Source organism: Python bivittatus, unplaced genomic scaffold (genome assembly GCF_059951505.1).
Source record: "Python bivittatus isolate LINGU-HERP-01145 unplaced genomic scaffold, Pbiv_v1 ctg000590_np1212, whole genome shotgun sequence".
In the NCBI taxonomy this organism is placed as follows: Eukaryota; Metazoa; Chordata; class Lepidosauria; order Squamata; family Pythonidae; genus Python; species Python bivittatus.
The window spans coordinates 12,252,448-12,369,915 of NW_028277086.1; the positions used below are offsets into that span (position 1 = coordinate 12,252,448).

Sequence of the window (117,468 nt, forward strand, 5' to 3'; positions counted from 1 at the left end):
TTCCAGGGAAAAGGTGGCTTTGGGAAAGGTGGCCTAGGGAGGTGCGCATCAAGGCCACTCCCTTTCCCACCTACTGTGGGCCTCTGCCTTATTTCCTTCTCTGCATTATTGAATGGTGGCTATTAGCCACGCCCCTTTTTCTGAGCCCCCATCTTGGTTTTGTGAACCTCCTTGTAGATGTCCCTCCATCTTTCTCCACAAAAAACATATATGTATTAATATAAAGTTGTATTCATTTTATATCAGAGACATTCAGGTTAAAAAAAAATCCATACATAACAAAAAATGACACAAGGGAAATTTGCATTAAAAAGGAATTTATAAAAGCTTTATAAGTTAGGGAAATTTGTGAACAAAAACAATTGCACAATTTTTAATGGATTGTTTTTTTAAAAAATGGTAACCCACCAATTCCAATGAATGATAATAATATCCAACGTTGTGATCTTAATAAATCTAATCTATTTGTTAATCTGAGACAGAAATGTTCAGAGAGAGAACACTGTAGGAAGATAAGCTACAAGGAAGTAGAAAGTTTAACATCCTAAGCCAGCTGTTGACATGTTTTCTACACAACTGGAATGTATTTCAATTTAAACATATAGTTCTGCTCTTTATGTTTATTTTGACCCTAACAAAATCAATGCCTCTACATCATGAGGTATGTATCTGAAATCTCCTGAAATAAAGAGGATGTTGTGAGCATGAATAAAAGCCCAGTTTTTATTTACGTTGGTTTTACAATGTTGAATGGTTGAGGGATCCTTTCTAAGCACCCCCTACAACAATCCTACGACTGATGGCTCCAGGTAGCGTGTAGATGAAGAGTACTAAGAAGATAACTAAGATAATTAAGATTAGCCCAATAATGATGTATTTCTTGTAATTTCTCCAGATCAGATGATACAAACACTTGAAAGGATTCACAAACCAGGAGAAGGATGTGTCGGGCCGGCTAGAAAAGAGAGAGAAATGAAGAGAAAACTTAGTAGCATTACTAGAAAGATGAATATGTAAAAAGCGAGTATATCATCATCTGAATATTTAGCTGAAAATTGTGTGTGTGTGTGTGTGTGTGTACACACACACACACACACACACACACAGGGTATATGAAAAGTCAGGCTCCATGGACAATTTATTATATAACTCATATTAAATGTTCAAATTGGTTGCCATTTTCTTCTAAAAACTACCTTACTTGTTTGATGCATGACTTTTGTACGATGAAATATTACTAAATACAGTCATATTTTCTCTGATATATTAATTCATAAAATATATTGTGATTGGTCCATGGGCTTGACTACATATTATCTCACAATATAATGCTGCAGTATTATATGCATTAAATCTCCTAGCTACGAAATTATACCAAGCAATTAGTTGATAGAAAAATTACACAATGAAATAATTATTTGGTGCAGCAGAAAATGGAAGCTATGGGATGAAACTTAGGATCAGTTCACTCATTATTACTACAGGTAGTCCTTGCTTAATGACCATTTAACGAAGGTCTGGAGTTAAAATGGCCTTGGGAAAAGTTCTTTATGACTCCCATGGTCATGTGATCGCAATTTGTGACCTTTTTTACACTGGTTGTTAAGCGAATCACTTGGTCGTTAAGCAAATTCTGGCAAAAAAGTCCATTGGGGAAGCTGGATTCAGTTAACGACAATGTGATTTGCTTAACAGCCATCATAAAAAAGGTAGCTTAATGACCGCAGTGATTTGCTTAACAACCATTGTAAAAAAGGTCATGAAATCAGCTCTGATTCATCTAACAACCAAATCGCTTAGTGACCTAAATTCTGGTCCCTATCATGGTCAGATAGTAAGGACTACTTGTATGGTGGTGTACCTCTTTAGTATAAATTTGTCTGCCCAATCCAAATAGCTGGGGAATGCCTGCTTGAAGGTCCTGCCTACCAAGAAATATGGTAGGAGAAGCCCCAAAATGGACATTCTTTTTGGGAGCTCCTGTTCTCTGGAATAGCTCAGCTCCCACTCTTAGAGCCTTCCAGAAATTTGCAAAAACACAGCTGTTCTGGAAGGCCTTTGGGTCCTGATTGGTGAGAATCATTGCAGTCAGGTATGTCAATGTGAAATGGTTATTGTCATATTTACTTCTGATATTATTCTATTTCTGTATTTATTCTTGCCTTGGCTTCTTCTTGTTGCTCTTAGAAGACTGAGGCAGCTTAAGATGTTATCAGTAAATAGAAACAGTGACATAAGTTGAAGCATAACCATGGCACATTCTCATTCCATGTCATTCCTATAAACCGAATTACTAATGTAATGTGGGGCTTGATCATGTAATAACAGTTCTTGTATTAACAGTAGTTAACCCTACAAGACCTATTGTTAATTTGCATGTGATTCCGAAGTGGATAAATTCCATCTGAGAATATAGATTCTGTTTAGGTAAACTCATTGCCAAACATGCCTAATACATCTAGTTGAACGTATTTTTTGGATCCTACAGCCAGGCTTCAGGATGTCTGAAGAGCTTCAGAATGACTGAGCAGGGATATTAATAAATTAATAAATGTGGGTAACCACCCTTTCTCTACTTGCCGAGCTGTTCCTACAAATCTGCTCACCCTATTAACATTATGGAGCTAGGGTCTTTCCAACTGATAGTTCACAAATGAAGCTAAATGTAAGGCAGATGGTCAGCATTCTTGGAAAATAACCATCGTTCTAATGTCCTGATGAGGAGATTAAATAATAGATTACAGTAAGTAATGGCTTTGTTTCTCATTTTTGCTGATTTAGTATTTTGTGTCTGATAAATACATTATAAAAACTGCCACTCTGTCAAGGACAAACCTGGAGGATGGGAGACTTGAGGATGGATATAAAACTGGCTGCAAGAGCATTTTCTCACCTGTCCAGGTATAATAAAACTGGGATAAAGTGTTGTCACTTACTTGGGTTTCTCCAAAGGTTCTGGCTCCTTCCGAGCTTTGCCGACTGGATTTTTTTCAGCTTCCTCGGATGTGACTAAATGAAATTCAGCTTCCACTTTGCCCTAGATTGAAAAGAAGATGAATTTTTGGTTCAAAGTATTTAAGCAACCCATAATGAATGCTTTAGTCATTGGTGCCTTTGACCAATTCATTCAGATGTCCTGCTAGAACGTCTATAGAATGACCAAAAAATTAAAGTATATGAAATAATAATAATTAGATTTTTCCTTTTTATGTATAACTCCATGCCTAATATTCCAGACTCCTATTTTCCCCGCAGACATGGGGAGAACTTACTTCTGGTAGCTAGATGTATGAAAGGGAGGGGTCTTTTCACTACAGTCCCAGTGATGTACCTTCTTCCCATCCCTGAGACAGGAGAAAAGTGGGAAAATGCTACCCCCACAGCAGTCCTTTTGCCATGCAAAAAAAAAAATAAAATGAAAAGTTTGTGTGTGTGCGTGCATGTGCTTTATGACTATGGGCACAGAGAGCCCAGTGGTTGGATGGGCGGTCCTGCAACAGGCCAGTTAGAGCTCTTGATTACCCTAAGGCTCCTCCTCCACATGCATTGGAATGTTCCATCTGGAGGGGATTTACTGTTTTCCTCTGGAAAATATTAATTTTCTACTGGATCACCCCAATCTGTCTTCACCCTATCTTAGTGAGCACATGTCCTCAGAGATCAGTTAGCAGGCCATCGAGCCATCAGATCCAAGGTAAAGGGCTCTGTGGATGACTCCAGAAAAAGAGAGGGAGCCCTCTACAGATAACAACACCCATCCAACCTTGCCTGACCTCAGAAGCTAAGCTGGGCTGGCCCTGGTTACTACTTGGATGGGGGACTTCTTGGGAATTCCAGAGCTAGAAGTTGGAGTGAGAAATGAGATCAAAGTCCCAGAAGAAAGGAATACCAAACCACTTCTCTAATGCTGCCAAGGAAACTGAATGGAGATGAAGTTGCAGAGAGCCAGGGAGATGGCCTTGAAGCAAATATTCAGAACCTGTTATGTAAACAAAAAGGTCAGAAGCATTTCTGAGTCCTGGGAACAGAGATAGCATTAAGAAGAGACTCAGGCCAGCTCCTCCCTGACTTATTGAGGTATGAGAGGGAGGGAAGGAAAAGCATAATCAGACTTGCAAGATTCTATCTCAATAGCCTATCTCAGTGTTTCTCAACCTCAGCAACTTTAAGATGGGTGGACCTCAACTCTCAGAATTCCCCAGCCAGCATGGCTGGCTGGGGAATTCTGGGAGTTGAAGTCCACCCATCTTAAAGTTGTTGAGGTTGAGAAACACTGGCCTATCTCAATAAAGCAGAGTTTGAGTCTTCCTGCGGAGTTGGTTTCCTGGTTTGCTTTACCTCACAGGACTGGCATCCCAGTGGGTCAGGGAGGAACCAATCTCAGTCTCTTCTTAACACTATCTCTGTTGTATTGTCGAAAACTTTCACGGCCAAAATACGATGGCTGGTGTGGGTCTTCCAGGCTGTGTGGCCGTGTTTTGGAAGTTTTGTTTCCTAACATTTCGCCAGCATCCGTGACCGGCATGGCATCTTCAGAGGGCAGAGATGCCGGTCACGGATGCTGGCAAAACGTTAGGAAACAAAACTTCCAAAACACGGCCACACAGCCCGGAAGACCCACACCAGCCAACTATCTCTGTTCTCAAGACCTTTTTCTTTACATAATGTTTGAATATTTGCTTGAAGGCCTTGGCTCTCTACAGAAGTCAAGCTTGTTCCAAGGCTGTCTTTATTTTGCAGATACACACATATCTACTGTCCCCAACCTCCATGTGTTGCCAGCAGGTCTGAAGGAGAGCCATACCGATGTTCTAGTGAACATTAGGAATCTTTTGTTTAGTAGGCTCCCAGATCCCACAGACAGATTCCTAATGTTCACCAGAACACCAGCATGGCTCTGCTTCAGACCTGCCAGCAACATGTTGAGGCCTGTAGGAATGGATGTGTTTTCAACCCCCTTCCCTATCCAGTTTGAGCCCTCCATGATTTACTGCATGCCTGAAGATAGCTTCTTAGCCTCCCAAATTCTTATATTTGTTGCACCAACAATGCAAATTTCAGATGTATCTTCTATGCAGTGCATTCAGTGCTCAAACTCCTTGAAATACATTATCTGGCTGCAGTGGTATTAAAAGGATGTGGTGAATAGCTGTGGCTTTGGGTTTATATCTCAGATGATGAGATTTCAGAAGCTAAAAAGGAAATTGAATAGGACTATCAATTCTTGGAAAAAGGTGCTGATCTGCTATCTGAAATTTTATCTCTTTAGGCAAAGTACTAGAATTCCCACTTTCTAGCAAACTGAGGTTTTATCACCTGGCTAATTCCGGGTTTCTGCTGTTCTACCAACCCAGGTGTTCAATGTAAAGAGATAATGTTCTCTTTTTAATATTCAGACTCTTCCAAACCTTGACAGGTTGGCCAATGCACAGAATTACACATTCCTGACAGTAATATCCTATTATATCTGCTTGCAGTGAGACTGGTGGGGAATTATACTCACATAAGAAAGATGCCTCAAATAATGACATTTTCTTTCAAGCTCTTACTGTGCCTCAGTAGCACGATGCTTCCAGATGAATTATGGCTGTCTCATCTGCTATAATCCTATTCTTGTAATTGAAATGTAGTCAGGGCTGAGTAGATGCACTAATGATCTCAACCAAATCACAGAAACCAGGGTTATATAAAATGTCAGTGGCTGAGTTAATGCAGGTTAACCTCCTTTCTGAATTAATTCTTTTCAAAGTTTGCACAATACACTGAATTGTTACCCAATGGGCTGAGTTCACCACAAACTAACCCCAAACTGTCCAAGTTTAGGATGTTGTGAGAATACGGTGAATGAGATTTTAAAACAGAGTGAATTGTAATCTAAATCCAACCTTGGGTTGTCCTTTTAGCCAAGGCGGTTTTAGCATGCTAAGTCAAAATCGGTGCAATGACTCTAGGCGATTGCATTTTTTAAAGTTTACAAAACCTTTTCATGCGGCTAAGGTCAAATGTCCTTTTTTCCTAGCCTGGCTCAGCACTCAATAACTGTTTACCTGTAAAGAAATTGAGTTGACCTTGAGGGTAGGGAAGGTATGAGTGAAACATTAAGTGGGGGACTTGCAAAAAAGATAATGTAAGTCCTGGGAAAGAGGGCAGTGTGATCAAGACACTCAAAATAATCCTGTCATGATTTTGTTTCGTATAAGATGAGACAGAGAAACATTTGGACAGGCTTTCAAGATTTGGCTGTTCTACCTTAGTACAATAAAGGCTCTACCTGCCCTGTTTATTTTTTGACCTTGCCTACCTTGAAGGTCTGACAGCACCCCACCATATGAGCATTGGCATCTAGAATAAGCTCTGGGAAATGTTTCTTTATGACTCTTGGGGAGGGATTATCTCTAGCTACCATACCAAGATGTACAACTCCCTTGTAGTTTCCCAACAAGCAAAAGGAGACTGGAGCAGACACTGGGATATGTGTACGTAGTGGTGATGGTGGTGGTAGTTGGAGAAACTGCTACCAGTACACCTCTAGTGCTCCAGAGAAGGTGGCCTCTTCTCTGCTGTCCATGTCATTGTAACTTATACAATACAATTATACAGGACATTGCTATATCCAGTCCACGTGGAACTGAAGCCACAGCAAATGCAACTGTTGTAATACTGAACCTGGGATGATGCAGAAAGAAGTACATTAAGAAAAGGCTGAAGTCTGAACAAGGCCAAGAACACTTGGATTGATGATGTGTGAAATGCTTTTCACCAGTAAGACGTTTGAATCTTTTTTTGTTGGTTAGTTTTACCGTGAGCTCTCCAGCTTTGATAAAAGGCCACCAGCCTCTGACCCGTTTCTGCTGAAATATGGAAATCTTGTTCTCCTCACTGGTTTCTCTGACCATGCTTATGTCACAACGCTTGGCAGATTTCGCTGCTCGAGGAAAGCCATTCAAGTTCATTTCAAGAGAGCCTGGGGGGGTGTAGAACAGAATTCTATATTAATCAAAGACTTAATGGGCCATGTAACTTTCCAAAATCAGCTTCCAGCTCTTGGCTAAGCTCCAAGTACTTCAGAAAAGTATAACCTATTTAAAATTTCTATCCTTGTTGTTACAGTGATTAGAGAAGGAAATGCTTGGATGATGTGTTTACTGAAGTCATCTGTAACATACAGTAAGTGAGCATGATCTTCTCCATTCTTCATCCATTGAGAAGATCCCAAGTTCAGATGGGACTCAGATTTCTATCTGAAATCCGGGAAAGCCACCACCACTTCATATGGGCAACAACTAGGCAAATAGATAAGCCAGTGTTTCTCAACTTTGGCAACTTTAAGACCTGTGGACTTCAGCTCCCAGAATTCCCAGCCAACATGTGGGCTGGGGAATTCTGGGAGCTGAGGTCCACATACCTTAAAGTTGCCAAGGTTGAGAAACACTGGGATAAGCATTCTACCTCAGTATAAGGCGGCATCCCATTTTGCATCACATTTCAGTCAAGCTGCATGTTTTGCTATCCATTCACTGGGTAGCAATCTGGATTCCATGCACTGAAGAACTTCTCTAGATGATTAAAAAAAAACAACAACTGAACTTCCTGACTGTTTACATGAATTAGCCATTACCTGGCATCAAGGCTATTCCATCCTGTCTCACCCAACCAATGCTGCCTGTGTATGCATGTACGGGATTGTCTTGTCACAAAAATACAGATGGCTTTTATTTCTTTAAAAGAAACTGGAAAAGCAACTTTCCTGCCCACCCCTCCAAAAAACAAAACAAAAACAAAAAACCAGTAAGCCTGAACTGGAATGGGTTACTGAGGTTAAATAAGAGGTTCCCCATTTTGATATTTCACTGCCATCTTCCATGTTTCCCCCATGTTGTAGCTGCTATCTTCTGACAGGTGCAACACTACACAGAATTAAGAAGGCAACCTAGCTAGCTTTTAATTTATTATTAGATCTATATCCCAGCTTTTTTTCCCAACTCCAGATGGTGTGCATAATGTTCCTGCCTCCTATGTTCCCTATAATCTGGGAGTTGGGTTGGGCTAAGGGAGAGTGACTGGACCAAAGTCACCTTGCCATCCTCCATGCCTAAGGAGGACTAGAACTCACAGTCTCATGGTTTCCAGTCCAGCACCTTAACCACTGTACCAAACTGGCTCTCAGTTTAGTGACAGGGATCCCCAAGCCTTGGAGGGGAGCAGCTTTTTCTAAATCAAGGACTGCAACAGGACTGTGATACATCTGAGGTCAAACTCCAAAAAGTAATGGGTAAGGCTGATACTAAAAGGTAATTTTAGTATAAACTTTCTAAAGTGATTTAAAGGGGGCTGGCGCCTTGAAGATGTTCCTTGAGTCTTATAACTCCTAGTTAACATCAGTTTCTTGGAAGATATTTATTATTTATATAGGAATCTTGTTTTATTTTAATTAATATTTATTCTATTTTAATTAATATTTATTCTTCTTACTGTAAACTGCACAGAGTCGCTCTGCAGTGAGATGGGCGGTGACAAATTTGAAATATAAATAAATAAATAAAATTCATTTGGATTTAAATTTGATTATAGTTACCACGATATTCTCTGGCCCTGTGTTCAGTAATTTTTTTTCTTCTGTCACTTTGGTAATAAGAATTTGGTAAACATTTCTGCAGTCTTTAGGAACCGTGTGCAAAGCTTTCATGATGTCAGGTTGAGTCACTCTGCTCTGACCCAGAACTGAATAGATCAAGGCTACATCAAGGAGGTAGAACCTTGGGTTGAAACCTCTCTACTCCCCCCAGTTCCAGCCTGGAACATCCCACCCCTCTTGATTCTGCTCTTCCACTCAAAAAGAGGAAAGGGTTGATGGCTATCTTCTTTCTTCTGCAAGGAGAGTTTTCCTTCACTCAGGAAGCTATCTGCTCAGAGACAGGAACACTTTCTTTTACTCAGAAAGGAAACAGGAGCAATGGGTTCCTTCCTGTTTCTGAGCAAAGAAAAAATTGCTGGCAGGTGGAAGGAGTGGAGTTTTGAAGAAGATATGGGGTTTCATGAGAAAATTCCACTCCTGGATACCATCCAGGTCCTGGAGGATATTGGAGACTAGGAGACCTGTAATGTTTGTGCTCAGCTCAGTGTCCCAGCCCTCCTTACCCAGAAAGTCATCAGAAGACAGTCTTTCAAAGTCCCACACTTGGAGAACCAATACTGGAGGCATTTTGCGTTCTGTTTTTTCCAAGGAAAATATATTTTCTCTCTTGCAGACAACCATTTGTTTTTCAGGCGGGAGATAGTGGAACGGATACACAAAGCGCCAGTTGAAATTCCCTTCTCCTGTCAAGGAGTTGTAATGGACATCTGTCTCCTGTCTATCATCTTCAAGGCCTTTCAACCACCTGTGATGTGTGCAAGGAGGATGAAAAAATGAAATGGGAATGTGTGATCCACAAAGTAATGCAATAATTGGCATCTAAACAAAATATCTTAGGATGGTTGTTGAGGGGTAGAGCTGACATGAGCACATGACTTCTGTTTTCCAGATTCTGGACTGGCTTCCTATCAGCTTCCAAGCAGAATTCAGAATGCTGTTTTTGATCTTTAAAGCCCTACATGGCTTGGCACCTTCAACAGATTCTGATCACGTTGGATCTCCTTTGAAGGCATAAATCTGCACCTTTGGGAAGCTCCTAGGAATCAGTCGATGTCCATTGGAGTTGAACAGCTAATAAATTCAAATAAATAAATAAATAAATAAATAAACAACCAAATACCTTACTAACGTTTTGTGCCAATACACAGAAGAGCTCTTACAAGTGCCAGACTCAGTGTCACCTTCAGCTCTTCTGGAAGGGAAATTGTCTATACCCATGGCTATATTACCTAACATTGTCTATACCTATGGCCATGTTACTTACTATTTTAAAAACATAAATTTAAGCTCTGGGCTTGAGAAAGGAGGAGAAGAGAAACGGTTATTCAGCCCTGGGACATGAGGAAATGTGAGAAGGAGACTCAGAACAGCCCCACCTTGACAGTGTTGTCCTTACAAAGGGGTAGTGAAAGCTTTGGACAGACTTTCAAGATTCTGTTCATAGATCCTATAACAATAAAATAGCATTCCTGGAATCCCTGTCTGTTTCTTGACCTGGATGACCTCAAAGACAAGTGTTTTTTTCCCCTTGGTTCTTAAACATCACAATCATTTAAAGTGACTTAACTACACTTTTTAATGTGTATGTGTTTATGTGTGTTTACTTTGTTGATTTATCTTTGTAACTTCAGGGCTATAGGCATAGAAACATGTTAAAATCCTGAAATAAAGCAATGAAAAAACCACTTCCACAGATTTGCAAAAGAAGCTAAACAAATGTGTCTGGATAGAAGTAAGCAAAGGAAACTACCTTTTAACCTGTTTATAAATGTTTGGGTGATAGAAGTATACAAATGTGCAAATTAATGAATTATCTGCAACTGCCTGTACTTCTTAACTTCTGAGACTACATATGAATTCTCTGTCACTTCTGAATTTTGAATTTTAGTCCTAGAAAAGTTTGTTTTTGATGCATATCAGTTCTACACCTTCTGAATTCTAGATGGAGGCTGAATTTCCAATGAGCTATGGCTGTAAAACACCCGGTTGTCATGCTGCGAAATGCCATGTTCCCAATAAACCTGGCAGGGACTCCATTTTGATGAATGGCTTTGACCAGAAATTAATTTCCCTGATGTTAAATAATTGAAGTGAACCGCAGGCCATGCCAAAGTAGACATACCCTTTTACATAGATATCACTTGATTTTTGTCCTGTGAAGATATTCTCATCCTCCAGAATGACATCTTCAGTATTCCAGATTATTACTCTTAGTTCGTAACTGAGGAGGAGGGAGAGAAAACAAATTGCAAAAAATCAAATGTGAATGGAATATAAAGTCACTCAGGAAGAATGCTGTTTGGCAATCTATAATCCATCACTCTGGTCACATGTTTGAAGAAAGCTCCTAATATTCCATTATTTTAACAGACTAAAGAGTATTTTTTGAGAAACGGAGTTCATTGCCCCTTTGCTATCAATATTTCTATAAATCACTTTCATGGTTAACTGCTGGAATGAGATGACTTAAATCTTGTAAGCACATATACAGACAAAATAAATGTGGTCCTCTTGTAGGATCACATTTCAGCTCCTATCCCATCTTGCCTTTTCATTGGCTATGTTGGAATGGGACTACAGGTCTCAGAGCTCCTGCCCATTACAGCTACACAGTACTGGTTTTACACCATTGCCATTGTTACGGTCTTCTCTCCAGAGAATCCTGGGAACTGTAGTTTGTAGAGTACTGTTCAGAAATGTACAAAATGGATGAGTTGTAGCATTTCAGGTGCTGTTAGACTACAACTCCCATCTTCCTTAATACCTGGCTAGGTTGGTGGGGGCTAATGGAAGTTGGAATCCAACACCATCTGAAAGGTTCCCAATTCCTCTGCTGGAAAAGATTCCTATTAAAATTACAGCTCCTAGCAGGGATCAGTTTATGCCTGTAGAATTAGTGGACAGACAGATGTATTTCGAAATAGATGTTTTTGAACAAGACTCCCCACCCCACCCCTTGTTATGATCATTTGGAGTGTATGGTGGAGATGGAAGAAATGCCATGAACATTTTAATGAGCATTCTTCAACACTCTGCCTTTTTTGTGATTTTTCAAAATACTCCTTTAAAAAGTCTTGGCCTGTTCAGAAAGCTTTGACCGAACAGGTCATGTTCACTTTCCCGAACATGCCTTTATGGTTTTTAATTAACTATGGTGATCATTCTTGTCATCACTTCAGTCAGCATTGTTCATGCACTAAACTGTGATGTCGCCAAATCTAAGCAGCCTCACAGTATCCTGCTGACATCACATTCAGTACGTGCTTCCTGTCCTGATGAGCTGGGATCACCAGGAAGAAGACAGTAACCTTGACTAAACAACAACAACAACAACAACAACAACAAAATGTTTCGCAAAGCAAGAGCAAATAGGGAAAAAATTGGAAATGAATAAATAGCACTAGCCGGAGTTAGTATCTTTTAGGGTTTTCTTGACATTTCCGTGAAAATATCACTTTTGTTGGATAACCAGTGATGCTTAATTTCACCTAACTTACAGAATATGCTATATCTGAGCACTTAAATTCACTCCAACATAGCTTCTAACTTTATGAATTAAAGATTTGGACTGGGGTATACAATATTTTTGCATTATTAAATATAGATCTTGCTTGCTTAAAAATGGCTGAATTTAGATTAAAACCTTTGGTGCAAATTGTATGCTATGAAATTTTTTTTAAAAGCCCTTCATTAACTCTTCATGGACAAAGAGCTGTGCCTGTTTAAAAAATAAGTCAGTTAAAACTGAGCAAACTTGATATATACTTTTATAAAATTATCTCAGACCAACTCCCCCCACCCTCATTAATAGATTATTTTCCCAAGTTCTTGTTAAAATTCTTTTTAAATGAGGTCTGAATTTTCCTTGAATGTTATGTCTGATTAATATTCATCACATTCTCTTTCTGAAGAGCCAGTTTGATGATGGTATGTGCTTTTGTTATCTGAAATTATGTTAAATAAACATTGCCAAATTTCTTCAAATTAGAGGGCCTGGGCAGATACGTTTGCATGTTTAATGGCAAAAAAAAGAGCCAATATACAAATAAGCAAAGTTCTTTTCACAAAGCCATAACTCTAAATTTGGGTACCACTGCATGAGTTATAATAATTCTGGAGACAATGCTATGGAAAATAATACAGCTGAAAACAGAAGATAGTTTCCTCTATCCAGAAGTGTGAAAAGAAACTTGAAAAAGGGATCACGGCTCACGATGCAGAAAAAATACCTATTGATCTGGGAAGCAATTCTTACAGGCATTTCTATCAAGTGAAAAACCTGCAGTGTTTGTTTTACTAGAGAAAACACCAGGAAAAAACAAGATCTCTTAACTGTGCAGGAGTTCTTCCAGCAATGCTGTTGGCGAGAACTTCAAACAATTGTCAGTTAAGGAAAAGCAAGTGCAAATGAGGGATAGAAAGTAGAAAGGAGACGTTTTTAAACAAAAAGGACATTCAGGTCCCTGTCAAAAAACTGGAATTTCCTCCTGGCTAAGGGGCTTCTTAACTAATCTTGTCTGCTCTTCAAAAATGCAAAGGTTGATTTGTATTTGAACATGAGAGCAAATCTCAGGGTTCGGAAGTAAAAATGAAAATCCCCCAAAGCAGTAATGGCAAATCCTTTTCATATTGTTGTCACAAAAACGACATGGATGCGCCACCCCAATCACAAAGGGACCAGCTCAGCTTGAGGGAGTTTTTACCTTTTCATAATAGGAAATGCTATCTTATGAAAGATGCAAGACATTAGCAAACGTATACTTGCAGATGAAGAAGAAATGTGCATGTCATAAATTACCCTTTGGGCTTTCTAGGTGAAATATCAACAGGAGGGCCTGGAAGAGGCATATCTTTAGGAAATATATCCACCCACATCTGCACACGACCCTTTAGAAAAGAAAACACACAACACAGAGAATAAGATTCTAAACTAGCCATGAAATAATATCATTCAATTCAACCTTCCCCCCTCCCCACAAGGACCTGGGAAGCATCATCTCTGCAGGAGATTCACGTTTGATGGTCCCAAACCTATGGCACTTCCCTTATTTCATGAGTCTCTTGACTTTATTTCAAAAGCACCCTTGCAAGTGATTGAGTCCAACCTGTGGGAAGAGCTTTTTATCTCCTTACTCCTTGTGGTCTGTTGCTTCAGACAGTGAGAAGAAGGAGTCAGAAAGAGAACAAAAGAAAGAAAAAGAGATTTGAGAAAGGGAGGAAAAAAGGATGTCCAAAAGAGGACTAATGGCCTTCACCCTGGCTCTATCTCTTCCTCTTTCTGCTTCAGCCCATAATCATTAACATATGATTCCAACAGGCTACCCCTGAAGGAATGTAGCCCTTGATAGAGAAAAGTTTGCTCACTCCCCCTCCAGATTCTGTTCAGGTCATGGAAGCACAATTCAAACTCCAGCTCTGTAACACTGTTAACTGCTGTGAAAAGAAGTTGAGATGTTGGATTCTTATGTACTCTGAGCTTGGGTGTTTTCCTGCAAATGTTGCATTACCAACCTAGGTAACATCATCAGTGCACGGGAGAGTGAAGTTATATATACTAACTTGACCTGCCAATCATGGTTGGGGTGTAATTTTCTCCTTGATGGTTCTTTGCTTCTATTGTTTCTTCCCTGATTATTTATCTGGTGCCGTTTCCTGCTTATCTGGGTGTTTGTTGTGAAGGAGAATGTGCTCCAAGCTGTTTGTTTCCTTTCTTGACTTTGGATTATATTTTTTAAATAGTATGCATATGGAGTTTATCTCTATGTATCTGTTGATGGCTGATTTGTGAGAATGCCAAGAATCCAGGAATACCCTAGCATTTTGGATTTGGCTTGATCTTAAATGTTAACAGATTCCCAGTTGAAATTGTGGTTTAATTTTTCTATGTGTTGAGAGAGTAAGGATTTTTCATGATTTCTTCTGACTGCCAGTTGATGTTCATGGATGCATTCTGCCAATCTTCTATTTGCCTGGTAAGGAAACATCTGCAGGAAGACAACCAAGCTCAGAGAACACCAAGAACCCAACAGTTCAACTCTGAGCTACAGATATTCTCTACTATTGAAAGTTGGGATAGAAGTAATATAACATGATTGAGATCTGCAAAGCTTCTTTTTGCCATCTATCTAAGATGCAGCAGCATTTACCTGTTCCATGCCAGGTTTATCCTTGTGATAGAGAGGCCTTGTCTCGATGTGTTCGGGCACCAACTTACATCCAACCTCTGGAATGTCATTCCAGGAACGTAAAACTTTCAGAGCAAGGTGTTCATATGATTCTACCGGCTCCTCTGAACAAGGAAGGGCAGCACAAAAATGAACAGGTAGAGCTGAGTTAATAGGTTAATGTACTGATTAATGCAATTGCATCAATTAACAAAGCAGATAATTAAGATCTGCTTACAATGAAGAGGGTCTCAGCAGGTGGCAACCTGGAACCTAAGCAGAGTAAGGTCTTCTAAGTACTTAGATGTGGAAGTCCAGGGCTGTAGGAAGTAGAAAACATCTCAGAAGGCAGCAGTGGTAAACCCTGTCCATACTGTTGCCAAAAAAACTTGACAGACATGTCCATGAAATTACCAGAAGCTGAATTAGTTTCTAGGAAGACTTTATTTTTCAAATGCAGAGGCAGGTGACCAGCTACTGGGAATAAGAATACCTTATGGAACAATACAAACAATACATCTAGATAATTATTTATCTCTGTAAACTATCAAAAGATCAGGTTATGGAGATCAGTTCCTAGAAACAGGATTATTACTTGCATAAAATTGCATATGTATCCAGTAGCCGCATGCTTTGAAAGCAATTAATGTTTTTATACAGTATGTGTATTTCTAGTCATGTTTTTCCATCACTTTGTTTTTATCTTTTTAATTTATTTTGGTTGTATTTTTAATTGCTTTTTATCTATTTGGATTCTTTCATTGTGTACAGTGCCCAGTGTCACTATGGGAGATGGGCGGCTATATAAATGTGATAAATAAATAATGTTCCTATACCATGTGGCCTATGTCAACCCTAGTAGCAATCTGAGTTAAATTGAGGATATTGCCTAGAAAGGATTTTAAAGGATTTGCCTTTTTATTTTTAACAAATAAAACAGATATTTTTATTAGTTTCTGTTAACCTAAGACAAGTAAAAGAGCAAAAACTGGGATACCAACATAAATGAGTGGCTTGGTCCTTCCCTTTAAAATAACCATGTAGATCAGATTTATTTTAACCCATGTTAAATTCCTCCTTTACTCTAGATGACTGGAAAATGCATGATTTTCCTTATGATAAAATAGTACATATGTATGCATGCATTCAAAGTTTAGCTTAACTCCTAGTTACTTCACTGACATGTCCATGTTCCCTTCCATGTCAGCAGGATGACACTGGTTTACCACTGACTTCCTCTGAGATATGTTTTCAATTTCCCAATCCTGGGATTTCTGATGGTCTCTGACAAAAGTACTAGCCCAGTCTGACCCTGCTTAGCTTTTCAGATCAGCCACCGTTGGTTAAGTCTACCAGCCAACTGTTAATACATATTATTAATAAACAGTAATATAAAAATAATGCAGCACCACCCAATATTTTATAGAGTGACAAAAATGTTGGTCTAGTGGGGATACACAATGGGCACTGTTGATAGTGGCAATAATTAATACTGTAGTTACCACATTCATCTTCCTGGAAGACTGTCTGCCCTGTAAAGATCTTGTTCTCTATTTGTATCTTTCCAGGTTGCATGATCGGCCCATTCAGTCTGTTATCTTTGCATAACTTGCCCAAGATTTCAGTTGGTTTGATTGCATCTCTCCAGGCATTGTATCCTTCACTACAAATTCGAGAAGAGGAGAGGATTTTGGAAGGTTGCTCATTTCAGATGGTAGTCCACTACAGTGTCAAAATTAGCTTTGCTCTACAACACTTTAATAAATATCTACCACTCAGCAACCTTTAGTTTCCTCTAGAAGTTTCTGAATCTGCACAGTTTCCTTGTCCATCAGTTACTTATAGACTGCATATCCTGAGAGGCCCTTACATTTCATACTGGCCTTGCAATCCACAAGTCGCTCTGTGCCTGCTGTAGAAACGGTTTTCCAGATCGATTTTAGTTTCTCCAATGAGGTCATCTGAACCGATCAAATCATGGTCATAGATCAGGACCGAAAGCAAGGATTCTTTGGGGAAAGTTGCCTGAATTTCAAACGACCTAATGCAAAAAGATTTTTTTAAAAAGTCAAATTCATTAGTTATTGAACTGCAATCCTAAGCATACTTGATTAAGAACAAGATTCACTAAAGTCAAGACAGGTTGTGAGTGGGGTAGATTTTGTTTTAATCATGTTATAGTATTAGCTAACAGCGTAAGGTCATGTGAAGAATTTCATTAGGTGTAGTTTTCCAAAGTGATCCTACAGAAAGGAAAAGAAGTAAGTGTGTTTAGTGGGGGACGATGGGGAGAAGATCCTGGAAACCAGCTTCTAGGCAAGGTGGAGAAGAATTGAAGTGCTTTCAAACTTTGTCTCTCATTTTATGGTGGACTTCATTTGTTTAATTATTTTCTTGGAAACACATGGCTGGTATCACCACAAATTGATGATTAATCAGCAACAAAAAGAGGCAACATAGCTGCATTCAAGGAAAGTATAAGAAAGAAGTAGAAGGGTTAATTCACAAAGGTCTCTTTAGTGTAGTTTATGTCATTTTTAAATCATTCCAAGATTTAATGGGACTGCAGAAAATTTAGCAACCAATTAAGCAAAGTAATAAGATGGAAATTAACAGGCAGAAATCTTCAGGATTAGTCATACCAGTTGGCAAAGTAATTGTAAACATCTTTGTTTTCAACACAAAGAGAGATAAAATCTCTGAGTTATCTTCATGGACACATTCATGCAGTTTTCTTGACAAGAGTATCTTCTGGGATTTTTTTTTTTTTAATTTCCCAGTCTAGGCTATGGCCCTGGGATCCCTCAGTGTTTTTCCATCGTAGATCTGGCCTGACCCCTCTACCAAATCCAGACCACCTTAGCCAAGTGCTTCTACCTGCTGAAGTTCAGAATGCATGAAATAACATAATGCAGTCCAGAAATTTGCACCTTAAAATAATGGAACTCTGCAGATAAAAGGAAGTATGTCTGCTGGAATGCCCTGATCCTGCCCCATAGTTTAACCTTCTTGGGAAGGGCACGTGACTTGGGAATCCAAGGAACTACAATCCTGTTCACTTTGGTGGCTACCAGGTTGGAGAAGACTGCTCTAAAGTCCAAAGAACATTGTTTGGAAGCTTAATGACAGTATTTACAATGTGGCTTTTGAATAATGGTCTCTTAACATCCATTTCCCCTCCTTTGGACATCTTTCCCGAAGTTCATTAATGTAAATATTTCTTGTCAGGACTGGCTCTTATTAATCAAGGTTGTTTGGAATTGATTCAGGTGGGGTCATGTCCTTCCTGGAGAATTATTACCTTTCAGCCTCTAACTTAAACTTTTCAAGTTTGAAAGGGACTTATTAGCTTGACAGGCATTCAACATTTTAATTTTGGGAGATTTAACATGGAAACACTCCAGCCCTTGTTTCCTTACTGAACATTACTGAAAACATGATTGAATTATATATCCCACCTCTCAGAATTCCAGATCTCAAACCTCTTAACTTTTTGTCACCCAAGTATTATTTTACAGCATTTCTGTGCATGGAAAATCTACTGTTCTGTGTATCAATAAAGTCACATAACCATTATTATTGGAACATATTAAAATCATATAAGAGATGGAAAATCTCTTGGATCAGAATGCATTCATTTAAATACAAGCTGGCTGGGGAATTCTGGGAGTTGAAGTCCACACATCTTAAAGCTTCTGAGATTGAGAAACACTGTTGTAGACCAAACTAAGAATTCTGCAGATATATTGTAACTGTGGCATATATCTAATATAGAAAATTGCATAGGCAAAACTCCAGTGCAAATATTTTAATTACAAAAGAATCACTATAGACTTAAGAGATAGTCAAATGATTTGCGATTGTGTCCATGGAGGGTGTGTGGTCAACATCATTAACAAGTCAGGCACAGCACCATTATGCAAGTCCTACCCCTTTTTAACATGCATGCTCACATTCAAAAGGGTGGGACTTGCCTCATGACACCCCATCTGATATCTTCCCAATTATGACCTTCTCCCCACAGATAACTATGAATTAGACAGTACAAATATTTTTGAGAACTGAGGCTTACAAACTATGACATGTCAATATTTAAGAAATGCAATTTGCCCCAAAATAAGGGAAGAAAAATGTCAGGAGTAACTCATTGAACATGAAACATCATGCATATCTAATGAACTCACCGCCCAAAAATTGGGTTTAGTTGCTTTGGGATGTAATTGTCTCGATCCTTAATTTCTGTTTGCCCCAGTCTCACCACAATATAAGGATCAGATTTACCATCAGGATCAGCTGGACTAAGATTAAAGGCCTGAAAAATTGGAAAAAAATGTTACTTAATAAGTGCTATTCTGTGCATCAACGATGGTTTTCAAAGACAAACCAAGGTGGGCTTTGAGGGCACTGATCATACAAGGGCTACACATGCTGTCTGCCTTTCCTTTTACTCTTCCTCATCTGCAAACAATGTGAGTCTGTACTGATTTGGCAGCATACAAGTAGAATAAATAAACTCGTTAAACGGCATTCATCATTTTCCAGGATCATGCTGCATCTGCAAAGGGTAGATGTGGAATCTCAGAGAAAATTGCAGTTGCTTTAAGGAGTTACTGATTGATGCTATTTGAGTGCCTCTGAAGCTCTTCTTCAGATATGAACTCTTCCCAACTGTACAATTTTTTTATTTTTTTTAATCCCACCTTTATTATTTTTATAAATAACTCAAGGTGGCAAACATATCTAATACTTCTTCCTCCTCCTATTTTCCCCACAATAATCACCCTGTGAGGTGATTTGGGCTGAGAGAGAGGGACTGGCCCAAGGTCACCCAGCTGGCTTTCATGCCTCAGCAGGACTAGAAGTCACTGTCTTCTGGTTTCTAGCCTTCACCACTAGACCAAGCTGGCTCCATAATAATTTTTATATAATTATATAATTTTATATAACCTTTACAATTTTATATAATTTATATAATACACTGAGTAAGATGCAAATGTTCTAAGTCAGAATAAAAAGGAGATTAAATCTGCCTTTCTCAAATATTTTTCCATTAGAAGAGAAGCTTCTGTTTTCCTACTGGCTCTCAAGGTGCTCAAGAATTACTTTTAGTTTCCTCTTGTTTCTGTTTTGAGCAATACATTCATTAATAGAGTTGGCAGAAGGGGTGCACATAGTGTTCTTGAACCATCTCTCCATCAGTCTAAAGCTTTCCTCTCCCGCACATGCTTCCTGATCTAAAAAAAGGGTCCCATGAAAGGAGTTCTCCCATGATCTCTCTTCATTGGGATTAATGGAGATGTGGAAGCCGGGGAGGCTGCAGATTACTGGAGAGAGAATTGTATCATGAAAGGTGGGACTTTCACACACATCACTCAGCCATCTCTTCACTGAAGATGTGTGAGGACACCACAATCTACCTATGAGACTGTCTCTTCTTCTTAAAAAAAAAAAATCAAAAGCAAATTCTTGCACATCAGACTGAATGAACAGTGTTAGAAAAAATGTAGAAGAAAACAATATTTCAGGATATACATTGCTGGGAAAAGATGCACAAATCATGTAGACTTCCTCGTCTTCTTTATATCTGAAGCTGATGATGGAAGAGGAATGGGCAAAGGAAAACAGCAGTGGACTTCCTTTTTCATGGTGATTAAACCAGAGGCTCAGGAAAGGAGCATTAATTTACAGGGAAAATATCTAAATGCAATCCTGAAGACGTTTTACTGATCACTCTAAAAAAAGTCCTGCATTAGATGGAAAAATAATCTGACTGGGTTCTTTCTATGTTCCTAATTTCTTTTGAAAGGTCCAATACAGCTTTGGTAAGATTCCTCACAAATCTTAATTAGGACTTAAAGCTTCCACTTTATGGCCTGTAAGTGATTCAGTAATAGGGGTCTTGGCAAGCTAGATGTGACACCCATAAAAATGAGCCGAACTTCCATCACACTGTTGTGACTGTCATCTTGACTTTTTTGAACATATCTTGCAGCCCCCTTGTTCAGTAAACTTTATAAGGGAGAGTAGATGTGCAAGTTATTTGCTTTTTATTTGTCTTTACATCTTCATAATTTTGGAGCTATTTCTTACATTGGAACCACGCACTCTATTCTATCTTGAAAGAAGAATCTGACTTGAGTTTAAGGTTGACATCAGAAGGATACTTACTGCTACGACGTATACTCTGATTAGAACTTTCACAGACTGATTTGGGGGTAGACCTTGCAGAATTTTAGGTGGACCTCCATCTCCTGAGCTGCAGTCTTCAGGAGCTTTGTATATGCAGAAGCAGCCCTTTGATAGATATACACCACATTCATAAATTATTCGCATCAAATGAACTCAGGAAATGCAGACCAAAAATAATCATTTTGCAAATTATTCCCCCCTAATCATACGCTGGTGCTCTTCTTTCATTTCTTGTAAAGGTCAGTCATATTTAATATTTTTAAATCATTTCTGACAATGTTTTGGTGTTGTTATTTTAAGTCTTGTATTAAAAGGAATGAAATAGATATGGATATCAGTTCTGCAATCAGTGTTTAAGATCTTAAGATTTGTTTATCTGCAGTTAGGTTGCCTTCCTTAGCATTACCTCCTTAGGGTATTGCTACGTTTTGGATGATTTGCCAAAGTAAAAACTATTTGACAGATGGATTAAGACCTACAAAACTTAAACTGGATACATTCTAATTAAATTAACAGAAAAGCACAACTTCAACTCTTATTTTTCTCCCTTTGTTATGAATCTGTGAATAACTTGGTGATAGAGCTCTTAAAATTAGACAGTCTGCAATCTGAATATCATTTTTGCAGCATCTAAAATGCTTTCTGACTGCACTGCCAGATTTCAGCGGCATGGCTTGAAATGAAAAAATATGTGCCAGCTATGGTATATTTCAGTGTTTCTCAACCTCAGCAACTTTAAGATGTATGGATTTCGACTCCCCATGCTGGCTGGGGAATCCTGAAAGTTGAAATCCACATATCTTAAAGTTGCTAAGCACTGAGAAACAGTGGTGTATTTCGTAAAATAGTATAGTTTAAGCCCTAATGTGCTAAGCCTAAACTGAATTAGAGTACAAATATGGGAGGGAGGGAGGGAGGGAGGGAGGGAGGAAGGAAGGAAGGAAGGAAGGAAGGAAGGAAGGAAGGAAGGAAGGAAGGAAGGAAGGAAGGAAGGAAGGAAGGAAGGAAACCCAGCCCACTCGAAAAACTGGAAAATTCTTAGCCATATTTCATTTAACATTACTCACTTTGTGAACACTCTTCTATAGCAACTTCAACACTCCCCAAATTATTCAGTACAGCTTTTAACCTATATGCTTACCCACTTTTGTTCTGAAAGTCATCCTCATTTGTCATTCAGTAAAGAGCTACAAAATATTTGAGCTCCTTTTGCTACAACATTATGAGTAGATTGGGTTATCTCCAAATATACCTCACTGTCCATCTCTCGATACTTGCATATACAGTAGACGTACAAAGACCACTGAGGAACAGAGCTGTGCTTGACTTGATTCTGGGGAAAGACATGGCTGCCAAGCTACTGCAGATAAGGGCTACATTTGTGTTTGCACACACTCCAAAGATTGAAGCACTACCCAGCCAAACGAGTAACATGAATTTCTGTACAACACTGATGTCTTGACACATGACATATATATTTTGTCCATCTTTAACAATACCTTAAATTTCCCTATTATCCTCTCTTCAAAATCAGTATGATCTTCATCAGTATTTTTGCCTCGGAAGAGTTCAAATGTTTTTACCCAGTCTTCAAAATTGTTGAATTCGCTCTCTAAGTCACCATCATAGATCTTGAGGAAAAAAATTGACCAAAATTCAGCACTAAGGAAGAAAAGGTCAAGTCTTACATTTAACACTGCTTTTTTGCATGTATTTTTTTTCAGTTGTGTTTTTGCTGTTTTATTACTATTATATTTTAGGAATTAATTGCTTTTATTGTTCTTTTTCTTTTATATTTTTATGTACCTTATCCTGAGAGTCTAAACTATACTGTAATTCATAAGTTTATCAAATAAACAAACCAACACCTAAAGCAAATTTAGTGGTGTTTCCTCTCAAGTTTGTTGGACAAACTTCTATGTTCAGAAATTTGAAAACCAAACATTGACACCAAATAAGATGTCTTATTGCTTTCATAATGGAAATCTTTTCTGATCCAGAAGAACTGTTCTTGTGTGTCTTATTTTGTTCAGAGGAATACAAAATTTGAGCTAGTTTCATTTTATATTAAATACCAATTTTCTTGCATTCCACACGCAATTGTGTTGATGCTCCAAAACTGGAATTTCAGTTTTCCAAATGAAGACAGTAATAATATGAAATAATCTCAAACCTGAATGAATCGTAATAAACTCTACCTCCATCGTTGCTAGATTGGCAGGTATCTCTTTCACTTTGATTTTCAGCAATTTCTCTTTCTTCTTTTTGTCAGGCTCATCTTCAGTGCTAAAGGCTACATGGTCTGTCTTCTGTTTTGCTATAAGAAGGAAAGTACAGTTATTATAGTTCTAATGGTTCTGACAAAAATAGGACTGCTATATGTGGGCTGTAAAAATCCAGACAAAAATCCAGCTAGATGGCAACTATGTTTTTAGTATTTATGTACAGGGTTTGTTTTTTATATTTGATTTTTAATGGATTAATTTACTTTATTTATGGGGTATTTTTAATTGTTGATGGGGTTTTTGATTTTAACTGTGAGCCGCCCAGAGTCACCTGCTGGGGGGAGATGGGCAGCATACAAATGTAATAATAACATAAAATTAAATTAAATTTAAAAAAAAGTTTCTGTTTGCTCCCATCTAGAGGTCATCAAGATTTCTGCACCAAAGGATGAAACTCAAAGCTACTATCACTGAAAGTACAGTTGAAGTTGGCAATCCAACCAGATAAGTAACTGTACATATAATAGTGATAATATGATATCCTCTAATATCCCATCTTGACAGTGGGAGGCTACTGAATCATCATTAAGCTTAGCCTGGGGCATTCCTGGGGGTGGGGTGGGGCTAAAAGCAAGATGGTCACCATGGCTGCATGGTGGGGTTTTGACTGCACAACCACCATCTTGATTTTTTTGAGTCCCCACCCCCATCCCGATGCCCCTGAGTTTCAGAATAATTTACTTGGATTCAGGGCCATCTTTAAATATCCAATCTACACAGAAAGACTTGTTGCAGGACTAAATAAATTGCTGCCCCCCAGAAGGTTTTTCTGAGAGCCACAGGCTCACTATCCCACCCAATTTACTTTGTTTGTTGGTAGTTTTAAAAAAAAAAATAGAAGCCAGCATTCTACTTAGCAAAGGTCAAGCTTCCTGCACCATAACAATCCAGGATCCCAGCTATGTCCCATAAGCAAATTTAGAAAATAAAAATGGGGTGGGGGTTTCAACCTCAGGCTTTCTGAGACACAGCTCAGATAAAAAGATAACAGGAAGTTGGAATGGTGGGGAGCATACTTGACCTTGGAGGGGAGAGCTGAGAACATCTGCACTAGTGTTCCCTCCAGAACATGGACTTCTGTTGATTGGCCGCATCCATCACGGCAGCTATTGTATGAAAGGACAAGTTCCCCTTCTACACAATAGCCATGCTGTGAGACCATTCCATTTTGGTATGTCAAAATGCCAGCACAAAAGTTTACTGAGTGGACTGTCCCATCACATTCCTTCCTCCTTCTGTCTCTTGGCTCCTAAACAAGTCAGCTCTTTGAGGTATGTCTGAAGCTCATGGAGATTTTTTGCCACAGGTCTGGCTGCCCACGATACTGTGACAAAAGCTGGAACTGCTTCATACATGGGATTTATCAGGTACAGTGGAAGTCAACAAAGTCATGGACTGTGCTCCTACCTGGTCACTGTAAGCTATGTTACTGGTGCCAAAAATCTGCTCCAGTTTTGCTTCTGCTTCAGATCAGGTCCCTCACATGCTGCACATTTCCACAGGCATAGCATTCACACTCTTCACTCTTTGCTCCTTTGCGTTTCACACTTCTTTTTAATTTAAATCGCTCTTTACAAATAACCACACTATTTAAATAGTCTTTGATTCTAAAGCTGGCAAAATATTTCAAACTCCTTGACACCAGCATTCAGATATTCCAAGCCAACATTTGATGTATGGGGATATAACTTCTATGAAGGCCTGTTCTGTCTTAACCATGGCAACAGGAGGAATGATGGCACATGGGCTGCTGAACAGCAGAAATTATTTGAAATTAAGGCAAAATTATATTGAACATGAATATAGAATTAGAAAGAATGACTGTGTAGCTTGGCTAACTGATTAAAACATTTCACTCACGCGTAGATGCAAATTGCCTGCATAATTAAATCTCTAAGAAGCTCTGCTGTGTCAGTGATTTAATGATTAAAATTCCACTCACCTTCACTGGCTTCCAAGCTAACAAGTGTAAGATAAGGTCATGAGCCAACGCTATCTCCTTAATAAAACTTCCCTAGATGCAGTAGCTTCATTCAATCCATTCCTTTCCTGCAATATATCTTTCTGCTGATCTACACTAGAAATTTAGATCAAACACTCAGGTTTAGGGCCAAAGTAGATGATGAATGCCAAGTACTTCCACATTTTTGTCTTGCCAGGAGTAACCAGAGAAGCCTATATCAGAAGCACAAGCAGAGGGAGCCAGAAATTAAACATCACCCTTCCTTTAAAAGTTCCAAAGAGGGAGATGGCCTCGCACATTAGGTGAATGCAAAAAGAGATTCTATAACCTTGGTCCTGCTCTCTGCCAGATGCAGCCACAAATCCCATCTATGAAATAATACATGTGTGGCAACTTCTCCACGAAGAATGGTTTTGGAAAAAATCTCCTTTGTCACTCAGGATCTCCTTCTACATGGAGACGCCTTTTGATATGTACACAGGGACCCTTCTGAAAAGTGCTAAACTTGCGGATCTAGCTAGAACTTACAATGTAACATGGCTACTAGGCTTATCCCCTCCTATCTTCAAGCATGAAAATGTTTGACTGAACCCTCCCCTAAGCACATGTTCGGCTATATAAGTAGAATGAATGAATGAATGAATGAATGAATGAATGAATGAATGAATGAATGAATGAATGAATGAATGAATTTCAGGGTACTATAGCTATGAGTCTTCCCATGTGGTCAATGAAAATCTATAACTCTAAGTGTTTTTCTAGCACTCACCACTGAATCTTCTTCTTGATAGTGTCTTAAATAGTACAAGCAACTGGCTGGATCATGGGAATGGCATTAGCAATATATCAGATAGGATGAGAGCAGTGGTGAAACGGTAGCTATCTTGTACACAGAGAAAAGCAACCCTGTAGTAGTTGTCTGAATTGCATTCTCAAATTCCACCTAAGACTGATCCTTTCTGTGAAGGACATACAATGGATCCTAAATTCCTTGCCAGCTCACGAGTGGGGAAATGTAGATCACTAAAAAAAATCCATCTGCTTTACTCTAAGTATTAATAGGACAGTATTAATATATGGAGACCCAGTTTGGTATAGTGATTAAAGGCACCAAGAGACCGTAAGTTGTTGTCTCTTTCGGTGATAGGAAGAAAGCAAGGGCAAACCACTTCTGAAAATGTTGCCAAGAAAATTGCAGGAGTTTGTCCAGGAAATTGCCAGGAATCAATACTGACTTGAAGGCACAAAATTAATTGGGCACTATTTAAAAAAAAATCCATACACTCACAATACAATGTTCATAACTGTTTACATTTGTAACTTCTCATAACAGATGGAGGTTATGCATATCTATCCCTCTAAAACAAGTAGTCCTCACTTAACAATGGTAATTGGGACTGGCAAGTCCATCACTAAGTGATGAGGTCGTAAAGCATGACTTCATGTAACTGCACCAACTTATGATGGCAGTTATGGCAGTTCCAGCTGCCGGCGTTAAGCAAATCTTGCGTGCTTGTTGGGTGCAACATCACATTATCACCATTTACCACCTCCTTCCAGGTGAGCTTTGCTTGTCAGAAGCTGGCAGGGAAGATCACAAATGGTGATCACATGACTGTGGGACGCTACAACCATCATAATTGTGAGCCAATTAGTGCCTGAATCACAATCACGTGACCCCTGGGATGCTGTGATGGCTACAACTACGAAGACCAGTTGTACATTTCCTCATTCAGCGCTGTTATAACTTTGAACAGTCGCTGAACAAGTGATAGTTAAATGAGGACTATCTATGCATAAATCTCTAGATATCTCTCTTGCTACAAACTGGTGTGTTTTTGATGCAAATTATTCTATTTTGGATCTTTAACATACACATTCTCTTGATTCAGGCTTTTAAAACGCAAATGATACCATGTAAGTCTTTTTAAAATGTAAATCCTCTGCATGGAATAGTGAGTGGTGTATTCTTTTTTTTTTTTTTTAACTTTTGCTTTGATTATGGAAAGATGAATGCTAGAAGACTTTAATTATTATAGATTTCCTGAAGCTGCAAAATATGGTGGAAATAGAACATGCACATTTGCTTCCAACAGCAGTGGGGGTGAAATTCTTTTGCATTCCCATATTCCTGCATTCCTTACCTCTGTTTCAGTGGATTTGGGGGATCTCTTAGTACCCCATGGGCCGTTATACAGCAGGCTATAGGAGTGAAGAGGAGTCGACATGAAAATGTACTTCTCTCTCTCTTTCTACAAGTGAGATCTTCCATGGGATCAAAAGCCCCTTTTCCAGGGGAAAGAGCTATTCTACTGGTAAAAAAGACATTTGAGATACAGCTCCCTCCCTAGCAGAATGCTGCAGAATGAGTGTTTCTTGAGAGAATGGACTGCTACCATTAATTATGAAAAACACTGTTAATAAAAATGCAAATATTTACTTACATGTTCCTGGTTTTCCATCACTGAAATCAAGGACTTTTGCCTTTTGAAATAAAAGGAAAAGTTTAGGTAAACGTGAACACACAGAATAAGCTACTTAACTGCAACCCAGCTTTAATAGATTTATTTTTGTTATTTAATTAGGAGTACTTTTCTTTGCTGGAAAACTCTGTGTGTGTGTGTGTATATTTGTGTGTATACACAAACACACACACACACACACACATGTCTGTATGTTTGAAATGTCCGAAAAGAAGCTATTCCTAGTGAGAAAAAAACTATAATCCTACAAAATTATATTATGTATAAAAAATAGATTAAAATGTGAATTATGAAGTTGTTTACCTTTTGCACCTTTTGTATCGAAGCGTAATACTTTGACCACCAATCAATGACATTTTCAGCAGATTCATCAATGAGTGTTCTCTTTTTTCTCTTGGTAGAGCGGTAAATTGATTTTCTGGAGCCCTTAAAAAAATTGCAGGTAAAAATAATTGTTGCCAGGAGTAATTCTTTAAAATTTATTTTTGTATCTACTTTCAGTTACATCAACACAGTAATTCCTAATAAATGATTCCAATTTATACAAATGTCTATGACCAAGAAATACTGAATATTGTCATTTTAAATCTGGATCTCTTCTATGATGATGAATGTGCATTTTTCTTGTGTGGTCTTTCTGTTTTCTATTTTTTGCTTTTTCAAAAAAAGAAGGCGTATCTGAGCTATAGCATGAAACTATACAATGATTTTCAGTATGGTTACTCATCCTAGTTTATACAATTACTTCTTCATCCCCCAAACAAGTATAAGGAATAGGTGCATTGTCCATAGCCTTTAGGGTATAATAATGTGACATAATATGCAGGGATGTGTATGAAATACAGATTTGTTTCATGAGCTCAGAAGAAAACATCCCCACTTGCAATATTTGGCTAGAATATTCTGAGTTGGCTGAGTTCTGAGAAAATAAAATTTGAAATATTTCAAGGATTCTATAATCTGACAGAACAATACTCCAAATATTTTGAGTGTTTTCATTATAGAAAACAAAAAGAATTTGGAATAAGTTCCTGACTTTTCTCCCCAAAATTAGTGATGACAGTGGGAAAAGATGGATTCATGCTTCATCCTGCTGCTACCTGTTACCATACGTACAGAAAGATTGGCCAAGATAATAATAATAATAAGATGATGATGATAATTACCAGCCTGTCTATAGGCACAAGCCCAGCACAAACCATTGTATGTTTTTTTGCTAAACATTGCCTACTTGTATTTTGTTTCTGCAAAGAATTACTGTTGCTTAAGTCTTGTGAGAAAAATAGCATTAACACTATGACAACAAAAATTACACTACAGTATTGCCCCAGGTTCCACAAAGCACCAAAACCAGCATTTAAATGTTCGCTGAAGTTCAACTTCAACAGTGTACAAGAGCATGCACAGAATGCATGCCCACAAACAAAAGCTTAACAATTCAACCCAATCTGCCCCAACATAGTATTGGTAGCGGTCTCTGTATTTAAAAGCTATAATCTCAGCAGCACTAGCCATTGTGTGAGTTGGCTGTAGCAGTTCAGGTCCTCTCTCTCCAGCAGCAGAACAGAATCCACAATGGTTCCCCAGCCCTGCCATGCGCTGCTTTGCCTCCCCATCGCATCTCCCGCCTCCCCATTTTGTCTAACCCAATTGCCGTTAACTAGGTTGAAATTTAAAACAGCAACAATGCTCCAATTGCAACCACAGAACAAAGTTCAATTGTAACACTTGGAACAGCCCAAGATAGTGGAAATGATTCTTTCTGAAAGGCCCATTTTTTTATTTTGAATACAGAATGAAACAACCAAGAAAATTATTGGAGTATGTGTCTTTGAGCATGGCATTTTTTGCACCCTGTTCAATAATATGGAAGAGAATGCATTGCTGGTGGAAAATGCAAAAAAAAAACAAAAACCCTCCAAAATTGGAGGATGCCTACTTTTAGTTTCCCATCTTTTGAAGGTTTAGAGGTAGATGCTGGTGAAGGTTTCAGTGAAGGAGCTGCTGGTAGTAGAGGAGGTAGTGGGGGAGGACCTACTGCTGCTGTCTCAGGTTTTGGGAGGGCTACAGCAGGCTCGCCATGTTCCACATCAACATAAATGTGATCTGCTGGAGGTGGCGGAAGTTGAGTTGTCTGAGGTTGTGCTGGAGCAGGTGAAGCTAGAAAGAAGTGAATATATAAAGCTGAACAAGGAAGACCATATGTTCAATATTCTAAACAATGAAAGTCTTATCAGCTTTATAGGACTAAACTGGTTCAACTTCCTCACTTAATATGCAGGGATGGTAATAGTTCCCAGGTTCATTAAAAATGCTGTAGTTCACAAATGAATAGAAGTACATTATGCAAATCAACCTGAAGGAGATATTATTTCAGAATGCCCATTTTGGCTGTTGATAAAAAGTGGGGTGGGGGTGGGGGGAGATGCAGGACACCCATCAGATGCTTGCTTCCTGTTGCAGCATTTCTTTGCCTGATCTGAAATTAATAGTCCTCAGTGTGCAAACTGCCTCTCTGGGACCTTTAGATGATCTTAGGCAATGGTTTTTCCCAACTCTAATTCCAGGTGGAGATCCTGAGACTCAGCATGTAACAGCTTCTTCTATATAAGTGGCTGTATGACAGTGAGAATATGGCTACATCTCTTAGATCAGAGGTAGATAGACCTTTAAGCTTTCCCACCTGTCCTTCATGCAGGCAGATTGAGCAGTGATGAACCAGGGGCCCTACATGGTTTCCAAAGCCTTGAGAGTGGCCTTCCAAACTCCTGAAAAGCCGTTCCCAAACTCTCATTTTAACATGACAGAAAGGAAAGAGATATTAAATAGCTGGAGGGTGATCCCATGAACTGTATTGTTAGTTAATGTTTATTATGGTCCTAGACCAACGTATTAAAATGATGAGCCATAACCAAATAAAAGTGTATTTAGATCATAAAAGGAATAAAAGATATAAAACTTTAGAAATAAATGCTAACCAAATAAAACTATTCCATGGTGCAATAAATCTAAATCCTATAACCACCTTAATTAGTAATAGAATAATAAAACTGCAGATTGTAATAAATTAAAAATATTTCCATATTGTCTTTTAGTCTAATCTTACAGGCTGCAGCACAGAATCTAGCCAAAAAATAACCAGGTCCCTATTGGCAAGAGACATTACTGCAGATGTACACTGGATAATTAAGGAGGAAAAAAACTCTAAATAGAAGTCAGTATGCGCTTCATTGACCATAGAAAGGCCTTTGATTGTGATGACCATGTGACCATGTTGAAATGTAGAATGTCCTTAGGAAACGGAAATCCCAGAACATCTCATTGATCTCATGTGAAATCTATACACGGGAAATGAAGTCACAGTCTGGCTGGAACACAGCGAAACTGACTGGCTCCAGATTGGCAAGGAGTGAGGCATGCAATGTTTTTTGTTTACAGTTGTGTGTGTGCCTTCGAGTCAGTGTTGACTCCTGGCAACTGCGTGGACTAGTCCCTGCAGTTTTCTTGGCAAGATTTTCAGAAGCAGTTTGCCATTGCCTCCTTCCTAGGGCTGAGAGAGAGGGACTGGCCCAAGGTCAGCCAGCTGGCTTCATGCCTAAGATGGGACTAAAACTCATGGTCTCATGGTTTCTAGCCTGGTGCTTTCGCCACTACACCACACTGACTCTCCATTAAACTGGGTCTCCACTAAACCAAACTGGTTTACAATTAGGATTACAAAATGAAACAAACAAACAAAAATACCCAAACCCATAACACAATAATAGTAATGGTAAACTCTAGTGACTAACAACGCATTGGGAAGAGCAAAGCAAACCCCCAATAACAGTAAAAAAGAAAGCAACTTAAAGTCAAGGAGCAGATACTAAGCCACCTTGTCCCGAGGCCTGTTGGAAGAGCCAAGAGTTTTAAAGATTTGCAAAAGTGCTGAAAGGTTGGGATTACATGGCCTTGAGGGTGGGTGGGAGATGCTGTTCATAGGGCAGATACGTACAGCCACAAAAAAGGCCCATCTTCTATGTCCTGCAAGATGACATTGCTCTACAGATGGGAGCTGGAGTGAGCCAACTCTGCTTGACAGATATTACTGGGCAGGCAGAAACAACAGGAGAAAGGTGATCCCTTAGGTATCCAGTTCCTAAGCTATGAAGAGCTTTATAGGTGACAACCAACATCCTGAATTTCACCCAGAAGCCAACAGTGCCTATAACTACTCCTGCCATTGCATTCAGGACCAGCTGTAGCTTCTGAGTGGTCTTTGAGGGTAGCTCTATGGAGTGCAACAATGTAAAACAAACACATTAAAATTTAACAATAAAATATTAACCAATAAATCCTACTAAAATAGATGTTACAGAAACAACCAGCCCCAGTTAATAGCAGCAACAATTACTGTAGGTCTCAAAGGTCCTCCAAAAAAACCATCTTCACAGCTTTATGAAAGGAGTGGAGGGTGGATTCTGACCGGACTTTTGGCATATCTTACCTTTGTCAATTTCTATGATGTCAGCCTCTTTAGCTGAGGAAACAAGAGGTTCCTTGGGCTTAAACAAAAACTGCTTAAGGCAGTTGACAGTGTGGGTCCCAACCAGAGTACTACGGCCAAAGGCTCTCCAATCAACCACACAAATGCTTAGTGGAGGGTGCAAAAGTTCATTTTCGGGCAATTCCTAACAATGGAGAAACACACAAGAACCAGTCAGATCTTTCTTTATTTTCTCAAATAGCAGTTTTCATCATCTGCTTTCTGCTCATTTAGTTTTAACTGGAGATGGGTTTTCTATCAAATCCTACAAGAAAATCCTCTGGTGATTTGATTTCTGTAATTTATTTGAGATGACTTGCAGTTTGCCTTCTGAATTTTTACAGAGGCTCGCCCTTGCTGAATTTCTTTAAATTTCGTGTCTTTCACTTGGTAGAAAGGTCACTGATGTTTTAGAAACCTTCCCTATTTCCAACATGTCACCAGTCCTGTAAACAGTCCCCATTAAATGGCACTAGGATTAAAATCTACTGGGTTTAAAATAACTGCAGATGTTTCTCTTTAAAAAAAACTTAGTTATATTCCAACTTTACACAAAATTCTCAGTAAAATCCCATTTAGTTTAAGATATTCTGTGATTAAAAAAAACTAACAAGCCTCCTATCTTGCACCTAATAAATTGCAATTATTAAATCCACCTTTATTTTCATTTTAAGTAAAGTCTAGTTTGAATTCTAAATCCATTTATTGACTCACAAGAACTTTGAGACAAGAGACTTGTCATAACTTGCTCCTTCCAAACTTGGATAATATGCTTTGGTTGATAGACTTTTATATTAGACAAAAATTATTTGATAAGTGTAGCTGATGAATTTCTCATGAAACAAATTCTTAGATTATCATTGCAGTGTGAGCCAATTGAACTGATACTTCTAAAACTGCACACAATTTAAGATAATGAAACACCAAAATCCACACACTCCAAATTTCATAATGAAATTCACAACTCATAAAATGCACAGCAAGATATAATTATGCAAAGATGTTACTAAAATTAGTATATTTTCTGATAATATGCAAAACAGCAAGAAATGCATGTGTGTGTGTGTGTGTGTGTGTGTGTTCATATTATGATAAATGTGCATGAAAATATGTATGAATTCTCAGATAATCTTTTAAAAACCATTCTTAAACGTGCAGAAAAGAAATTGAATGAAACAGACTGATAAATAAGCAATTGAACTAAATCAGACTCAGCAGATTCTCTCTTTTTGTTACCCAAGCTAATTTTTTCATTTAAAACATCAGCTTAATTGAACTTCTCTCCCTTTCTTCCTCTGGCTACCTTAAGGTCTAACAAGCCCATGATCTTAATGATGTAATGAAAAAGCCTGTAATATTTTTCTTTATATTGTATGCCAGATGCTGCTAGAAATGTGAAGTGCATGGGGTGCAGTTAAAGTTAGTGAAAAACAATGCAAGAAGAGGGGGAAGTTAAGCTTTCCTTTATCGTATTTCTGGAAATTGTTCTTTTAAAACAATATTGTAAGAATTTTCCCTCTCCTGTGCAGTAAGCTTTAGGGGGGAAACTCCATGAGTGTGAACAGCATGGTAATTCTAACTGCTGGTTATGCAGAACTGGAGGTGGCCTACAAGATCTCAGCTTAAGAAGAAAAGGTCTACTCAATGCTCTTCCAACATTTTAGAAATAAAATGAAACTCACAATCAGATTGTATCCTCTGGTTTCAGCCACATTGTAATGTAGCTATGAGTTAGGAGAAAGTGATTTGTTCAGAGTCACCCACTGACTTTCAGATCTAAGCCAAACCTGGAGCTCAAGTCTCCCATGGGCTGCATTGTGCTGGATGATTGAATAACTCATATGAAATCTATCTATATACTACTAAAACTCTTGTGTCTGTAACCTTCAACTGGGTGAAACAGTGCATCATAGGGCAAGAATTTTTGAACCAAGATACCTCAAATGGACTAACTTACAGAATGCATTCAACATCGGGGACCTATTACTCCTGTGGGATTGAAATGTGGGAAATTTGTGGCTGCTTCAGCACTGCTGTACTGCCACACCACTGTGGTCAGCCCAGGTCACATGATGGTTATGGGCTTATCCCCAATCTCTTTCCTGCCTCCCTCTGTCCCCTGCACCCAATCAGCTTTAGCTTTAGGTAAGGAAATATCTCTGAAACAATGACCCAATGGGTCAGGGTTGCCTAGTTCTATCTAACTCTACTGCATTATTTTTAGCAAAATGCAAAGATCAATCCATTTAGCAGAGATTTGTATGCATGTACCACTTCAAACCAGTCTGTCAGGACATTAAAATTGGGATTATTTTTGTAGCTCTGGATCACACAGGATTTCACTCCTTTGCCAGCACATTCAATGATGACTTGGGGGCGATCAACGGAGAGAAGCTGCACTTTCTTCAATTCCCGAAGACCCCAGAATAGAACCTGTGGCAGGGGAAAGAATAATATGTGACTTCTACAGGACTCATTTCAAGATGAAATGTATTAAACACAACAACCCTTTAGGGTAGGCAATTATTTGGATCCTCACACTGCAAGTGGACAGGGAAGGAGAGAAGATAAAGCTGGTAAAAAGAGGATTGGCTGTGATAGGTGGTGATTGGCTGGGTCTTGTGTCAATCATTAAGCCATGAGACCACCCTTCTGTCTTTCTTTGGAGCAGTTTATAAAGCATAAAGCAACTGCCCCTGGACTGTGTTAGTTAATTAGTTAATGAGAAGAAAACCTCCCAAGGTGCTCACATAGGAAAGAGGAGGAGGAGGAGGAGAAGGAGAAAGGAAATAAACCCTCATAAAAACAATGTGAAAACCTGCCCTCCATGCAGAACATTCAGACTTATTCAGGAGGAGCTACCAGTAAACTGTGTTTGTTATGTTGTTATCTTGTTTACTGTAACTGTACTTTTCTTTTTAATGCTTTGTTGTTGTATACTGTTATTCAAGATTTGGTGATAGACTTATGCGAGAGAGAGAGAGAGAGACTGACAGACAGACAGACAGACAAACAAATGGTCTTCAGGGCTTTCTTAAAAGCTAATAGTGATGTGGCTAGACTGATCCCAAAACCTTCTATAAGAAGAGAAATTGAAACATTACCCTGAAACAACTAAAGGTGACTTATTTCTTACTTTTTGTTTGTTATCTATACAAATGGAAAAGAAGTTTGGGATAGGGTTTGACTGTAGCATTAACAGTCAAACATTTATTTAACTAACCTCTGACTGCAGCCCTTCAACCTCTTCCATACCACTATACCACCCTGCGAACAGATCTAGTCAGTTCCACACCAGAAAGAATTCCATACTTTGTATGGAATTTGTAGACTAAGGTCTCCAAATGAAAATGCACTCACAGAGCAAGCACAGTTGCCAGCTGGGAAAGATTAATATGCCACCTAAAATCCTCCACCCCAGCAGATTTCCTGTGTAAGTAGCTTCATCGGATGTTTTAGGTCACAGGTGAGTTTTGCTCCCAACAAATTGTGGACACATTTATGAAAGGGAAGCAAAAGAATCATTGAGGATGAAGAGGCACATAACTTGGATCTCCTTTTCTTGGCTAAAATATAATGTCAATACACTATGAATTGCAAGGACTTCTGTAAGTGTGGGACCACCATGATCTCTCTCTCTCTCTCTTAAGCACAAAGCATTTGGCAGGGGAAGAATGACATCCATACAGGTGTGTACTAGACGTACAAAAGGAGTGAGCAAGCTCACCTACCGTCACAAAAGTCTGCATGAATTCCTGATTTAAGCACATTTGCATGTAGCAGACAAGGGCTCAGAGGCTCATTAGTGAGTTGTTCTTTCTTAACTTACCTCTACTCTGTATTTACTTAATATAGGTCGGATGTTGGCTGGGACTGGATAGATTAGGCTGGCATCTGGAGGATCAAGAGGTGGAAGGTTTTCTGGGCCAGAATCAGAAACCTATAGATCAAAAACATATTTTATTGTTCAGCTGTGATGCTGTTAAAGATACTCTGAAAAAATATCCTGCCATTCTCCCTAGAACTAACATAATCACATATTGATCAAATCAAGAGTCCTCCCCTCCACCCTCTGCCAAACCCCAGCCCATTTTAGCACTGAAGATGTTACCTAGCCAGGTAATGAAATGTTTGCAAGAAAAGAACCAAGCTCAGAGAACCCCAAGGACTCCACATTAGCCATAATACCTGTTTTATCTATGTTTTTTAAAATCTGTACAACATATCCCATGTAATACATATTTACATATACATTTCTAAACTGTTCTTCTCTCAAAAACCACAGATCTACCCAAACTGGATTTTTTCTGGCTAAATTTGACATAATTTACCTTCTCAGGTTTATGAAAGTCATAGGAAGGACAGTTTGTCCAGAAAAATATGGGTTATTTCTCTGTACATGTACTATATATATACACTCTGTACTATGTACTATGTACATATGCTAGGATATTTTAGTGAGAGCCAGTTTGATGTAGTGGCTAAAATCACTGGACTAGAAACCAGGAGACCATGAGTTCTAGTCCTGTCTTAGGCACAAAGCCAGCTGGGTGACCCTGGGCCAGTCATACCCTCTCAGCCCTAGGAAGGAAGCAAGGGCAAAGCTCTTCTGAAAAATGTTACTAAGAAAACTACATAGACATGTCTATGTAGTTGTACATAGTTGACTTGTCTATTTAGTTGTAGAGAGTCAAAACTGACTTAAAGATACCAAAGAAAAGTATATTTTAATATACAGTTAGTATATTTATATAATAATCTGGGATTACACTGTTTTCTATTTACATGAAAAGTGGAATACAGTGGGGGGACATCTGATCTATTCAACCATTTATCAACCATTTATTTTATCAATCTGTAATTGTACCTTTTCAAAACCTTCCATGTCACTCATTGGGATGTTGTAATTGGCTACAATTGGAAGGAAAGAGAAGAGGAAGCCCAGTAGCGGGGCAGAAGGAATCAGTTACAGCAGCGTTGGGTACACCACTGGAAGACCTGAAGGATCAGCTTGGGGACAGATCCTTCTGGAGAAAATCTATCTATCTGATTGCTAAGAGTTGACACCAGCTTGATGGAACATAATCAATTCTGTAGAATATATTCCAAAAAGTTCTAATGAATTTCCTATCAAACAAAGCATAACTTGCTGGTTTCTTTAAGGACCTACAAAGGGAAATTGCTCAAAACAAAAACAAATCAGCCAGTTGGGAAAGATTTAAATACCAAGCTAAAATCACCCCAAGTTATCTTCATGAGTAGATACCATCATTGGGGGTAGAGAAGTGCTTGCTCAGAACAAATTGTACACACATACCCCAAAGAAACCCAGCAGAATATTTTGGGAAGAGAAGGAGTTTAAAGGGATAGTTTATACTGTATCACTGTTTCTTAGCTGACAAATCCAAATAAACAACAAAAACTAAGTTTTGAATGCATTATGATAAATTTATCATGCTTTAAATGTAATTTAAATTCTATGCAATTCATCTGATCATTTCCTATGTATTCAACAATTGTGCTTCAGCAGATCCCAGCATCTAGCTGATCTTGGTGGCTCTCAGAAAGCTAAGCAGAATCTGACCTGGTTAATATTTGGATGGGTGACTGCCTAGAAATCTTAGGGGTGTAAGTTAGACTGAACAATTTAAAAAATATACTGAAATGGTGAACCATTTCTATATTATTGCCAAGAAAATTACATGGAAATCACTCTCCCAATAAATTAAAACTACAATTCAGGGATGACATTTGCAGGGGCTTGGGGACTATGCTAAAAGGTTTGGGGGCTCATCTGTGGTGGTGTCCCTTCAGCTTGAGCATATCTGTAACAATGATGATTTACAACTCACAATGGTTATTTCACACAATGTGCTAAGCTGAAAGCAAGGCAGCTATCTCTGTGGTCACTAGGAGTCAAAAACAACTTGATGGCACATTATATCAACAACAACATAAAGATGCATCCGACTATTAAAAAAGAAATTATTCCAAACTCACCTGAAGCAGCTCGAATGCAGCAAGAAGATCTCCTCCGGAAAGATTGCCACAGTATAGTGGGTGGTAAGTAAGCTTTGGGGGCTCATATTGGTCCCCCACCAGCTTTGTTCCTGGGGCAGCCACAGTTGCACCAATATATTCTGATTTTCCCTATATGTTTAAAAAGAAAAATACACAATAGCATTGATGTTCACATCCTGGAGATCCTCCAAGCTTAGGCTTGTAGTCATTGCTATAAGCAAAAGTGTTATTAAGCAGCGCAGTCTTATTAACTGTCTGGATTCAACAGAGACAAAGGATCTGGTACTTCCATTTATTTGTAGTGTTTGTCTAGCTTAGTACTTCTATGCTGCTTCAATCAATCACCTTTAAGTGGCTTAGAAGTCCATTGAAGGATGTACAAAAAGGGAATTTCAGCAGTGTTAGAAGATCAGAAGGGCCAAGCTGGAGAAGGATCACCCTATAGAAGGTCTATCTATATGGTTGCTAAGAGTCAACACTGATTTGATGGCACATAATGAATCAGTTAACAGAGGTTAAATGACAAGTGCGCTGTCACGGAAATAAAATGGGAATGTGGCTAAGCCCTTGGTGGTATTTCAGAAACTAGAATGGGCATCATGTCAGAATCTCCTAAGTCAAGGTATTAATGAGCTAATATTTTACTTTTCTTCCCTGTGAAGTTACTGTTACATGTCAGGCACATCCTGGAATCCAGCTTTGGCCAAATGTCACCTGAGGCCCATTAAATTCTGCTACTCAATGTTTGGCAAGATGAGCATCCATTTCCCCCAAAGTGACACCTGTAACCCACCATCCAAATTAAAATAATTGTACACAAAGCTCAGCATTCATAGGATCACCTGATATCGAGCCAGCAATTTCTTGAGATCTCAGACAAGAACTTAGGCATCTTATAGAAACTCCTATGAGACTTCAGGATCTTTCCATGAGATCCCAGAGAAAGATGGCTGAAATCATATCACATTTAGCCATTGTAGATTTGGGGGGATTTTGATGGGGACACCCGAGTCACATGAAATTGGGGCCTGGGGACCTAAAAATATGGATGTTCTGTTTCCAATCCAGGTCTGCACCTACTTCTGAAGGCTCTTATTTGACCTGCTGGATTGATCTTCTGTTGCCTGACTGTGTTTCTCCTTTGCCCTTTGTTTTTTTGTGGAAAAACTAGAATATATTAGATCGAACATTGTTGATTCCTGGTGAAAAGATAGCAAATCAGAGTGTTTTACTCAGCTCTTTCGCTATACTGATAGAATATTTTTTTCCAGAGCACCTTCAGCTTCTAAGCATTGCTTGCACCCTATTCATAACACCAAGATGCTTTCCTCTGCAATTCAGTATCATTACATCGACCCAGCAGGCCTTTTAAAAAATGTATATAAGTATGAGGAAAATTATCTTTACCACCGCATCGTCATCGTAGAGTTCCACAATGATCACAGGAGGGAATTCAACAATTTCTTTGCCATCACCATGGAGCTCAATATTATTAAAAAGCAACATCTGATTCCAAGTAGGAGACAAAGTTTGCTGAATGATCTAACGGAGAGGAGGAAAATAGCATATTAATAATAGCAATGCCTGTAAGAAGATGTTAGTTTATCCTGGCTATAACTTGATGCCTTCCAAATGAATTGGGCAACAGTTTTCAAATGGCCATTTTTAGTCTTTTTGATTGGGAACTGTAGTCCAATACCTTTGGAAGACCATAGGTTGGGGAGTTCCTCAAATCACAGTGAAAGCACTTAAATGTTCCTGGTTTTCAGTGGATATAAAATGGGACTTACTCCCAGATAAGCAGGTCTTAATATGAAGATGGTCAAAGAATCATTCAATAAATCTGAAACCAATAATGTTGGTGTTAGGCATGTCTTTGGCGTGTAAGCTAAATTCCAACAACTAGGGAGGGCACCATGTTGGGAAAGACCAAGGTGTGGTCAAAAAAGTCATGATGGCAGCCACAAGAGATAGCCCATTTGGCCTTGTGGCTAAGGTGCTGGGCTAGTAACCAGGAGACTGTGAGTTCTAGCCCTTCCTTAGGCAGGGAAGCCAGCTGGATGGCTTTGGGCCAGCTGCTCTCTCTCAGCCCAACCCACCTTACAGGGTTGTTTTTGTAGGGAAAAAAGGAGGTGGGAGCATTAGATATGTATGCTGCCTTGAGCTGACATAAAATAAAGGCAGGATAAATCAAACAAAGAAACAAATAAATAAATGCAAGGCTGCAATTGAAGCTCCGCTTGCAACACACTTAAAAAATAAGCATAACTTTAATTGCACCATCATGATTGCCATGTTGACTTTTTTTACCATACCCTGAAGGCACTCGGGGGAAAGACTGGGTCCCGGATTTGTTACCTGTTTCCTGTCACTGCCCCAATCTAATATAATCAAGCCAAAACACTTAAGCGTTGTCAATATTAAATACATTCAACAAATACACCCCCACCTTAGATACATCTGGCCTCCACCCTGATTGTGTTCAAAAGAGGTTTGAAAACTGGGCTATTTCTCCAGGCCTTGGGTTAAAACAGGTGGCAGGTCCTGTGCATTTGACTGTCTTTAATGTTTGTTTGTCTTTCAACATTTGGGTTTCTTTAATTATATTGTGTGATTATCTTGACTGCATGCCACCCAGAATCACTGCAGAGTTGGGTGGCCTAGCACATTTCTAAAATAAATAAAATATATTCACTCTTGGCACTCTTGATCATTCAGCCAACAATTTGCAGAACAGATTTTCTTATACCTGTTCACACATGCAGAAGGATTTCTTTTGGGTTGGATTGTGGAAAGCCATCCAGAGCACCACCACCCTGTACCTCGAAATCAATGTTTCTCAACCTCAGCAATTTTAAGTGGTGTGGACTTCAACTCCCAGAATTCCCTAGCCAGCATGCTGTCTAGGGAATTCTGGGAGTTGAAGTCCACACAATGGCTGAGGTTGAGAAACACTGCTCTAGGTATAATAATTTTTCCCTTTTTCCCTTACCTTTGTGGTCTGGCAGTGAGAAACAAAAGTAACTTTGGCAAAAGGATCTGAAAGACCACTGCTGTCAGCAGCAATAAGTCCTCTTGCTTGATACATGTGAGCTCTCAGCTGAAAGATATTCTTGGCTGTAAGCAGGTAATGGAGAGAGTTATGAACATCACTTGGGGACGATCAGGAGTGGAATAGAAACATAAGTGGAAATAGGGGATATAAAAGAACAGGTTGCTTTGTTTTTCTTCTAGCCAATCCATGGGGAGAGGAATGCTAGTTGGAAAATAGCCTGGCTAGTCATTATCCTTCCCCAGAAAAAAATCCAGCTCACATTTGAAATTGTATGCTTTGGGCTTTTGCTTTCCCTCCTTCCCCACAACACACGAGGCAGCATGAGATTCTCTGCAACTATCGCATCTTCTTTTTCAGCACTTCCTGGACTGACCATGAGATCATTCACATGGTCATTCCAAGATGTGCTTTTAATCAAGGGGAATATTTTTGCTGTGGGTATAAAGAAAAAGTCCAAAGTCCCAACCCTTCATACATGCTGAAAATTAAATATAACCCTTATTTGACCCCAACTGGATGAGCAAATGCCATGTCCAGATATTTTATAACAAAATGGATGAGGCAGTTGGTCAGGGTTATACTAATCCTCACTCTCTAATAATAGAATGGACTTAAACACTCATATAATCCAATTTATGGCTTCTGTTTAATTTTTTTTTATCAAAAATGACTCCATCATCTTCTAAGGCAGTATGTTCTTGTTGAGTAGCACATAAAATCAGTAAAATTCAATCAAAATTCCTCTTTCTACTTGAAACCAATGATCTAGGTTTTATTCTCTGCAACAGCAGAGAATAATTTTTAAATTTTAATTCGGTCGTTCTTTAAAGATCCAAAGAAGTACAAGAAGCGCTAAGCAATAATTGCACAATATAGTTTAGTTAATTTACTAGTCTGCAAAAGTTCCCCCAAATTTAAAATATGTCTCACTTTTATAGATCAGATTGACAGGGGAGGGAGCAGGATGGTGTTCTGTACTTGCTGCTAAAGGTGTTTCTGTTTCATATCCAACTGGTAAGTTGTCCAAAATAGTATAGGCGTAGTTAGCAGGGCCAAGCCAGATATAAGTGTCAACTTTTCCGTGGACATTCCACCCTGGAGGCCTTTTCCCTGGCAGCTAAAGGAAGAAATTAAAATGTCAAATCACCAGTGATATTTCTAAGCATAATTTTTTTATAGCACCCCACTGGTGGCATCATCTAGCTGACTTCTGCTGATGGTGGAAAGCTAAGCAGGATCCAATTAGGGTAGTACTTGGAAGGGAAACTGTCAGGGCATCCTAGGGCTGTAGGCCAGACCAGAAGTTGAAAAAGCAGTATAGAAGACAGCACTGGAGAAATACATCTGTACTGTACATGGATACAAAGATAAGATAAGATAGATCTAGAAATGAGAATATCAATCTGACCAATAACAGAGTTGTTTAGATAGATGAAACAAGGGAGAATTCCTCTCCACAGAAAAAAGTAAAATTGCAAAATTTGTCACTACTATACTTCTGCTAACTTGCCACTATGCCTATCAATAGGTTTATAAGATAGAGAAAGCCAGGTTGTATGTCCCAAGAGCCAAGTTGGTGTAGTGGCACTGGCCTAGAAACCGGGAGACTGTGAGTTCTAGTCCTGCCTGAGCCACAAAGCCAGCTGGGGGACCTTGGGCCAGTCCCTCTCTCTCAGCCCTAGGAAGAAAACAAGGGCAAAACACTTTCAAAACTCTTGCCAAGAAAATTGCAGTGATTTGTCTGTGCTGTTGCCAGGTGTTAAAACTAACTGAAAAGTACACACACAAAATGTGTATCCCATTTCCCTACATCTTTGAGCTCTGGAGAAGCTGAGTATGAGCTGACTCCCACTTGGACTAGATGTGCTTGATACCGGAGGACGCCTTAAGGCAGATGCCCTTAATCTACCCCTGAGGCATTTGTGTTCCCCATTTTATCATCAGTCTTGAATCTAAACCAGTGTTTCTCACCCTTGGTAACTTTAAGATGTGTGGACTTGAACTCCCTGGCCTACCCCTAAGGCTGACAATCCTCTTTCTCTTTCAATCCAACTAGTCTGAGAGATTCAGAAGCTTCCGTCCAAAAGGATGCAGGTCTCCACCACCACTTGTACAAACATCCCTGGCAGCCTGCTAAAAGTCCTGCAAGAATCAGGCAGTATTAAAATCATTAGACTTGTTTTCAGCCTTACTTTCAAGAAGTGGGTTTTAATCTTCCCACAATGCTTGCCCCTTTTCTCATCCACAGGGGAGTACAGCACGTCTTTGGCTCCGATTCTTGCATAGGCAATTCTTTTGTTGTTGCTCAGCATCCAGATAAACACGTCGGGCACCGTGTGTTGAGGCTTGAAGAGAGGAACGTTAGCAGCGTTAAGGAAGGCATCCAACTTGCAAAATCTTTTTTTCCCCAAATAATTCTATTAGAATTACAGATAAAGAGAATAAAAGCCAATACAAGCTACAGAAAATAGAAACAGAAAAATATAAAGAGAAGAAAAAAGGGTGGAAGAATTTTTCTTCTTCTTTTCTTCTGCACTATTTACTTTTCTTTGTATTTTCCTCTTTGTGCTTTTTGCAAACATTTTCTTTGAAGCAGCAGCCATTTGAAATCCATGGGTGATCATGGAGGGTTTTTTAGACCCTGTGCCTGCATAATTTTCTAAAAAAAGGGAGGGTTGTAGAAAAAAGATAAATTAAGATATTTTTCCCAGTTTGTGCTTGTACATGGTGATTGGGCAACCATGTGTTTCTCTTGAAAAAAATAACACCAGGAAATATGGCACCACAATGCACTATTTACACGTTGTCTTGCTTGGCCCTCACGTGTATTCAGTACAGAAAAGAGTGAAACTAAAACTGCATTCAGACATCAGCTGACTCAGTTGGGTAGGGACTGAATATTCTCAGCCCAAATGTATACATCACAACATAAGAAAATGCTTTTGTAGGCAACAGAGAGAGAGAGAGAGGAGCTCTTTTAGAAATGTAAATACTGTATTGGGATATAGGCTCTGAAGACATTATCCTTCCTGTTGTAAAGGGAACCCCGAACATAAGTTCCAGTCCCAACAGAAATGTCAAGAAGCATATTTATTGTTGCTGATTCTTAGTATGGTCTAATTAATCATGCTTTAATTCTTTACATTGGAGGAGCATAAAGCAATTTGCAAGCAATGTCCTGGCCTCAAGAAATATTAGCTATAACAAGTCATTTCTAAGGCATAAAGTAGAGTTTTGCCTTCGAAGGTTCTAATGGGCCGAGAAAGGAAACTTGGGGAGTTACCTCATCAACTAAGAACCGAATCTTCTCTATAAAGTTTTGTGTTTCACGCATCATTTCATCTAGTGAAATCTTCTTTTTTTGCTGTTGGAGAATCCCTTTAGCATCTTTCAACATGGCTTCCTGTAAGAGCACAGAAGCACAGAGAAGCAACTGGTTACTTAAGGGACCCACACAATTCCACAGGATCCAAATGTTCTACTTTGCACTAGGATAGGAGAAGGTAAGCTGCAGCTCTAAGCCCTTTGTGGGGAGCTGCAAAATTAACAGACCTGTTTTCAAACTTCCAACCCCTCAAAGTAAGGCTAATCCTTCCAGTTGCAGAGATTTGAGGGACAAAAGGTGCAGTCATTAAGCACACATTTTCTTCTTAACACATCCTCCTAAATTCCCCCCAGATTTGCCTGTGACGGCACCAGTGACAACATGACATTGGCAGCCCCATGTCTTATGACTCCTGAAGGCCAAATAAAAATTAAAAGGGTGGCTTCCCAACCTCAAGAAAGTTGCCAGACTCTGTACTAGGATGTAGAAGGGACAGATGATCATGGTTCTTTGCCCAGATTAGCAACCTTCTGTAGGCATTTGTTGATATAACTAAATTCCCTCCTGCCCCCAAGTTTCATGCCATCTGTGGTTGTAGTCCTGAATGATAGTGCATCACTAGTGGTGACTGAATTCTTTACAACAAAAATAACGGTCTTTCCATTTGTCACTTTTTTTTTAGCATTTCCCCACATTGCTCCTTCAGATCTATGCAAGCATGCAGAAGTGGACAATGTTGTACATCTGGCTGGGTGGTGGCCGCACTAGACATTTCATGTAATTGAATTCCACAATAGGTAAGGATCATACATCTCATTATAATGTGTTTGCCATAATGTGTTGTGGGAACCCAGCCATTTTGGTTATGGCTTACCACATTCCTAGCCTACCAGGTGATGGAACTCCAGCTTATTCAGTTTATTCAATAGTTAAACCAAACATGGCTTAGCACATGTACCAAGCCGATCAATTGATGAAGCAGGTTTCTAACTCCTTCCAGCAACAACCCAATCAGATAGTTCACATACCAATTCTTGCTTGCACAATGTCAGTCTTTTTTTATCCAAAGCTGTCCGATTCATCAGTTTGGGCTTTTTCTCAGCATTTGTGATAAAGGCCCTGTGGATGCACAAAAGCAGCTTTTTAAGCAATAAAAGATCATTCCTGCAAAATAAGACATTTTACTTCTCCTGGAGTGTATATTTATCTAGCAGAGTGGGACAGGCAGGAGATACTAAGAGCTTCGATTTATAGCACTATATTAAAATGGAGGCATCATTTATATTAGTGAAAAAAACATGAAGACTTAGAAACACAATTTGTATGTTAATATTCCAATGGAAATTAACTTGCTGAGGGAATATGTTGTTATTTTGCATCTCCACTACTGCACCCATCAAAGGTTTAAACAAATATTTATAACTGTTTTGATCTTGCAGATTTTTGCAGTATCTATTTGTAAGACTTGTTAGTGATTATTTCCAATAAATATCGTGTTTTTCTGGCAGATTCAAAAGCTTGCTAGATTATCTAGTAATGAATTACAGGAAAAAAATATTAAAAGTAGCTCTTTGTGTAAAGTTGGAATCAAAGGCAGCAGTATGTTTTATATTCACTGAATACAAACAAGCAAGCAATTAGGATCTAGCTAGGATGCTCAAAGATTTTGATCGGTTTTCATTTTCAAGCTGAGTCACACTTCCCACATTTCTATGCAGGATAAAACCTGGTTACCACTGAAGTCTCATATTTCTCAACTTTTTTGCAATACAGTTCTTGGTAGAAGATATACACATTGATCAAAAGACACATATTTTAAGTTCAGATGAATGCAAACTGCAAAAATAAGTGCGTACAGAAGATTATTTTGTGGAAAATTAATCAAAAGTAAAGCAATTTTTGTATGTCTATGATTTATTTAAACATAAGTCACAAACTGATGTGAGACAGAATCAAACTAAATGTAGACATACATTAGAAATCATCTCTGCCTGATTTGGGTGTGAGAGAGAGAGTCAGTATTGACTCCTGGTGACTGCCTGGACAAGTCCCTGAAGTTTTCTTGGCCACGTTTTTCAGAAGTGGTTTGCCATGGCCTCCTTCCTAGGGCTGAGAGAGAGGGACTGGCCCAAGGTCACCCAGCTGGCTTTGCATGGTCTCCTGGTTTCTAGCCTGGTGCTTTAAGCACTACACCAAATTGGCTCTTCTCGGTATGATTAAGAAAATGTAAGTTTTTCCAAACATCACCAGTTTCTAATCAACCACCTGGACTTCTCTGGAAGATTTCTTCCCTGAATGTTCTTACCTACTTTGGTTGATAAGATCAGTCAGAGTCGACTTCATTTTCTCTTCTGATGCAATCTCAGAAACTTTAATTAGATCTTTCACTTGTTCTAAACCTTCTTCCTGAAAGGCAAAGCAAAGGGCAGTTACACAAAGGGCGTTAAAATTATTCCAGATATCAATCAATGCTTTAGTTACATACTATTAATAGGGAAAGAGTCTCTCTTAACTGATTAGTGTGTGTGATACACCATAATAATGACCACCTAATGCAGTGTTTCTCAACTTTGGGAATTTTAAGATGTGTGGACTTCAACTCCCAGAATTCCCCAGCCAGCATGGCTGGCTGGGGAATTCTGGGAGTTGAAGTCCACACATCTTAAAATTCCCAAAGTTGAGAAACACTGACCTAATAGGTATACAAACATAATGTACTTTTACTAGAGAGGGAATGAATCAGTTCCTTCTCACTGGACTCAGTACAATTTAATTAATAGAAAGATTTCCCATAAGAAATGAGTGTACCGCAGAGAAACTGCAGTATTATAAAAACTTATTTATTTATTTATTTATTTATACATTCATTCATTCATTTATTTATTTAATCAATTCATATGGCTACCCATCTTGCAAATGCAACTGAATGGATAACACCACATTAGGCGGCGTCCAAATTAAATAAATAAATACATACATACATACATACATACATACATACATACAATTCCCCAAAAACCCAATAACAGCAAAAGCATAAGAACAAACCCCTTGAACATTCAACAGTAACAATAACATCTCACAGGCCATTTAACCTCTTGAGCCCTATACTCTGGAGCATCATTTTAACACGATCTGAAGGAAACTGATTTTTGGCAGAAGCCAATAACCTAGATAGGGGTCATCTCTCTGTGTGTGTCTCTCTCTCATGTTGAAACATCTGAGATTTGGGACCCAAAATGTTTCTGGAGACCCTTGGGAACTTTGCAGGCCTTGGGCACTCGGCCCATTGTATGTCAAGGATAATCCATTACTATCTTTCCTTCAACCCAGTTTGCAATCCAAATTCCTTCCCAAGCATCTTTCCTGTACTTTGTCCTTTGCAGGCATTAATGAATTAATGAATTCTGATTAGATTATGTTAATAGACCCTAAGGAGATAGGCTAACCTACGTCAACTTTATGTTATTCCTTTCAGATATATGAATAAACAGACCACTGAATGAAAGAGCTTACATTGCTGTTGTTTTCCTTTCTAGCTATGTTAGAAGAGAACATGTGGAGACCAGGCATCTGGAATACAAGTGAGCATCTAATCTTGGGATCTTCAGATGACAGAGAGGTGAATGGGCCTACAGATGCCTCTCGTGGGACCCATCAGGTTTTCTGATCCAAACAACTTTCAACTTTAAAAATATTTTTTAAAAATCAGCAAAGGGGCATATTGGAAAGCAAAGAGCCAGCCTCCAGCATTGTTTTTATTTCCAAGAATGTCTCAGAGTTTCTTAAAACATAAAAAATTGTGGGTTTTGCAGGCCAGAGTTCTGATTGCAAGTATGCTTATCTGTTCCAAAAATGGTCACTGGTAAATAGCAGGAGGTTGACCAAAAGCACGGGTTAAAATTCTGATACTGCGACTGGCTATGTCCTCCATGCAACCATTTTCTGAATAGGTATCCTACCCCCCACCCCCAATAATCATTTTGTAAACATCACCCCCAATATGTATCCAGCATTTCAAACCAGCCAGAAAAGGCCCCTCACTTTTGCCAGTGTTAAGTGGTCCAATAACTACAAAGCCTTGCGTGGCTTTCCATCAGTAGAAGTTGAAACAATTGATTTGACTGGTCAACTGAAAGTAGTTTCAGAAAGACACTCTCTCTGTGTGGCTCAAACGTCAGCATTTCCCCAGACTTACCAAGAGATCTCCCATTTTTTCCAGGATATTTGAGAAATACAGCCTAAAGATTTGATCCCCCCAAAAGCTCTTGACGTAGACACAAGGCTTCTTCTCACCATAAGGCAAGTAAAGGTAGTTTCTGTTGAAAGAGAAGAAAGCTCATTGGTATTTTGAGATCCACTTCCCAAGGGACATCACACACAAGGTCATGTAAATCTAGCATCTGTAAGTAGTCATAAAAGAATTACCTTTTTTTTAATTAAACTATCTCTCATTCAATTACGATCATTGATACTGCTGGGTTTGAGAAGGCCCTGGTCAAAATGCTCTTTGGGATTCCCAAATAGCCCCTGGGTATCCCACTTCTCAATTTTCTGCCTCCTTCCTTCCCTCCCGATCATACCAGACAGTAACAACTTTTCTTTCCCTCTTTTGATTTATGAAACAGTTTGCAGGTACTGCAGAACACACAAACATGAAAATACAGAGCCAGTTGATTTCCATGCATTGAAAAGGACAAACTCTTTTTTGAGCTGAGCTTCACTCCTGGCAACTTCATGGATGCAATACATTCGTATTAGTTTCCCTGTCAATAATATGGAATTGGCTTTGTTTTTGTTTCCTGGTCTAGCCTACACTTCTGGAGTTTTTTTAGGTAATCTCCCATCCAACCTCTAGCCAGATCTCCCCTTGCTTATCTTTTTCAGATCAGCTGATGTCAGTTAAGGTAATATTATATCATGGTTAGACTGGACCATTATGTTCAGAACACCTTGGTCCAGTGCAAAGTCATTCAATACATTTTCAAAGAAATTGATGATAGCAGCTATTGTTGACAACAAGTTCCTTCAAATGTTATGTTAGCCACCCAGAGTCATTGTTGCCTGATAAGTGCCCCTATAAGTGGACATAAATAAATAAAAGAAATACATCTGAGCTTAGAAATTCCTTGTGCTTAAAAAATACCATTCCCCTCAAACACAGACTCTAGACAGTTCAGTTTTGTGAAATACACCCTCAATCTGGCACACTGACTGATGAGTTCATTGGAAGACTTGTGCTGTCAGCTTGCTCTCTGGGTGGGAACGATATTTTCAAGGCAGCCTCTTTTGCAGCTTTAACATTTTCCATCTGTTCAACAGTTTTCCTTTCAGATACCCAAGTGTTTCCAGGCTGCTACTTCTTAACCTTCCCTGGACTAATTGAAATGCATCAAGTGTATCACATCACGCAGAGATAAACTTCCAAATGATGCTCCAGAAAGAGCAGTTATATAATAAGCAGGGGGAGGGGGCATTTGTTAAAGAAATCCTATTTTTAATTTTTATTTTTTAACTAGAAGGAAGATGAATTGGATTGATCCAGCTGAAGATGCCATTAGGAGAAGATTTTGGTACCCTCTTTCCTGGGGTTCTGGAAAGCTTTCAAAACCTGGTTTTGGTCCCAGGCCTGGGGTTGATGTCTGTTATTTGTTCAATGGCCCCTGTTTTGTTCAGTTGATTTTGCTGTCAAGTAGATTATTTTAATCTGGGCTGTCTCTTTGATTTAATGCTTCTAGCTGCTTTTACTTTTTCTAGTCTGGTATGCCACCCAGAGTCCACTGGAGTCAGGTGGCCAATAAATTTAAATAAATAAATAACTAAACATAACATGCTGTTGGACCAATCCCCATTCTGGTCGAGGCAGCAAAGCCCACTGATGTCAAGAAAGCACAGTTGAAAAAGGACATCAACAAATTGGAGCAAGTTTAGAGGAGGGTACTATAAATGGTGAGGAATTTAAAAACTAAGCCCTATGAGGAACTGTTAAAGCATCTGGGTATGTTCAGCCTACAGAAGAGACAACTGAGGGAAGATTTGATAGCAATCTTCACATATCTGAAGATACAGAGGACAGAGTGAACTTGTTCTCTGTCACCTCAGGAACACAACCAATGGATTGAAACCACAGAGAGGTAGATTCAGTTAAATATTAGAAGGAATGTCCTGATGGTAAGTGCTGTCAACTAGTGGAATAGGCTGCCTCATGAAATGGTATGCCACCAATTACTGGAAATTTTCCAACAGAGGATGGATAATGTCTGTCTTAAATGTTTAATAGGTCCTACTCTGAGCAGGACTTGATGACCTCTGAAGTTCCTTTCAACTCTTTGATTCAGTGAAAAAGTCCAGAAAATTGAGAATTCAAGCACTCTTCATTTAGCAATGTCCTGATTAAAAAGAGTCTGAAATGAAATTCCTACCTCATCACTCACTGGCAAGGGGTGGGAGGACCTGAGGACAATTTAAGGACTTTCTTGGTCTCTTTCTCGTCCTCTCATTTTCTACGGCTGGAAATTAATTTATTTATGACAGAGTCAAAAAGGAAAGAGAAATGAAGAGAAGACAGAATTCTGCCACTACCACTGCAACAGCAGTGAAGGGTCTGAGGAAATATGCAAGGACTAGAGAAGGGATTCTAACATAGCTACAATCCTGATGATGTCAAAAGGGCTCACTTGATGACCAAACTCCCTAAGTTCTAATGAAAAGGGCCTTTTTAGCTATAGCAGTGACATGATTGATGGTGACAACAGGAAAAGCGTGCTCAGCGGGGCACCTAAACAATGGGTCTCCATGCCTTCAAGAAGCCCAGTTGGCAACTTATTTGGAGGTCTTTCATTACTGATTAAAAGCATCACATTTGGGATGTCATTTCAGAAAACTGCAGCATGTGACCAATCTTGTCCAGATTTGGAAGCTAAGCAGGGTTATGTCTCTATTTGGAATAGAGACCACCAGAGCATTCCTGATACAGAGGATTTTAAAGATCAATATTCAACTGAAGCCAGAACTTTTCCTTTTAGGACTAATGGATAAATAGTTGGAAAGAAACCATGAAAAGTTATTTCAGTATATGATTACTGCGGCGAGATTACTATATGCACAGAGCTGGAAAGATTCAACACTACCCACTATGGAGGAAAGATTGGTGAAGTTGATCGATGTTGCTGAAATGGATAAATTGACTTCTTTGATTAGAAAAAAGACATTATTTGCATTTATTGATGACTGGAAGCCTCTTAAGGACTTTTTGCGTAAAAACAAACTTGTGATTTATGGTTTTGATGATTAGATAGGATAGATTATAGAAAGAAAAATAATAAGATGTAACTTTAGAAAGAGAGTTAAAATATATTTGTACTTATAACTGCTGTGAAGAATACTGGAAGCCAGTTCTTTATATCTTTTTTCTATTTTTCTTCAACTTTTTTTCTTTTCTTGCACTTTTTGCTTTTTCTTTGATTTCTTTCTTTTTCTTTCTTTCCCCTACTTTATATTAGTTTGTGTTAACTTTTATCTTCTTGTTTAAAAGTTTCAATAACAATTATAGAGAGAGACCACCAGAGCATTCCATGGCTGTAAGCTCTATAATGCTGCCAAGAAAATGGAATGGTTATGTCCACCTATTGTAATCGACAGGATCTGAGCTCGTCTTGAGGGCATGTTATCTACCACATGCTTTTATTTTAGCATTTTGTCTTTTTAAAAATGATTTTCATGTTTTGTATTAGTTTTAACTGTTAATTGCCCTGAGGATTATATGTACTGTACATGAGAAGGACAAGCTATATAATATGATTTGCAAATCTTGGTTTCAAATCAAAACACTGTAATCTGATAACCACTTTAAGACACTGGTTTATATTTAACAATTGCTGCTTCTAAACTTTACTGCTGAGGAGATGATTTCACTGGGATGATTAGCCAATACAGCAAGACTATAGCTTGTGCTATCAGACAGGAGCATCCACAGATCAAAAAAGTTAAGAGGATGGCCAGGACCATGTAGTAGAAGACCCACCCATTTTTACATGCATCACATTTAAAGAAGGGGAGAGTTGTGGATGTCATGTTGACTTTTTTTTTGACCTTCGCTCTTGACCTTTACTCTTGAACACCCTGTGGCAGTCACCTCACTAGCCCCTGATTCCATAACAATTTAGATCACCCCCAAAGATGTTGGCATCCCCCTTATTAGGTAATTTGGTTACTTATAGGAAGTCAACTTATATTTGGCTTAACGAGTTGCACAATCTCAGCCATTGGGGTTAGTATGAACCCAATTAGTAGTGGTTTAGTCAACAACTTGTACAAAAATAAACCTGGCTCAATGATCTCCCCATTAGCGGGAGATGGGCGGGGATAAATTGAATAAAATAAATGAATGTGTCAACCCATTGGCTTAGGAAGTCTTATCTGTCATTTGAAGGGTTCTGGTTAGAGAGAGCAAGAGATGAAGATTTAACAGATATGAATCTACCTGTTTCCTTCAGTGATTAATGGCTTTTCAGGAGGTGTGGTAGATATCAGAGGCATTGCAATGTCATGTGAACCTTCTTCTTTTCCTTCATGCAATAAAGGGGCACCTTCTTCCTCTTCACCTTCATGGGTCTTCTTTTTCCCTTTGGCTCCAGATGATACTCCATCGATCACATTTCCAAAGTTCCCTTCGGGGACAAAACCAAAAGGACTTGTAAGGATGGCAAAATGAAAAAGATAAAGATTAGATTAGGAGATAAAGATGAAAACCATTCTAGCAGGTTATTTCTTCCTCTTTTTTTGTAAAAGGATGCATTACAAAGTTTTTCAGATTTTAGTTCTAGAGCAGTATACCTCGACCTTAGTGACTTTAAGATATGTGGACTTCAACTCCCAGAATTCCCCAGCCAGCATGCTGGCTGGGAAATTCTGGGAGATGAAATCCACACATCTTAAAGTCACTGAGCTTGAGAAACACTGTTCTAGAGTATTCATCCTATTGATCCTATTTCAAGTGGAATCAAAGATTTTTACAACTCCATTTTAAGAAATGGGAGGATGGTTGATTAAAATAGATGGAAGTTCAGATACTAAGTAACAAAATAGCTTTCATTGTTGTTGTTGTTATTATTATTATATTTAATATTCCACCTTTATTTTGCATAACAGAAGGCAGCATACATAATGTTCCTACCTCCTATTTTCCCCACAACACCAAGCCTGTGAGTTGGGTTGGGATGAAAGAGAGGGACTCGCCCAACATCACCAGCTTTTGTGCCTAAAAGAGGACTAAAATTGCTTATTTCTCAAGTTGTTAAATTGAGAAGGGTCTCTGAACAACCAAATAAATTGTAGTCTTGTATATAGATTACTGCCTTATGAAATATTAGAAAATTTTCAGGGGAACTTCTGTTTTTTATGTGAATTAGAAATTTAAAAAAACACACACTGGCTAAAAGTGCTTTTTAAAAATTTTATAAAAATAAAGAGGAAACATTCCATTTTGTTTTTCTTCTTTTGACTTTTCCCACATTTCCACCACTCTGAGTTCTGCAAATGATTTAATGATAGTCCCTATTAAAGTTTAATTCTCTTGCAGATTTTCAGATGCTCCATGTTGGGAACAGTTACACCTACAGTATGTCTACAGAGGTAGACACCATTTACAGTATTACATGAGGAAACATATATATATATATATATATATATATATATATATATATATATAAAAAATGCTTTTATAGTGTCACATTTTTCTCAGTAGCAGAATAATGCACCAAGACAGAGAAAATGTAATTTGCCTGCAACAGGATAGTTCTTCAAAGAGGATGTCTGGATCCTTTGTACATCAGTTATCTATAAAAGCCTTTGTGATGAAATGAAACTATAAATATAGAATAGACCCATCTAGAAGGAATGTAGTTCAGTCCTGTTACTTTAATCCCTGATGATGGAACATGGCTTTGAGTAACTTTTGTAAGAAATTCACCTACAAAAGTGTGTACCTGGTGCTGATTAGCAAGTATCATAAAGACTTCAAATACTTCAGAATCGCAGAAAGTTCCTCAGAACATCAACCTCCTACAGGGCTAATAACTCCACAGATATCCAAGTCCTTAACAGAAAGCTAACAGAGGTTTTAAGAAAGAGAGGTCTTGTGTGTATGTTTTCAAATGGATATTCTGAAGTCACTGTATAGCAGCTAGAGTTCAACTTCTACTGGAAGTGGCAATAGAAGCAGAACCATTGTGAACTTAATGATAAATGAAGATACTGATCTTGGTCCCTTGGAACATGAGGACTTTGGAGCAGATCCAACAGCAACTCTTCTTCCTTCAGGTAGCTTTCAGAGAGATCTCCTACAGTCCAGACAGGGATCCTATGTGGGTCCCTAAAACAGATTCCCTGTGTAATTCACCTATACTCTCTGTCTTTGAAAAATCCCTGCCCGCAACCCTCCCCTTGCTGTCTTGATGGTTTGGACTGCAATCCTATCAACTCTTTGGTCCTACGGAATAATATCCAGTTGAGAAATACTAGCCAGCATGAGAAATGGAAAAAGTTTCTCCCTTAATCCTTCTTAAGAGGGTGGAGAAGCAGGATAAGAATTACACTTATTTATGCTCTTAATTACACAAATACACTCATGAGGTTCTGACATATTCGGCCTCTCCCGCGCCCCATGTTTTAGTAAATATTAGATTTATTTGCCTAAAAGGTCTTCTCCTCTACACCCAAGCTGATTATTCAGGCTTGTAATATTGATATAATAGTTGAAGCAATTTGAATGAAAGAAGAGTTTTCTAATATTTAAAAGACATGTTGGATTTTTCGTGAAGTTTGATACTGGCACTGAATCAGGCAACCTTTCTCAGGTGGAGGGCAAGGTGTTGACTTTTTGTGGCATTAGTACACACTTTCTAAATTAAGTAAAGATATTTCAAAGAACAGCCAGTTCAAGTGGATAATAACAACATCACCCTGGAGAATTTCTATTTGCAGTAGAATGCTATACACATACCAACAGACACTTCAAAGCTTATTGGCTTATCTCCAACCTTCCTGTCAATCATTGTTGCTTCAAAAAATGCCCCAAAGAGGAGGAATTCCTCAAGTTGTTCTTCATGGATCTGATAAAACAGAGCAATAAATAAGAGTGAACCTATATTAAAAATGATTGAATTTGTAATAGCTTACATATGAACAGATACCAAGATATGCACAGAGAACTTTAGTACACTATTAGCTTCATATTTGTTATGGGACATCTGTTTACTATGAAACTGAACAAAACAAATGTGAAAGACATATCTCCACTATTTAGTTTCCTTTTTAAATTCCTTTAATTGAAACAAAAACGAATGGGAAACTAGCAGGTTGGCAAAAAAAAAAAATTACTGGCCTCAAAAATAACCTATATTTGCAACAATGCCTCTAGCCACCACTAACCCTTAGAAACCTTCTTAGAAATTAAAATAGTTGGTGGCCATAGCCATATGCAGATTCAGATATTTTGTGACTTGCCAAATTCACCATGGCAAACATTTTATAAAAGCGCTTGTAGCACGTTTTCAAAATTTCAAATATATCCACTGGCTGGAAAAGGTTGTAGACACTGCTCTATTGGATCAATCAATCAAATCCTTTATTACGGTCAATGACCAGATGTCTACTGGATCATCTAAAGTTCTAATAGCATCATATCATGCAACTTTATATATCATTACTTAGAAATTACCTCCATGGAGTTCAACGGAACTTATTCTTAGATAAGAACAGCAATCTAAATTTTCAAGTCGTTGTTATGATTGAGGCAGAATTTACAAATGCATTTCACTCGAAATATATAATGTAGCCAATGGCATAAGATAGTGAAAGTACTTCTTTTTCTACTAAAACAAATCCTCAGCAAATACCACTCTTGTGCCCTGATGATTATGCATTCTGCATTTTGTCTTACATGCAACTCCCTAAGATAAAAGATACCTTTATGGGAGGTGTATAAAAAGTGCTGCTAAAAGATTAACCACCAACATAAATTACTGATTTCTTTATTCATACCAAAGCACATATGGGATGAAATATGTGCAGAAGATAAATAACTTGTATGTTTAGGATTATATGACACCCTGTTTAGTTATATACCTCAACTCTAAGGAATAAACAATGCAGAGTCCAGAATTTAGAAGACTTTGGACAAGTTACCAAATTACTTCCATCAGTAGAACTGCGAGAAGTAATTTCCTCTCTCCCTGCAGCCCTCCCCCCTTCACATCTTCAAATCTTCTCTAAAAGGCAGAGGATTCTTAAGAACAAATCTGCAAACCTCAAGGACAGAAAACCCTGTCATGTGGATGGGACGTTGCATTCTACACATAGTGCTGCCAACCGCAAGAGGTTCCATATTCTTTTCATCAATGTCTCCCTCGCCCTCCAGTGAGATGTGACCACTGAGAAGCAGATGTGCTTAATTATGGTTCAGGGCTTATGCTGCATGTTTGCTAGCTTTGAAGGGGTCCACCTGCCATCATCTCTTTGGGGTTCCCTGCCAGAAGGGTCATTCTTTGTCTTCTTGTATTCTTCAGTATCACTGAATAGACTTTGATTGCTAACTTGGATTGTATGATTAAGTTATTTTCTTATGCTGCCTTGGAATAAAGCCTCAAATACTCATACGGTGTGGTCATTGTTTCTGAATATAGAGGAACCTGTAACCCAACCCTGCTAGGAACTGTAATTAGGTGAGGAAGCTGAAAAGTCTGATAAAAAACTCCCAGAGGACTACCCTTCCCAAGGCTCTTTCAGTAGCCTTTCAGTAGGAGCTGTGACATCTAAAATAAGATTGGCTCTCAGTCTTGGGATTCATCTAGTAAAGCAAATTCAGATTTTAATTATTTACCTCAGGGGGCACATCAAAGGGTTCCACTTCCACATCTGTTGAATTTGTTTTATCTGAAGGGGCAGGTGACTTGCCATCTTCTGCCCCTTTGTCTTTTCCAGTCCCTTTTGAACTTTTGGAATCTTTGTCCTTGGAAGACAGTTTCACATCCTTGATGATCTTTGAGAACTTTGATTCATGGGCTGAACCAGAGAGGATTTCCACTGCAAGCTCAATTAGAAGACGTCCCCTAAAAGAGACACCTTCCCCATAACCTTCGTTGAGTTCCTGATGGTCGTCCATCAAGGTGTGGTTTCTGGGTGAACCATAGAGATTGATCCAAGCAGGTCCAAAAGTAGGCAAGAAACCTGAAAAAAGGCACGCGTTCCACAAAGAGAAGCATAATAAAACATGAGAAAAACAAAGGCCCCCAACACAAGCAGGCACGTTTAGTTGCATGCCAATATACTTTTGAACCGGCACAGTAGCTTGCCACTTGGCTTACAGATTGATCTGCTTGTTTGCTAGTAAATCTACACAAGTAAATTAAAGTCTTGACCAGAAATGACATGGTGACTTTCATATAATCATAAACGAATAATGTCTGTGCTTTATTTGTGCCTTAGGTGTCCAGCAATCCAGATTAGGAAAGCAAGAGAGCTTGATATCCATCAGAAGAAGTTCCAGCAAAGGGAATCTGCTTGGAAACCAAGTTCTTGGATGGCTTTCCCTTACCCTAATATTCTAGATATGTGTAGCAGACTAAAATAACAGGAAATGCACTGTGCATATGTTTAGATCCTATCATTTCTTCCTCAGTGTGGGGAATAAAATTTCAAGGGCTACCCACCTCTTCTAGAAGAGTATGGGTATGGGTGGATTAAGCAATTCAATCTATCTTGTTAGAAGAAATAATATGTCCTTTAACTACTATTTATGCCACATGGCAAGAGAAGAATCACTTCATAAAGAGCTGTAGGACATCAAAGGCAAGTTGTAGATGGCACTCATTTTAGAACCCCAGTTCTTGAAATCTCTTGCTTCATTGTGAAATATAGCCCTCTTTCCACCTCTCTCCTTTTTCTGATAGACTCTCCTCACATCCTTTCCATTCACTTTCTTAGATGAAAATACAAATAAAAGAGGTAGATATTCTGAAATTCCCAAGTAATCACACCCGACTACAGCTAGGTGTATCACTGCAAATCCAGATGAAGATGATGACAAAAATCAAGATATGGATGGGTTCTGGATAGATAGGAATCAGCCACTTCCCTATATTGGGGTTATATCAGAACTGGAGGGATAAAGCAGTTTCTTCAAACTTTCTTCAGATCTGAAGGGAGGGGTGTAAGTGTGATGGAATGGAATTATGAAGGCCAGGCTCAGGGAGAAAAACATTTTCTTTCATCTCCTGAGGAGCGTGGGAAATATAAGAGGATGAGACTGATACCTCCCTGAGGAATTCACAATCTTGTGGCTTGCATTACTTGGGAGCTGGGTTTCAGTCTGGGAAGATTCTTGCTAGAGGTTGTAGCTAATAAACATTGCTGGACTGAATTTACATGGTCTCTTGGAGTTCCTTGGGCTAGGCCTGACATCAGTCTTCCCAGACTGAAACCTCAGCTCCCAAGTAATGCCAGCCACAACATTGTGAATTCCTCAGGGAGGTGCTAGTCTCAACCTCTTATATTTCCCATGCTCCTCAGGAGATGAAAGAAAATGTTTTTCTCCCTGAGCCTGGCCTTCATAATTCCATTCCATCACAGTAAGCCACTGTATGATTGTTGACATGCCCTTCCTGTAATGATATGTGGGAATGACCTTGGGACACAGGAGGAAGAGCTGCAGTCTAGACAATGGCCTGATAAATGAAATCTGAGTTCAAAGGAGGGGTGTGAGTGGAGGAAGCATCTCAGAAGGCACCCTCCCTACTTTTAGGGAGAGTAAAAGTAAGAGAGAGGAGAGATACTTTCAGACTTTCAAGATTCTGTTACTGTAACCTTACAATAAAGGTAGTGTTAGTACTCATGGTTGGTGCTTCTTGTCTAGACTATCTCAAAGGGATGACACTTCCTAACTTCTCAGTAAGAAATATCAAGCTGAGTAGTGGCAACAGTAGTGATAGTAATAGAGTGACAAGTGAATGCTTCCATCCGTCAAACGGGCCTCTGGTTGTAGACAGCGAGGCACATTTTCTTGTTCTAGTCTTGCAAAACTTGTCCAACTCTTAGTTACACACCATCTGGCTGTATGTTCACAAGAAACATGATGGACAGTGTAAAATAATTGGCTTATTGCATACTGCTGGTGCTTGTTTTTATAACTTTGTCACCTTATTTCTAAAAAGAAATAACTTTAATAATTTTGTGCATGTTGCTTGGAGGATCTCAACAGAAAGGCTATGTACGCATCTCTTTTTATGAAGCTACATAATTTGTATTTTCTAAACACATGTTAATATCTCATCTCTAAATTATATCTTGTAAAGAAATGCCCATCTTTAAAAATCAGCTGAAATTTAATAGTGTTTCTTTAAAGATTCTCAAGTCTTAGGTTACATAATGTTTCACAAGAATAAATGGGGGAAAAATCCTTCTCCTTAATAACACAGATTTTTAAATAATAATAATAATAATTCATCCAACAACAACATCTGCCTATACCAGGTCCTTGGGAAGGACTCAGTAGGTGGATGAAAATGCCAAATCGTCTAAACATCTGGCTGACTGTGCGACCAACCATAATAATTCAGGATTTTCCTAATCAAAGAAGTATTTGACTCTTTACCTTTATCACCATCCTGTTCATTTGAGATCTTCTTCAGGTCTATGAAGTGAGTTGCCAAAGCCACATCATTCACGCTGCCTTCATCCCACACTTGGATTTTGACTCTCCGGCACAATGGGGGAAACATTTCTTTAAAGACAATCTGTTCATGCCACACAGGATCAGCACAGTTTTTTTGCACTGTGGTCCTTCCCTAAAACAAAAGAGGCTGGCTGAAGGATTCCCAAAGGATAGGGAAACTTTGCTGAACGCTGCATCCTTCCTGGACTAAAGTAAGTAGTGATGCTGCTATCAAAGTCCATTGGGGCCTCCTTTGCCTTTTTGATTATGAGGGTGATCAGTTCTCATGGTACCTAGAAGAAATAGCTTCCACCAGGGACTGTAGCTCCACTGTTATTCTTGGTGGAAGAAGATACTACCATTAGCAGCATGACAATAATCTTTTTCACTGGGTGTGAGGGTAGAGAGAGAAAGAGAAACCTCATAGTTTCTATAAAGTTCACAAGAGTTCCTCTGTCACCTACTACATTAATCTGTTTCCACAAAGTGAGGAAGAAAGAGGGAGAGAAGATCAGGAGAATGCCTTCATCACCACATGCTTGAACTACTGCAATGCCCTCTTCATGGAGCAGCCTTTGAAGACAACTCAGAAGCTGGAACTGGAGCAGGATGCAGCAGATCACACCCGTTCTGAGACTGCTGAAGTGGTGGCCAAGAGGCTTCCAGGCCCAATTCAAAGTGCAGATTATCACAAATAAAGCCCTAAATGGCATAGCACCAGGATGTATCAGGAACCACATTGACAGGATGATTCTGCCTGTCCAGTCTGAACACTTAGGGAAGACCTGTTGAGGGTCCCACCATCACAGGAGGTACATTTGGCCCCAAACCTTCTATAAATGTCCCTGTGGAACAATCTGCCTCCCGAGGTCCGGTGTGCCCCCACTCTCATGGCCTTCAGGAAAGGGGTGAAATCCTGGCTGTGCCAGAAGGCCTGGGGGCCGGATGGGGGCTCGCACCAGTGGAGGTGGCTTGTGGGGTGATTGACCTTGTCCTCCCATCATCTTGAATGTTTTTAGTATTTATATACAGGGTTTGTTGTTTAGATTTGATTTTTAATGGATTATTTATTTAACTATTTATGGGGGGATTTTTAATTGTTGATGGGGTTTCTGATTTTAACTGTGAGCTGTCCAGAGTCACCCGTTGGGGGGAGATGGGCGGCATACAAATTCAATAATAAATAAATAAATAAATAAATAAATAAATAAATAAATAATAATTCCAGAAATTCTTGAAGACCAGTTGTTTCATAGAATCAGAAGGAGCCTTAAAGGTCATCTAATCCAACCCCATGCTCACTGCAGTATCCAGTAGAGCATCTCTACAGATGACCATCCAGCCTCTTTTTGAATGGGCATTCATCATACAGTATGACTGATTATTATACTGATTAATATTGGTATTGATTCATATTTGAAAGGGCCTGGGGAATCTTTAGCATGTTGTGGTTGTCCCTTTATTGTGCACCACCCAAAGTTTTGTGACAGTATGCAAACATTGTAACACAAAGACATAAATTGCTGATGTTGCTAACGTAACCTTGCTCACTCAAAATTCTTGACAGCAAGGTTAAAGTTTTGTGCATTTTTAGCTGTCAGGGGACAAGAAGAAATAAATAAAGGCCGTAGAAGACCAACTGACCAGGAGAGGCAACCCCAGTATACTCCCACTTACCATTTGACCTGCAAATGTGACAAGCACAAACGGATCCACCATGTCCTTACTATCACCTATGAATGCTTTTGTGACATTGGCCATGATGCTAGAGTTCATTTTTGGAAGCCCCTCAGCTCTGTAGATTCTCACGTAAAATCTAGCCCAAGGTCTTTCTGACGGAAATCCTTTCGGAATCAAGAGGTTTCTGGAAGGGTGGGGGAAGTGGGGGGAAAAAAGGTACAGATAAGCCAACCTCTGAAGAAAACTCAGCAAGGAGATTTCAAACAAATGGTTGCATACATCAGAGCAACTCAAAGTTTGATGAACCCTTGGCTGCAGCCCCAAAGCTGTCCAAATTTGCCACCCATCATTTCTGAATGGATCAGTAGGGGGAAATTATTAATGATTGTATTTATTACTTTCAAACCTAAATTAAATTCAAATTTATTTTTTTATAAGCTAAGTCTAATTTGATGTTGAACTTGGAACAACTGTATCTATTTGTCCAGAGGGTTATCCAAAGACTAAATCTAGCCCTCTGCTTGTAAAAACTTGTGTATTCCAGGTTGAGTAAAGACTTGGCTGCTGGCAATTACATAGATGTGTTCCTGGTAGCAATATGGAAGTGCTTTGATAATGCCTTCAGGATTTTTTGCTTGACTTCTCAGTCTCACCTCTAGTTCTGAGATTTCCTAGTGGCCTCCCATCCAACTAGGCTCAGCTTTTGAAAAGATCACCAAGGACAGCCAGGCACTGCCACCTGCTGTCACACATTTTAGACAATGATCCATATTAAACAATATGCTAAAGACACCATTCACACAAGGAATGGTGGAAAGACATTAATAAAATCAACAAGCAGACAGAGGGCCCTCAGTTCAAATCATGACCATGACTTGAAATCGAGAGTTTAAATCCCTTCTCCCTTCCTATGCAGATCCATCCTACCTTCTCCCATGCTTGCTATTTAGCCTTTAAGATGCCAGTCTGCATGGCTCCAATCTAGCCAGGAATAAGCAATAATATCTCAGAATGGGATTGACAATGAGGTGCATAATACATACCTTAGCAAATTTATTTTATCCAAATTTAACTATCAAAGCTTCCCTCCATAAAATCCTGAGAATTCTGCAGCAGTTAAGAATACGGTTTCCCCAGATACCCTTTACCCGAAAGCAACCCAGCATAGCTATGATAGATTTTCTCAAGCATCACCTAAGACCCTTGTTCTTAGAAGAAGAGAATATCTGTAGCTTAGGGATGAACTGTGGAGTCCTTGGTGCTCTCTGAGCTTGGTGGTTTGCTTGCAGACGTTTCATTACCTGGCTAGGTAACGTCATCAGGGCAAGGGAGTGTGGAGTTTGCTGCCTCTTCATATACGGTAGCTTGCCCTGCCAATGTTGATGGGGGTGTGGTTTTCTCCTTGGTAGTTCCTTGATTAGGGTATTGTACCCTAATCGATACCCTAATTGTACCCTATTGTACCCTAACCAAGGAACTACCAAGGAGAAAACCACACCCACACCAACACTGGCAGGGCAAGCTACCGTATATAAATAGGGAGCAAACTCCACACTCCCTCGCCCTGATGAAGTTACCTAGCCAGGTAATGAAATGTCTGCAAGCAAACCACCAAGCTCAGAGAGTACTAAGGACCCATGTTATTCCTGCAGGATTTCTATTATTTTGCATGGCAGCTGCCTTCCCTACATGGATCGTGAGTGCCAGCCAGAGAAAAAGTGAAGTTATGCCATACTTCTCTATCTGCTCTTCTGCATCACTTCCTTTCTGAGCCGCTTGTATCGTGTCTCCTTTCCCTGCAACGCTGATGTCACATTTCAGGTATCCCTTGACGCCTGTCCTAATGTCAGCTGGATCTGTGAGAAGGGCCCACTTGTCACAGAACTGATGACCTGGAAAAATGCACAAATGAGAACAGCACCCAGCCGAGATTTTGAGATCCTTGCTTCTCAAGTGTCACATGCATCAGCAGATGGCAATATATTAGCAGCAGCAATTCTGTCTGTCAGATGTCAAGAAGGGCCCATGAGGAATCAATCAAAGCCCTGCCCTCTTTTATGTCTGCTGCATGTTAAACAAAGGCGACACTTTGATTACGGGACATGGTCATCCTCCTCCTAAAGACAGCCTTGCTGCCTACCCTGAAAGTTAAGCTGGAACCCCAACAGCAAAAAGAAAGGAAAAGGCCATTCTCCTTCCTCCAGCCTCCTCAAGCAAGGCTAAAGCTGGCTGTATGAAGATTTGCAAAATCAAATTGCCAGGGCTCCATAAATAAGCATCTACATTCTGAACACCCGAGGGAGCATCACAGACCTCAAACTTCATCTCTGGATACAGAGCTGCATCTTGCACAGGGCCGTTGTAGAGTTATTGGCCTAGTGTGTTGTATGAAGCCAGTCACTGTGGTTTGTAAACTGTGATTTATGGTCTAAGGAATACAGCCTATCAGAAATTGTTAAATGTTCATGGCTACAAAAACCACAGCTTAACATGATGTGTGAACAGCTCATGTGACAAGTCCTTCCTCTCCACAACATCTGATTTTCCACGTAATATAACATCTAACACAGATGTTATTTCCATATAACATCTAACACACCTCCTGATAGTCTACTTTTCTCACTTTGTATCTTCCTCTTTTTCCCCATTTGAGTAATCAAATGATAGACAGCTGCCAACAGGAGAAAGTTCAGAAACACCACAACACAGTCATAAGAAAGAACAAGGGAAATTAAAACACTGTTGTATTATAATGTGATGTTTTGGAATTAGTGGGTTTAATTTTCAGAATGGACCATAGATCTATTTATTGTATTTATATATTACTTTTCTTTGGGAGTTCAAAGAAGTGTACATAAGGGTCCTTTCTCTTTATCCCTACAATAACAACACCTTAAGTAAGGTTGGGCTGAGAAAGAGAAAAAGTCACCTAGTGAGCTCCATGTTTGAATGGGTCTTTAAAGCTGGGTCTCCCAGTCTAAAACTATAAGTCTTATATTGAACTACATGGAATGGGCTTAGTCATCACAACAGAGAAGAGGCACCTGCTGGTCTGACTGCCCAACTGCATATATTTCCATGAATAATCAGAGAATGAAAACATTTAATTCTAACACAACAGTAAAAAGAGCAGAGATTTATGGCACCTTAAAGATGCATTAATTTATTATCTCATGTGTTTTTCCATACCATTTTAACAGATGCATATGTTCTCCTGTCCTGAGAAAGGTGTACTGTAATTACTGTTGAACAGGGGAGAGAAGGGAGAATGGCCCCAGAAAAGATGTCAGTGAAAATTGCCTATAGGTAGTGATCATTACCAAACATTTTAGATGTGACACAGACATCTTTGTTAACTATAGACAGACTAAATTGGTGGCCTTGGTGTTTAGAAAAAAAACTTTACTCACTGCAAAAAAAGCCCTAGGAGTTTTTTTTGGGGGGGGGGAGGGCATTTTTCACAATCAATAAAAGAATTTCAAGATGAATTTGGCTGCCAGAAAAGTATTGCAGTATGATGAAGTAAAGACAAAGCTGTCATATGACGATTTTTTAAGACAAAGGGAGAAGTGGGGATCTGTAACGTATAGGGAATTCTTTTTTGAAAGAAGGCAGGGCTCTAAATAAAAGAATCATTCTTATTAAATGTTGCCTAGTTCATAGGCAAATGGGTCAACAAACAAACGGGAATTATTTTTCAGCCCAATGTTCATGTTAACACAATGTAGCATAAGAAACCTTGATCTCTTTTTTTAATATAATTTTTATTAAGAATGTTTATTACAGTAGTAAAAACTAATACAAACTAAACTTAGAGAAAGAGAAGAGAAAAAAAAATAAAAAATGCAGGAAAAAAAGAAAAAGAAAGAAAGAAGAAAAAGAAAAGAAATATATAAAGAAGTGACTTCCAACATTTTCTTCATCCCATATGTGTCTCTTATCTACAAGCAAATCCATAAAACATCAATCCTGCTGTCAGCAAAAAATCCATAAAGGGTTGCCAGAACTTTGCAAAAAAAAAAAAAAAGTCTTATTTTAACCTCGCTCAAATAAGCCAACTTTATATTCCTTCCTTTTACTTCTAACAGTTTTAATCTTTAGTTCATTCATATATTGTCAGGATTTGATTTCTCTTCAATTCTTCTTTATCCCATCACACAGATGTTTTCAAGGCTTTAACAAGCCTCTTTTGTAGATCCAGTAACAAAACATTTTCCTGGTTATTCTTTTGGTTTATCATTTGTATTTCCCTTTTAATTTTTAAAACTTCAGCCAATTTCTTTTATAGATCCAGTAAAGTGTTCTTTTCCAAATCATTCTCTTGGCCTGTCATTTGTAGTTCCACTTTTGGTACTGTCTCTGTCTTGTCTGATAAAATTTGTTCCACATCTCTCATTCCTTCATTAACATCTTTTGGATACAGTCTATCCATAGAAACAGACATCATTACTGACACTGTTGATATTGTAGTTATTAATTTCTGGCTCCATTCTTCAAAGATCTTTAATATTTCCAATGGTATAATGTTTTGTGTCATTTTGTAAGTCCCAGTATTAACTGACATCAAGAATAGGCTTGTATTTTTTTTTTCCTTCTGCTTAGAATCTTTAATCCCCTCTAGTGTCCAGTTTCTAAAATCATAAAATAACTTATCTTTGTTATGACTTACAGTAGCCAGGATAGCCAAACTAAGTCTGTTTCCTATGAGAAGCTATTCATTTTTTATAGCTAATTCCAAAATCTTAAAGTCAATATTCCAAATTTATCTGGACCCCTAATCCATTTATAACTTTCTTATAATTTTAAAAAAGCTTAAATATTTAGCTTTTTGCTGTTTATTTCAAATTCTTTAAGTTCCTACGCTTACTGTATAATTAATTTTTCTATTGTTCAGAGTTGAAGATAAACTCACCCCATGACTTTTCATACTTGTTGTTCCAAAGGTCTCTAACAGCTTTAAGATAGTTAATAGGCAATTTCCGAAAGTGATTAGAAAGTGAGGCTTGTGAACTTAGTGTCCTTTAAAAGGCTCCGCTGCAGTCGCAAGGAAGATGGCTAATCCCTTCATCTCCCGGCACTCAAACCCATGGAAAACCACTGTCCTGCAGTCTCCTCGTGAGGACCAGTTGTCCAGAGCACATGTGGGCCATCTCCTGTCCTCCATCTATCCAGAGAGGTTCCAAGGAACTAGTCTACTCACCAGTTCCTTGGTCTTTGCTGTGGTCGTTGGCTCTGCTTTCGTGGAGATATCTTCAGTTCACCATACCTCCCCCAAAAGTCAAGAAATTGTATTAAATCCCATGAAGAACTGTAGCTCAGCTAAAACCAATCTAATTAATTCTATTTCTGAAGGATTATGGTCACCTTTAGGTTAGTTACAACACCCTGGGGTGTTCAAATATGCTGCCTCTGATTTTGGATATTGCCCTTTCTTACATTAGGTTGGTGCCAATTTTCAAACTTCTAATGTAGCAGAAGTTATGATCCAGATTTGTCCACTCTCAGGGGAAGCCTTAACATAGATGATTCAATATGGGCAATGAATATGCAATATTTATACAATCCAGAAGTGGGTTGCTTTGTTTCCTTTTTGTTTTAGTAACAAGTTAAGTGAATTAACCTTGAGATGCAACAAGCTAAGCAGAAATCTGTTTAAGAAAAAGAGGGATGGCTGAAAATACGTCACTTACCTGCTTCATTGTAAACGGTCCCCAGATCTACTTTGAAGGAGCCAATCAGTACACTCCCTATAAGCTTGTTATGCATAACCTGCCAACAGAAGACATGTGAAAAGTTTATCTCTCCATCTCTATCTATCCACCCACCCATCCATCCATCCATCCATCCATCCATCCATCCATCCATCCATCTATCTATGCTACCTCAGTCACCAAAGCAACTCTACCCAGAGAGGTTATATTTCTGACATATAAACTTTCATGTAATAAAATACCATTCGTCCTCTAATCTCCAGATGGTTCCCTTCAAAGAACACCTGAGCCTTCCAAAGGCAGAAGAAACAGAGTAGTGATTTACCCTTGGAATAAATATTCTTGGCCTATCTGTTAAACATTCTATAGGATCAGGATGGTGAGAAATAAATTGAATTTGAATTTAACTAATTTCATATTTTCCAGGGAAAGTACAAACAAAACAATTGAAATGCTTTTTTTTTTTAAATTGCAATGCTGTTCACAATTTTTTTAAAAAATGTAATTAGGGAAAAGTTTGCACAAAAATCCAAAAATTAATGTATAAAATGTATTGTATTTTGGAAAAATGACTGTAAAAAGTCCCTATATAAAATGTCTGTGAATAAAATGTGTTTAGAGAAATATATATCAAAATGCATATATCTTTTAATATGAACATTTTTAAAACTATCAGATTTGGAACAACATATTTCACAGATCTGAAAAAAATAAGACACTGGAAGAAACTGAAATTTTGTTCATTGTTAATATAATTCAGCTCTTGTTTCATTTTGACGACAGCTTTCAATCCTGCAGATTCCTCTTCATTCTTCCCTTTCTTGCCATTTTAATCTACTACCATAATTCATTCTGTACAGAAACGTCTGCATGACAGGGTCAAAAAAGTCACAATGATGTCCATGGCGGTATGATCAAAGTTCCACCCATTTCTGTTCGTTGCATCAACCACAGGCAGAGCTTGATCTCATTACCATGGCCACCATCTTACTTTTTTTGACCACACCCTGCAGACACTCCTGATTCTGTAAGTCACGTCGCAAGGGCCACTAAAAGGAATGTGACTGTTCATATTTCTATCAATGCAGTAGAGGAAATGAATTCTTTAAAAGCTTCACCCCTTCTGATTTTGTAAACAAATTTGAGTTACAACAGTGTCACAAAGAGAGATGAATATTGGATGTTGGCTGTGAATCTCTCTTATTTCCTACAAAGTGGACCTGACCTTGACAGCCCAATCTTAAATGCTGATTTAAAGGTGTAATATAAAACACAGGAACCCAATAGAAAACACACTTGAGAATAAAATGGATTGTTCCAATTAGTCTCTTTTTTAAGATGAAGAGGCAGCATTTAAAAATGCATGAGATGTGTATTAGGATAAAGTGGTCCAGTCAGTTTTGAAAGTTTACAAAGACAAGCCATCTCTCTTCTACGCAACCACAATTGTTCCTTTTGTTTTCAAACAACAAATTAGTTGCCTGCCCAAGATGGATATACTTACGGAGATTTTGATAATTTTGTCAAAGAGATGAACTTGGGGCCCAATGAAATCAAACAGAAAATACTGAGGAAGGAAAAACAAAACAGTAAATATAAGAGGATTAAGAAGCATAATTGTGGGGAGAAATCTAAAAGGTATCTTTAGATCTCATTTCTTTAAATTTTCCAGCAAAGAATAACTTGAGAGAATCACATAGAGCAGTGTTTCTCAACCTTGGCAACTTTAAGATATATGGACTTCAACTCCCAGAATTCCCCAGCCAGCATGGGAGTCCAATTCTGGGAGTTGGAGTCCACCTGTCTGAAAGCTGCCAAGGTTGAGAAACAATGGCATAGAGGAAAAGATAATTCCAACTTTTCCATCACTACTGTTCTCATCCAGTTGAGAGGCTCCCTTTAGTGTTATCATCTTTGAATCTTAACCATTGATTTCTTCCTTTTTTCCCACTTGGATCCTAAATTAAAGGATGAGTCCTTCTCCTAAGGGAAGAAACCTGGGAACCACAGTTTAGTGAAACTGTTAGGAAACTCTGACAAGATCCTTACCTTGCTCAAGCTTACAGGTTCATCTGCAAGATATCTTAAAATGTATTCTACCTTAAAGCCCATATCACTCTAATATAGGTAATATGCCTAAAGATGGGATAAACTGATGCAAGGTGCACCTTCAGTAGGTGACAGAACTGGCCTTTCCACCACCTTTATTTATTTTACTGAAGAAAAGCAAAAAGCAAACCCATTAGGACATCTGCATTTTCTAAACCTCTCAATGCAGTTTACATACTTCATTATAAAATGGCGCATTGGTTCCTTCTTTGACTGTTGTCTGCTTCTTTTCATCCCCAATTTCTATAATCACCACTGGATCTATGTTCTCACCAACGAGCTGCCGGGCTTCAATGATGGTTATGGCAATCTGCAAGAGTGCAATGCAACTTCAACTCAGAATCCAAAGGGACGTTTGGGGCCTTCACCAAAGACACTGGCCACCATTTGGTACCTTACCTGGTAATTCTGGGACTTCGTTTCCATTTCATGGATCTTCAATTGCACCTTGGCTCTGTTTCCATTTCAGAAGATAAAGACATGACTCGGTCTTCAGAAGCTACATTTTGCATTGTTAACAAGTCTAATATGATTTAATTTGCCCATTTCCATACACAGATATGGAACTCACTTAAAACTGAAAGTTATTCAGAGAACTATTAGAATCTAGGCAAGAATCCAAGCTTCAAAGTTAAAGCATTTATATATTGATACACATATATTTGTTCTAAGCATGATTGTTAGGAGAACCAGAATTGGCTTGTGCCGTTATCACTACGGCATAAAGTATAATGCTCAGTTCACTCGAAATGCTAAACCCAAGCCCAAACTACAGGTTCATTCCCAAAAAAATTAGGAGCAACCTCTTCCTGAATCCTTGGGAGCCCGATGTAATGGACACTAAATAATACCAGCAGTGATTAAATTATGAGGTTGATGGCTTCATATGTTATACAACTTTGGAGAGAAGCCATTATTTCATTATCGTGTCAGGTTTTAGCATTTAAAAAGTCCTATGTGCGGTCAGTTGGAGAACTTTTATCAGCATTGGAGAAAATGGAGATCAATCATGATCATTCATGGTGCATTGATATTACTTTCTGTATTAAAGGCACTATCATCCTCAACATGACTTAATACAGAGGACAAACAAGAGAGTGCTCTGCTTATTCTTTTCCCGGGAACATACAGCCATCCATTCTAGCAGCAAAATGCTGGAAGAGTAGGACTTTGGTGTTCAGAACTAGGCAGCCCAAACATTTCATTTGGAATGAGTGCTTAGTATATTTTCATATGTGAAGCCTGCAGTGGCTGAATTTCACAACATACTACTCTAGGCTGCAATGTTGTATAAATCAGACCTTCACAGGAAGCCAGAAGAATGTTCATTTATTTGGGCATCAAGTATTGTGGGGACACAGGAAGGTTTTATTATGAATGAAAGCACTAAGATGGATATTGAAAAATATAAATTGGTGTCATCTGTGCCATTGTGGGTGTACATGAAAGTAGGAATCAAAAGGTTAGTGATAGTTGCATTTTATACTATAGTGAAAGGGGATAATGGAAGAACCAGAGATGAGTTTCTGAAAATATCATGGATATTCTGAATGAATGTCACCTAAGTGAAAAATTCCAATAGGAAAGAATAGATGTAGCTCAGGGTTGAACTGTGAAGTCCTTGGTGCTCTCTGAGCTTGGGTGTTTGCTTGCAGACATTTCCTTACCCAACTAGGTAACATCATCAGTGCAAGTGAGTGTGGGGTTTGCTGCCTGTTTATATACAGTAGCTTGCCCTGTCAGTGTTGTGGGTGTGGTTTTCTCCTTGGTAATTCCTTGATTAGGGTATTGTTTTCTGCTTGATTGTCTGCCTGGATTAATCCCTGCTTAACTGGGTGTTGGCTGCTGAGAAGATGAGTTCTGGTCTTTTTGTTTCCTTCTTAATTTTTTTATAGTCTCTTTTGAATGATGTGCAAATTTGGTTTCTTTCTATGTCTATTGATGGCTGATTTGTCTGAATGCCAAGCTTCCAGGAATTCCCTAGCATTTTTGGATTTGCTTGGTCTAGGATGCTCAGAGTTTCCCACAGTTTCAGCTCAAAGAGCAAAAAAATAACATTGGGAATGTTGAGTTTGCCTGCTTGCCAAACTCATAAGAGTTCTTACATTATATTATATAGCTATCAGCCTCATATATATGAGAAATACTGCTGTATATGTACTTTGTAGCTTCATATATCAAATGCACCTAGAAGGTTGATTTGATTTCCACTGAATTTAGCAACTTGCTTTCTACAGACAAGAGTGAAAGCTAAATCAAGACTGTTGATCTGTTCCTTCCCACTAGCTTCTGTGAAAATCTCTGGTAGTTACTATCTCCCCTCCCCAACATGCTTTTAGGAAGGACTTGAGCCTGGTTCTCCTCCCTTCACTCTTTTCTACTCAAACCTTTCATCTGATGCAACTTGTCTTCAGATAGCAACATGTTGTTGACATATAGATCTTGCCAGATTATAGAGAAACATGACAAATTCCATGGTTTCCTGTCTTTGGCTAGATCAACAAGAGATAGGAGTATTTAGCAAAGGAAGAGATTTTATGACCTATATACCTTTTGCTCCAAGAGCCTGAGACTCCAAAGCTACAAACAGAGCCAGTGTCATCATACACCATGTCTTCTTGTTCCCCATCTTGACCACCCACAACCTCATGCTGCAAACTTCCAGATTTCTGCTCCTCTGTTGAAGGAAAAGCAATACTTGTAAGCATGGATTCTGTGGTAGAAATAAGCAAAAATTGTGTCCTCCATATAAGTATCATGCTTACTGGAACTGTAGTCCAAAATGTGAAGAGGACACCATGTTGCTTTTAGGGCATGAATTCATGTCTTAAGAAACTCTACCCCACTATTTTGGTTGAAATGCCTGTCTGACAATAACAATAATGGAGTGCTAAATGGCCTCTTGCTTATCTATCTATTCATAACTAAAAGGGGAAAAGGGGAGATTGGAAGTTTCTTGGTGACATCTCTGTGGACAAGTTAATCAGTCCCCTTGACAGCTAGGTTTGGTTTAGATTTGTAAAGGTACAATATTTCTCTCCTGCCTCTCCCTGAAAAACAAATCCCAAAAGAAAAAGAACAGTTGGATAAATGCAGGGAGGATCTTTGAGATTTCAAGCAATAGTCCACTATAGCTGTCTGTGGCTGAGGAAGTTCATTTGTGATAAGCAAGAGGACTTCCATTACTGATGCTTTAGAAATAGCTATCTAACTCTTGCATACCTGCATGAGAGAGGCTGAGCATTAAGGTTAAAGCAGGAGGGGGAAATTTTCTGCCCAGAAACCCCTCGTTTCAAATTCTTGGAGCCTTCTCTGATCAAAGCTGCTGAAAATAAAAGTTTCCCTGCCATTCTGGGATAAGCAATGCTCAATAGTGTAGGCCCTAAAATAGGTTTAACTTTCTTAGAAAAAAGCCAAACCCTTTTGTTCTATCCTTTCCCTTTTCTAAGAGGAAAAGGCCTGAAGATTTCTGGATTTTGCAGCCTTACCTTACCCACTGTGGTTCCTGGACATCCAAAAACATTAACAGAGGTCTCAAGCCATCAAATGTTTGTCACCTCTGATCTAAAACCTTGCCTTCTAGTCCACTAGAGACATGCTCTACTGGTAATTCCCAGAACCAGATCTTCTCAATGGTGGCTCCATTTTTGGAGTTTCGAAACATCCTGCTCATGAGTGTAGTGCATCAGCATGGAAAATGGCACACACCTTGTGACTCACAGAAAAAAATTCTATTGATCCTGCGCTACTGATGCTTGAAAAATCCACCCTTAAAAGGGCTCTAAGGTCAGAGTTTAGGCTTCACTGGGACAAATGTAACATGTTATTACACTCTTTATCATGGATAGTACTTCTGGTGTCTCAAAGTAGCAATTGCTCTGGGACATTTGGATATCAGATGATATCATCTCAAACTAGGCAGGCTTACCTACTGCTCCCTTGTTTGCAATCATTAACCCCTTGTCTCCTTTTCTCTTCATCTTCATCTTTATTCCAGAGAACAATCCTTTTCTGCAAATAATAGTAATAATAATAATAAGGAGGAGCGGGAGGAAGAAATAAGCATAGAAACAAGACTTGCAGTCCTTCTCAACAGTGTTCCAGGCAGCTTCTTCCAAGATGCTATTCCATTCTCCTTTACCCTTTTTTTCCCTATTTTTTCCCCAGTATTCCTCAATATTTACTCAGCGTTCCATTTTCACTAAGGAAACTCAGTCTTTGCTACACTATTTTTTACCGCCCCCCCCCCACACACCTTAGAGTTCCTTTTCTTTAATGTTTCTTTTTTTGTTTAATTTCTACTAAACTTGTGGTTCTCCCAAAGCTTTTGGTATCACCACCTCCACCCCTTGGTGCTCTTTTGACTATATTACAGTCCACACTGAGAAAATGAATTTGTCCCAATGTTGCACAGGTGGCACACTTTACATTTGTTTAAAGGTATTGTAGTTAGGCAGAGAGGTATGTGTGCAAAAAAAGAAACTCATATTAGATGCAGGACTTAGCTTCCTTCCACGCTTTAGCTTTTTAAACGTTTTGAAGAGGAAAACTTAGATGCAGATGGGCAGAGATTCCATTCTTCATTTTTGTCCTGCTGTAACTAGGACCATCCACTGTGATAGTCACTGGCTATAACATGGCAGGCACAACTAGGTGATCAAACCCTCACTCTTTTTTAATGTGCATCACGTGCATTGCACATATGTAGAAGGGGGAGAGCTTTGATCACCTGGTCACACCCACCAGCAGTCATCACCAGAGACATCCATGGCTATAGCTTCTACTGATAATGCCACTATAAAGTAATATGGCCAAATAATAAACCATTTCAAATCCCTCCTGCACTACAGTCTGCACCATACTGGCTAAGCCAAAATATTAGTTTTAGTTTAGTGCAAGGTTTCTTAAGCTGGGCAACTTCCAGATGTGTGGACTTCAACTCCTGGAATTCTCAGCCATGGCAATCTGGAAGTTACCCAGGTTAAGAAACACTGGTTTAGCATGATGTGTGAACCCAACTGTGGTAGCCTGTATTTCCCATCTTGTGCTATTTGCTTGACTACAGCAGTGTTTCTTAAACTTTTTGCTTTCAGGACCCCTTCCCGCTTTGAAAAATTATGGAGCACTGCAAAAGAGCTTTTGTTTGGAGGGGTTCTATTTATCCATATTTGCCATATTAAAAATTAAAATTGATGCATTTGTAGAATATTCATGTATTGAATCATGTAAAAAGAACAATATTAAGCCCATTAGATATGAACAAATAAAATCTTTTTCATGGAAAAACCCTGTATTTTTTTAACAAAGAAAAAATAATAATGAGAAGAGTGACATTGTTTTAAATTTTTGCAAACTTCTTCCATCTCTGGCCAATCATTTTGATTTCACGGACCCTTGAGAGGGTCTTGGGGAACCCCCAGGGCTCCTCGGACCACACTTTAAGAAACACTGGACTATTGTACAAAACGCTGGACTACCATAAGAAAGCTGGACTAGACAGATGTTTGATCCTGACCTAGTTACGCTCTTTTGAATCAGGAACTAACTAGAGAGTTACAATTTCTCTCACTCCTCTTGCGGACTGCATGTTCTCAGCGTGAGCTTCAGGAACGTTTTCCAGTTAATCCTTAAGCCTTTCAGAAAAAATCACAGAATCTCTCAGTGGTATGGCAGAATCCATATGGAGTTGTTCTCTGTGATGTATCATGAATATATAAGCACAAACAACAGGGGACAAAACAGCATCTTGCCCATCCAAGGTGCTGATTCCCAAGCACACTGAGAGCTATCCAACTGAGCATTTTCCTTTCTGAGCAGCTGAAAACACATTTGCCAAACAAATGGCATGTGTGTGCAGAACAGTTGGAATAAACGTATCAATCCACGCATCTCAGCTGCCAAGAATTGGAACAGTTGGTGGCTGATCAGTTCTTCCTAGAGTTGTAAAAATATGAAGAGCGCACCCTGATGATTAAAAATAGAACAGAAGCTGGAGCAGAGATATTCATGAAGCACAAAAGATTAATCCCGCTCTCTCTCTCTATTTATCTATTTTATATATACAATTTAGACGCCACCCAACTACTGACGACTCTTGTCAGCTTGCACTTGAAAAAGGAGGAAATAATAGAATAGAAAAATAGATCGTGTACATCCAGAAGGAAAAAAAACCATACACCTTGAGCATACACAGGGGCTCACAACCACCCTACTCCAAGGCCTGGGAGAATCGCTTTGAAACGCTTTTTCACACCTCTCTCAACTTGACTGAGCAGCCATTTCTAAGGAAAACGCTCAAACACCTCACCCCCAGTTTTCCTGCAATACCTCACAAGATTTAATCAAAAGTCAAACCCACAAGGGATGAATCAAGGTAGATGAGATATCTGCAGAAGTCAATCATATGAAGAATTTGCATACCTCCCCGGTGTTTTTTAAGCTGCTTTCAATTACCATGTGCAGAACTTAATCCTTTTCATTATTCTGGCTACAACTATATATTGGAAGCAAGATTTAATCTGAACAAAAGTTCTTCTGATCGTTTTATTGCGTTGCAAACAAAAATCTGGCTTGCCAGCTGGAAAATGCAGCCAATGGTGGGTATCTGCTGGTAGTCCAGAACAATGCGTGTGTCTTTTAGATGTACACTCCATTCCAGCGTTTCTCAATCTCAGCAATATGGCTGGCTGGGGAATTGTGGGAGTTGAAGTCCATACATCTTAAAGTTGCTGAGGTTGAGAAACACTGCATCTATTCCATCACTTATATACTTCAGGACGACTGTATAGCTTCGGTGACTAAAGAAAGAAAAATAAATGAAGCAGAGAAATATATATTACTATGTCCGGGAAAGTGTGCTCCCTTAATTTTACTAATGTTAAGTTCTTCTTTTAGGAAAAGGTAGCATTTATTTTTTAAAAGTTTCTAGATCTTATAATTACAAAGCTAGATTTGAAAGTACAGTGGTACCTCGGGATACGAACGCCTCTACTAACGAACTTTTCGGGTTACGACCAGCTCGGGATAGGCCCAGAGTCACGGAACGGATTAAGTTCATATCCCGAGGTACCACTGTTATGGGAAATACTTAGCCTAGTGAATGCATTAGTCATTTGGGGATTAAGGAAGTCTCCAGAAGGAAACAGGATGGTGGTCCAGTGCTTAATTGTTGAATGCAAAACCATGTCATTATGAGGAAAATTAGTTACATTAGAACAAAGCTTATTTATGTACAATCCAGATGTTCTTCTCATTGTCCTCCTTCAACCAGAAAAACATTCTATAGGCCTGTGTCCTGGAACCTGCAGTGAATAGTGTATAACCCTGTTTAATTCATATCGCCACCATCAATTCCAGCAAACTGAAGCCTGAACACAATAAAAATCCACGCATGTATTAAACAATCCCTTGAAAAGGAAGAAATTCCTTCTGACCAAGAACATGTATGTTCATACTTAGATACCATAATTTACAGATTTAAAGTCAACAAGTCACTTATCAAAAATCAAATTCTGAATGTTTGGTAAAGGTTAGTAACATGTGGAGATCGTTTTTCAAGTAACTTGGTCAGGTAAATTAACAAGGAAAGCCCAGTTATATGCTAATTCTTGTATATATATATATATATAAATATATGCTCCACCCCTACATATGTAGATTAGATAAACCCAATCTTATTGGACAGCTCAAGAATTAAGGAAATCTCTGGAGTGGATTACAATGAGAAAACAAGTTACTGAATCTATAAAGTAGTAAGACTGGGTTCACACATCCCATTAACCCTTATTTTTTAAACCATGGTTTCCTAAGTAAGTTTCAGTTCACCGGGTTCACAAAACATCCTAGTCATAAATCATAATTTAAAAGGCACAACAGTTGAATTCACACAAAATCCACACACCCCAAAAAATCAACTGCATTCTTTGGTTAAAAGGCATCCAGATCCATAGCCTGCTTGCTTGGAAGAAAGTTTATTTATATTTGATGAAGCTTAATCCCAAGGAATTATCCAGTGGGCTGCAATCATAATGACCTGCGAACAGCTATGAAGACGTCAGAATAGCTGAAGAATCACTGAATAGTTCTCAAAATTACCTTTGGGATTTGGGGCTGTTTCCTGAAGGCTTCTCCCTGATGAATGGTTGTCCTTTCTGTCTTGCCTTTTACATCCTGCACATATTCTCCCCTTAATATATACCTGCATTTGAGACAGCTCTGCCTCTCAGTGATGGGTTAGTCAGATCTGTGAATGCCTCCCTACAAAAAGCTAGCCTGCTTCTTGTGCAAACATCAGGCTTCCTCAGGTGGGTTCAACTGGAAGCTTCAGTTCTTCAAACATTAAATATAAAATAAGGAAAGTGTGACTCCAAAGATGCCTTGTGATTATGTACTCCCCAAAACCATGATTTGTTTTAGCCATGGTTGGTGGAACGGACCACAATGGCTGTGTTCACACATAATACTAAGCCAGATCATAAGCAGCTTACCAGTCTCTGCTTTTCTGAACTGATCTTGAAGTAGCAATAGAATGGTCTTCCTACACAGCATAAATAAGTAAATACGATTTATTTAGCAAACCTTTTTTTTATTATTATTGTTGGGAGGGGGTTAAATGATTTTTTATTTATTTCTATTGCTGCTTTTCTAATTTGAACATGTTACAACCTACCATGTAATATGTTCATAAAAACTGTAAAAACCAAACCAAACATTAGATAAAAGCTTCCCTCTTGCTTTAATTTATTGCTTTCTTTATTCCTTTTTTTATTATATTTCATTTAATCATAAACAAATTATTTAGGGTCCGCAGGGTATAGTAAAAAATCAAGATGGCAGCCATGATGATGCAAATGAAGCTCCGCCCATTTTTTAATGTGAACATGTGCACATGCTCATGTTCCACATCAATCTAGAATCAATATTAATCATAATACTGTAGCTATGGTACATGCTTTATTTGAGCATCCACTAAGGTAGGTTTGTCCTGTCCAGCCCCTAAGCTTCAAGAAAACTTGTCCTTTGGGTAGAATATATATTTCTTACAACATAATACCTGGCTGTAATTTTTTGCAGCTTATCACAAATCTTTTTTTAAAAAAAATCTGAATCCATTTACGTTCCTTTAAGTGCCAGGCTTCCACATAGACAACGTCTTTCTCAAGGTCAATTTCCCAGCATTACAGACATCTCACATTGGAGTAAGCTTAATGAGTAGCAGATATACCTACAAAGATCAGAATCGTGCAAGCCATAGTATTCCCTGTGACGCTTTATTGGAGCAAAAGTTGGACTTTGAAGAAGCAGGGTAGGAAGAGTATTGATGTCTTTGAATTTTGGCATTGGAGCAGACTCCCGAGAATACAGTGGACAGCCAAGAAAACAAACCGATGGATCATCAACTCAGAGTTCTCCCTTGAGGCACCAATGACCAGGCTCAAATCATCCTACTTCAGACATATTGTGTAAAGACCCAGCTCTCTGGAAAAGGTTCTGATGCTGGAAAAGGTGGAAGGAAATAGAAGAAGAGGATGACCAGCAGCAAGGTGGATGGACTCTCTTGCTCTGATGATGTTACCTAGTTGGATAATGAAATGTCTGCAAGCAAACAACCAAGCTCAGAGAGCACCAAGGACTCCACAGTTCTACCCTGAGCTACAGATATTCTCTTCTATTGGAGTATGGGCTTAACTAAGCTATCAATAACAGGTATTCATTATATTGGAATTAAATGCTAGATTTATTAAGAAATATATAGGATATGAAAGCTTCACTTCTATCTAGGCTACAATTTGAAGAGAGGGAAGCATAAGAAAGAAGAGATGCAAGATGTTGTCTTTGTCTTCAACACAGAGCCTCATTTAACTAACAACAGACCAGGTGAGAAACAGACACAAGGACAGCATGTGAAAACTCTTCTCCTCATCTCTCTCTCACCATTTGCTGCAATGATCAGAAGAGCTCATAGGAGTGCAAAGATGATGCAGTCTCCAACCTTGCCTTCATATATGAGAGGGGTGCAGGTGCCAAGGTCCTCCTTTGACCACAACTGTTTAATACCAGCAGCACAACGTTCTGCCACTTTGAGTGAGGAGGCTCATGAAGCCTATAGGATGATCTATAAACTGGTGGTGAAAATAGCAAAGAGAACACCTCACGATTTCTCCCCAAAATCTACCAAAATGCATGGTTTCACCCTATCTACTACAGCCCAGGAGTGGTCCAGGGAGGGGGACAGTTGTTTTTTTTTTAAGAAGGCACAAATTTAAAAAGGGTAGAGCTACAATTGTGTGATTCTAGCTACTGTTTTGCTTGTTTTGACCTCTCCTCATCCCCATAGATGCCCCTGCAGCTCCCTATTCCAAGAAATTTCAAGTGTCATGTCTGGCTCCCAAAAGGTATCCAGATCCCAAAAGAAAATAAGAGGGCAGCATTTTAGTGTCTAATGTTTAGTGCCACCAACTCTGTCACTGGCACCAGTGTTTAGTGTCAGAGAGCCAGTTTGGGGTAGTGATTAAGACATCAGGCTAGAAACCAGGAGACTGTGAGTTCTAGTCCCACCTGAGGCATGAAGCCAGCTGGGTGACCTTGGGCCAGTCCCTCTCTCTCAGCCCTAGAAAGCAGGCAATGGCAAGCCACTTCCAAAAAACCTTGCCAAGAAAACTGCAGGGACTAATCCAGGCAGTTGCCAGGAGTCAAAAACTGGCTCAAAAACACACAAAAGAAAGAATATTAATGTCTAGGATACTTTTTCCTTGTTCATTGTCGATTAGAAAACACAACCTTTGGCATGAATTCAAACCCGTTCACTGTCCTTCCACAGTGCAGAATACAGAATAATGGATTTAAGTTACAGAGAGGTGAATTCTGACTGACAGTTAGGGAAAAAAGCTTCCTAAGAATATGAGACACCAATTATCCAGAAAAATGGTGGGGTTCTCCTTCATTAGACAGCCATCTGCATCTTCGATGCTTTCGTTTGGATTGCTGTGCTGAGCAGAGGTTGAGATCTATGCCCTAAAGGATTTTTTTCCAACTCTGTGATTCCATAAATTGATGGAGTGATTTGAAAGAACAGAATGAGATGTCGTGGCAACATTGTAATCCTCCCTCTCCCCCAAGAATTTCTGCTATTAAGCCAATGTTTTTCAATTTAGCAACTTTAAGATGTGTGGACTTCAAGTCCCAGAATTCCACAGCCAGCTATGCTGGCTGTGGAATTCTGGGACTTGAAGTCCACACATCTTAAAGTTGCCAAGGTTGAGAAACACTGTATAAGCAGATTAAAAATCAGTTAATTATACAATAATAAATTAATCCATGCCATTCATCACCATAAATGCAGGTGAATCTCATCCTTTTCCTTTATATTCTTCCCCTCTGGTTTTTACAGAGTGAGAGAGGTGAATACAAAGGTTAAACAGAGATTTCTTTGTTTACGAAGGAGGTGTTATTTTTGGCATCATGATAAATTTAAGTGGGGGCTCCACCTAGCCACACGTCATAAGATACTTATAGGCTGTGACATTGGAAAGCTTTCGCACGAAACAGTGTTCCCATCAAAACTGAGAGACGACATCTCGAACTACTAATGGCTGAGGAATTCTAGATTGCACTTCATCGTAGTTCTGCAACATCTTTTACCTGTCTGCCTAAATTACAGCACTTCTGGAGAATGGGGCTTATCTTTAATAAAGTAGAAAACATGTATTAAGAAATTCTATTTTGATACTTCAGTGTAAAGCCTGAATACCTAATCTAGCTGTATTCTTGGTGAAAGAATAAGAAAGAAAATAAGAAAAGAAAAAATAAGAAAGAACGAAGAGCCAGCTGGATCTAGTGGTGAAGGCTCCAGGCGAGAAAGCAGGAGGCTGTGAGTTCTAGTCCTGCCTGAGACATGAAAGCCGGCTGGGTGACCTTGGGCCAGTCCCTCTCTCTCAGCCCAACTCACCTCACAGGGTTGTTGGAAAAATAAGAGGAGGAAGGAGGATTAGGTATGTTCGCCACCTTGAGTTATTGATCATGATGATGGGATAAAAAAATAAAAAAAAGAAAGAAAGAACGGCCATACGATCTGCTAGATTACATGAGCCTGACATGATATCTATTCCATTATCGAAAGAGAGAGAGATGCGGCAATAATTGGGGGGAGATGGGCGGGTGAGAAATTAAATAAATAAAAAATAAAAAATAAAAAATAAAAAATAAAAAATAAAAAATAAAAAATAAAAAATAAAAAATAAAAAATAAAATAAAATAAAATAAGGAAACAGAACTGGAAAAGGTGACAGCCCTGAGAACAGAAGCCTTCAAAGTTAGTGTATGCTAAAAAGAAGCAATATAAAGAAGTTAGAGGGAAGTCCCTAGTGATCTCTAGGTTGAGAAGATACAGCAAGGTAAAGCCTACAAAAGTGGATCTTCCAATATACTGTACCACCCCTTCCTCCTTTTTGAATTACACCTTTGCTAGAGTGGGTCACATCTTCCATGGTGTTGGAGGGGAAGGCTTTAGAACTGCTCTTATCAGCTTCTGTCAGCCCTTCAAGGTAGACCAGACCAGGAAACCAGAACCATGCATGCTAATACTAATTTATTATAAGGTTATAGGAACAGAATCTTACAAGTCTGAAAGCGCTTCCCCACTTACTTCCTTCATCTTTGTGAGAACTAGGGAGGGTCTTGTCAAAGATGCTTACCCAGGTTACAGCTCTGGCCCAGACCCAGATTTCTTTTATGTAACCATTATCTTGGTTGTGGCTTTTCATCCTGTTGCTCAAGGCTATTCCTTCTTCCCATTACAGTTTCTGCTAAGTATATGGGGATCACTTTATTCTCCTCATGCAAACAACAATAATGAGATGCCTGTCGGATGTCCTAGCTAGTCTCTTTTTCCACTCACGAACGCTAACCATGAATTAAGGGTAAAGTTAACATGTTGGAAGATGCATATGCATAGAATTCATTCATGTAAAGATAATGCTCTTTGGTTTAAGATTGCTTTTCATGTGAAATTGCTTGGGAAGTCTAGAACAGGAGATTGCCCATGTAGGATCTGAAGATCTATGTACTCTAGGCTTCCCCAGCTGGGCACACTTCATATATGAGTACTTCAACTTCTAGAATTCCTGAGCCAGCATGGTCATGGAATCTACAATCTATTGCACTGGGTAAAATTTATGGGAATTTTACAGCAGTATATCATCTTATCAATGAATAAATTTGGGTTGAAGCACTGCTTCAGTGCTTCTGAGGGACGGCTGTGAAATTGAAGACTGCTGTTGTCTTTCCTTCTTTGCACATGACATATATACCATGGAGTATATCTAGTGCTCCCTAGATCTCCCAAAAGAAATGTGACGCCTACAAGATTTTTAAGGTCATTATGGGCAGACCTGTAGCTGAAATTATTAACCTGTCTCAGTCCATACCTAAAACAAATAAAGGCTGAACCAAACAAGCACCTCTGTTCTCCGGCTTTGTCATCACTTTTGACTGTGGGGAGACATCTGTCAACCACACCATGGCATTGCTGTGAAAAGTCAAGAGCTGAAAGCAGAAGGAATTTGTGAACAAACAAATGTTGTATAATGAGCTGTCTTTACATGGCTTTAGTTATCTTTTTACCTTGTCCAACGGGGAAAATGTCAATAGTTCTTGACTTTCAAGTGAGCAGTATGATAAGTAAGCCCATGGGAGTAAGATGGAGCTAAAAGGGAACTTTTTAACGGATATTCCAAATCACGCTGCACAAATGTCTTCTATATCATCATCCTTATTTAACAGGAAACCAAAGGGAATGATAAAAGTTCACAGCAGAACAGATGGGGAAATGTGCTCCGAGTCCTTTCCCTTAAATATTGTCATCTAGCAGAACCTAGAGGGTGCCTTCCCAGTAGCAACCTCTGCCCTATGGAATACCTTTCCCCAGGATCCAGCAGGCCCCCACCCTCCTTGTCTTCTGGAAGGTCTTGAAAAGGTGGTTCTTCCCACAAGCGTTGGGGGAGGATGAGGCTACAGCCCAGTAACATGGGCTGGGTGGATGTATCGGAGGGTGCTGCCCCAGGGTGCCATGAGTTTTTATTGAGTTTTATTTTGATGGTTGGGGGATTTCTGTTGTTTTTAGTGTTTTGTCTGCCACACAGGGTTGTTGTTACAATATGGGTGGCTCTTTAAGTCTTTTAAAATAAATAATAAATAAACTATGTCATTGTTTGATGACAAAAGCAATAGCCACATTTTTTTCCTCTGGATACATGTATGGAACAGCATACAAACACACACACACACACACACACACACACCCATTCAGAAGACCATGAAAAGGTAGGAAGCTATACTATCTCTTTATATTCACTTCATGTTTTAAGATAGCCAAATCTGATTGGTTATATGGAATTGCGAATCATCTTCATGAGATAATCCCTAAATGGGTCAGGCATGCCTCACAGTTTGAAAGAAACAAAAAATCAGGACAATAAAGGAGCACAAATCCAGATTGGCTTTTGATTTAAGCACAGAAATACTTTACTAAAATGGGTGATAAGTGGTACGCAGACCACCTGGGGGATCTGAACCTCTACTGGGTTCCAAGTGGTCTACATAGAATAGCCTTCCCCAACATAGTGTCTTTCTGATATTTTGGACTTCAGCACCCATTATACCCCTCCAGTACAATACTGAGAGAAGGTAAGATCCAAGAGCTTGAAAACTGTATTCAGGCAACAACTCTTAATATCTAAGAGACAACAGCACATTCTCTAAGCAAGTGCATACAAAATATTTACTCCCTTACAGTATTTATTTCCTGATTGCCTTTTCATTATCCTGTTGCAAAATTGCTCTCCTGCACCGCCCAGTGGCTCAGAGAAGCAAAAAAAGCCAGCTTTTTCTCATGCATTTTGCTGTGCCTTCTCAAGGAAACTAATAATTTGCCTTAAATGACGAGTCCATTTTATTGCTATAAATCATATGACTCATGCAGTCACATCCTTGTTTCATTCAATCTATCAGTTCTGTTTGTTTGCTATTCACCAACAGCACACAATGAGTGTATGAGTTGCTAAAACATCATCAGCACGATTAGACCAAGAGGAAAAGGAGCACAGAGGGAGCAAAACTCAGGTGGTGACGCAGACTTATGGAAACCAGCATTTCCCACAAGGAACGTAAGGCATTTTGCAGTTGAGGCATGACATTTCACATGCCTTTTCTCAGCATCCTGACATCTGCAGGAGACACTGATAAGGATCACCAATCGTTGTTCCAAGAAATGATTTTGAAAGCCGTGAAATAGAAACTAAGTCCGTTTGATTACTCAGGGGGACTGGCATGTACACCAAATATCCTCATCATTTCATGGCTATGTTTGTTTGTTTGTTTATATTTCAAATTTAGATACTGCCCATCTCACAAAAAGTGACTCTGGGTGGTTCACAATAAAACAGCAATAAATATTAAAATCCAATAAAGACAATATAAAATACAATAAAAATAGAATAAAAACCAAACACATAAACAAATAATATCTTCCAAGATGTTGATGGTCAGTAAGATGTTAACATATAGGAGCCTTGATTAGTTTGTTAACCGCTGCTGGGACAATGGTCAGACAAGAGATGTCTCAACCCACAGAAGGAATGGGGGTGGAGAAAGCATCTCAGAAGAGACCCTTCCTAGTTCTCTGGAAAGCAAAGGCAAGGGAGGGGGGGAAACACTTTCAGACTTGCAAGATTTTGTAACTGTAACCCTACAATAAAGGTAGGGATAGTACTCATGGCTTTGGTTTCCTGTCTGGACTACCTCAGAGGGCTGACAGGTGTACATCTTCATGCATCAAATGCAAGGGTAAGAATCCAGTGGCCTTCAAAATGGTACTGTCAGGCCCAGCCCAAAAACAACAGTGAAACAGTCCACTTGAGTTCACTTCCTTCATTTGCCTACACCATATAGACAGAATCTTGCCAGACTAAATCTATACTACTGCAACTAGTTGATATGCCCTGGGAGATTCTACGGAGTGGCTATCCTGAACCTCTTATGTTTCCCACACTCCATCTCTGGACTGTGTTGTCCTTTGTCTCCTTGCCCTTCCTGGAATGCACCCCCTCCTTCCTGACAGCCTCGCTCTTTGCTGCAATCCACCACATCGCCCTCCCCTTCATAGATACGCTCCATCACAGGTACTGAACTACAACTCCCTATGCACCTCACTGTTGACTTTGTTAACAACCTTTTAAGTTCAGCAACCTCTGGTGGAGGACAAGTCCCCACACCTGGTCTAATGTGTAAAGTGAAGCCAAGCCTTTTTGGAATACCCAGATCATGTCGATAAGCTGGGAGGGAAGACCTGTAATCCGAGGCTCTTGTTAACTCCACACCATACTTTGCACATACTGCTTACGCCTACGTACGCTCTCTAAGGGAGCAATTTAGATTGGGAATACAAAGCAGGGTAAAAGTTAAAAAGAGTTTCCCTTCTTTCCACTCTCTCTTCTTCAGGAAAAGAGAGTGGCAAAGCTCATTCTTAAAATAAATCACCATTTCTCAATCTAGCAACGTGCTCAAACTGAAATGCTCAGAATCCCCAACCGGCAGGGGCAGACGTGATAGCGAACAATCATGTAAATGTCTAGGTTGGCCATAAGGAAAATTTTGCCACAAGAAAGAGAAGAGAAAAACACACCGGTGTTTTTGTTTTCCCCCTAAGTAGTAAAATTCTTGGAAAGCAAGAATTCAGCTGCTTTCCATACTGCATGCTTTTATCTTTCCTCTGTGTTTCTCTCTCCCAGATCTCACCCATCTTAAACTTACTTATTCATCTAAAGATAGAACTGGGCTACTTAACTACTGGCCTTGTTCTGTTCCTGTATGTCTTGTTCTGTAACACCTGAAAGGAAAATATCTAAACTTGTTCCAGGTGGGGATTTGTGTGTGTGCCTTCAAGTCAGTGTTGACTCCTGGTGACTACTTAGATTAGCCCCTGCAGTTTTCTTGGCAAGATTTCAGAAGTGGTTTGCCCTTGCTTTGTTCCTAGGGCTGAGGGAGAGTGACTGGCCCAAGGTCACTCAGCTGGCTTCATGCCTAGGGCAGGACTAGAACTCATGGTTTCCCAGTTTCTAGCCTGATGCTTTCAATACTACACCAAACTGGCTTGAGGATAAAATTTTAGAAGAATTTTGCAGCTTCCAACAAAACTTGTTTAGAAGGGAAGTTCTGGTACATGTTAAAAGGTAAATACTCCCTTGAATGTTATTCTATCAGCTTATTACATAAAATAAGGCCAGACTGTATAGTATAGCCTTGAAAGAGCAAATGCATTCTAAGAAAAGGATCTGCTTGACTCAAAACAACCGTTTTGTCTTGTTAAGTGGTTGCTGAGATCCTAGTAACTTGATCCTGTATCTGAATTCTGCTTCTAGTCTTAGGAGGAACAGCTCAAGTTTCTTCCTTGCTCAACTACAAGGAAATAAAATTAATAAAATGAACCACCGATTGAAACCACCATTTCCAAATACATTCCTGATCTTAATGTCCCTGATGTCCATGCTGGTATGATCACTGACCTTGAGCCAGACATCCTAGAGAGTGAAGTCAAGGGGCCTTAGGAAGCATTGCTAACAACAAAGCTAGTGGAGATGACAGTATTCCAGCTGAGTTATTTAAAATACTAAAAGACGATGGTGTTAAAGTGCTGCACTCAATATGCCAGCAAGTTTGGAAAACACAACAGTGGCCACGGGATTGGAAAAGGTCAGTTTATGTTCCAATTCCAAAGAAGGGCAATGCCAAAGAATGCTCAAACTATCGCACAATTGCACTCATTTCACATGCTAGCAAGGTTATGCTCAAAATCCTACAAGCTAGGCTTCAGCAATACATGAACCGAGAACTACCGGATGTACAAGCTGGGTTTCGAAGAGGCAGGGGAACTAGAGATCAAATCGCCAACATTCGCAGGACCATAAAGAAGGCTGAGCGCCGAAGAATTGTTGCCTTTGAACTGTGGTGCTGGAGAAGACTCTTGAGAGTCCCCTGGACTGCTAGGAGGTCAAACCAGTCAATCTTAAAGGAAATCAACCCTGATTGCTCATTGGAAGGATTGATAATGAAGCTCAAGCTCAGATACTTTGGTCACCTAATGCGAAGAGAGGACTTTTTGGAAAAGACCCTGATGCTGGGAAAGATTGAAGGCAAAAGGAGAAGAGGACAGCAGAGGATGAGATGGTTAGATAACATCACTGAAGCAATGAGCATGAAACCGAGCAAACTCAGGGAGGCAGTGAAGGACAGGAAGGCCTGGCGCAATATGGTTCATGGGGTCACGAAGAGTCGGACACGACTTAACGACTAAACAACAACAAGCATTATGAAAACCACAGTTCCAAATTGGTAGTGTGATTTAGTGTAGCTGATTGATTAATCAGCTTGACTGTTCTTTTAGTTCTTCTACTCCTCATTCCCGATTCCAATGCACTGGAGTGGGGAAGTTCATCCTGCAAAGGCAGAGAGGGAAACTGACTAGTAGTCTCACGGAAGTAATTTACTTAGGCACCCCCAAAACGTCTAATGGCAACACTATTTGGGGAAGCTTTGTACTCCTTCAGCAAGAATATATTATTGCTTTAGTTCTGAGAAGTTGCATCAAACTCTATCCATGTGGCCAATATTATCTGCTGTGATTGGGAGCAATTCTCTAGGTTTCTCTTGATATGTGCTACATGGATTTTCACTGGAGCTGCAATCCATGGTATATTTAACATACAAAGCATTTTCTCTCGCACTAGGGCTGTCTCCTCTTGGCAAACTTTACAAAAAGAAGCATGAGAACTGAGACCAGTTTGACAGTGCAATCAGTCATCAAGATAAGTGGTGCTCTCCCATTAATTCAAGCAGACGCTGGATAGCCATCCACCAGGAATGCTTTAATCTGGATTTCTCCATTGTTGGGATTGGATTCAATGGTCCCTTCTAGCTCTACCAGTGTATGAAAAGGAGAAGGCAACTGAGAAAAGACTTCTAGATCCGGAACCAACCAAATGACAATCAACAGTTGCTGTGCTAAAAACAACCTGGGCAACTCACTCCTTGAGCCCATACTACCCACTCATTTAATTATCCAGGTAATTGGAAGAACTAACCAAATTAAATTCATTTGTTCCAGTTTCATCCTTCCTAAAATGGGTTGGCCACTCTATAGCAGCTGCTGTATGGAGGCCTTACCCAATCCGAAAATCTTCCAAAAGGGTAGAGACCTTCCTCTGCCAAAATTCTCCAGTCCAGGGTTCCTCAACCTCAGCAACTTTAAGATGGGTGGACTTCAACTCCCAGAATTCCCCAGCCAGCTGGGGAATTCTGGGAGTTGAAGTCCACCCATCTTAAAGTTGCTGAGGTTGAGGAACCCTGCTCTAGTCAACATGGCCATTGCTGAGAATTCTAGGAATGGAAGCCTACACATTTGAAAGGTGCCCAAGGTAGGGGAAACTGGGCGATGATGATGATACAGAGAAACAGATAATAGACCATATTCTAGCAAAAGTGCATAAAACTAAAGATTTAGTTTTTTTTTTTTTTAAATGGAGTTAGTGTAGAAAATAAAACAGGGCACGTTCCAGGTAGATGTCTCTACAGAGGGAATTTGGAAGCTTTGAAACTGCTACATGGGAAAGTATTCTCAGGCAGCCACTGATCATTCTGGAAGCATCACTAGTTTTTATCATTGAACTGCTAGAATCCATTGTTACTTCTGAATTGAGATGTAAAAATAGGAAATACACCTTCTGGTTGCCATTCAGGATTTATGAATATAATTCTAGATGTAGCACTCCTGCTTTCAACAGCTACATAGCCCCCAGATGTAATATCAGACATGACAACACCCATGAGATTTAATGGGCTTATGCATTCCAAACTCTGAACACAATCAGTCTGTGGATTAAGACTCTAAGAGTGCTAATGTTTTGTTGTACCATCAGCCCTCCAAATCTTCCAATCACTGAAGACACCAATGGTACTGGTGTAATTCCCAGGATTTGTTGAGGTTACTGGGATTGACCTTCATCTTGTAATACTTATCTATACTTATTTATCAACTTGTATAATTAATCATAAGTAGAAACTTCACAGCATTAACTTTCCACTGGAGCCCCAAAGTTCTCTGCTCCCCATCAGATTTTCAGGACAATATTCAACTTCAGAAAGAGTTTCCTGAGTTCTAAGCTAATTTCTGATTCCCACTGTAATAACTTAAAGACACATTAGAAGCTGTGTGTGTGTCTAACCACCTTGCTTTAAAGCCATCAAGTTATATTTATATGAAGAACCTGTAACTCTCCAGCTGTTGGTGACCTACAAACTGCAGGATTCCCAGTCAGCATGACCAGTAGTACGGTATGGTAAGAAGTTTAGTTTGATAACTCCAAGAAGTAACAGGCTTCTTTCCTCTGATCTACTCAGAGAAATCTCCTTAAGGAGAAAAGCTATTAAGCTGCTATTTTTAACAAAGCCAGACTGGTTGAACAGGTGCGGCAACTTCAGCAAGTCTTCTATGATCCTAAACCCAGCCTTACAAACCTAAAATCACAGAGTATCTTAGAAAACACCTACATTACTGCTCTCTCCCACTGTTATGCAGGTCTATTCTGAAGTAAGTCCCACTGACTATGTTCACATAGTATGCTTCCCTTCAATTAGTTAAACCATACTTTGTTCAACCCGATTTCTATCTTTACACAATACATTAAACTATAAACAAATTCTGTAGGCTGGCTGTCTACGACAACCTCGGCTAATAGTTTTCTCATTTGTGGTTCACAGTACCATGTGAACACAGCCACGGAGTGCATTCAACTCAAGCTGGCAACTCTAAAGCACCTACCCTTGTATTTATTAAATATAACCATGCCTTTGTGTTGCCACTGGCATCTTGCAGGAGCCATGTAGACACTGCAACTATTGCTGCAGCTAGTTCAGCCTTCCCCAACCTACTTGATTCCAAATGTGGGGACTACAAGTCTCAGAGTTCCCATCCAGCATGTTGTAGTCTGTCCCAACACTTGTAGAAGGCTAGGATGGGCTGATTCATCTTCTGATCCTCCCAACCCAGATTGCCATCTTGCCTCAGATGTATTAACTTACTTTGGTGGCTTCTCCATGGTCCTTCTGACTTCCACACTTACTTCCCAATAGCCCACTATAGACGGTATCTCCTGTAACTACTCAAGAAACAAGCCATTCTTCTTCTGTTCCTGTCTATAGGATTTCCCTGTAGTTAACTCCCCAAGATATCAGCTGCTGTAACAGGGTGGGGCTGTTCAAACATACAGTTATATTCATGACTTTTGACATTAAGCCCAAGAGCATCCAAGACCGTGCAGTTAAATGAGGCAATGCATAACTGTTTGACATTTTCTTTCAGTAAGATCCTTGACAAAACATCCATCAGTCACATTTCTCCAAACTGTTGCAATTGGCTCCTCTCACAACTTTGCACTGAGGGACACTGAACATTTTTCAATGCTTCATTTCTTTTTTCAGGGCATCTCTTGCCTAAAGGACAAAGATTATCAGTTGCAGTGTGAGAACAGGGTGGCCTTCTCCTAAAAATCTGGAGAGTTCTCTTAAAGACTTTTAGAGACTATTAATTAAACCAAATCAACGTCTGAATGGAAAAGAGTACATTATGTGACTGTACTAGCTTTCCCCGCCTCAATCCTTCTGATTCAAATATGAAACACACCAAGGTTTGAACTGGCTGATCTTGCATCTGATACTTCCATACTGATTGTATTTTTATTTTTTTATTCCAACTTTATTTGGATAGTATTCACAGGCTGCATCAAATTAAAAATCTGAACTGGACCAAAGTCTCTAGTCAATGCAAGAGACCAGCTGGAACTGTCTATTTTCTTCTGAGGAGGCTAAAGAGAAAAATACCCCCCTTATTTTTAGCAGGAGCTGAGTCAGAGTCCAAAATGTTGGGCTACCAGGGGTTGTGTTTCATTTTTTCTGCGTCTCGCCTTTTTGCTTTTTCACTCAGAGAAGTCATTTCCAGGCAGTTAAAAACCCTTTTCTCTCCAGCAGAAATCAGGTCAGCTCGCTCAGCAGCAGGCTGCTTGGTGGTGGTGACGGTGGTGATTTTTCATCGTTTCTCAATTTTGGAGACAGGTTTAAAGTGGGAATTTTCTATCCACAGAATTAATGGGGCTAGATCAAGATCCCATGCAATTCTAAGCCCCTGATCACTAGGGAGTACGTCATGCGCCAAAGCCAGGACCGTTGCTTGGTCTAGTAATACATCCCCATCCCCCATCTATCTGCAGTATTTAAACAGGCAAAAATGCCTATGGCTGCAATAACTCACTTGGGAATCAGTCCTACTGATTTCAATAGCTTCTACTAGACATACATAGGATTCCACACTGTGGCAGCCAACCTATGCATATTATCGCTGCACATCGCTCCTATCAAATGCAGTGGGGTTTATTCCCAAAGAGCCAGTATAGCTGGTCTGATTCTATACGTGTGCACTGCCATACCCCAACCCTTGTGCACTTCTATCCAGCTCCAGTCCTACGCAGCTCCTGAATCCTCTTTTTCACACCTGCCACGGCTCACTTTGACCACAACTGCCAAAGATCCTGCCTGTTGAAGTGGAAAAGACCCAAAAGCAATGGTGCAGGAATAAAGAGGCTGTCGTCCTCCACATCAATCTGATGCGTATACAGTGGCCAGGTATTATGGGATTTGCAATTCAAAACATACGACTGCTGCCTTCCTGCTATGTTAAATAAGCTTAAATAATCTACCAAGGAAAAAAAGGACTCCCTGCCTTTCCCCAACCCCCATAAAACCCATGAAAATACAGAGAATCCTGGCAATGCCATTGTGGATAACTTCAGGAATGGAATCATGAAGGCCAAACTCAGGGAGGAAAACATGGGGAAAACACTGCAAATCCCATAATACCTGGCCACTGTATACACATCAGATTGATGTGGAGGACGACAGCCTCTTTATTCCTGCGCCATTGCTTTTGGGTCTTTTAGGGAGAGATAAGAGGATGAGGCTGGCACCTCCCTGAGGAATTCACACTGTTGTGCCTGGCTGACTTTGGGAACTGGGGTTTCAGTCTGGGAAGATTCTTGTTAGAGGTTGTAGCTAATAAACATTGCTGAACTGAATCTACATGGTCTCTTGGAGTTCCTTGGGCTAGGCCTGACAATAACTAAACTGCACCTACGTACCAAATCTCCCTGCCCCTGGGATCTTTGCCCTCCCGGATACAATAACGGTGCATTAAAATCATAGCAGAGTGTGGTCACAAAAAGTCAAAATGGCAGCCGCAACAGTGTGATCAAAACTCTGCCTGTTTTTTAGGTGTGTTGGGTGTGCACCATCTTGACTTTTTAACCATCCCCTATAGACATCCCTGAGTCATAGGATTGCATTATGCTCCTAGGATAAAGCAGGGAGGTAGCTGATAGGGAGAAAAGAGCCATAACGATAGAATTATTATTACTAGCCTAGGTAATCAATGGTTCCCACAGGGTTCAGCTTCTTCTGTACACATACTGCTCAAATTTGGCAGATTTCTTTGTAAATGGATGGGAAGCCCTTGAAATTTCAAACACTGAAAGGGGAGAGAAAGGAAAAATGGCAGATTTATTTAGCTCTGATTGCAAGTAAGACGTGTTGATGGGAAAAAGCAAAGAGAAAGGAAGGAAAAAAGTGCAATTTGTATTCAGCTTTAAACCGTAAAAAAAAAAAAAGCTCAAAACACAACACTATTTTAAGAAAAGGGAGCATGCCATGTTTACTCACACTAATCAAACAGGAGAGGGAAGATTAACACGGCAGGCGTGGCGTGCAGCCATCAGCCGCCCTTCCTCACATGAAAACCTGTTCATTTTTTATTACGCTATAAAAACTACTTAGCAGTAATCCAACACAATTCCTGGCAACCCATGGGTGTCAGCCCTTCAAGGTAGATCACATTAGGAATCCAAAGTCATGCACACTACTACTTTTATTATAAAGTTATAGTAACAGAATCTTGCAAGTCTGAATGTACCTCCTCCCTCCCTCCATCTTTGTGAGAACCAGGGAGGGTCTCATCTGAGATATCTTCTCAGGTTACATTTCTGCCCCGGACTCAGTCTTCTTTTATCTGACTGTTGTCTTGGTAGCAGCTCTTCCGTCTTCCCTGTACAATGGAAGAAAAGAATAATGGAAAAGCAGTGCTTTAGCTGGAACCCTAACCCTTCTTTGGAGACCCAACCACAGGGGTGTCCAAGGTGGTGGTGGGGAGTTAAAAAAATCAAGATGACTTTTTTGTGGCAAATGCTGGATGGACTCTACAAGATTGTTCAAGAGGATTGGAGGCTGCAAATATCTCTGAGGTTTCCAGTTACCCCCCCCCCCCCATTTTAAAGCTAAATACAACGTTTGGCTTTGCAGGAAGCTCAGGAGAGAATTAATCAAGCTGCAATGCGGCCAAGAAACAAGTCACATGCTTCCATTGAATAACCAGGAGATGAACAACTGTACCAGCCTTTGCCAATCTGGTGCCTTTCAAATGGTTTGTGACTATAATGTTCAGAATTCCCCAGCCTGCACGTTTGGGAATTGAGAGAGAATTAATCTCAGCCTCATGTTGGAGAATACTGCTCTACTATGCCTTGTCTGCCTGGTTCTTGGGCTGATTTGGGAGATTTTTTCTTTTAATTTTGTTTCATCTGAAACTCTTTTTTGTGCCACTGTGTAATGACCAGGCTCAAATTATCCTATTTCTGATACATTATGTGAAGACCGAGCTCCCTGGAGAAGGTTCCGATGTTGGGAAAGGTGGAAAGAAAAAGAAGAGGAAGATTAGCAGCAAGGGGGATGGATTCAGTTATAGTAACCATGAGTGCACTGTTGGAAGACCTGAAAAATCAGGTTAGGGACAGATAATCATGGTTAAAATCTATCTGTGTGGATGCTAAAATTGACACTGACTTGGTGGCAAATAATCAATCAATCACGATGGATGTTAGTTTTTTCCCCCCATGGAATGACACGGGTATTATTTTTAGTTGTTCTGTAATATACTATTTCAGCATCTATGCCAAGGGGAGCATCTAGGAATTCTAGAATGCTCTCATGAGTCAAAACCATCCCCCTCTGTTCTGTTCTTTCAAACAAAAAGCAAAAGAATGATCAGAATCACTTATCAACTAAGCTCCAAGGATCTCTTAAAAACAATCTGTCATGTAATTTCTAAAGAATAGGCCTCTTTACCAAGTTTAATCGACTGAAATATTTAAGTTTAGAAACTCAATCAATGCATTTCGCCAAGCTAGTAGCAATGATGCTATTCTACAATGGCTGATTCCCAGCTGTGCCAGTATGGCAATATTTTCCTTTGATATCGAAAGATTATATGACATTTGCATGTCAATGTCACAGAGGTGCACAACTGGGGGATACCACTTCACACAGAAATTCACATAGCAGCTACACATGAGACTTGGGTCCTGTGAGATCGTGGCAGAGAATACATACGTACATACATGCATACTAGGGTTAAGATTTGACTGGTACAACTTCCCCTTTCTAGAATGCCCCATAATTCAGTGACAGAGTTGTTGTTTAGTCGTTAAGTCATGTCCGACTCTTCGTGACCCCATGAACCATATTGCGCCAGGCCTTCCTGTCCTTCACTGCCTCCCTGAGTTTGCTCAGTTTCATGCTCATTGCTTCAGTGATGCTATCTAACCATCTCATCCTCTGCCGTCCTCTTCTCCTTTTGCCTTCAATCTTTCCCAGCATCAGGGTCTTTTCCAAAAAGTCCTCTCTTCGCATTAGGTGACCAAAGTATCTGAGCTTGAGCTTCATTATCGATCCTTCCAATGAGCAATCAGGGTTGATTTCCTTTAAGATTGACTGGTTTGACCTCCTAGCAGTCCAGGGGACTCTCAAGAGTCTTCCAGTGACAGAGGGACCCCCATAAAAAGACTATGGTAATGAGCACTCCTCTTCCAAATGCCTTTCATGATGTATTACAGGATACTTCACCCCATTCATCCTCTTAGTTTTCTGCCCCTCCCTCCCATCTGTCGGATGAAGAAAGATCCATTACACTTGCTCAGTCCGTATGGAGATTTGGGGGAGGGGGAGTTTATTTCCTTTATCCTTTGTTGTACTTCAAAAACACTGGGGTGTCACGTAAGATTCCAATCTAAATCGAATAGTAAATGACCTAACCAATTAAACTGAATAAAGGTTAAATGTATTTAACTGTTTAACTGGGCTGGTATTAAGTGGGAGGAAATATATGGTCTTCTAGAAACGATAACAGGTGGCAGATAGAATTGAAATCAATATTATTATGTTTTTCCTGGTTAACTGAAATAGAGACTTGGGAGATTATACCAGAAAGGGATGATCTACAACAGATACTGAATTGCATTTTCTTGCAGATGTTGAAATGATAAGCATAGGGTATGTTAAAATGTAGAACCGGTGCCAATCCTGCACCATAGCCAATTTTAAAGCAATTTTCCCCAATTCTGATGCCCATAATCTGTGTCAGACCACAATCCCCATCGTTCCTAGCCCAGCATGGATAGTGTATGCATGTGCACGCTCAATTAATTCATGAATTCCATCTTAATATTTTCCAGAATGCAACCAAAAAGGCCATTATTGCTGGGGATAATGGGAATTTAACATATTTGGAGGGCACCAAGTCTGGGAAGGCTGGATTAAAAGAAACAAAACATGTAATAATAGGACTTGCTGCATAGGTTCCATGTGGCATCAAGAAGATAAAAATCAGCCTTAAGTCACTGAAAACAAGAATCTAGGGCAGCATGCTTCTACATTTCTACATAGATCATCCCTTTCTGGTATAATCTCCCAAGTCTCTATTTCAGTTAACCAGGAAAAACATAATAATATTGATTTCAATTCTATCTGCCACCTGTTATCGTTTCTAGAAGACCAGATATTTCCTCCCACTTAATACCAGCCCAGTTAATCATCTCTTTTTAAAAAAGGAGCACAGCTGAGTCAGTTGAAGTCATAAATACAATACGGCTTTTCCAGACAATTATATATTGCCATTGACTTTCAAGTTGCTTCTAGAACAGCTCATTCCTCATTTGCACTCCTACATATGCAACTTTGAACATGGCAAAATCAGAATAAGTCTCTTGGACAAATTCTGTAAAAATAAATCAAGAGGTTGATGTCAGATTTTCAGGCCTAGTACAATAAAATGCACCTCAACTTCAGGGGATTTATTGAATTCCACTGCTGGTTCCTTTCATTTGACACTTCTCCAACATTTGCAGAAAAAGAGGAACGTACCTTTGTAATGCCTACTCTTATTCCAAGGATCTGAATTCCATCCACCCTTTTATTCTGCCTGCTATATTTTCTCTGAAATGCCATCCCTGCGCTAGTTTCTGAATCAGAATAGCAAGTGGGCCAGGATGCTGCAGTGATTAGAAGAGATTTCCCCAACCTGGACAATTCAGATACATTTGGACCTACTTCTCTTACTGCCGTACAGTGAATCAGATCATTAGATGACCACCTAGACCAGGACTACAGTATACCAAGTGATGTTCTTAGCAAATTTTGTACTCTGACTCATCAGAGTTCCTTGCCATTGGCCATATTGGCTGGAGCCGATAGGATGAAGTATAAACCAGAAGGCATCAGCTCACCAATATCTCCTTTAGACTAACTTCTCTGATACCAGCATTTCTCTAGGATTCCAGGTGAACATTTTTCCTACTTCCTACTTGACTGAACTAGCATCAAAATCCCCAGGTGTTCCTTGCCTGCAGACACCATACATCCAATAGGTTCCATGTGGCATCAAGAAGATAAAAATCAGCCTTAAGTCACTGAAAACAAGAATCTAGGGCTACAATGTTAGCTAAAGAGAATCATACATTCTCCATTTTACATATGAACACACACATATCCAATGGGTTTAGTCATCATGTGAAGCTGGCAAGCAGTTCATTTTGGCCAGCGTATGTAAGACACACTTTATGGTTAAATGCAATCCAGGAATCCAGCCAATGGTGACTTATTAAACAAACCATGGTTGAAACATGTCTTTATTAAACAAACTATAGTTAACTAAGCCTTTGATTAGATTGATTTCTGAAACCAGTCTTTCTTTCTCTTCTTCATCCTTTCTCAACTACTTCTCCTCCTTGATCATGAGATGAGATAGGGGGTGCTGGTGAAGGGGAAAATTTCCACCAACCATGAAAACTTTCAGAAGCCAAATTGCCACTGAAGGGGTAGAGCCAAGAAGAAGATGCCATCCAGATTATATTTAAAAAAAACAGTTCCCCAACCTTGGATTGGGGGATTAGCCAACTTCATGCAAGATGTGGTCCTGAAGAGCTACTAGTGATGATACCTGAATGCAGCCATTGGTATATCTTAGAAAACAAATAATTGATTAGCAGAAGATAGGCAATTCTGGGTCTTCCTAGGTGCATCTGATTGGTTGCAATGGAAAACAGGCTTCTGAGCTAGAAAGGCTTTTGATCTGATCTATCAGGTCTTTTCTTATGTTTATCATCAACATATTCCCTATTATTTCTGTGCTTTTCTGTTTCTTTCTTCATCAAGTATATTCTATCTTTGCCTCTTCATTTTCCCTTTTATTTCTATAGCTTCCCCTGCCCCTATAATCGCCTGACACTCTATTTTAACTTCGTGTGTAATTTTTAAAAATGTCTGCAATCTCGAATAAAATGAATGGGAATCTGAAATGAACTGAGGTATCTACAGAAAAAAAAAATCTTCATCAGTCACTTTAGGGAACTTCTGCTACATGGCAGCTAGTTTCAAGGGTCATTTGATCCTTCTTTCCTTGTATGATGCATTGTCATTAATTTCTTGCTGCATCTTTAGCATAATACAGGAATATTACTGAGAAAAAAAGAAGCAGCGGTAAAAAATGAAGCATTTCAGGGAGCCTAACAGGCCAATACATAACTTGATCTGCAATTCTGGTACATCTTTACAGAAGTTGCCCAAAATATATATCAAGTTCAGCAGATGTGCCTCATTCATTCCTAGTACTTAATTTTCAAAAGCCATCTCAGCATACCCTACACAGGGTTTCTCAACCTCAGCAACTTTAAGATGTATGGACTTCAATTCCCAGAATTCCCCAGCCAGCATGCTGGCTGGGGAATTCTGGGAGTTGAAGTCCACACATTTGAAAGTTGCTGAGATTGAGAAACCCTGCCCTTCAAAGTGTAAGAACTTCAATCATTTATTTTTATTACAGAGCAGGTGGATATCTGTGTATGCATATGGACATTTGTGCAAGAAGTAATAAATGAAAACCTTCACTATGCACAAGATTTTTGTTGTATGTTTCTGTTCTAGTAAATCTTGCATCAATCTATCATTCTGAAGAAGGTTAAATGCAGCTTGGGGATTCAGGGGAAAGGAAGTAGGATACCTGCCCTGACCCAGGAGTCCATGGTACGTATACATGTGTGAACATCTTCAAGATGGTAGGCACAATGATGTGATCCAAGATCCTTTGGAGGAAGCTTTCAAGACCATTGTCAGCCCTTCAAGGTAGGCAAGGTCAAGAAACAGGCACGGCAGAGATTCCAGGAATATCACTTTATTATTGTAGGGTAGAATAACAGAATCTTGAAAGCCTGTCACAGTTTCTCTCTGTATAACTGTCCCATCTTGCACCAAACAAAATCAAGGTGGAGCCATTTTGAGTTCCTTTTGCATGCTTTCCCTTTTCCTGGACGGAGTAATATTTTCTGCCATTCTCTCCTTAATGGTTTACTCATTCCTTCCTCATCCCCCAGGTCAGAGCCACATTCCTTCACAACTGGGGGAAAAAAGCTAGAATCTGTCACCAATAAGTGCTTTACAGATTCTCCTCTACTTCTTCCAATTCATGGCCATGTATTTTTTTTTTTTACTGTTTTTATTACTTTGGTACAAGGGTAGCACCATTTGTCCCTTGCCTCATTTTGCCTACAGCAATGGTTACTTCTGGTTGGCCCCAGAAACTCCCTGTCTACACCACCAGTCCCTTTTAGTACCAGTCATGGATGAAGCTTGATCATTATCAAGCCCAGGCTTCCTCAACCTCAGCAATGTTAAGATGGGTGGACTTCAACTCCCAGAATTCCCCAGCCAGCCATGCTGGCTGGGGAATTCTGGGAGTTGAAGCCCACCCATCTTAAGGTTGCTGTGGTTGAGAAACCATGATCAAGCCCACCTTTCTAATCCCCCACATGGTCCCCCTCTGTGCTTGTTAGCCTGACAGATCACAGCTGAAAAGAAGGGGGGAAGCAAGAGGAAGTTCTTTCAATGCCCCTACTCAGTATCATAGGAGATCTCTTCATCTCACACCTCCTCTGGCCCTGAGATCTGTCTACCAGGCTATTTTTTGGACATGTTTAACACTCTGCCAAAAGAGTATTAGACCCACGATCAGAAATAGCTTAACATAGCCAGGATACACCTCTAGGCCTGCAACCTGTACATTGGACAACTTAACAAGTGGCTAAACCCATTTTTAAAGCACCTACCAACACTTGTTGGCACCTATTAAGGCAAGCAACTGGTGATTATTCCTTCCACCAGCATATGCTGCTTGATGGGAAGGAAAATGGCATCAGGGATCCACCAGTCACTTTCCTTAACTTGACCCCCGTTAAGGACAGCATCACTTATTGGATTTGTTACTGACAAAGAACATTGCTCAGACATCAGGACAGCAGATTTTATGGTGGCAGTCCAGATAGTCCAGATAAGTTGGTCTACAACTCTTGGAATACTTATAGCTCAGCATTCAGACTTGTTGTCCAGCATATATAGAGGGGAAGGCAATATAAGGACTCAGTTGTGACGTTTTGGCCAGTCTTAAGACCTATCCAAGGTACTGAAGGACTCAGCCCTCATCTGTAGATAAGCATCAGGGTGCTTATTAGAGAGCGGCAAAATGTTTGAAGCTGGAAAATGTTAGTAACACCACAAACCATTTCCTGTTTTGGACAATGCACTTTCAGAAATACAAAACACATCAAGATCACTAGGATTGTCCTATTCTGGTGGTGGAGATGGGGGAGAAATGAAACAATTCAGAGGGAAAAAAGGAAGGTTCTGGAACCAGATTACTCCAACATAGAATGCTTTGCATATCTTTAGTGTACATAGTGCATAGATAGTACATACACAGTATGTATTGCCTCCCACTTTTTTCCCCCTTTTAGCTGCTAAGTCATCTGTTGACTTCATCCATCTGCACCTATATCTTCCAAGCAATACCTTCTTTCCCACTCAGCAATGGGAAAAGCAGATCAAGGAAGGAACTCAATGAAGGTATCTAAAATTACGCTTGGCGCAGAGAAGAGAAAGCTTTTCTCCTGTCCAGGATTAAGACTCAGAAATGCCCAGGGAAGGTGAAGTTCTTCACCAAAGCCTGAATAAGCTCTGGAATCCAATAGGTGGAGGGTCGCCAATTTAAAGAACTTTTTAAAAGGTGGAACAAATTCATGGCAGAGAAAACTACAGGGGCTACTAGTCATTGGTTTTAATATCAGTAAGTTAGTGAAAGAGAGTTTTGGTCTGATCCCATCAGGGCTGTGTTTACATTCTGGGCTCCTCCCCAATGTGGAAAGCTGAAAACATGAAGAAACCCTACTGAAAAGTAGAAAGGCCGGGCCGCCTGGATCCCACAAGATCCATCACATTAAGTCTGGCTGATTTGGGTAGGCAGAATTGCTTCCTGGCTGACCACTTTTCAATGATCATTTGCGTAAGTCCTACCGTTCCAAAGATAAATAGACTGCGTAATTTTAGCTCAGATCCGTTTTGCCCAACTTCTTCCTTGGCAGTTTTCCAGATGTGCCTGCTATAACAACAGCTCAAAAAGCTCCTTATCACCAGAACCTTTCTTGTGTTTGCTTTATTTTCCACACATTTCTGAAGATGTAGACACCAGTGCATTCAGACAAAGCTTACCAGTCTCAGCAGGACTTCCTTCTGAGAAAAAATGGCTAGAACTGGATTCTTATCAAGGTTATTCACTAAATCGTCAACTCCAAATTACTACCAATCAATTACAGTCTGATCTTTGGTAGAGCAGAAGAGAAAAAGGAGGCAATTTTATTTTCTAATTAAATTTGTATTTATTCGTTAGTATCACTTGGATCCTTTCTACAAGTTAATGAAAAATTGTAATTAAAAACATAGCACTATGAGACAAGATTTCATTGTGCCCTTGCTTTGAGCCATTCATGGGATTTTAGGGAAGTGTGTGCACATTGGGTACACTCAGCTCACACTTCAGGCTTTAGTTAACTGTATCTTTTTTTTAATAAGCTTGGCTACTTGACAGATTGCCTGTCTCCAAATATTTCTGCCTGTCCAGTGAGGTCAGGTAGAGCGTGCATGTTTTGGGTTTAAAATCGATTAAACAGTATCATCTTGGAGGATCTCAGAGGTCTGCTTTCTCTGTGGGGGCACCTGCCCTCTGAAATTGTTGTTGTTTAGTCGTTAAGTCGTGTCCGACTCTTCGTGACCCCATGAACCATATTGCGCCAGGCCTTCCTGTCCTTCACTGCCTCCCTGAGTTTGGTCAGTTTCATGCTCATTGCTTCAGTGATGCTATCTAACCATCTCATCCTCTGCCGTCCTCTTCTCCTTTTGCCTTCAATCTTTCCCAGCATCAGGGTCTTCTCCAAAGAGATCTCTCTTCGCATTAGGTGGCCAAAATATCTGAGCTTGAGCTTCATTATCGATCCTTCCAATGAGCAATCAGGGTTGATTTCCTTTAAGATTGACTGGTTTGACCTCCTAGCAGTCCAGGGAACTCTTAAGAGTCTTCTCCAGCACCACAGTTCAAAGGCATCAATTCTTCGGCGCTCGGCCTTTTTATGGTCCAGCTCTCACAGCCATACATTACTACTGGAAAAACCATAGCTTTGACTATGCGGATCTTTGTCGGCAAGGTGACGTCTCTGCTTTTTAATATGCTATCTAGGCTTGCCATAGCTTTCCTCCCAAGGAGCAAGCGTCTTTTAATTTCATGGCTGCAGTCTCCGTCTGCGGTGATCTTGGAGCCCAAATAAATGAAGTCTGTTACTGCTTCCATTTCTACCCCTTCTATTTGCCAGGAATTGATGGGTCCAGATGCCATGATCTTAGTTTTTTTAATGTTGAGTTTCAAGCCAGCTTTTGCACTCTCCTCTTTCACCCTCATCAAGAGGCTCTTTAGTTCTTCTTCACTTTCTGCCATTAGGGTGGTATCGTCCGCATATCTGAGGTTGTTGATGATTCTCCCTGCAATCTTAATTCCGGCTTGTGATTCTTCCAGCCTGGCATTTCTCATGATGTACTCTGCATATAGGTTAAATAAGCAGGGTGACAGTATACAGCCTTGTCGTACACCTTTCCCTATTTTGAACCAATCGGTTGTTCCATGACCAGTTCTAACTGTTGCTTCTTGGCCCGCATACAGATTTCTCAGGAGACAGGTAAGGTGGTCTGGTATTCCCATCTCTTTAAGAATTTGCCACAGTTTGTTGTGATCCACACAATCAAAGGCTTTTGCATAGTCAATGAAGCAGAAGTAGATGTTTTTCTGGAACTCTCGTGCTTTCTCCATGATCCAGCGAATGTTGGCGATTTGATCTCTAGTTCCTCTGCCTCTTCGAAACCCAGCTTGTACATCCGGTAGTTCTCGGTTCATATATTGCTGAAGCCTAGCTTGTAGGATTTTGAGCATAACCTTGCTAGCATGTGAAATGAGTGCAATTGTGCGATAGTTTGAGCATTCTTTGGCGTTGCCCTTCTTTGGAATTGGAACGTAAACTGACCTTTTCCAATCCCGTGGCCACTGTTGCGTTTTCCAAACTTGCTGGCATATTGAGTGCAGCACTTTAACACCATCATCTTTTAGTATTTTAAATAACTCAGCTGGAATACTGTCATCTCCACTAGCTTTGTTGTTAGCAATGCTTCCTAAGGCCCACTTGACTTCACTCTCTAGGATGTCTGGCTCAAGGTCAGTGATCACACCAGCGTGGACATCAGGGACATTAAGATCTTTCTTGTATAGTTCTTCTGTGTATTCTTGCCACCTCTTCTTAATCTCTTCTGCTTCTGTTAGGTCCCTGCCTTTTTTTGTCCTTTATCATGCCCATCTTTGCACTAAACGTTCCTTTCATATCTCCAATTTTCTTGAAGAGATCTCTAGTCTTCCCCATTCTATTGTTTTCCTCAATTTCTTTGCATTGTTCATTTAAGAAGGCCTTCTTATCCCTCCTGGCTATTCTCTGGAAATCTGCATTCAGTTGCTTATATCTTTCCCTTTCACCCTTGCTTTTCGCATTCCTTCTTTCCACAGCTATTTGTAAAGCCTCATCAGACAGCCATTTTGCTTTCTTGCATTTCTTTTTCTTTGGGATGGTTTTAGTTGCTGCCTCCTGTACAATGTTACGGACCTCCGTCCATAGTTCTTCAGGCACTCTGTCTACCAAATCTAATCCTCTAAATCTATTCATCACCTTCACTGTGTACTCACAAGGAATATGATGTAAGTCATACCTGAGTGGTCTAGTGGTTTTCCCTACATTCTTCAATTTAAGCCTAAATTTTGCAGTAAGAAGCTCATGATCTGAGCCACAGTCAGCTCCTGGTCTTGTTTTTGCTGTCTGTATAGAGCTTCTCCATCTTTGGCTGCAAAGTATATAATCAATCTGGTTTCGGTATTGACCATCTGGTGATGTCCATGTGTAGAGTCGTCTCTTGTGTTGTTGGAAAAGAGTGTTTGCTATGACTAGCTTGTTCTCTTGACAGAACTCTATTAGCCTTTGCCCTGCTTCATTTTGTACTCCAAGGCCAAATTTGCCTGTTATTCCGATTACTCCTTGACTTCCTACTTTAGCATTCCAATCCCCTATGATGAAAAGGACATCTTTTTGGTGCTAGTTCTAGAAGGTGTTGTAGGTCTTCATAGAAGCGGTCAACTTCAGCTTCTTCAGCATCAGTGGTTGGGGCATAGACTTGGATGACTGTGATATTGAATGGTTTGCCTTGGATACGCACTGAGATCATTCTGTCGTTTTTGAGGTTGTACCCCATTACTGCCTTTCCCACTCTCTTATTCACTATGAGTGCAACTCCATTTCTTCTAAGGGTTTCTTGCCCACAGTAGTAGATATAATGGTCACCCGAATTAAATTCACCCATTCCCGTCCATTTCAGTTCGCTGATTCCCAAGATGTCGACGTTCAATCTTGTCATCTCATGTTTGACCACATCCAGCTTGCCTTGGTTCATAGATCTTACATTCCAGGTACCTATACAATATTGTTCTTTACAGCATCGGACCTTCTTTTCGCTTCCAGATACATCCACAGCTGAACGTCCTTTCGGCTTTGGCCCAGCCGCTTCACTCTTTCTGGAGCTACTTGGAAATGCCCTCCGCTCTTCCCCAGTAGCATATTGGACACCTTCCGACCTGAGGGGCTCATCTTCCGGCATCATATCTTTTAGCCTTTTAACATTGTCCATGGGGTTTTCTTGGCAAGGATACTGGAGTGGGTTGCCATTTCCTTCTCCAGTGGACCACATTTTGTCAGAACTCTCTGTCATGACCTGTCCGTCTTGGGTGGCCCTGCACGGTATAGCTCATGGCTTCACTGAGTTACGCAAGCCCCTTCGCCACGACAAGGCAGTGATCCATGAAGGGGCCCTCTGAAATACATACAACTATACTATGCACACATAGTTGCTTTCTTTTCCTTTTAATTGAAAGCCACCCAGAATTGCTGAAGAGTCGGACAGCCTCTAAATCAGGATTTTCCAAACTATAAGAAAACCTTGGGGAGGTGCAGACAGAGTCCAGGGGAGATGTGAAGAATCTTTTAGTTGTACATTGGTGCCCTAAATCCACCTTTCCTAAATTTTCAATGTATTGTTTTCATTGTTCATTTGTGTTCATTTTGGTGTTTGGATTTTAAGGGGAGGAGGGTACATTAAAATTCCACTAAAGGGAGGTGTGATGGCCAAAAGTTTAGGAACCCCTGCCCTAAATCAAATGAAAAAATAAATAAATAAATAAATAAGCCACAAAAACCTCCATTTGTACAATACACTAAGCTATAAACCATGAGTACATGTGCGCACACACACACACACACACACATTAGAGTTGATATTTATTCTTTATTTAAGGCTCCCTGTTTTGTTTTGTTGATTCTGTTGTTTATTAGATCATTTTAGTCTGGGCTGTCTGACAATGTTTTTAGCAGTTTTTGTTTTTTCTAGTTTTGTACGCCATCCAGAGTCCATTGGAGTTGGTGGCCAATACATTTTAAAAAATAAATAAAATATAAAAAATATAAAAAGTGAGATAAGATGATGATGGTGATGATGATTTGCAAACCATAAGCACTGGATTCACACAATATACTAAGCCAAAACCCAGCCATATTAAGAGTTAGCACATCACATGAACCCAATGTGTGTTTATGTAACATTATTATCTCCCATCTTGTACAATTTCTGGAAAAACAGAGCAGTTGTGAAATAGCATTTAACTGATATAGACAGAACCCTTGATCTGAATGCCCCTTATTTCATCCATGTTGTTACTAACCCCCCATTCTAAATTTAAGAAAAGGATATAAGTACTCCACAACAAAGACAGAGCTAAAATTAGAAACCTACCTGCAGTTTCTATCACAAAGTTTCTTTCAAAAAGGTGAGACGCTATTAAAAGATTAGAAATTGGATCAGTGTGATAAAGTGACAACAGAAGTATAGTACTTTGGGAGAAGGGAGATAGTAAACAACAGGTGCTTTGGAGGGAGAATAAAGGCAGATAATTTTTTCCTTCCAAGGTGCACATTTTCTTGTGACAAAGTCTACGGAGCAGCAGTTGGGTGGGCATGAAGCAAATTTTCAGCAGAACTAGAAATAAACCTTAACGGAGACTTTCTTTGCTCTCTGTCCAAGAAGCAGGAAAATTATAGATCAATTTTATCAGTAGTCTGAACAGCCAGAGTGGCTTATGGTTAATGTACCAGGACTTGGGAGACCAAGATGCAAGTCCTTCTCAACCACTGAGCTCTTTGGGAGATTTGGAGTCAATGACAACCTTTCAGCCTAACGTATCTCACTGCGCTGTTATCATGGGGATAGAATTGGAAAAGGGAGTAGTCTATAGATCGCCATAGGCTCCTGGAGGAAGGGAGAAAGAAGGAGGAGGAAGAGGAGAAGGAAGAGGAGGAAGGCTGAGAGCCATATGAAATTAGCTCAACAGTTGTAGCTCTAGATGCTCAAGTGCCCAATTCAAAGGCAAGCCTCTATAAAAAAAAGAGAAAGTCTCCCTCCTGATAGCTACATGGAACCATCCATGTAGTTTTCTTGGCAAAATATGGAAGTAGTTTGACTGTTGCTTTCCTCTAGGCCAGTGTTTCTCAACCTTGATGACTTTCAGAAGGCCAAGGTTGAGAAACACTGCTCTAGGGTCTTTCAACTTCCCAATCTGGTCTACATCCCTGGGGTTTCTGTGGTCTCCCATCCAAGTCCTAATCAGATCTAAACCTGCTTAGCTTTTTCAAGATCAGCCAAGGTCAGCTAGGTGCTGCCACCTGCTGGGACAACAGTTACTTTTAAAACACGAAATTAGCACAGTGCTGTTCCCCCCTGCAAAAAGTTTCATATCTCACCAGGAAAAATGCAGATATTTTTTCAAGACTGGTAGCTCTCATTAAAAATAAGAAAAATCTGTCCTGATACCATATAATTAATATAACCTCATATCCCATCTTCTCCATGGGTATCAGACACTGTGAAAAAAAAATGAGGAAGAGAGGGAGGCAAGTTGAACGCTTCAGTTTACTGCTGCTAACATGTCAAGCTGTGGTATGTCCTTAGGAAAATGGGAATCCCAGAACATCTCAATTCCATGTGAGATCTACACACAGGAAAGGAAGTCACAGGCTGGATGGAACACAGGGAAACAGTTTGGCTCCAGTTTGGCAAGGAGTAAGAGAAGGTTGTTTACTCCCTCCTTACTTATTCAGCTCAAGTGCTGAATATATATTAAGCGAGCCTGGGTTGGAAGATGAATTGAAGGAAGAAACATAAATAACCTGCACTATGTTGATGACACTACTCTGATAGCCAAAAATGCAAAGGATCTGCCAGCTCTAGTAATGAAAGTCAAAGAGCACTGAAAAAATGGGGCTAAGATTAAATATAAAGAAGACTAAACTAATGACAACAGATACAGTAACCAGCTTTATAACTGACAATGAGGATACTGAAGTGGTGGAGAGCTTCTTCCTTTTAGGATCAACTATCAACAGCAAGAAAACCAGTTTGTACTGGTTAAAGGCACCAGTTTAGAAATTGTTGTTGTTGTTGTTTAGTCGTTAAGTCGTGTCCGACTCTTCGTGACCCCATGAACCACATTGCGCCAGGCCTTCCTGTCCTTCACTGCCTCCCTGAGTTTGCTCGGTTTCATGCTCATTGCTTCAGTGATGCTATCTAACCATCTCATCCTCTGCCATCCTCTTCTCCTTTTGCCTTCAATCTTTCCCAGCATCAGGGTCTTCTCCAAAGAGATCTCTCTTCGCATTAGGTGACCAAAATATCTGAGCTTGAGCTTCATTATCGATCCTTCCAATGAGCAATCAGGGTTGATTTCCTTTAAGATTGACTGGTTTGACCTCCTAGCAGTCCAGGGGACTCTCAAGAGTCTTCTCCAGCACCACAGTTCAAAGGCATCAATTCTTCGGCGCTCGGCCTTTTTTATGGTCCAGCTCTCACAGCCATACATTACTACTGGAAAAACCATAGCTTTGACTATGCGGATCTTTGTCGGCAAGGTGACGTCTCTGCTTTTTAATATGCTATCTAGGCTTGCCATAGCTTTCCTCCCAAGGAGCAAGCGTCTTTTAATTTCATGGCTGCAGTCTCCGTCTGCGGTGATCTTGGAGCCCAAATAAATGAAGTCTGTTACTGCTTCCATTTCTACCCCTTCTATTTGCCAGGAATTGATGGGTCCAGATGCCATGATCTTAGTTTTTTTAATGTTGAGTTTCAAGCCAGCTTTTGCACTCTCCTCTTTCACCCTCATCAAGAGGCTCTTTAGTTCTTCTTCACTTTCTGCCATTAGGGTGGTATCGTCCGCATATCTGAGGTTGTTGATGATTCTCCCTGCAATCTTAATTCCGGCTTGTGATTCTTCCAGCCTGGCATTTCTCATGATGTACTCTGCATATAGGTTAAATAAGCAGGGTGGCAGTATACAGCCTTGTCGTACACCTTTCCCTATTTTGAACCAATCGGTTGTTCCATGACCGGTTCTGACTGTTGCTTCTTGGCCCACATACAGATTTCTCAGGAGACAGGTAAGGTGGTCTGGTACTCCCATCTCTTTAAGAACTTGCCACAGTTTGTTGTGATCCACACAATCAAAGGCTTTTGCATAGTCAATGAAGCAGAAGTAGATATTTTTCTGGAACTCTCGTGCTTTCTCCATGATCCAGCGAATGTTGGCGATTTGATCTCTAGTTCCTCTGCCTCTTTGAAACCCAGCTTGTACATCCGGTAGTTCTCGGTTCATGTATTGCTGAAGCCTAGCTTGTAGGATTTTGAGCATAACCTTGCTAGCATGTGAAATGAGTGCAACTGTGTGATAGTTTGAGCATTCTTTGGCGTTGCCCTTCTTTGGAATTGGAACATAAACTGACCTTTTCCAATCCTGTGGCCACTGTTGCGTTTTCCAAACTTGCTGGCATATTGAGTGCAGCACTTTAACACCATCATCTTTTAGTATTTTAAATAACTCAGCTGGAATACTGTCATCTCCACTAGCTTTGTTGTTAGCAATGCTTCCTAAGGCCCACTTGACTTCACTCTCTAGGATGTCTGGCTCAAGGTCAGTGATCACACCAGCGTGGACATCAGGGACATTAAGATCTTTCTTGTATAGTTCTTCTGTGTATTCTTGCCACCTCTTCTTAATCTCTTCTGCTTCTGTTAGGTCCCTGCCTTTTTTGTCCTTTATCATGCCCATCTTTGCACTAAACATTCCTTTCATATCTCCAATTTTCTTGTAGAGATCTCTAGTCTTCCCCATTCTATTGTTTTCCTCAATTTCTTTGCATTGTTCATTTAAGAAGGCCTTCTTATCTCTCCTTGCTATTCTCTGGAAATCTGCATTCAGTTGCTTATATCTTTCCCTTTCACCCTTGCTTTTCGCATTCCTTCTTTCCACAGCTATTTGTAAAGCCTCATCAGACAGCCATTTTGCTTTCTTGCATTTCTTTTTCTTTGGGATGGCTTCTCCATCTTTGGCTGCAAAGTATATAATCAATCTGGTTTCGGTATTGACCATCTGGTGCTGTCCATGTACGCATGTCCATGTGTAGAGTCGTCTCTTGTGTTGTTGGAAAAGAGTGTTTGCTATGACTAGCTTGTTCTCTTGACAGAACTCTATTAGCCTTTGCCCTGCTTCATTTTGTACTCCAAGGCCAAACCTGCCTGTTATTCCATTTACTCCTTGACTTCCTACTTTAGCATTCCAATCCCCTATGATGAAAAGGACATCTTTTTTTGGTGCTAGTTCTAGAAGGTGTTGTAGGTCTTCATAGAAGCGGTCAACTTCAGCTTCTTCAGCATCAGTGGTTGGGGCATAGACTTGGATGACTGTGATATTGAATGGTTTGCCTTGGATACTGAGATCATTCTGTTGTTTTTGAGGTTGTACCCCATTACTGCCTTTCCCACTCTCTTATTGACTATGAGTGCAACTCCATTTCTTCTAAGGGTTTCTTGCCCACAGTAGTAGATATAATGGTCACCCGAATTAAATTCACCCATTCCCGTCCATTTCAGTTCGCTGATTCCCAAGATGTCAATGTTCAATCTTGTCATCTCATGTTTGACCACATCCAGCTTGCCTTGGTTCATAGATCTTACATTCCAGGTACCTATACAATATTGTTCTTTACAGCATCAGACCTTCTTTTCGCTTCCAGATACATCCACAGCTGAACGTCCTTTCAGCTTTGGCCCAGCCGCTTCACTCTTTCTGGAGCTACTTGGAATTGCCCTCCGCTCTTCCCCAGTAGCATATTGGACACCTTCCGACCTGAGGGGCTCATCTTCCGGCATCATATCTTTTAGCCTTTTAACATTGTCCATGGGGTTTTCTTGACAAGGATACTGGAGTGGGTTGCCATTTCCTTCTCCAGTGGACCACATTTTGTCAGAACTCTCTGTCATGACCTGTCCATCTTGGGTGGCCCTGCACGGTATAGCTCATGGCTTCACTGAGTTACGCAAGCCCCTTCGCCACGACAAGGCAGTGATCCATGAAGGGGGTTTAGAAATTGGGAGACCATAAATTTAATCCTGTCTTAGGCATGAAATTAGCTGGGTAATTCTGGGCCAGTCACTTTCTCTCAGCCCTAGGAATAAAGCAATGGCAAACCACTTCCGAAAACGTTGCCAAGAAAACCATATGGACTTGCCAAGCAGTCACCGGGGGCCAAGACTGAGTCAAAGTCACAAAACAAAATGAAAAACAGATCGACAGTAAAGAAACCAGCAGTCAAGAAATACACCACAAACCCGCTCTTGGTAGAATAGCAATAAAGGCTTAGAAAAAGATATTCAGCTGTCAGGACCCACAAAGATCAGATTCATGCAGGCAGTGGTCTTCCCTTGACCCACTATGAAAGTAGAAGTTGGACTTTGAAGAAGCAGGATAGGAAAAGCATCAATACTTTTGCGCTTTGGTGTTGGAGAAGACTCCTCAGCATACCAGGTAGGCAAGAAAACAAATAGAACATCAAACAAATCAATCCAGAGTTCTTACTTGAGGCATAAATGACCAGGCTAAAATTATCATATTTTAGACATATTATACAAAGACCTTGCTCTCTAGAGCAAATTAATGGAAATGGAAATGATGGAAGGAAAGAGAAGAAGAGGATGGCCAGCAATAAGGTGGATGGACTCAAGTGCAGTGGTAAGGGGTAAAACTGCTGGAAGATCAGAAGGATCGGGTTGGGGACAGATCAACCTGGAGAAAATCTATCTAGGTGACTGCCAAGAGTTGACACTGACTTAATGGCACATAATCAGTCACTGACTGTATATTCTCAGATAGCCTCTCATACATATATGATCATATGAATTGTGTTTGTCTGAGGGCATTCGTGAAACCCTTAAAATTATGATACTTTTCCACCCTTACCCATGGTTCAGTTAAAACTGCTTTGTTCTATTGAGGGGAAAATCTATTTATTGAGATTAATTATGCAGGGATCTAGGAACCTATCTATGTGAATTAGGATGGATTACATTAATTCAAAGTCCCAGACTGCTCATTCAGTTGGTTCTGACTAAAGCATGAGCCCAAATGAACCTATTTCAGAGGGTGTCTTGAAAGGACACTGCACTTAATCTGAAAGATGAGTTTAATTTTCACCTAAAGTTGGAATTGAATTAAATTAAATTAAATGGTTGAACTTTAGTGCATATGAGAGAAAATGGATACTGGGAGGAGAGGCTTTAATCACCGGAAGGATGGTCTTATACAGCTTTCCTCCAAATGTCATCTGATAGCCTTGAGCCAATATGGCCTGTAGCTTTCATAAACACTGCGGTTTGTTGACAGTAGTGTCCCAAGGTCTGGATCCTGGAGCCACAATGCAGTGCTCTACAGCCTGCATTAACACTCAGAAAGCAAGAGGTGGAGGTGGAAGCAGAACATTGTTCCAACATCTGCCTACAGGGCTGGTGTAGCTCACCACTGCATGCTTTAAACAGGTATTAGAGTTGAGCCAGTTGAACATATATATTGTTATAGAAGCTCTTATCATCCCTCATCATCATCATCAACATCTGTCAGTCTTTCCTACTGCCAAATCGTACACACTCCCAGGTCAATGCATTTAACGTCAATGCAGCATAGAATCATGCAGTTGGAAGGAGTCTAAGACGTCATAAAGTCCAACCCCCTGCACACTGCAGGACTCACTACACTATCCCTGATAGATTACTCTCCAGCCTCTGTTTGAAAACTTCCAGTGAAGAAGAAGAAACCATTTAATTATTAGTTCTTCGAATATAAGACCAGTTAACAGCCACCTACAGAACTCTTCCACCCAAGGATGTTCATAAGTGACCTAACAGAAAGATTTTTACAATCTTTGGCAACCAACAAACCTCTTCTGCACTGGAAAGTTACTTACTATGGTCATGAAACATTTACAGCCCAAAAACCTAGCTCAGAGACCTTTAACAGCACAATACATCAATCCTGAGCCGTACATATTGTAACCTCTATAGCAGTGTTTCTCAGTCTCAGCAGCTTTAAACCATGTGGACTTCAGCTCCCAGAATTCTCCAGCCAGCATGCTGGCTGGGGAATTCTGGGAATTGAAGTCCACACAGCTTAAAGCTGCTGAGACTGAGAAACACTGCTCTATAGGGTGATTCTTTCATGTACCAATTTCATTTTTATTCTTTTTCTCTAGGAAGCTCACATCACGGCTCCATTTTATCCTCATAACGATCCTGTAAGATAAGATAGAGACTTGGACCAAGGCTTCATAGTTGAATGGTGATTTGAAACTAGCTCTCCACAGTCCTAGCCTACCTCTAAATCTGCTCCCCTCTAAAATATACTGAGGATACAAGTCTACCAAGCTGGCAGGAACTTCTGAGAATTGTTGCCCCAACACATCTTGAGGACATCAGTTTCAGGAAGGCTGGCCTAATAATTACAGTGTGTGCTGTAAATATTTAACAGCATATGCAACACATGTATTGCTCTTTGCTCGATGCTTTCTGAGAAAGCTATAAACCTTAATAAATTATTACAGCCCAGTTGCCAATGCCATCATGCTAGCAGTCCAATCAGAACATATTGCTGTAGATTTACTCTTCACTGACTCTGCAACTGGACATGCTCCAAAAGTGTTAATTATACTTGCACTCCTAGGGTTCCTTGGCTCATCAGCATCCTTTAGTGTGCATCGATCACTTACACACATTTCGCCAACTGAAGCGCCAGCTGCAGGGCGTGACTGCAGCCTAGCTCCAAAATGGGGAAATTAGACAGTGGCAGCTGTCCTAAAAATAGATTTATGATGATGCATTCTTCCCATCGAGATTCTTAAAATCAGGAGCAGGAAGAGGAAGCAAGAAGTTTCACTTCCAGCCCAAGACTGAGTTGTTCCAAAATGCACATACATATTCATCATGCTATCCCTTTCCTCAGTAAGCAACGTTATGCAAAGTGCAGAAAAGGAGTAAGAGATAGTAATAGAAAACACAGTTAAATCTAATTTATACCAAGCCTCCCTATACCTTTCTATCCTTGCTTTAACTACCTCCACACCCTGCTTCATATACTGTCATTTATTGATTAAACTTCTCACCTCTCACTTCACCTCACCTCTGTCCAGCCGTGACTTTCTCCATTTTCCCCTTCCTGTCACTTCCTGGCTATGTATTCATCAACTCTACCTGTGAGATCAGGGCATCATTTAAATCAATTACATTCTTCCCCTTTTTTTTAATTTCACAGACACTCATTGTACCTACTTTTATTTCTTTTATCTTATTCATTAATTTATGTTCTTCATCATTCATCTACTCTTATATTCCAGTGAAGATTTTCCACTGTCACCACCAGATCATCCACGGATATGGAAAATACACATAAGCTTGCCTAGACTTTCAGGTTAGAGACAAGTTAGAAACCTAGGCACAAAAATACGTGTTATCACTGCAAGCTGTGTTTCCCGCATGCTGCTGCTTCTCGCAAATGAAGTATAGTTCTCGGCTAACCTTCCCAATTATTTTGTTGTTGGTGAATATTAAAACATATTAAGATACCCGCAGGCTGAAGAGCACGTTCCAAGTCCAGACTTCATGAAAATGAAATGAATTGAGATTAATGTGGATCAGTCAACATGAGTTGTGAGCAGCATGTCAACACTGCAAGATCGTGCACAAATGTTATTCAGACAATTAGCATGGCATGTATTCAGATCAAGACCTTGGGATGGGGAGTGTAGCATAAGGCAATTTATCTCCCATTGTAGATACAGTTACTCCTGCTGTGGTCCTCATTCAATTTCCTTCCCTTCCAAGAGCTGCTGTTTGCATGGGATGGGTGGGGGGAGAGCAATGGGGGGGAGAGCAATGAGCATGAATATTATAGACTGTTTCTGATATCATACTAATTAATACATTTGGGATGTATGGGTTAAAATTTACAGGCCCACTGAAATCAGCAAGCCTTAAGAGGGTCATGACCGACTTGTCTTCCTGATTTTATTATGTCTAAGCATGATTAAGTCTGGATCCAACCTAGTAAGTTTTATTCATTCTAATTGTTTATGCTTATGCTTTCTTAATATTGTATTTCCAAATCCACAGGAAAATCCAAAGGCCTGAAAGGAGCATTGCAGTAATGATCAAATATATGAGTTCTAGGAGCTACCAGAGCTGAGCTGCAAGATTCTAACTCTGGATTTCTGCAGCATAGATATCATGGAACGTAAGGGCTGGGAAGGGACTTCAGAGATTATCTATTCCAACCCTCTGCTCAATGCAGGATCCACTAGTACAGGATCTCTGATAGATGATAGTCCACCACCTGCAGTCTGATTCACCACTGAAGAGCTCTTACCATTAGGAATTTTTCCTGATGTTCAACCAAAATTTACTTCCTTGTAATTTCTTGTCCTGTCCTATGGAACAATTCTGCCCTGTTTTTACATAACAGCCATTCAGATACTTGTAGACAGTTATCATATTTCACTTTAGTCTTCTTGTCTCTAGGCAAAAGATACCCAATGCCTCCAACCGTTCCTTTTAAATTCTTCCTTCCGGATTCTTTACTGTCTTGCTGTCCTTTGGACATGCTTTAGTTAGTCAATCTCCTTCCTAAAATGCAGTGCCCAGAGCTGGGTAGAATATTTCAAGTTTGGTCTGACCGATCCAGAATAGAGAGGACAATGGCTTCTCTTGATACTATACTCATGTTAATGCAGGCTAGGATTCTATTTGCCCTTTTTTTTTTTTTGCATCTGCCTTCCACTGTTGACTCATGTGCATCATGTGATCTACCAAGACACTCAGATCCTTTTTCCATATCCTGCCACCCAACATGGGCTCCCCACCATCTGACTTTGTTTTGTGCAAACACAGCCTATAAATCATTCTGTTTTTAGCTTTTAATATAACAGTTTTAAGCAACACACCATTCAAATCTTAAAGCTACTTCCACAAGAGGACCTGGTGGTGGTTTGAAAAGAGGCTTGGAGAAACCAACAGCAGCTATCTACAATTTCCAGCATGGAAAGCAAGTCATTGAATGGGAGGGCTGTGAAATGCTTTCTATTCCAATGCCACATGATCCTGGGGTGCTAAATTCATGTGCTCCAAAGCAATTAAATAGTTCCTAGAAAAGAGTGCTAGGGTACTCTGTGCCCTATCTGTGTTTCTAGCACCTAGTTGTACAAGCATCTGCAGTACATCAAGCTGGCATCAAAATGGTGATATGCACTGGCTTCCTGATCTCCAGGAATCATTTAAATCAGATTTAAATCATGGATTTTGTGTAATGATGGGACGCCTCATGATTCTTCACTTATCCCTCTTTGCAGATGCCTACAAAAACTGACCCCTGCAGGTATAAAATGCTGGACTAAATTTAGACTATCAGATCTGGGCTTCCAACATCCGAATGGCAGCAAAGAGATACAGAAACATTAACTCTCTGCTTTCACCTAGTGGCCATCTGGATTTTTACAGCCCAGATCTTCTAGCCCTAATTGTCTTTTCATCAGATCCTACAAGCTGTTCTTACATTGTGTTTACAAGAGAAGGTATTTACAATTGAAGCCATACACATTTATTATGGCAGAAGCTTTCCTGAATACCCCCTGCTTCCTCAGATGTAAGAAGTGTTATTTAAGGCACAGATATTCATAAATTGGGTTGGCACAGCATGCTAACTTTAGAATCCTCATCCAGATTTTTGCAGCCAAACACAATATGGTATCCCATAAGGCATCAGACTAGAAACCAGGAGACTGAGAGTTTTAGACCTTAGGCACAAAGCCACTTCTGAAAAACTTGCCAAGAAAAATGCAAGGACTAGTCCAGGCAGTTGCCATGAGTCAAAACTCACTCAAAGGCGCGCACACACACACAATATGCAAAACCAAAATATACTCCATCGGGACTTAATATGTTGGCTTTGACCACACAACACAGTAAGATATAATGCAGTTTGCTTGATTTGGACTTAGGCACTGAGCTTTCTAAGTCATTCATTATGGTTTTGCAAATAGTTATTATCAGATAATATTCAAAGAGCAAGTTTTATTTTTTAGGTCATTCCTGCTGATTTTGCAGATGCGCCCATGTAACAGTGCAGAAAACTGTACCAAACAGCAAAGAAAATAGTCAGCCTTTCCATCAAAACACTTGCTCTCTGTGTAACCGTTGGGTCTGCTGCTTTTATGATTGCTTGCACTTTAATTGGCTTTTCAAAAAAATATTCTTTTAC

At 39.7% G+C, this 117,468-nt stretch overlaps 1 protein-coding gene across 1 annotated transcript; it reads right to left on the minus strand.

Annotated features, from left to right (window-relative positions):
* Positions 1-273: 273 nt before the first annotated feature.
* On the minus strand, positions 274-91,074 carry FER1L6 (fer-1 like family member 6). The gene is made up of 41 exons (XM_088148988.1): positions 90,984-91,074; positions 73,783-73,865; positions 72,405-72,531; positions 70,254-70,308; positions 70,033-70,164; positions 69,250-69,312; positions 67,725-67,803; positions 63,770-63,926; positions 62,032-62,218; positions 60,295-60,487; positions 57,526-57,872; positions 55,648-55,756; positions 53,128-53,314; positions 48,844-48,964; positions 46,951-47,051; positions 45,674-45,764; positions 44,604-44,723; positions 43,513-43,665; positions 42,251-42,437; positions 41,258-41,382; positions 39,673-39,807; positions 38,245-38,394; positions 36,074-36,184; positions 34,516-34,677; positions 32,206-32,389; positions 29,659-29,879; positions 28,023-28,145; positions 27,681-27,720; positions 23,187-23,305; positions 22,488-22,619; positions 20,968-21,093; positions 18,984-19,111; positions 16,670-16,840; positions 16,302-16,462; positions 14,782-14,924; positions 13,434-13,522; positions 10,758-10,856; positions 9,139-9,380; positions 6,801-6,964; positions 2,937-3,037; positions 274-955 (listed from the first exon to the last, which is right to left on the minus strand). Exons 1-41 carry the CDS (start codon positions 90,998-91,000, stop codon positions 769-771), a joined length of 5,622 nt encoding a protein of 1,873 aa, XP_088005114.1. The 5' UTR covers positions 91,001-91,074; the 3' UTR covers positions 274-768.
* Between the last annotated feature and the right edge of the window lie 26,394 nt (positions 91,075-117,468).

Bases quoted from the DNA above. Each gene is read 5' to 3' on its own strand.
- FER1L6 (XM_088148988.1), bottom strand. The intron at 67,804-69,249 runs GTAAGTATATCC...TTCTGTTGGCAG, and splicing joins ACAAAATTATCAAAATCTCC to GTTATGCATAACAAGCTTAT. The intron at 16,841-18,983 runs GTGAGTTCATTA...TTTTTGCATTAG, and splicing joins CTAAACCCAATTTTTGGGCG to GTCGTTTGAAATTCAGGCAA.